The sequence below is a fragment of the Talpa occidentalis genome, unplaced genomic scaffold, assembly GCF_014898055.3.
Source record: "Talpa occidentalis isolate TD23 unplaced genomic scaffold, MPIMG_talOcc4v2.1, whole genome shotgun sequence".
Lineage (NCBI taxonomy): Eukaryota > Metazoa > Chordata > Mammalia > Eulipotyphla > Talpidae > Talpa > Talpa occidentalis.
In genome coordinates, this window is record NW_026555331.1 from 49,028,468 (window position 1) to 49,172,646 (window position 144,179).

At 35.2% G+C, this 144,179-nt stretch overlaps 1 protein-coding gene across 2 annotated transcripts; it reads right to left on the reverse strand.

Moving 5' to 3' along the window:
* Window positions 1-63,891: 63,891 nt before the first annotated feature.
* Window positions 63,892-105,516, reverse strand: CRISPLD1 (cysteine rich secretory protein LCCL domain containing 1). 2 transcript variants are annotated; one of them, XM_037505147.1, is made up of 15 exons: window positions 105,225-105,516; window positions 103,970-104,289; window positions 81,598-81,716; window positions 81,151-81,283; window positions 80,178-80,293; window positions 79,304-79,404; window positions 77,581-77,721; window positions 77,327-77,387; window positions 77,155-77,221; window positions 76,831-76,961; window positions 75,122-75,165; window positions 74,949-75,021; window positions 71,547-71,622; window positions 67,524-67,654; window positions 63,892-65,001 (listed from the first exon to the last, which is right to left on the reverse strand). In XM_037505147.1, exons 2-15 carry the CDS (start codon window positions 104,225-104,227, stop codon window positions 64,950-64,952), a joined length of 1,503 nt encoding a protein of 500 aa, XP_037361044.1. In that variant the 5' UTR covers window positions 104,228-104,289; window positions 105,225-105,516; the 3' UTR covers window positions 63,892-64,949. The 2 variants fall into 2 exon arrangements, with proteins under 2 accessions (XP_037361044.1, XP_037361054.1); XM_037505157.2 differs by lacking the exon at window positions 67,524-67,654.
* Between the last annotated feature and the right edge of the window lie 38,663 nt (window positions 105,517-144,179).

Below are 144,179 nucleotides of genomic sequence, written 5' to 3' on the forward strand. Positions count from 1 at the left end.
ATTCCCCATTTATCAAAATAGTCTTTGAAGACAATTTATAATACAGTGGGAGAAAAACATTTACTATCTGTATTTTATACAGAAAAAATAAACAGAATATATAAGAAACTTGAATAATTCAAGAAAAAATAAGATAGCTGATCCCCAATAGAAAAAAGTACACAAATCATTTGGAAAGGCAGTTCAGAAATATCCAAGTAACTAATAAACACATGTAAAAGTACTCAATATCATCAGCCATCAAGTATATGCAAATTAAAACCATGATGTGATAAACTATGTACTAGATCTACAAGATGAAAACTATAAATCTTTCATGAATGAAATCAAGGAACTAAACAGGGAGGGAGCTATTTCATGTCCATGGATAGGAAGTTTCAAATATTGTCAAGATGTCAGTTCTTCACAAATTGACCTACAAGTTCAATATAATCCTCACTAAACTCCTAGCAAGTGATTTTATGGATCAACAACCTAGTTTAGATGGAGAAGCAAAATATCCAAAATATCCATCCTAATATTGAATGTGAATAAAGTCAAGTGACTCACAATACCTGACTTCAAGTTTTACTGTAAAGCTAGAGTAATCAAAACAAGTATTGGTAAAAGAATAGACAAATGAATCAATGGAGGAGAATAGCATGTCCAGAAATCGACACACATAAATGTAATCAAATGATTTTTGATAAGCACAAAGACAGTACAAAGAAGCAAATACAGTCTTTTCAACCCAATTTTGCTAGAAAACTCAGCACCCACATGTTGATGAATGATAAATTTAAATTCACTAAAAAATGAATCTAGACACAGATCTTACATTCTTTACAAAAATTAAGTTGAACTGTACCATAAACTTAAATGTGAAATGCAAAACTATAAAATTCCTAGAACACAGCATAGAAGAAACGTGGATGACCTTAAGTATGATAATGACTTTTCAGATACAATACCCAAGGCAAGATCCAAGAAAAAAAAAAATTGAAAAGTTGGACTTCATTGAAATGAAAAACTTCTCCAAAAGACATTGTCAAGAGAATAAGAACACAAGCCACAGACTGGTAGAAAATACCTACAAATAGCACATCAGTAAAGGACTGTTATAAAAATATACAAGAACTCTTAATATCTAACAATAAGAAAACTGACCACCAACTGAAAATGGACAAACAACTCCCCAAAAAAGATATATACATGACAAATAATCATGTGAAAAGATTCCCCATGTCATATATCATCTAAGAAATGCAAATTAAAACAATTATACCAACGTTCTCAACTCTTTTGAAGATTGCTATTATCATATGATAAGAGTATTAGTTTTGCATGAAGCCACCAAACTGTCTTCCAAAGTGTACCATTTTACTTTCCCACCAGCAGTGAATAAGAGTACCTGTTACTCCATATCCTTACCAGCATTTGGTGTTTCTGATATTTTTTTTAACCCTAACAAAGAGCTGAGAACTCTGTTCACACAACAACCTGCACATACATGTTTATACCAGCTTTAGTCATAATTGCCAAAATTTGGAAACATTCAGTATGTCTTTTAGTAGAAGATGGATTTGGTAAATGATGGTACCTCCAGGTAACAAAATACTAACCAGCTCTAAAAAGAAATGAGCTATCAAGCCATGAAAGGCATGGAGAAGCTTTTAATGTATGTTGCTAAGTGAAAGACTCCAATCTGAAAAGGCCATCTACTATATGATCTCAATTTAAAATCTTTGATTTCCTTAAGTGAATATTTGAGAAAAATTAAATTCACGTATGATAAAAACTATATGAAATGTAGGCAGTGGGTAGGGTATAGGAACTAGATAGTATTTAGTATTGTATGTTGATAAAATTGTGACAATGAAGTCATGGATTTTACAAATAATTCAACATCCAATACTAAGAAGACTTTCATTTAGAAAGCACTTTAAACTTATAAAGAAGTCTGAGAAAGGAAATAGGAATCTTAAGATAATCTAATAACAAACAAAATCCTGACATTCTGAAAAAGTTAAAATCATGGAAATACTGAAATACATTGGTTACCAAGGTAGGATAAATAGGCAGAATAGTGAAAATAGTTTGAATCATACAATAGTGATGGAAACATTTCATTATACATCTGTACAAATCCATAAAATGTACAATGCCAAGAGTGGGCCTTAATATAAACTATGGGGTTTTTTAAATAAATATTTCTTGATATATGTATATTTTTACATTATTGTTTTTTTTTCTTATAACATATGCTTTCTTTTATTAGGTGTAGTCTCCACAGAATTTCCACCACCAATTTCCACCACATTTATTTTGGTAATAAATGTACCACTTTGATGCAAGATATTGATAATTGGGGAGATTATCCATGTGTGTGATCGGGAATTATCTGGGAAATCTCAGTACCTTCCTCTTGGTTTTCTGTGAACCTGAAACTGTTCTATACAAAATAATGTCTTGAAAGATTAAATCAAACACACAAATGTACACACACACCCATACACACACATACACAATAATGACACTACACATCCACCAAAAATGCTGGGGCAAGTGCTGCCAATGAGACCAAAAATTGAAACAAATTCTTTGGAAAGTTGTTTGAAAGTAGCTCCTAAAACAAAACACATAAATACCTTAGAGCACAGCAAAGACACTAGATATTAAAAATATGTGTACACTTGCACTGAAATACATATACAAAAAATGACAATATTATCATTAAATATAACTTAAGACTAGAAATAACCTAAATATCACTGAAAGAAGAATGCAGATACTTTTAGAATATAGATACATTGGAATATTGCCTGAGAATGAAATTCAGTAATCTACTTCCATAGCAACAACATGGATAGTCTAACAGAGAAAACATTTATTGAAAAGAAATCCAGGCACAAAGTAATATATACCATATGATTACATTTATAAATGTGTCCCAAACAGGGAAAAACAATCATGTGATGGAAGTTAAAATAATTACTCTTGTTCAGGGATTATAGTCAGGATAGTATAAGGCGAGTTTCTGATAAAATTGTGCATTATGATATTGGGGTGGGTACCAAGGTGTGATTAATATATAAAAATTACTGGGGTGAGCACTTTGTGTATATATAGGTATACTTGTTTTGCATTTCACATCAACAGAAAACTAAAGAAAAAGTGGAGTCACTTCAAAGATAAAGACCATAAAAAGTTTTTCTCTTTTTTATGAAGGCTTAACAAGGACTCCTACTAAATTGAAGTGAAACTAGGAAGAAAAAACATAGTTTGGCCCTTTAGTCAAAATTTAATAATTTCTACTGTTTGCCAAGAGATATGTTTTCATTAAGCAGCTGTTGTTCATAGATGCCAGTAGTTTCCAGATGAGATTAAAAATTCCTCCCATAGGTATCTCTTGCCATTCTCAAATCCAAGTACTGCTTCCCAGTTAAGTTCTCCAGTCATGAAGCAAATCAACTCAGTCAACATACCACCACTATTAAACAATAAATCCAAAGTACACATTTGCCTTGCCATGAACCAAATCCAAATGTTCAGGTTATCTTCAGGAAACCTGAGTGAATTTTATTCCCTTCTTGATTCCAAACACCAGAAAAACCCTGCCTGCCAGCTGGTTGCAAGCAGAAGCCAAACACAAAAATGAAACAGCCAATTATAAAGCCACCAGTGCTGACTCCCACTTAGACATACAGCCCTGTTATCAAATTCCATACTGCCCCACATTTCAGCATCTTTCCCTTGGACCAGTGACCTAGCATTTTAATTTCAAGGGTTCAATCCCATAATAATAATAAAAATAAACCAAGTTTTCCAAATTCGCTAGCATTGTACATTGTTACCCATGTCCAGAGCTATTTCTTCACTGCTTATGAAAACATTCCTGGCTGATCACTATCTTTGAGGCCCCTCCCCAGATAGTGCATGCATATGCACATTTAGCCACAACCATTTTAGCTTATTACCACTGTTAGTCATTTAGTAAATTTAGAGTGGCAGACAGACTGAGCCCTGTGGATTTTATCATTATCTTTGCTGCCCTGAACACCCTGGAACTCACACAGACCCCATGATAGCTTCATATTTTCTCCACAAGAGGAGCTCATTTATTCATTCATTTAGTGGGTTGGAATTAGAGCAAAAGAAATTTCCTCTTGTCTTCAGTTTATTTTTTCATATTGTTGAGGCATAACATATAGCAGGACCTATTCCATCATATTGTCTATCAAAAACAATCCAACAAATGCAATCGCATATTGCAGTAGGAATTGAGACAATCACAATTTTTTAAAGATTTATTTATTTATTTATACAAGAACTGGGGTACAGTCCAGATGCACGGGAGGGTGAAAGGATTCACCTGAGACAGCGTGGGGAACAGAACAGGCAGACTGACGAAATACACTGCTGAGGGGAGCAGTGGGCGTGAAAGGAGAGGTCTGCTACACCATGTGGGACCCTCGCCAGTGGCCAGGGATCAAACCGGCGCTGCAGAGGCTGCGGGCAGCTTCACAGTGCGGCGCTCAACCACTGGGCCACCAGGGGAGGCCCAATCACAATTTTTTTTAGCACTGAACTGGACATAAATCACTTTATCAAAGAAATTTATAGATGAAAAACAAGTACTAACAGAGATCAATGACTTGCTCAAGATCTTGCCATTATTCAGTTGGTATTAAGTAATCTGTCACTATTTTATTCATGTGTGATAGAGGTAAATAGAAAAACAAATGTAGCAATTTTCTACTTCTTGGTAAACTGGACAGTAATAACGACATTTTAGAAGTACTAAAGATGGATTTAATGTACATGATCTCCAAGCTCAGCTGGTGTGACTCAGTGTGAGAGATACAAAAAGTCTATTTCAGGTATTCCCCTGTGTTCACATACGTGCATCCTGTGTAGAGATGTCTGAGTTTCTAACGGTATGTCTAGTCATGGAGGGAAGAGAAAGAGTATAATCACTGCTAGAGAACATCAATCATGTCCATTAGTAACCTACCTAGAAAACACCACAACAATTCTAGTTCTAGAGCTTCCTCATTATGATCTACTGAAGTCTTTGTTGCAAATGCTTCACAGTTCAACTTACCTGTGAGAATTTCCTGGCTAGGGGTCTATTCCGGTTTATTTCTAGATCTCCAATGTATTGGATCACCAAGATAATTCAATGGCATTAGGAAAGAAAATATTAGCACTTATTTTTTACTAAGTAAACTTAAAGTCTACCTGTATTATATGTACAGAGGGATAGAGATACCTTCAGTAATGTATATGTTGGATGGTGACATGATTTTTCTGCAGTAAATTAAGGTTAATTAATGAGATCCATATTTATGACAGGTTTACAAGTGGTCCTTTGTATTTACATTTATTTTTAATTTGGGTGACATTTTCAGGCTTCTGTACCTTGTTAATATCATCTCTGGATATACAGATTATGCTGACTCAGTTGACTCACAATTTTTTCAAATGTCTTAAATAAAACTGCCAGCTGAGATAATAGTAATAAAAATAACACAACACTATAACTAAAGTTTACTTGTTTGAGTTATCATAAAGCAGACTCCACAACAGAGATTTACACAGCTTGTTCATGAGCACATGCCCTCAGGATCAATACCTGAATTAGGCAGTAAATTAAACTGAACTGTGAAGCATATGCAACAAAGTCATCAGCAGATCATAAAGAGGAAGTTCTAGAACTAGAATTGTTCTTAAGAGTGGTGCAGAACTGAAGATACTGAAAGGATTTTATACTTTTGCATCAACCAGCACCTCGATGCAGATTGACAAGTCCCAAGAGGTGTGATCATGGGCTAGACTGTGCTCTTCTTGGGCTAGGGCAAATCCAAAGAAGAGTTGCTGACTCAGCTGAGAACTTTAAACCACCAATACTCAGAGCAGCTAAGGGAATGAGGGATTATCTCTGGGAGGAAGTAGAGATGGATCTGGGTAGCACATTATAACACCCACTTCACAAAGATAGCATTTAGTAAAAATAGTCATGTGCCTTTATACCAGAAAACCTACATTTGAATGCCATTTCTGAGACTTAGTAACCAAAGAAGTTTGAATAAATCACTTAATTCTTATTTTGTTTCCTTATCTATAGATAGACAATTACTATCATATATATCATCAATACATGCTAAAAGTTTGTTCTGGTAGATGCAAAAATGTATTGAATTATGTAGATCAGACTGTTAAAATTTCAGTTATTATTTTGCAGAAAGTCTGACCCAAAATGATATGGTCTGTTTTTGAGTCAGTCATCCCCTTAGCCTAACACACTCTAAAAACTGGAATAATGTAGAGAAAATTACAGAGAAAGCAGATCAAAGAGAAAGAAATGTGGTCATGGTACATATCATTTATTCATTCATTCTTATATGTATGAATTTATCAAATGACGCATTATTGTAAATACACTCTATGAAAAGACTCCAATATCACCAGGACACACATGCCTTGCAAGATGGAACATGTGTAGACATTTTGACTTTAAAGTAAATAGATTATCCTATCATTTTTGCCAGTGTTACTATACTGTATCAATAGGCTTGCAAGGGCTTCCAAGTAAAAGTTATCAGGAGCTAGATTCCCTATACTCCATGTCTCAATAAACTTTTCATCACTGTTATGTAGCATGTAATTTTCTTTTTTTAAAAGACATTAAATTAAAAACATCTTTCCCTGTAAACCTTTCAACACACAATCTTCCACAGTAGTCAAAGTCCTCTGATATATGTGACAAAGATACATGGCAGAGGCAAAAGGGATACTATTTCATATCACCTACATCATTTCCTTATACTTCTTGTGACAATTGCTGCTTTCAGGAAAGCTGATGGTCACAAAATAGATATAGAATGTAAGCACATTAAAACTTTATATCTCTCTAGATTCTGAACATCTCTTGAATTATATTGAATACTGAATTCTGTTTTAATTATCAAAAATACAGACTCAGACTTGAAAACAGTGTAGTCAAGGAATCCTCTCTATGATTTTTTGGCAAAGTAGTCATTCAAGCGCTGAGTTACTGAGTTTACATTTTCTTTCACAGAAAATTCCCATTGCATTATACCCAGTCCAAAAACCCTCACTGTATGTCAAAATATAACTCCTCTTCATTTCTGTTTAATCCCCTCCTATATGTGAAATCCTAAACATTTCAGCAACCTTGTTACCTCTTCACCTACTCCTCTTTTTAGGTTAAATTTCCCATATAAATGTAAGAATTTCTGGTATAGATTTAAGAAGTTACAGAAAGTCCTCTATATTCTCCCTGGATAAGTACACTTGTGGGAAATAAAGCAGCTGTTTAAAAATGTTTAAGCACATTAATTCAAAAGGATACTTGCACCCCTATGTTTACTGCTGCATTATTTATATTAGGCAAGACATGGAAATAACCCAAATGCCCCAAAATAGATGACTGGATCAAGAAGATGTGGTATACAATGGAACATTATGCAGCAATCCAAAAAGATAAACTACCGCCATTCACAGCAACAAGATGGAGCTAGAAGGGATTATGCTCGTGAAATAAGTCAGAAGGAAAAAGAAAAATATCAGATGATTTCACTTATAGGAGGAAATATAGGGGAACCTAATGAGGGAATCAAAGGGAAAAATAATAATAATAACAATAAAAAACACAACAAATCCAAACAACATTAATAAAGACAACTACAAATCAGAGACATTCTGCAAGGGATGGGGAGGAAAAGGGATGAAAATGAGGGTGGGAAGAACACAAGGGACTATGGTGATGGTGCGCCGGTGAACTGGTGGTAAAAATTCTATGGGGTCTACACCTGAGAAAAGAAAGCAAACATTGTAAAAAATAGACAGAGAGACAGAGAGAGAGATAAAAATGTTTAAGCAGTAATATTTCTCCAAAAAATAGTAAATATTTATTTTAAAATGATCATTTGTTTTCTAACAATTTAAGATAGTGGTTATCCAATTGCAGTTCCCACCAGCAGCAGCTCTTGAAAACTTTTTAGAAAAGCACAATGCAAATGCTCAGACCCAAATTCAGACTTATTACTGAATCAGAGTATCTAGAGGCAGGGGTTTTCCCAGCTTTGCTTGGCCATGTGACTCAACATGCTAAGGTGGAGAAACATAAAACTAAGGAAGTAAGCTTTATGCACGATCATTATGCTGCAGGCAGGCAGAAATGCTAGTTAAATTGCCAGTGATATACTTACATATTTACTAGAAAATAATAAGTCTTAATTTACTCTATAAGTAAGAATTTTGGGGGGGAGGGGTAAGCATATATAAAGTTCAGGGTGGTGCCACTTAGGCAATGATGGAATAACTGCTTTCCCTGGATTCAATGAGCATTTACAGGAGTCTCTAGGAGAATTTCTGATGATAATTTTCCTTGCTTTAATTGTTTTGTAAATATAATTGCTGTAATGAGTAAGCAAAGAGAGAAACCAGTTGAAGGGAACATTGTGTATTTTATAATCTCTTTCCTGATTTCCATTTTCTTGGCTTTATTTCCCAGTCGGAAACAGTGAAGTTCCCAATATGTTCTGAAAGCCAGAAACAATGTTTACACGACCTACATAATTTGCATGGTAAATTCCATCTCCTGAGCGAGTACACTTTAACTTCAGAAACAATATTATCTTCCTGAGTTTTCAAATAAAATGCACCTTTAAACGTGATTAAAGACAGTAGTCTTTCATCCAATCTTGAAAGTGTTAACAAATTTTTTAAATAATGATTATGTTTATATGTTTTACATAATGATTCATTTTAAGTTTGAATAAGCCTTTGATAAACTGATATATACCATGAACTCTTTCACGCCATCAATAAAACCAGAGCACTTTTCTAACTTTCTCTGTGGTCTATTAATCAGAATACCGTATAACTCATTAGCTTTCAAAAAGATTTGGACATGTATGAATGTCTGGAGAAACTAGAGGTATGATAAGGTATGATACAGCACATTGCAACCTAGGAAATTCAGGGTGTAAGAAAATAGCTTGACCTAAAAGAAAATCAGTACACAAATATGAATTTATTCAAAAACATATTTAGTTCCATTAATTTTGGGTTTCTAATACTTGTATTTTCACATAATTGCTAGGTTAGTATGAGTCATTACTAAACATTATAGAGAAGAGAAACCCTAAGAAACTTGGATTCCGATAAGTACAGTGGAAAGTATTAAAGAAACCATGTGGTAACTCATCTTAAAATACTTAGGAGTAGGGCCTCCCCTGGTGGCGCAGGCGTTTGAGTGCTGCGCTGTGAAGCTGTCCGCAGTCTCTGCAGCATGGGTTCGATCCTGGCTGGCTGGCAAGGGTCCCACATGGTGCTGCAGACCTTTCCTGTCATACCCTCTGCTCTCCTCAGCAGTGTATTTCATCAGTCTGCCTGTTCTCTTCCCCACTCTGTCTTTGGTGAATCCTCTCACCCTCCCACGCATCTGGCCTGTACCCTGGGTCTTTAATAAATAAATAAATAAATATTTTAAAAAATACTTAGGAATAGTAGAGTATAATGGACATAAGTGTTTTTGTAATTTACACTGAACAGACTTGATCCCAAAGTCAACCCAAGCATTACCAACTTGGGCAATTTGCCTGTCCTAATCATATACAATTCTAAATCCAATCTCTGACAAATTGTTTTCTTGGAGTAATGTCTTAATTTGTAAGATGATGACTAAAATATCTACCCAATAGAGTTTGTGTAAATAGTAAATGTGATAATGAATGTAAGGCAGTAACAGGATTCCTGTGCTATATTCCTAGACCTCCCCTCAACCCTAGTTAAATAAAGTTACTGTGAGAGGTGAAGAATTAGGCTCTCCCAATGGAAAATGTCCCTTATCAGATACGAGGATCAGTCTCTTTCTCTCTATCTCAAACACACACACAAGCACAATGGAAACATGGTGGATAGTACATACTAAGATGAAACTGGTGTTTTTTTTCCCTAAGAATTCCCTAAGAAGAGAGAAATAAAAGGAGGTAGGAAGAAAGAAAACAGACATCCTCATGCCCATCATGGCATGAGGTAGGTCTGAAGCTAGTCTTATTAGAGCAATACCACAACTGAAAATATTTCTCTGGACTCCAAGTATGTTCCTGATAAGCTAGCTGGCTGTATCTTATCTGTTAAAATGAAGTATGCTTGCACACCCATTAGATGTGGCAGGAACCACATACCACAGAGTGTCCATCATAATGTAAATATTCAGCAAAGTATTTAATCACATTGCCGCTGATCTCAGAGACTCCGGGACTGGTCTGACAGAAAGAGAAAAGATATATTGTGCCCAAGCATGGTTCTCAAGGACTGGGTGCAGCACAGACAGATTCTGGGTGAGTGTGAGAATGAGAAAAATGCATACGCAAAAGTGTACACACAAAATCTCAAGATTTCTCATCATTCCCTTATAGGTTCAAATCATAGGTATGTTTTGCTTTTCTGAAAGGCAAAAATTAAGAGTGTATATTCTAGGAAGCATTTTATAATGAAAACTTTCACACTTCAGAATTATTATTAATTTCATTTTGTCCTAAAATATGAATATTAATCCATTTCTTAGCTACAAAAAATTCCTAAAGCCTGGAGAAATCAGAGGCTAGTGTGGGCAAGGGTCTTGCATGTTGTGTGTTTTCTTGTAGGAAGTGGTCAAGGAATCAGCTGAGAGCAAGAAGTATTGCTCATGAGGGCGCACCTTACGCAAGTTACTTATCTCTAAATATCAGTTTCTCTACCTGGAAATTAAGAATAATAAAGAGAATAAACCAAATTTGTAGTATCGTAGAGATGAAATATGTAATTTTTAGAAATTTATTTATTTTTAATTGAGGTAGTATTAGTATACCCCAATCAGGAATAGTCACCAGAGTGTACCCATCACCATGTAACCCATATTCCACCACCATAGTTCATTGTGCTTTCTTTTCTCTTGGTTCTCACCCCTTCTTCATCCCTCCTTTTTCTGGATGCTTCAATCAGCTTTCATGGGTTAGATTTTAAGCTTATCTTTATTCAATGCTTAGTTTGTTTTCTCTTTATTCCACATATTAGTGACACTGTCCACTATCTTTTTTCTTCTGATTTATTTCTCTTAGCATCATCCCACCCAGCTCCCAATTGACAATAAAATAGAAAGAAATATATAACTTGAAAAGAACCTTACTGGTTTGATTGCATCCTCCAATAGGGTGGTGTGATTGTTATGTACCTAACAGAGCCTGAAGAAGGACACCATTTCTAAGAACATAATTATTTTAAGAATAGGCTATAATTTTAATGCTTGTGTAAGTTCTTTATGCTGACAAAGTATGGAGAAACAAAGGGAAGGACTCTTTGTTTTAGAGAGACCTATAAAAGATTTTACATATATAAAATAGAACTCGACATAGATTATAATAAGAGACTTAAAGAGAATTTTATAGCAACTACTTCAGACCTTTATGATCCAGGATAAGACCAAAGACAAACTGATTTAAGATTAAAACTACAAACATTTCTACACAAAATTAATATTATTATATTGATGTTATAAATATATTCACTGAACTGCAAATCCATAGTTATTTTGTCACTATTCAGACATTTGCTGTACATGGAAAAGCCCTTCTATAATGGTGGAAAAATTTGTACTATCTCTTTGCCTCCTGGAACTTGTATTTCCATCCCTCTTCTCCCCTAGAATTTTATTCCAATATCTTATTATACTTGAAAGTTTTCTTACCCACACTATCATGACACTCTACAATAAACAAATGCATATACATTTTTAAAAAGATTAACTATAAGGGCTCACATATTCCAAAAATAACACCAATGGTTATTCTAGCATATCTCTAAGTTTATGAAATCTTTCCTCCTAACTTCTGCGCTATCACCATCCAGTGACTAAGATTCCAACCCTCAAAGTCCTATGAAAACTCTTCGGTTACTCTCAATAAACACATAAAACACAGGCAAAGGCAATAATTTTGGTCTAGATACTGCCCAGAATCTATTCCCTACTCACTTATTCTCCTTGTCCATTGCTTTGGGCTCATTTCTCCCTTGAATACACCTTTACTTTCTATATCTGCTCTTGGTCTCTAATTTGGCAACTTGTTAGTCTTCCTTTCTAGCTTAGGTCAACTCTCAACCCTGAGTGTATTTACAGAGTATCTGGGAAGTAAATTCCTTCTGCTGGGTTTGGTTGTTATAGCTAATACCCAGTCTCCTCAATGCCCACTAACCATCAAAAAGAAACCCTTCCTAGAAAAAAAGGCTTTCTTCTTTGAGTCTTTTACATATATAGATACAGATATAGATATAGATATAGATATAAATATAGCTTATAGATATATATCACTTTTCCTATGGAAAAATTTCATTATTAACATGGAAACATGCAATTTTAAAATGCTAAAGAGACTTTAGAGATCATTATAAACATTTCTCATTTTAGTGGAAAGAATCTAAACTTTAGAGCAATTATGTGGCTTTCGCAGATCATGAGTTAGTTGTAGGTATTGAAAATCACTACTAAAAGTGCTTTTATTGCTGTTAAAATACTATTTATGTCCTTTAATGACAATATAAACAACACTGAACTGGGAGCAGGGAACTTCTCTATCTCATAAATACCTGGAAGTGAATAACTACTTAACTTTTCTACAATAAATAGATACCTCAAAGTATAAGAATCAAGTTAAAGAAATTACCCACTAACACTTTACATGGACTCTTCAGTTCAGTTAGAGAGACTAATTTGCCTTAATTAATTATTCCAAAACCTGGGAGAGACTTTATTTCATCAAAAGGTCAATTCAAGAAGGATCAAAGAGGTAATCCAGCTACCCTGATAATTGCCTTTTTTCTGAAGCCTAATATTTCAAGGTGCCAGATCCATGCCAGTACCACCAGACAATGGGAAATTGCTACAGATGCTTTTAACTAGACATAGGAAAAGAATAAATAATACTGACAGTATTACGTTTATACAAAATCTTCCTTTTTACTAATCATTTGTTTTATTCAGCTTCTTAAACATTCATTCAGATTTGACTAGACCATGACAATTTTTGTCATTATCATAACTATCCTCTTACCCTTTTTTTTAAAAGCAAGAGTTAGCTGTTGAGTAATACCTTAAGAAAGAAACTCTGGACACTCTAGCTTTACCTCTGCCACCCACATAAGCGGAAAACATTTGGTTATTTTCTCTGTTTTCCTTTCCTTTCAGAACTTCTAATGTGGTTACTTCATCTTTGACCTAAATCTTAAGTAATTTTTTAAAGCAAAGTTAAATTGTGAAGTACTAATTTTGGGTAAAAACAGTTGCTACAATAGTTATTGATTTGTGTATAATTCTTTCATATACAAAATCCTGAAATGTCCTAGACACATAACATAGAAACATTAACAATTAATTTATTCATTAAAATATTCAATGAGAATTTACTGAGTATTTTTTATGTGCTAAATAGGAGCAAATCTAACTTTGTGGAAACTGAAGCTCATGCAACTTAAGTTGCCTTTTTTAACATGAGTTGCAAAAATATGATTGCTAAATACATAAGTGAAGGTTTTATTTAGAATAAATATTAGATGGTTCTGTTTTCATAAATGGATACTGAATTTTTGTTTACTGTTTTTTTTTGCATTGACTGAAATGATCATATGATTTTTCTTCTGTTTTTTTAATTAACATGGTAAGTTGAATTGATTGAGTTATGAAAATTAAACCAACCTGAATCTTTGGTATAAATTTGTTGCTATGTATTAAAAATCTTATATATTTTTTAATTCATTTTGGTAATATTTTATTATTTTTGTTTATGGGAGATATGGCCAGTAATATTATTTTAAAAATATACGTTTATATAAATATATTTGGTAATTTTTTTGTCATATTCCTTCTCACAGGGTTTGTTTTGGTTTAGTTTTATGGGGCCCTTTTTTATTTCTCTAAATTGCACATATGATTGAAAACATCCTGTATGTTGTGTCTTTGCTTGACATAACCCCCTCCAGTTCTATCCATGTTGTTGAAAATGACAAGAATTCATTTTTTTTTTTTTTGTAGCTGAGTAAGTGGTCGATTATGTGTATGTTCGACATCTCCTTAACCCCATATATCTGTCATCAGGCATTTAGGCAGTTTCCAAAACATGGCTATTGTAAATAGTGCTGCAATGAACTTAGGAATGTATATATACCTTCAAGTTAATGTTTTCTCATCTTTCAAGTAGTTACCCAGGAGTGGGATTGCTGGATCATGTGTTAGATCTATTTTTAATATTTTGAGACAGCCCCATATTGATTTCCATGGGATCAGACCAGTCTACATTCCAACAGTGTATCGGCATTCTGTTTTCTCTACACCTTAGCCAACATTTGTTGCATCTGGTCTTTTTGACATGGCCATTCTCACAGGTATGAAGTGGTATCTCAATGTACTTTTGATTTGCATTCCCCTAGTAAGTGATGATGAACATTTGTTCTTGTAAGTGTTGGGTATTTTCATGTCTCCCTTTTAGTTTCCATTTGACATTATGGAAATATACAGATTCTAGTGCAGCTTATAATACCTTTCAGGTAAAAAAGAAAAAGTATGTGGAATTATTTTTAGCCCAATAAATTAACAAACCATAATCTCATTCAAGTTTGAGAGACATAGTCATTTCCATAAATGATTTCCAAACAGAGAGCAGTGGGATTTTGATTGATAATTTGAAAGCATAAAGATATCTATTAGGAATTATATACAAAAACTAAATCGAAAGTTTTATGATAGTTTTCTAACGTCTTGAATTGAGACTTTTTCGTTAAAACAATTTTAAGTTACAGGAATTTATGCCTAAAATAATTCTCTGGAATAGAGTTTGGAAATGAGATTTAGCTGCTAGGAAAAAAGGAAAAAATGTTCTGGGTTGCCAAATTAAATAGAAATGGTTATTAAAAAACAAAAAGCTGATGTTTGAAAATTTCCTTTCCTAATTAAACATTTGAATATGCCCAAAACCAAACCTTCAAATCCTGAATGGATTATAGTTATAAAATTTGCATTCGCCATTTCATATTCAGCATTGTTCTAGAGATAAATGATCTGGCTAACATTTAATTCCAAAGAAAACATTTTCATTTCAGAGAATCTTTGTGCAAATTTTTCCAGCTTCTCTTTGAGATATGTTCTTTATGTCTTAAGACACAAGAACAAACTTATTTTTAAGAAGTCCAAATCTTTTATCAATATGAATATTGGAGCTTAATTTTTTCTTAATGTTAATATTTACCCAATAATACTTTATAATACCTTATTAAGAGGGCCAAGTGTAGTCATGCATTACTGTTTGATCTTAACTTGTTCTGTACTGCTACATTTCAACCTAATCTGCACAAGTAGTAAAAAAAAAACTGCTTTATGGAAAAAATAATTCCATTTTCTAGAATGGAAAGACCATGTAAATAGGGTCACTTTGTTTAAAACTAGTCCATTATTTAACAATGATGTGAAATGACACTAAAATTATTTGCTAGATGTTAAAACTTTTGATCAGTGACTAGAAAATGTGGGGATTGAAGACTTTTTTTTCTTTAGGAAACACTTCTTTAATAGCAAATGGGGTTTACAATGTAAACATTCACATAGAAATGTCATTCCCAGTCTCAGGAAAAATGTATATAGTCTCCAAAATCATTTTTTAGAGCCTGTCAGAGAACTGAGGTCACAATACAGCCAAGTGACTCAAGTTCTAAAACACAACAAACCTTTCCTAGGAAACATGGAGCATGCAAATTATTTAGCCTTCACAGAACATGACAGGGGGGGAAAGGCAACCATAAAAGTAAGGAGATAGAAACTAAACTTTTACCAATTTCTTTAAGGTGGAGTATGGGCACATCTGATAGCTTAGAGTCACCAGTAGCCCTAGATGCAAGAGAAACCCCTGTCATTGCCAACCATTTCTAATAGGCACCCACCAGGTGACTTGGGGAAAAACTGGGGGCAATGAAAATATCAGAAAGAGTGGTGCAGTGGGGAAGAGTTGCCAACATTAGCAGGTGGAGCAGGGCAACAAGGAGAAGGCCACCCGAGACCTGAACACTGTGAGTTCCAAATGTAGCTCTCTACCCACCACTAGATCAGACTGGAAAGCCCCAGCTCAGCAGCTCAGCAGACACTTCTGGTATACAAGGAGAAAGCCATCTGCTCTTCAAGGAAGCGGCACATGAAGTCCACTCTCTGGTGACCTGGTCATGCTTTCGGAGAAACTACCTCAATCACTGGGAGAAAGGCAAGGGGCACTCTTGTTGCTGGCAAAAGTCTACAGCTTCAGAGGAAGGAAGGAACAGAAAAACTTTCCCACCCCAAAAGCCTGTCACCCTGACCCTGGGTAAAGCCACTTTTAGGCACATGAAACATGTGCCTGCAGAGGATCTTGAACTGACAGGGAGCACAAATTTGCTTCCTCTGGATAGAGGCATGAAAATGCCTCCCTCTCCAGATACCCAGCCAATTCAGGAGCCAAGTTTAGCTACTACAAAACTCTGCACTGAGCAGAAAGGAAAAGTTTCTTTCACGACCAATAGAAACCCAGGAAACACTGAGAAAGCCACATTCCAAAACTCAGAGACAGTGCTTGTTTAAGAAGGAAGCACCACCAGGAGAGCTAAGAAAACCTTCCTACCCTCAACATCAGCCTAATACCAAAATGATAAGCAACAGCAGACTGCTGTGTAGGGCAGAGCAGGATGGAAGAGACACCTGTGTTGCAAAGGTGGCAGAACCTTCTTAAAGGTAAGGGTAGAGCAGGAACGTTGAGGAACATGCCCCAGAATCACAGTGCTGGCACGGAGGGCAAGATGGCTGTGGTCCACTACCAGAAGAACATAAGGCTTGCGGGTCACTCATGGGAACTAAATCAACAAAAACCCACACCCAGCTCAACTACGGACTAGAATGACATAAAGATTTAAATATGTTCTTTGAAAAACACTCAAAAGAAAATGAAAATTTATGGATTGAAAGTATTTGCTTAATGTATATCTGATAAAGAACTTAGTTCCAGATTATATAAATAAGTACTATAGCACAACAATAAAAAGACAAAAACTAATAAAAAATGGGCTATGGATATGGACAATTTACTAAAAAAAGATAAATAGGCAATACGTACATGAAAATGTATAGATGATGAGCTGAGAAAATGAAGTTTTGACTAAGCTCACTATAATAACCAAAAATATCAAGTGTTGGGCCTCCCTGGTGGTGCAAGGGGTTAAGACACAACCCATGAAGCAATCTGCAGCCACTGCAGCACTATGTCCGATCCCTAGCCAGCCAGAGAGGTGACCCACATGGCTCAGCAGACCTCTCCTGACTCGCCCGCTGCTCGCCTCAGCAGTGTATTTCAGTCAATCTGCCTGTTCTGTTCCCCACTCTGTCTCTGGTGGATCCTCCCAACCCCCACACCTCTGGCCTGTACCCAAGTTCTTGTATGCATAAAAATAAATAAATCTTTTTTAAAAAAATAAAGTAAAACGTGTTGGTGAGGATGTGGAGATGCTGGAATTCTTACACATTGGTGGTTAAAAATTGAAAATATAACAGATTTTGAAAGGTTAGCATTCTCTTAAAATGATAAGTATGCACTTAATATACAAGTCAGCCATTACATTTCTAAGTGTTTAGATTATTAAATACATAATCACACAATACTTGGTGTAACTATTCATAGAAACTTTTCCCCCAATAGTCAAAACATGAAACCAGACAGTATCCACTTGGTAACTTGGATAACAAACAGATTGTAAATGGATAGTGAATGGGCAAATTGTGTTGTATTCACACAATGGAATACTACTCAGTAGTTAAAAGAGAGGAATTGTCAATGTATGTAGTCATGAATGGATCTTGAGAGAATTATGCAAAGTGAAAGAAGCAATAAACAGAAAGATACATGCAACTCTATTCCAATATAAAGATTTCTTAAAAAGTTAAACTATAGTAAGAGATAAAAGAGCAATGGTTTCCAGAGGGGATCTAGGGGAAGGAATCACCTCCAAGTGAAACAGGGTCATATTTTGAGATTATGAAAATATTCTATCTTAATTATGGCAGTGATTTCTATGACTGCATGCATTTGTCAAAACATACTAAACTTAAATAAGAGGGTGAATTGTGTTGAATGTAAATTATGCTTTTTTTAAAAGCCAGTGAGACTATTCCATTGAGAAGGAATATTTGATATTTGAAAGTAAGATGTGCTTGACAAGGCAAAAGATGTAAAATAAAATGCAAAAGTGATACTGGCCTTAGAAAGAAGAGCAACCTTGCTCTTGTTTTGATGAGAAAGAGATTGAGCTGGGTGCAGATAAACACATGCACACCTTTTTATAGCTGCAGGTCTACTGTCACCAGGATCAACATAATATGCTCTGTCCCCAAAGTATTATATTCATGTTAGTAGTAGGATAAAACAGGGAATGATTTACAAAGCCAATGGAAGAACTATGTAGATAAGATCAGGAAAATTGTTTCAGAAAATTCAAAAGTGAATAAATCACATAGAAGCTGCCATAAAAATCTGGTTAACTGATTCTCAGGAGGAATTTGGAAATTACACAAACTCCTTTAATGTGCTGTCCGCCTGCCATGGGGACAGCACAAATATATTCCTGCATATATTTGCTGTCAGAGGACAGTAGTTACTCCCTCAGTTCACATGACTATCTCCCATTATTGAAAATAATTGAAATTCTTCTGGAAAAGACGCTAATTTCCAACCTTTTCTATTTAACTGCACAGTGACGTGTCTGGTACCTAGAACTGTGAAGAAGTTATAGAGAACTAAATATCTGTCATGGTTGCATTTTACACTATGAAATTTCTATATCCTGGAATCTGGATTTTAACTTTTAGATCAACAAATTTTATCCTTATAGTTTCCAAAAATTGACTGGACTTCAATAGCTTAACTCAAAATATTTAGAATTTCAAGAGTCTAAAGCTATGGTGTCAAATATAACTGTTACCTGAGCCATATTAACAGGAACAAGACATTCTATTGTTTAATAGCCACCATGGATTGGGTTCTGGAACAAACAAATTGTATTCATTATTTCATTTAATCCTCACATTAATACTAAGAAATGAATATATCATATTTATTTATTCATGAAGATGACCAGGCTTGAGAAGTTAAAAGATTTGCCAAATTTCTATTGGGAAGTAAACTGGGAATTGAAGCAAAACTCAATGTTTATTATATTACCTTGAAATATGTTTCCAAATAATTAATACATTATCCATTATTTTCTAATTGTACAGATAAAGCAAAATCATATGTCAGCCTGGACTCAGAACAGAGAGCACTGGGTACTTCAGATGTGCTGGCAAACATCTAGCCCTGTTAAAAAGGCTGTTGTTTGCTTCTCACACATGCTAGTCACTCTTCTAAACTTTTTTTACAGGTATTAACACAATCATTATTTTTAAGGTAGATGCCATTTGTATCCTGTAAAGATAGAAAACTGCTCTAAAGAAAGAAAACAAGAGACTGAGGCAAGATGAGGGAGTAGCAGTACGGAGTCACCTATTCCCCTCCAGGCACAATAAACCTGTATCAATTAGGAAGGGAGGCAAAATCTGAGACACAGCCCTTTCAGGAACCACGTATGGCATGGAGCCCAAGTTCAGAGGAGCATCAGGGGCAAAGTGACTCCCCCTGTAGATTGAAGAACGTATGTGTATATGAAGGACTTGGAGCATCAGGTGCTCCTACAGCCAGGACTGCTCTAAAGAGGAAATTGTACTTATCCAAGTGTAGAAAACAGAGGATCTTGCCTCTGGAAAACAGCAGGACTAGGGAGAGCACAGGTCAGTGAAAGCATCATAAACCTAGCTGAAGAACTTACATTTGTTGAAACTAAAGCCCGTGTCAGGAACAACAAAGAGTTGCAGTTATCTCCTTAAACAAAGACTCTTCTAGACAACTTCCTAGGCTCCCTTTGTCTGTGTAGTATCCACATGTACAGATGCTATTCTGATTGAAGTCAATCAGCAAGGGGCCTCCCTGGTGGCATAAGTGGTTGAGCACAGCACTGTGAGGCTGTCTGCAGCCTCTGCAGCAGGATTTCAATCCCTGGACAGCCAGGGAGTAGCCCATATGGCGCAGCAGACCTCTCCTGCCTTGCCCACTGCTCCCCTCAGCAGTGTATTTCAGTCCATTTGCCTGTCCTGCTCTCTGCTCTCTCTCTGGTGAACCCTCTCACCCCCTGCACCTCTGGCCTCTACCCCGGTTCTTGTATGCATAAATAAATAAATGTTAAAAAAAAGAAATCTATCAGTAAGGAACTGGGGTTGGGGGCATGGGTTAATCATGCCACTCTTCCACCATCAGTGGCTTTTGTGGCTTTGTCAAGTCAGTTTTCACATCTGCTAGGCCACTACCAACAGCAACTGCTGGCTTCAGGAAAATTCTGTGGAGCTTGTTGGGGGCAGTCCAAGGGTTTCCCATAGTCAGACCTGTGGAGCCCCCAGATCATCTGTCCAAGGGGCAGTCCTAGGGTTTCCCATAGTCAGACCTGTGGAGCCCCCAGATCATCTGTCCAAGGGGGCAGTCCTAGGGTTTCCCCATAGTCAGACCTGTGGAGCCCCCAGATCATCTGTCCAAGGGGGCAGTCCTAGGGTTTCCCCATAGTCAGACCTGTGGAGCCCCCAGATCATCTGTCCCTCACCCACATGGGCTCGGCAGGTTTCCACAGTAACAGTGGGAATGTGCATCTCATTGGGAAAACTGGAATTTGTGGGGAGTCAATTGTGGTAATGGTTATTGCCAGGGGCTTGTTTTCAGCCAATTCCAAAGACCTAAGAAACACCTTGGCTTTTCACCTGATTTTCCACCTTCATGGGAAATTCTCTGCTTGCAAAACCTGTTCAGATCAAAGTTGGTCTACAGCTGAGGGATCAGTACAGTCTGCGGCTTTTAGGAAAACTCTGCAAATCAAGTCTGACTTGAGCTGACTGTGACCGAAGATCCCTCCCTCAGATCAAGCAGCTACAGCAACCAGAGTGGCCTATGACCCTGACACTCTTTAGTGATATCCTCCTCACTTCCTGCCTCCCCAGGCCCCACCAGTAGGCTGAATAGCTTGGACAGTAAGAGGACTATAACAGCACCAGGGTTATGGAACGACCACAACTGAAAGCTTTCCTACAACCTCTAGAATGCCATTTGGTGATAGAAACCTCCAACAGCAGCACAAGGGGTTAAGATGCAGCACTATGAAGCTATCCGCAGCCACTGCAGCACAAAATTGATCCCCGGCCAGGGAGCTGACTCAAGTGGCGCAGCAGACCTCTCCTATCTCTCCCGCTGCTCCCCTCAGCAGTGTATTTCAGTCAATCTGCTTGTTCTGTTCCCCACTCTGTCTCTGGTGAATCCTCTCATGTACCCCCCCAGCCTGTACCCCAGTTCTTGTATGCACAGATAAATAAATCTTAAAAAAAAAAAAAAAGAAACATCCAATGTAGCTTCTACTCACGAGGGAGTATTCAGCACCCCTCTTCGGTCATCATCTCTTAAGTAAACTTAATATACATATTATATTCTCACCCCAAGATCAGAGATAACACCTATTTGTACCCCCAGAACATGTATTACAGTTCCAGATGGTATTCACTCAGTATGCTCCACTAAAAAGAAGTACTGCCCCCAGAAATGTATGAGTTAGTAAAGTGGTTTGGGCTGGTGTAAGTCTGAAATGTACCAAAAACGCAGACCCTGTATGAACAGAAACACTGGAAGGAAGTAGAGCGCCAAGGAGAAAGCAATATCCACTAACAGAAGATACTTCCAGGAAATTTCCAGTATTATAACAGTTTCCCAATCCAGTCTCATTTGATTCTATCATTACTCCTACAATGCTCCAATGTTTCCAGCAAAGAAAACCCACACAAATAATTACCATTTTGTTGAAGATTTGAAGGTCATTAATGAGATTGGCTAGGACAACTAACTATTGCAAACACTGACACTCTGCTAACTGCCTTACCTGGAGATTTCAGCTGATTTTCTATATTGGATATAAAGGCTGCCTTTTTTCTGCATCCAGTTGATCACTGGGATCAGCTACTTTTTGCTTTTGAATGACAGGACTTTCAATCTAAAAGCATTCTGCAATATGCATTATGATACTACAATGGTTTGAGAGCTTTCTGACTAAATTTGGGGAAATACTGGCCACGGAGCTCAGAAAACATGGCATCCTCCTGCAATATGTTTATTATGTATTAATTATGAAGCCTGACTATAAATCTTGTCTGAAGAAGACCCTGGTGGTTGTGAACCACTTGGCAGAATTTGGCTACAAGGTTATCTCCTCAGTATGCACAGATATGCAAACAAATTGTAGCATACCTGGGATTTGAGATTACGAAAGGCAAAAAAACCCTTAGGACTGAGAGAAAACAGTTATTTCAGCTCTCAAAGTTACCAGCAACAGAAGGCAACTATGTGGGTTTTAGGAATGGTTGTGTTTTGCAGATTTTGGATCCCCAAATATGTGTTCATAGCAAAACCTCTATAAGAAGCCCTTAAAAGCCCAGACTCTAACTTTTATTTTGGACTGATCACAGCACCATTCTTAGAGCTGACAGACCCCAGGAAGCCTTTCTGACTCTACATGCATGAGTGATAGGAAGTATAATAATCCAATTATTAGAATCAGAAACACAGTCCATCAAATGCCTGTCCAAACAGTTGAACCACATTTAAGGGGTGGCCTTCATGTTTTCAGGCTGTCACTCCCACTTGTGACCTCACATGAAGCACAGAAATTTACCTTAGGTCATCCTATCACTGTGTATGTGCTACACCAGTTTTGACATTGTTAGAACAGAGGGGTGGACTTTGACTGCTTGGTGTCAGGAGAAATATCAAGAAACTATGTTAGATAATCCCAATGTGTGGTTGTGAGTCACTAGCCCTTTAAATCCAGCTACCTTGCTCACAATCAATAAGAGAAACTTGAGGATGGAATCTTAACCCATAACTGTCTAGAAATTATTTAAAGTATGTATGCTTGCCAACCAGATTTGTCTGACCAGACCCTGCCAGATGCAGAGTGGGACTATTGCAAATGTGTGCAGTTTTATGGAACAGGGCCACCAACATGTAGAATAGGCAGAGGTGATACTGTAGGACACCATAGAAGTCAAAGCCCTCCCAGCAGGGATGTCTGCACAGAAAATCAAACTTATAGCCCTGACCCAAGCTATAGAACCTTCGCAAGGTAAGAGAGTAGGGTAAATGCATACATTGACTTGGTTTGGTTTTATACATACATGGTGTCATATGGGAAAAAGGGGCTGCCTTATAACCCAAAATAAAGTCATTAAGCACCCACTAGAGATCTGAGCCCTGCTGAAAGCAATAGTTATAATATCAGCTGCAGTGGTGATGCATTGTCCTAGCCACCAAAGGGACAGATCTGAAATTGCAAAAAGTAACAGAGCCACTGCTTCTTCTGCTCTGAGGGAGCACTCATCCTTCTCATAGATGTATCTTAATTGGCTACCAAATATACTGCCTGGAATGAGTAAAGGGCTTGTGGATGTGGATTTACTGTAACTTCAACCCCCACTCCACTTGGAAAATAAATTTACATGGAATGACTTTCCTCCCTGAGCCCCTAGTCCATCCAGTGTTGAAATCTACATAAACGAATTCCACTGTGAAAGAGATGCCTTGATAGTCTGTGCACCCATTTTAAAGGGCCCCTATTTGCATGGAGTGGCTTGATGGATCACCCAAGTTTGACATTTATGTACCACAAACCATCCCAAGATTTAACTCACATGCTGAAGCTACAGGGGTTCAATATCAGGGCATATGCCCCTGTGAAGACTGGAAAGTGAATTTTACCCAAACTCCCAGAACCACTAGCAATTATAAATATCCTCTTATCTTTGTGGACACCTGCTTGGATAGGTGGAAACATTCTCCAACAGGACCAAAAAAATGCTTTGGAGGCTGCAAAACAATTGCTAAAGGAAACAATTCCTTGCTTTGAATTGCCGAACTCTGTTCAGAGTGACAACAGACCTGGGTTTGTTTCCGAAGTCACTCAGAAAGTAAGTAATGCCTTACATATTTCTTGAAAGCACATCTTGCCTGGAGATGACCCTCCACAGGACAAGCTGAAAAATGAACCACACCTTAAAGAAGACCTTCGAAAACCTATGCAAAGAAACACATCTGTGTTGGCATCAGGTATTTTCTGTTGTCCTCCTTCAGATAACAGTGACTACAAGAAGTGGCCTGTGTTTAAGCTTCTTTGAAATTGTCTTTGGAAGATTGTTCCAAGCTTCAATTTTGAACACTGTTTAGATTTTTTTTTTTTCTCTTTGACTTGGACTGATTGACTACTTTATAGAAATGGAGAGCCTCACCACACTGGATTCAGATTAAACAAATTTCTATAGTTCTGTACTTGTTTCCAAAATGGCTATGACTGATGTTCCAGAGATGGTAGTTACAGCTTTTTTAATAGCTGACTACATTCGGTCATTAAGAATTCAATGTTATCATCACATTTTTTAATCTACCTCTAGAACACCATGAAAAACTTTTAACAGTTTGTTGAGAGTAAAGAAAAAATGAATGAGATTAGTATGCACAAGTCTGGTGTATTAAAGCACTGAAAATATGATCTTGATTCTTACTTAAAACATAAGTTGTCAGTGAGTAATGTTAACGAGTCTGTTTCTGAGAATCACTAAAAGGAGAATGCAAATGCTAAAGTAAGAGATAGAGAAAATAAATAGAACTATAAATAGCTCATGGCTACAAAAACAGTAACTACACTCAAAAGTTAAATGAAAGGGCCTCTCCGGTGGCGCAGCGGGTTGAGCGCCACGCTGTGAAGCTGTCCACAGCCTCTGCAGAGCGGGTTCGATTCCTGGCTGGCCAGGGAGCAACCCACATGGCGGGGCAAACCTCTCCTGTCTCACCTGCTGCTCCCCCTCAGCAGTGTCTTCGGTCTGTCTGCCTGTTCTGCTCCCTGCTTTGTCTCTGGTAAATTTTCTCACCCTTCCACGCCACTGGCCTGTACCCCAGCTCTTGTAAAAATAAAATATATCTTTAAAAAAAAAGTTAAATGAAAATATGATTTTTTCTATATGTGCATATATTATAAAACTAATTTTAATGTTGAAATTGTCAGGCAATATGTTTAAGACATTGTCACAGACATAAATTTTGAATATTTGTACAGAACAATAACTGAAAACACTGATGCTATTTTTAACAGTAAAAACTTTGGTTGGCCTTCCCTGGTTTGAATTACTGCATTATTTTCAGCACATTCCTCCTAACATTCCACATTTCTATTCAACTATTTTAAGCCTGATATTGCAATTTTCTTGTATCTTACTATTTCAACTTCTCGTACAGCAAGCCTAACAACATTTTTTTAATGTAGTAACAATATTGTGGCCCATAGATATGGAAGATAGGACTCTATATTTAACTGTCCATTGCCAATGATCCCTGTAGGATTTTAGATAAACAACCTAAGTTAAAACTGGTTATTTATTGATAAATAGATGTAGACAAGAAGTAAAAGGAGATTCTAAAGGCAAACTCAGATCCAATTTTGGACAATAATCATATGCTTAAAAATCAATTTTTGTTTTTTTGAAAAAATCAATATATATATATTTATTGAAAATATATATTCAAAACTTCATTGTATATAAGCCTACAGGTATAATATCCTATAATTTTAATGTAATCTTTATACCACCTGTGATTTGTTTTTACAATCAATAAATATCATACTATAACAAAAAGGATCTCTAGTGTTATCTTCCTTATGTTTAATTTTGTAAGACTATTTATATTCTATTTTTAAGAATTCAAATCTCTGTCAAAGAATTCAGCAATATCTGATAAGGGTTTAACAAAATTGCAGCAAATATTTCCCAGTGCTTTCTCTTCCATATATGAATGAGTAACCAGTTCTATATGGTTTGCTATTAAGCACACTGATACTTATTCCCAGGAATCCTGTATATTAGACACCTGTAAGTCATCAGATATTTCAGTGGTCTTAGACAAACCATTCATCATTCAAAAATAATTATAATAATTGTCAAGTACCTGAGTATTAGGCATTGGAAATACTACAATTAAAGACAGTCTTGTCCTTTAGTTACTTACTAACTGGTAAGCAAAAACAATTATAATTGGCAAATACCAGATAACCTAATTATATGTTTGATAAGTATCTTCAAGCAGGATCAATAAGAAGTTATGGTTAATCATGGAAGCCTTCTTAAGGAACTGATCTCTACCTTGACATACAAAGACAAACTGTGTCTTAGATAGCAGTGCCTAGAAACAGAATTTGAGGTGGAATTTATCTGGGCAGATATACTGGTGTATACTGCCAAAGAATAAAAATACAGGAGGAATACAGTACACCTACTACTCCACATGTGGTGGTGGGTGGGGTGGGGTGGAGAAGAAGTCTTTGATTTCTGAGCTGTAATTTCTTGCATAAAAATTTTAATTCATTTCTCTTTGCATTCATTAACAGTATTTCATTTGCTTGTGATTCCTTTTTGACATTTTTTTTTAGCTTAAACTAAAACCCTTAAAAGCTCAACCCTAGTACATTTCCCTAGGAGAGCATCCCCTGAACCCTTATCTCATTTTAAATTCTGGATCTCTTCTTGGATCTTCTATAGTGCTCTACATGCTTCTTGATATTAAAACTTCATTGACTTTATTGGTACACATGTATTTCTGTGTTTGTCTCTTCTGATGAGACTATCAGCTCCTCAAAGAATGGAACAGTGCCTAAATCGTGCTTGCAATTTTAATGCAACTTTCATGCAACAAGGTAAGCCTTGTGTTAATCTGAATTGAATAAATTAAATAATAATAACCAATGCTGGGCCTCCCTGGTGGCGCAGTGGTTGAGCACTGGGTTGCGAAGCTGCTGTAGCGCCGATTTGTTCCCCTGGGCTGCTCCCCGGCCACCGGAGGAGGGTCCCACATGGCTCGCAGACCTCTCCTGCCGCCCGCTGCTCCCCTCAGCAGTGTACTTCGGTCCTTCTGCCTGCTCTGCTCCCTACTCTGGCTCTGGTGAATTCTCTCACCCTCCCGTGCTTCTGTCTGTACCCAGTGCTTGTATAAACAAATAAAAATAAATCTTTAAAAAAAAATAATAACCAATGCAGTACTACTACCACAGACTTACCTGCACCATTGTAAATTGCCCCTTGATCTAATTAACTCTTCACCTTTTGTTACTATAACAGAAAATTGAGAATGGGAAAGAAAATTAAAGAACAGTATGAATTGAATGCAAGTTTTTTTTTTTTTAATCTTAAATTTTATTTTTATATTCCCCCATACAATTGCAAACGCCCCATTCTGACCCCAATCCTTCCCCTCCCGCCCCCCACCCCCAAAAAAGTGTCTCTGGTTCATAGTTTTTTGTTGATTTTGATTTTCACTTTCTTATATTCATTTTCCTGGTCCCTTATTTAAGTTTTCTAGATTCCTGCTATGAGTGAGACCATCCGGTATTTTTCTTTTTCTTTTTGGCTTATTTCGCTGAGCATGATCCCTTCCAGCGCCATCCATGTTGCTGCAAATTGCATGTGTTTATCTTTTTTGAATGCTGAGTAATATTCCATGGTATATATGTACCACATCTTCTTGATCCAGTCATCTACTTTTGGGCATTTGGGTTATTTCCAAAGCTTAGCTATTGTAAACAGTGCTGCTATAAACATAGGGGTGCAGGTGTTCTTTGGAATTGATGTTTCTGTGTCCTTTGGGTAAATACCTAGGAGTGGAATTGAATTGAATGCAAGTTTAACAATACCTTCTCTGAACTTTATTTCCCTTTTAAAGCCCATGGTTACACACATGCTTTCTGAAGCAGTATATTTCACTCAAGTAAGTGATGTCACCATGAATCTCCTTCTTTTGCCATCAAAATGGGACTGCAATCTGGCAGTTTTATTAAGGACATGGAATGAGAGGGCTTGTTTACTATTCTTGGCTTTCATTCCAACTTTTTGAACCTCCCTGAGTCTTACTATAACCTCTCCATTTGCTTGCATTTCCTGTACCATAAAGGATGCTTACTTCACATGAGACTCATGGGAATCCTTATTTAAAAGGTGGTATAGAAATGTCCTTACATCTCTTTAAGAGTAACAGACTTGGATATCAACAAGAAGAAAGACAACTCCCAAGAGATTAAAATCAAGGGACGAAAACTTGAAATCAAGTTAGGTGATGAATTTTAAATCTTAATCTGTTTTTTAATATTGCTAATGAGTTTATTGCCTTAAACCAATGCAGATCAGTTCAAAACAAGAAGTCCTTATTTCCCAGTCATTTAAGGCAGGCCAACCTGTGTGGTCAGCCTACAAGCTAACAAAATATGTTTTTGTACAGCAGAAAGTATCCTGCTTTTATGTTTATACAGCCATTTACAGTAAACTTACTTAAAAATGATTTTCCCCCAAAATGACAAGTTGTTGAAATTTGCTCCTCCTTAATTAAATACTTTTAAGTACACAGAGAGTTGAATACATAAAATCTACTTTGACCAGATATACAGAACAAACATAACAAAATGATAAGGATTTTGAATATGAAAATTCAGGGGGGAATTTTTTTGTGAAATAAAGTTCTCAGGACAATCTATAACTTGTTATAAAATATAAGGGTTGTGATAGAATACCTAAATCATATGCTTTCTATACTCTGATTCAGGATTCAGGATAGCCTTTCGTTTTATAGCAAAGTGATGTAAGAATTATATACTTGCATATTGCTGATAAATGATCTTAGAGGTTAAGGAACCTAGTAATCTCCAGTATCCTCTTTTTTTTCATATTGTGACATGAAAAAAAGGAGAGTTGTTTTAAGATTTAGAAAAAAAGACTTTCCAACTTCTAATTAGAAAGTTAAATCCATCTTCTCTACATTCATCTACATATTCAGGCTCTCCCTTAACAATTATTAGCTGGTCTTCCTAGCCACTGGTGCAGTTAGCTTAGGAAAACCATAAATCGTAAAATCCACGTGGTGATAAAATAACTTTGTTTAGTCCTTATTTACAAAATAAAGACTATACATTTAGCCTAATGACTAAATCTCTTCTAAATTGTTCTTTATCTGACATCCTCATTTTATTTTTCAAGGAAATTTCTTTCTTCTACTAATGAACATTTTTACCATTGTGATTTTACTTCACAATCTAGTCCAATGCCGTTTTGTCCATCCTCCTATGCCTATCCTTTCTCTTTTAGCATGTTGTTTAATTCCCATCATGGCACTTAATAGGCCATATTTATGACATTTGTTCACACAGAAACACACACACAGCTGTCTTCTGATGGACTATATAGAAGACAGCTCTAACTAATGGGACATTACATATGAAAAATCCAGTGTTGCAAAGCTGCTGACATAGAATTCCCACTGGGCATGCAATACTCCACTCAGCCACTCATTCAGTCAGTCACTGCTTACTGAGGACTGGACTTTTTAAATTACAAATGATCAAAATTCATGAGCTAGCTCAGCAAACTTCTTCATGAGACTGAAATTTTAAATAATGAAAGATACCTAAAGACAGCAAAATTAGAAAAAGAAGTCCTTAATTTCTAAAATTAGCAGTTAGATGGCAAGCAGGGATTTAGGCAGCAGCAGATGTGGGCTTTTCAGTCACTTCCAAAATGTTTCCTTGTAAACTGCTTATCTCAGAGCTATGGGTACCTGAGATTTGAAGTTTTTTCCTATATTGCTCAATAACTGCTGAGTTTCTACAACTTCCCTTTTTGAGGGTTGTAGGCAGTATCACTGACAGCAATGTAATTTTTGCAACCTGCAGCATCAATTTTTCTGACCTTTATTCCCTAGTCTATGTCAATAGATATGTAGAGCTAAAATACCCTACATTAAAACCAATCTCTCTTGTAATCCATAACGTGGTATCTGCTTTGTTGATTTAATCCAGACTAGTGCTTTCCCCTAAATTCCAAAGAAATAAAATGAGAACAGATCATGTGAAAGATAAAACAAAATCAGCAAATTTTTATATGAGAATACTCATTTCTAATGAGAGTATAGTTAAATAATCAATCAAATGTACTATTTTGAGGGCATAAATGAGCACATATTTTGGAAATAGATTTTATTGTGTGTATTATGAGTCTTAAAGTATTGATTCATTTTGATGCAATAATTCTACACAAAATAATTCATACTTAGGTTAAAATAATTCATATTTAAGCAATCTCCTGACAAAATTTTGAAAACTAATGCCACAAAATATGCACAGGTCTGCACACATTCTAAAATTTAGGAAATATTTTAAATATCCCATAATAGAAAAAAAGATAACTATGTTGTAGCTTTAAATTATACATAGCAAATTATTTTCTCCTTACATTTTAGTGATGAAGAAAGTGAGACTAATTTAATCTTAAAAATACTAGCATTTTGATGCAGTATTTAAGCAGAAAGATGGAATTCTTTTTCCTCAAGTAAATCATAGTAACATGGGAAAAGGGCTGACAGTAAACAAAACAAAATATCCACACCATGCCTTGATCATTATTAAGCAATTTTTCATTCTTTTTTACTTATACTCAGAACACATACAGAGATGGAAACTAAGGCTCAGAGAGATAAATACTTTGTTCAAGATCACACAGCCAAAAAGTAGCAAGGCTACAATTCAAACTTCTGTTTATCTGATTTTAAAGCCAACTTTTTTTTCCAGTCAAATTCATGAAATTTATGACATTTTCAGTTCTCTGTTTTGTAAACCTTGGGTACTAATCCAATCCAAAGTTATTATAGGACTGATTGTATTCATTAATGATTTTTGGAGAATGGGGGAGGAAAAGAGGTCCATTTCATCTTTTAATTATGTTTTTAAAGGTGTAAAATTGACCTTAAGGCCTTAGCCTGGGAATAGATATGCCAACCATTGGAAATGTTGCCTTGGAATTAAATAAAACAGTTCTCTAATAGAGCTGTAGAACTGCAACTTAATGAGAACATTTATATAAGCTTTTGGAATAAACTCAGTGCTCACTGGAAATCTACTGTATTCAGTTTTGCTTTTAATACACACTAATAACTCAGAGTCCCCTTAGCAGAGCTTGAGAATTTGGTGTAAAATAAATAATAAGGAATTCTTTTCTCTGGATTCATTCCTGATTGTCACAGCTAACAAATTATTGATCCTAAGAATTATTTATCAAAGGTAAAGTTGGCAGAAAAAAGTAAAAATATGCCATCATTCAAAATTTAATGATGTAAACAGCTAGATTTACTCCAGCCTCACTAGGCTAACTTGCCAGTCTACAGTCTGCGCCAATCATAATAAGCAAAGCTGACTTCACGCCAAGATGTTGGAGTATAAAGCAGAAGCTATTACAAGGTTTCCATTCTATAATTTTGTATTAGGTTGCACTACTCTTTTCCCCATGTAAACAAATGATTTTTTTTACATATGAGATATATTAAGTTCAGAGATAGACTTGGATAAGCACTTGGCTCAGATTGTATAACTATTTATGTTCAGTAAAGCCATGAGTGCTGTTTTGAAAGGTTGTAATAAGTTTTTCATCTAAAAATGGTTCATTGACAACAATATAGCCTAAGATTTTGGTATTAACTTTTCAAAAGTTCATAAGAGAAAGCTTCACTCCAAATTTACCAATCTAAGGGTAGGTACATATAAGAAGAAGAATTCATCACCTTTATTAACTTTTAAATTTTGGGAGTAATAATTCTGTTAGAAAAACTGTAGCTCAGAAATAACAATATAAGATATTAGTTTCTTCAAATTCTGTTTCTCCTAGAATCTTGTTTAAGTAGCTAACCACTGCTGTGGAGCTAATCCTCAACTTTAAAGATTTTATTTTTTCTCCCAAATATGACACCAGAGCTCAGGTGATCAGATACAGATAGATATCTGATAATTTTAACAGTAAACTAATGAAATGGCAGAATTTTAATTTCCTCAGTTATATATTCATATTAATGATCATAATATATTCTATTTCATAATAGATAATATAATTAATATAGTTCTATAATGAAATATAGCCCTCCCCAACATCTGAAATGACTCAGGAGAAAACTAACAAACTTACAGCTATTTGTTGAACACATAATTCAAACAAATGAGATTGAATGTACTTAGGGAGTATTGTTCTTTCAGGGTAAAGCCTATAAATGATCTTTAATCTGCCATAGGTTACACCATTTGATTTTAAGAATTTCTTATTTTCCAAATAATAGTGCCTCATGTAATGACATTGCAGTGAATAAGTGCTGATAATTTTTAGTATGTAATATTTAATTAGGAATCAATAGTTTTAAAATGGATAACATACTGCTTTCTAAATTATATTCACATATTTCCTTTCCAAAAATGACAAGAAATTGAATTTTTTAGCCTCTATTCCACAAAGAAATAGATTAGTGACATCAACTCAAATTTTAAAATTTTATCCAAAGGCAAGTGTTTAATTATCAGTTATCAGAATAGCTCCTAAACTCAACTATGAAAAGTTGTATATTTCTTAATTTCACTCAGGTGACCAGGAAGTATTTGCAACTCGATTCATTTCAATTCAGTTCAACAAATACTATTGAAAAGCAACTACATACCAACCACTGGGCTAGTCACTAGTGTATAGAAGCAAAAAGATGAATCTACTATTCCATCCATGAAAAAGTAACTAGCAGTGAGAAGAATTTTAAGGTTAAATACAACTGCAGATTTATTTACAATATTTTATTATCATGAAAAGTATGTCTTTTAATATGTTTTTGTTTTAAATGTATATGACAAATTTTGAAAATGAGATTTCTGAATGGAATAATTAATTATGCATTTCATAAAAATATTTTTCTAGCTAAGCCATAATTAAGGAGTAAAGACAAAATGTAGAGTTAGAAAAAAAAAACTTTGAAGATATTACATTGCAATTGTTACTCAAACTGAAATACAAATTTTCAAAAATATAATCTAGGTTAAAAGTCATATAAATATTGAAAAAATATGATGTCTAATTTGAATGATACTTTTCTAAATATTCCATTATTAAATCAAATAAGTTAAATATCTTAAAAGCAAAAAGAAAAGAAATTTATTTTCAGTGTGAATGCTTAGGGGGTTATATGAAGCATTAAAAATCAGGTAAAAGTTATGAGTTATATGTGCATTCAGTTCCACATTTTTCTTGGATTCCATTGGGAACCTCTATAGATTATTCAAACATTAACTATAGTGCTTACCTTGCTATAAAATTATGATGCTGGAAACCTACTGGCACACTTTTTCAATAGTCCTCATTGATGTCTTTATCTGCTTTATTCATCATTGGGGAATACTATTATCTCTTATGGTCCTGCTTAATGTATCTTACTCATGTCAATATCATACTCTACCTGACTGTAGAGCTCTCTACATCACTCCCCTGCTCCTCAGGTACGTTTTAGAAGTCAGTTTGATATTCCTTGCTATGGATATTTTTAATCACACAGTCTTTCAAGACATTGTAATGATCATTATTTGTATTTGATCAACAGCATTGATAACAATGGCAAATTGATTGAACAGGGATGAAATTGAGACAAGAAAACTATCTAGAACTCTATCCTTTTCAAGTAAAGATTAATTGCCACTTGAAGTAGGTGGATTTTGGACTCAAATTTGCTAACACACCTGCCATCATAATCCTGCTGCCTGCTAGGTTTCATCTGCTGATTTCCATCTCCTTTGTTGTATCTTTTGAGGCACCAGATCCTGGGTCATAATATGGTACAACTACAGAGCCTGAGTTTTCTTTGCACCATTTATTAGCATTTTCCATATTATTATAATTTCTGACTTTATCCTTCTTCTAGTCCAACTGAAATTCTCTTGAAAAGTATTGATTTCCAATTATACTATGACTAGATGAAATAAAGAGAAAATAAGCTTATACTAGAATTTTGTATAAATAACTTCTGAACTTCCTTTTACTTTTTACATGATTTATTAAAACATAAAATTTTTGGCTTTAAAAAATAACCCATAGTAAATTATGGTAATTTTGTTTTATCTACACAGGATGCCCTGTAATTCTCCTTGTACAGGAAAGAATGACCTCTTTCTTTGGAGAACTCATCTCCAACTCCCTAAGGTTTAAATATAGCTATCAATCACAATTATGCCTTCCCTTTCCAGCAGGCTGGAATTGGGCAGATTAAATAAGTCTGGCTAATCAGGGTATGCCCAGTTGAGGAGTGACCATTGAACCAAGTAAATCCAAACAGTGACATGCTCAGAAAATTTCTGTTAGATAGTAAGAAAGGCTTCCTTTTTCATAGGGCCAATATTCTCGAAGTAATAAGGGTGGAGAAGGTTGCTGACAATTCACCAGAATTGACAATTCACTATAAGGTAATAAAAGAACTGTGCCAATTTACAAAGAGCTTTACAGACAAGTAAATATGAGACAAGGATAGAAAAGAGTGAGAAAAAACATCATTTGAGCCTCTAGAATCATTGCTGGATTTCACATAATATTTGGAATCAAATGTCTGGGTTTCAATTCAACTGTAATAGAATTCAACAAATATCAATGTGCCAAGAATTGTATATGTTTGTGTGAGGAAGACAGCAATTAAACTGATTCCAAGGACCTGGTGCCTGTACACTCCCAAAACAGACACATTTCCTCTCCAAGTTTCTAGCTAAGACATAAACTTAAGTGGAGGTTCATGATCCACCCCTTCTGAGAAGCCTTCTAAAAACACAGTTTCTATCTAGGTTACTAATCATTCCTTACAGTCATCAATTGTCCAACTATGGTTCCTGGATTTGGAGGAAATTCATCTTCTCCAAGTTCACATCCACATTCCACTACCCACAAGCCATAGAGATATTTCTAAATAGAAAATTTCTAAATTTCACAGAGAAAGAGAAAACCTTTTTCCTTTCAACAGCACAACTGTTTCACCTTTCTCACCTTGTCTGGCTATCTTTCCCCATCAAAAATATCCCCTTTTGGCTGTACTTAGAATTTCTACCATGTCCTACCATCCCATGAGTCCTAAAATATTGGCAGCTAATCAAAACCCAAGGAAAATAAAGATAATTAAGTATTATTTTGGAAAAGTGGATGGGGATGGGCACAAACACCATATAATTAGCACAATAACAGCACAGGCCCACAGGAAGATATCTCAGTGGAAGGTACAATCTGAGCCTCTTTAAGTTACATGTTTAATCTGATGATTGAGAAGTGGGGAAATGGTGGACAAGGCTTTTTCCTGTAATGGAGGTCATTCTTTCATAGTTTTCTGATTTCTTCAACTTCCAGTCAAGGAAACCTACTAGATATTTCAACTTTTCCATATGTTCTTAGCCCACAGAGACTTTACTCTTTACTCTGAATGCCAGTATTCTTTCCTGGAGAAAAAATTGAGAAAGCCTCTATAAAATATTGTATAATTTCATGATTAGCCTGCCACTCGTAAATGTATTTCTTGGATGTGATAATTTACTGTTATAGCATAGCTACATGATGTTATTTTCTTATGTTAATACATTTTTGAACAAAAGTTTTGAGGAAAGCAGTTGGCAAAATCAGATTTTAACTTTTTAGTTTAAGGGGTGGTTTAGAAGAGGCATGGTTTAGGAGATGTCATATATGAATGGCCGTAGAGTTGGCAAAAATAGCACTACTACAGTAACATTTAGAATACTTGAATAAATAAATAAATGAAAACCTGATGAAACGTGAAAAGCTCCCTAGGAAAGCTGATATACTCCAGCTGATATGCAATAGGTTGAATGTCAGCAATGGGGACAGAGATAAATGAGAGCTAAAGAAATAATCAGGTATAGGTACTCCCTGTTGGCCTAGGGGTTAAGTCTCAGCACTTTCACCTCAATGGCCTAAGTTCGATCACTGGCCAGGGAGCTACCCACATGGTACAGCAGACCTCTGCTATCTCACCTGCTGCTCCCCTTAGCAGTGTGTTTTAGTAGATCTACCTGTTTTGCTCCCCACTCTGTCTCTGGTGGACCTCTCACCCCCCTACAATCTGGCTTACACCCCAATTCTACACAAAAATAAATCTTAAAAAATATATAGGCTTAAAAAGAAATAATCAAGTATAATAAATATTAAATATGTGATAGACATACAATTTAATATCTCCCAGTGGCAGAGTTATAAAAGGCACTATCTTTTAGCAGCCCTCATTCCAGAGCTGAACTATCCTTTACTTATCCCATGTGATTCTAGAATGCTGGTCCTTAACTAGTCACATGACTCAAACTACAACAGAAATCAAAGAATCAGGCACAGTTCTTTTGGTGCTTCAGTGGAGGGAAACTATGGTGACCACACCTGAAGGAAGAAATCCTATACTGTGAAAAAATAAACAAGTGTGTTTAAAAAACTAAAAATAAATTAAAAATAAAATTTCAGTTTCCTCACTTGTGAAGTGCCAATCTTAATAATTACTTTCAGAATATTTACAAAAAGAGTTAGTAAGCTAATATGTTCAAAGAGGTATGATGTTAGAATTGTACAAATATTAGCTATTTAATCTTGCTTATATTACCTTTAAAATGATTTGCTTATAATACTCTTCAGATGGTAAATTTTTTTTTCCAGATAAAAAATAATTTTAACAATTCTTTCTTTTAATTCTTCAAATAGAGACTCTCATTTTTCCAGAGACAAGTTCCTTTTGGCAAATTTATACTTCAAGACATGTGTGTACATTAGATACTGTGAAGATATATATGTAACATGAATTGAATAAAAGACAGCTTTAAGAAAGATCATACATTTCAAATGTTTTATTTTTTTATGTAATAATGGAAAATTATCTACTTAGTCACTGGCTACCCTACCTTTGCTTTTAGGAAGCAACCCCATCATGTCTGTTGACTTCTATCTCCTCATTTTTGTCAGAACACAAGAACTTAAGTTTTTCAACCTGCAGGCAAAGTTTTGCTCAAGACATAAATCAAAATCACCTCGTCTGCCAGTACAAAAGGACTTGCAAGCTCTCGACAGGTGAGGTCTGGCAATGAATTCTACCACCTGGCAAGGTTTGTGTGGCTCCCTGACCTGCATTTTCCTCCCACGGTTGAAGTCCTCCAAATCCATTTCAGTCCCCACACTTGCCCCACACCTCTCAATGTTTATTCAAGCCTTTGGACTTCTCTGCCCTGTGAGGCTAGAGACCTGCCTTAGCTCCATATTTTGAACTGATAGAGGAATTGGGTTAAGGAGAAAAAAAGGGAAAAGGAGAATCTTAAGAAAAAAAAAATCTATTATATTCAGCAAGTATTCATAATTACCCCCATATTTACTATTATTTCACAATTTCACTTTTATTGTAGTATTCTTTTCTAAGCTGTATTCTACTATGTGGCTCTCTTTTGAGTCACTGGTTTTAGTATTGCCTTAATCCAGAAAGACTTGCCTGGCATCAGGACTGTGTTACTTCAATGGTTATTAATACCACTACAGCTCATTAACTTCTACTGCCCTAAACAAAATTAGGACCCGGCAACTATCAGTTTCAGCTCTATTCAAGTAGGAAGTTCCATGCATGATATTTATGATTTGAACTTTTTGCCACTTCTATGGGAGTCAAAACTACACCATATGAGCCTCTTCCTTTACTAGCGAAACAAATTATCTTTCCTAATTTGTTGGCTCACTATAAGGTTCCTACAAGACCCAAAGCCAAGAACACACAGATTTTGAAACTATCCACACTAAATAGAATTTCTAAAAATAATTTCTTTCATCAATAAACAAGTTTTAATGTTCCTATTAGTTATTTCTCCAATATTATAGAAAAATAAAAATCATTTTAAATGTTCTATTTTTTTAGAGCAAAAGTAACAATGGTTCTGTGATAGAAAATGTAAAAAAGATAGTCTATCCAAGAAAAACAGCACTAATAGAATTCATTTAGCATATAAATTAGTCACTATATCCAGTTCAGAGAACATAAATTTTCATATAAACACACACCTATGTGTACACTGCATTAGATACATCATAAATCACAACATGTCTACTTACAGTTTGGTCATCATATGCTTTAGTTCTCAATAAACATCTAAAAAATAACCAAAAATAAAAGTTTATGTGCATATCAGGTATGTTTTGCAAAAGGCCCACAATAGGAAGGCAGAAAATACAGACTTATTCCTTTTTCTGTTGCCCTTATTTTGTGTGTGAAATTGGAAAACTTCTTCACCCTCTCCAGACTTTACTCACCTGTAATACAAAGCAGCTAAACTTGTGTACATCTAAAAAAAATAAGGCACTGTGGATCTGTGACTGTCTGTTAAATGTTAAAATGCTAATATGAAAGTTTTAGCTGAGTTATAACAAAATAGATGCCAGATACAAAGTTGAATTTTATGATAGACTAATTTATAAAAACAAAGTGTGTAAAATGAGTAGAATGGTGAATAGATATGCAATTTGTTGTATCACCATGCAGTGTTTTTTTTTTTTTTTTTTTCCCAGTGGCATGACAGGATCAGCAAGAATGGAGATAATTCAAGATAAATATATGATGCTATAAAGTTTGAATTCCAGATTTAAATTTTTTGATTCATTTTGATGTACACAAATTAGTCACTAATTTTTTTGACAAAGCATATGGAGATAACTGGAGTGGTACTTAAAGAAGATAAATCTAAATTTCTTTTTTGCCTTTGTTCCTTTGGGAGAAGATGCTTTTTTTTTTAAACAATAAATTTTATTTTTATATTCCCCATACAATTGCAACCCCCCCATTCTGACCCCAATCCCTCCCCTCCCCCCCACCCCCCAAAAAGTGTCTCTGGTTCATAGATTTTGTTGATTTTGATTTTCACTTTCTTATAGTTATTCATTTTCCTGGTCCCTTATTTAAGTTTTCTAGATTCCTGCTATGAGTGAGACCATCCGGTATTTTTCTTTTTCTTTCTGGCTTATTTCGCTGAGCATGATCCCTTCCAGCGCCATCCATGTTGCTGCAAATTGCATGTGTTTATCTTTTTTGAATGCTGAGTAATATTCCATGGTGTATATGTACCACATCTTCTTGATCCAGTCATCTATTTTTGGGCATTTGGGCTGTTTCCAAAGCTTAGCTATTGTAAACAGTGCTGCTATAAACATAGGGGTGCAGGTGTTCTTTGGAATTGATGTTTCTGTGTCCTTTGGGTAAATACTTAGGAGTGGAATTGCTGGATCATATGGAAACTCTATGTTTAGTAGGTCCAGAAATCTCCACACAGCTCTCCATAGTTGTTGGACCAGTTTACACTCCCACCAGCAGTGCAGGAGAGTTCCTTTTTCTCCACACCCTCGCCAACATTTGTTGTTGCTAGTTTTTTTAATATGTGCCATTCTCACTGGTATAAGATGGTATCTCATGGTAGTTTTGATTTGCATTTCCCTGATTACAAGTGATGTTGAACATTCTTTCATATGCCCGTTGGCCATTTGCATTTCCTCTTCAGAGTAGTTTCTTTTTAGGTCTTCTGCCCATTTTTTGACTGGATTATTGTCTTTGTTGTTGTTGAGTCTCATCAGCTCTTTGCAGATTTTTGTGATCAGTCCTTTATCATTAGTGTTGTGTGCAAAAATGTTCTGGGAGAAGATACTTTTTATTGATGTTCTTGTTGTTGAGCATGGAGGTGTACAGGAATGTTCTGTCACTGTGGCTTGGTCATTTATTAAAGAGAGTTTGCATGAGTGTGTTTGCTTGATGAGTGTGTGTGTATGCGCATGTGTGCATGTGTGTGCATGCATGTATGTTTGGACTAACAATTTTTTCCTAAAATTTTCAGAGGGGTTTGTGTTTATCTTAATGTCTTTACTGCACAAATCCAAGATCCACTATCATACTTTGGAATCCAGTATAATTCCACTAACATTAAAATTTTCCTTGTTAAATTTTCATTTCCTCTATTACTAATTATTCTTCTTCATATTTTTAGAATCTAATTAGAGTCGAATTCAACTGCTTTGGTAACCATAGTGCAAACTATCTACTTCACCTACATTTCCAGAAAATAGTTAAAAATTTTCCAAAAATGTATCTTTCTCACACAATTACATAGTTTGTATGCTCTCCATGTGAATTAATGAGGTGATTTCTGTCTTTCTCTTTGAATCCTAAATGTTAAAATATTTTTTTTCAATGGATTTCTCTGAGTGCTTTCTCTTTTTTCTTTTTTTTTTTTCTGGCCCATTGGTCTTTTAGCAGCCCCAAATGAAATCAGTCATGTTACCCAACATTACGTGCAGTTTCAGCATCAAGCTACTCCACCCTTGACTTGAGAGCTTATATTTCAGGAATGACGTGATTTGTGTGTATTGAGTTGGGGGATGGGAAGGGAAGGTGAAGGAGTATGTATGTATATATTCATATAAGGAATCGGGGTTTCCTTTGGGTTGAAACACCGTGTAAACACATTATAGTTAGTAAAATTGAAGACCTAGTTAACTGGAAAACCAGAAGTAAGAAAGACTTTTTGTTTTTAAATATGGAAACAGAAGAAGCTATGACTGAAAATAAAGTGGGGTTCCTGGATAGTCAGTCTCCTGTGTTTTTGGTTGGTAAAAGTCAATGGAATCCTTTCATAGCAAGCAAAAGTTGGCTACAGGAGCAGCTGACATTGGAAACGTAGCACAGAGCTCGTGTTTTGTGGAGTTTATTGACTGCTTCCCAAACAGAAGAAATAAACAGAAGACTGGGTTTTTAATTTTAGGATCTATTTGCACCCTATTAAATTAGAGAACCCAAATGACGTCTGCCCTGCCCGGAGGAACTCCTGGCTGCACCAGTGCTTTCTTTCCTAGCTTTACAAAAGATGATTCAGGTCTAAGTAGGCACGTATCACTCCTCTGGCCAGAAGTCACAGCCACTGTGATGAAACACAAAAATAATGCTGTTGCCATTGTGCTTGTGATAATGTTATATTTTTTTGTGCCAATTACTCAGCTTTAGGTCAGTTTTTTATTAAAGTTTATGCCAAAAATAAGTTACTTTTGAAAGTCATTAACCATCAGGTTTGCTAAACCATGGCTTGGTATGGGGGAACTGCAGCTTTGCTGCAAAATGAGACCAGCTGCATTTCATTTTAACTACATTTTTAAACAATTATGGAACATTTTTAATATATTATTTTCTTTGTACTTGGTTTAGGTATTTTGTCAATCTGTGTGTTTTCTTCTATCATTAATATGAGAACTCAGAGAGAGGAACTATCCTTTGTAGGAACTATATAGTGCCGATTCCACAGTAATTACACGATAAACACTTTCCTAAAACAGGTGACACACACAGACACACATGTGAAAACTGTCTTGTTTGTCCTTAGAATGATGAATTTTTATATATTTTTTTTATAGAGGCATGTTTTATTTATTTATTTGTTTGTTTGTTTGTTTGTTTGTTTGTTTGTTTGTTTATACATGCACTGGGTACAGTCAGAAGCGCGGGAGGGTGAGAGAATTCACCAGAGCCAGAGCGAGGAGCAGAGCAGGCAGAAGGACCGAAGTACACTGCTGAGGGGAGCAGCGGGCAGCAGGAGAGGTCTGCGCGCCATGTGGGACACTCCTCCGGTGGCAGGGGAGCAGCCGGGGATCGAACCAGTGCCGCAGAGGCCGCGGGCAGCTTCGCAACCCAATGCTCAACCGCTGCGCCACCGGGGAGGCCCGAATTTTTATATATTTTAATTGAATTATTTTTTAATTGAGGTAACTTTGGTTTACAACACTGTATCTGATTTAGGCCTACAGATTTACACCTCTTCAGATCTATGTCACCACATAGACAAATTAAAATTAAAAGCTTTTGTGCATCAGAAAAAATTATCAAAAAAGTGAAAATTCAACCAACACAAGGTGGATAGTATTTGCAAATTATATGCCTTATAAAAAACTTAGCATCCAGATTAAAAAAAATTTACAATGCAACATGCAAACAACCCAATTAAAAAATATTAAAAGACTTGACCAGATATTTTTCTAAAGAAGCTATACTAATGATAAAAGAAAAGATGATCAGTATCAGGAAAATGAAATCAGAATCACAATGAGGTGTCACTTCACACCCACAAAGATGGTTCTAATCAGAAAAATTAAAAATAACCAGGATCGGCAAGGATATAAGAAATTGGGATGTTTGTACATTGCTGGTGGGAATCTAAAATGGTTTAGTTGCTGTGGAAAACACTTTGGGCATATGATCCATGAATTCTACTTCTGGGTATGGACAGAATGAAATGGTTATATACAGTGTAATATGGATGAAACTTGAAAACATGCCAAGTGACTAAAGGTCACATGTTGTACGTTCCACTTCTATGGACTAAACAGGATAGGCAAATTCAGAGATAGAAGCAAGATTGTAAATTACCAAGAGCTGGAGGTAAGGAAGAATGAAGAGAAACAATTTAATGTGTATGGATTTTATTGGGGGCTGAAAAAATGTTTTAGAACTAGATAAAGGTGGTCATTGCACAACATTGTGAATCTACTAAATGTCTCAGAATTTTCTAAATTAAAATGGTTAATTTTATGTGACATGACTTTTACCTCAATATATTTTTAATAACTTCAGAAAAAAATCATTTAAAAACATTAATTGAAGTAATATTTGTTTTGACTTGTGCTTTATAAAACAGTTCTATTCATGATTTCCTCGTTCATCAGCGCAGTTAATATAAAGCAAGTATTCCAGTTAACAAAAATTTCATTTGCATATAACATTAGAAAAAAATACTGGACCAAACTTGGATTTATGGATTCCAAGCTTACTGGTTTAGAAAAATACCTTCTTTGTATCTGAGTCTTTAAATGCAAAACAGGAATAATTTTACCTATTCTATCTACCCTAAAACGTCTGTGTAAAGAAAAGAGAAAGATGGTTGCTTTGAACAGTAAAGGAACAGTTTCTCCTTCATGCTTTTATGATAGTCTAATTACTAGCAAATGGCACATATAGATCTATATGTTGACATATAGAGATTTATTAAGGGAAAAATAAATCTAAACCTCAAACCTTTAATCTATTTTGTTAAACTAAATTAAATTATGAGAAGTCATGTTTGAATCAAGATTTATGTGAAAATTACATTATAAGGTGAGAGCACTTGAGTTTCTTGGTAAAGGACCTCAAAAAAGGAATTAAAGGATTCAAAAAGTATAAAGAATATAAAGCAACATGGCTGGTATTGAAATTCATGGGAAAAAGATCTATATTGAGAAGTTTAAGAGATGAGATGAGATGGGAAGATGGGGTGTCTGAAGGGCTATTAAAAAGAACTTATAGAACAAACATGGGTTTACAACACTATATATAAACCAATAAAAATAATACAATAAAGTGAACCAAACTTTTTTCCATGTAAAAAGTAATTTAACTCTTTAAGTCTGTTTGAATTACAGTTCTGATGGTATAGTTTTTACTTTTCCATTCAACTGCTACATATGGTTGGCAATAACATGTGCTTTTTAAAATTTTTCCTTTAAACAAATGAATGTATTATTTTTATATTTTAGAAGATATTAAATAGAAATAATTGGCTTTACCACATTATTGTTATATTTTTAATATTTACTTTGACAACTATAATTTTCAATAGTCAACTACTGAAATTTATGAAATAGTTGCTGGATTAACATTGTTTCATTAATATCAACATATTATATTCATTTATACTTATTTATATATATTTATATATAATAGACTTAAAAATTTTTCTAGATAACAAAATTATTTGATCAAGTTTACACAACTTCAAGGACAATTACAGCCAATTCATGCAGAACTTCAATTTACTTTTCAGACTATTCAACTATTGCCCAACTCCATTGGATTTTAAGACTATTAAGGCATTAGTATTCATTTACTTCAAATTTATTATGGAATCCTCATAAAATAAACTACCTGTGGTTCAAAATTCAGTAAAGCCAGGCATTTATAATACATTTAAGTCATACTTTTTTATTTCAATTTAAATGTTTTTCATTAACCTAGATTAAGACAAGTTCTGCTATACACACAAATTCTTGGGATTTAGGAAAGTCAAGTAAAGCGTTTTTTTTTGTTTTTTTTTTTTTTTTTCTACTTCTGTTTTGGTATGGGGGAAACAGAAAGTGAAGACATGAGTGAAACTAAGATTCAGGAGAACCAAGAACTGGAGTCCAGAATCACCTTAAAAAATAAGACCTTAGGAATCCATAGCAATTTAAGTGAAAACACTGAAGTTCTTCCTTGACCTTACATTACAGTTACAGAATATAGATCTGTGTCTTGAGCCAAGTTTATTCAAAACTCATGTAAATATAAATGGAAGACTTATATTAATATATATTTTTAATCCTAATGGGAAAACTTCCGAGACCAGCAAGCAGAAGTACAGAAGAAAAAAAAAAAAAAAACATACTGCAAATTGTGGAGATGTGCAATTACCTTGGCGTAGTTAGACCATAAATTCTGAGGCCAGAGTAGCAGGTAAGGATGTTGAACCCATTTCATGGAGACATGGCATTTTATGTATTTAGGATTTTGGAATACCTCATAGGTAATAGAGAGCCATTAAGTTTTAAGTAGGGAAGTGAAATATCAGATTCGTAAGTCAGTAAAACTACTTGGCATTGTGGATAACATGGCTATGGGAGATATAGGTATACAGTTAAAAAAAAAACAACAACAAAAACCTCATAAATCAATTTAGTAACAGGATTAGCAACCTTCTGGTTATCTAATACCCAAGAACGTTCATTCAAAATTTTCTTCAGAGGCCTAGCATCCCTGCCAATTAAAGTACTGAGGAGCAAGAAACTGCTGCCTAGAAAAATGGAAATTCAGATTCAAGTTGAAAAAACAAAACCACAGAAGGATGACTTTGGTATTTTCTTTTAACTAATGAAAACACCAGAAATTGCTAATACCCACAGTTTTCCAGGAAGAAAGAATTGCTTTGCGTGGGGTTTTCTTACCAAAATTCTCTTCCTCTCTACCTTTTAAAAGAGAACCTTTGGGAGCACTCAATATTGTATAAGTCTAGTAATTGAATAGTGTTGTTTTAGTTTTCTAAAATGTGTAAAAAAATAAAATAAAATAAAAATAACCTTTCTTGAAAATAAACATTACTGTAGATTCACAATAGAGCCAAAAAATTAGACAGATATAAATTTATGTATATGTATGTATATTTCAATAGATACAAATCAGGATCTTTAAAATAAAATAAACTGAAAAAGAATGAACATATAAGAATATTGTGAATAAAACCAAAAGTAGAATCAACTTACAATATTTTTAATTATCTACACAAAAGACAGCTTGTTAATCATGTGCTAAGAAATAAAAGGAAATGACCAATGACTGAAGAACCTCAAAAAGACGACTGATCTGTTCAAACAATTTTCTTTCAATTTCTCTATCAGGGTAGTTAGAACAAGTGATTGAGGGGGCTCTGATTCTTCTAATTTATGAACACAGATCATCTTTCTATTTATTTGTGTCTTCTTAGATTTCTTTCATCAATGGTTCATAGTTTTCAGTGTACAGATATATAATTTCTCTGGTTAAATCACAAGGGTTTTTTTTCTTTTTGATGCGAATGAATATGGGATGGTTTTCTTAATTTCTTTTCACAGATATTTATTGATCATATATAGAAACACAAGTCATTTTGTTCATGAATTTTGTATCCCGAAATTTTACTGAATTAGTAAAATATTTTGGTTAAACTTAAATATATATATATAAAATCATGTCATCAGCAAAAAGATAATTTCACTTCCTCCTTTCTTATTTAAATGATGTTTATTTCTTTTTTGCATAGTTGTTCTAGTTGGGATTTTCCATATCATCTTGAATAAAAATATTTTATTAGCATGATAAAGTTGGGAAACCTTTTCTTATTCCTAATTTAGAGGAAAAACTATCAGCTTTGAATATTGAGTATGATGTTAGCCATAAGCTTGTGATATATGGCCTTTAGTATTTTGAATTACATTGCTTCTATACCTAATTTGTTGAGAGATTTTATCATGAAGGTATGTTGACTTTTGTCAAATACTTTTTCTACATCTAATTGAGATGATCATATGATTTTTATCTTTCATTTTAGTCAAAGCAATCCTCAGCAAAAGGAACAAAGCTGGAGGAAACACACTATCTGATTTCAAAAAAGACTAGAGAGGCTTAGCAATCAAACAGCATGATACTAGCATAAAAACAGGCACACAGGTCAATGGAATAGATTAGAGAGTGCAGAAATAAATCCATGTGGTTACAGTAAGTTGAGCTTTGATAAAGCTGTCAAGAACACATAGTGGAGGAAAGACAGTATTTTCAATAAATTAAAATGAGAAAACTGTTTACTCATACGTAGAAGAATGAAATTGGGTTCTAGTTTCAAACTGTATACAAAAATCATTCAAAATGGATTAAAGATTTCAACCTAAGACTGGAAGTTGTAAAGTTGCAGGAAGAAAAGACAGAGAAAAGCTTCTCAGCATTGGTCTGCACAGTGATGATTTTGATATGACCCCAAAAGTGAAAACAGACAAGTTGGATTGCATTAAACTAAAAAGCTTCTGTACAGCAAAGGAAACAATCAACAGAGTGAAGAGACAACCTAAGGAATAGGAGAATATATTTACAAACCATACACGGATAAGGGATTAATATGCAAAATAAATGAGAACATCAAACAACTCATTAGTAAAAATAATAACCTGATTCAAAAATAGGCAAAAGACCTGAATAAACATATCTCAAAAGACGACATGCAAATGACCAATAATTATATGAAAAGGTGCTCAATATCACTAATCATCAAAGAAATGTGAATCAAAATCACAATGAAACATTGTCACGACTATCAACAAAGATAATATATTGGCAAGGATATAGGGAAAAGGACCACTTGTACACTGGTGTACCCATTTTATAAAATAGTATGATTCAAAAACACTAAAAACAGAACTGCTATATGATCCAGCAATCTCACTTCTGGGTATGTAGCTAAAGCAAATGCAATTGTACCTTAAAGATATTTACTCCCATGCTCATTGCCACATTATTGATAATAACCAAGGTATGGAATCAAAATAAATATCCATTGAGGAATGAGAAAATACAGAGAATGTGATATTTAATATACAATGGAATATTATATAGCCTTATAAAATGAAGCAAATTCTGTCATTTGTGACAACATGGATGAACATGAAAGATACTATGCTAAATGAAATAAACCAGACACAGAAAGAAAAGTACTTACTGAATTCACTTGTATGTGGGGACTTAAAACTTAAAGTCACAGGAGCAGAGATTAGAACGGTGGTTGCCAGGGCCTGGGTGTGGGATAAATGGAGAAATGTCAGGAAAAGCATATAAAGTTTCAGTTATGAAGGATGAATAATTTCTGGAGAAGTAATGTACACCATGGTGACTATACTTGATAATACTATATTATACATTTGAAATTTGTTAAGAGACTAGAGCTTAAATGTTCTCTCACAAAAGAAAAAGGTGATGAGATGAGTATATTAATGAGGTGATGAGTATATTAAGAGGTGATGAGTATATTAATTAGCTTGACTGTGATAATCATATATGAAAAATCTCAAAAACTCAAGTTATACATTTTAAATATATACAATTTCTATATGTCAATTATGTTTCAATAATTGAGGGAAAAGGGTTGTTAATGTTTTTCTATTTTCCATTCTCAGCATATTAATTTTCATTAAACTAAATGCTTGTAAAATCTTAGTTACAGAATGAAAATCACAACTTAAAACTGTCATAACTTCACACAATTTTGCTTAAAGCAGGAATATGTCAAGTTCACATTTTTCTTTTTTCAAAGATAAAATCACTCCAGAATCAACCTACCTCCAAGCCAAGGTCTCCTTCTATATACCTTAGCCACTAACTTGATTACCTTCTCATCCCTATAAAAATCTACTGCAGAGCAAAAATTAGTAACCATGTTTAGGTTAGATTTTGATTCTCCTTTGGGGAGTAGGGGAGAAACCACTCTCCCTAATCATATTAGTTACTGAAACTGCTTAGTTTCTTTAAACAAATGTAAAAAGGCTGTTGGATAGGTCCAGTAGCATTGTTTTCCAGAGTATACATGAAAAAAACATTGTCAGAACTCACAGGTAAATCACATATTTTTTTCTTAATTCTGTTTAAAGTTTCATCATAAAAATTCAAGCATATTACAAGTAAATAAATCCAAGACTCTCCATCTACTATCAATCTACTAGCTTTGATAATTTTCAATACTTTGGCAAATTTTTTCACTCAACACTCATCTGTTTTTTGCAAGTAGAGAAAATCCAATATTTAAACATTCCACCCTTACATATTTTTGTTTTTCATAACTATCAGATGAAAATATTCAAAAGTTGAGCAATGTATTTAACACATTAGAAATCCCATACTGCTATTTTTGTTGAGTCCAGTGAAATGGCAGAGCTTGCCTCCTCCTGACAAGCACAACAGAACTGATGTAAAACAAAACCAAAAACCCCTGAGGGAAAAAGTGATTTAACAATCCAGAAGAGGGAGGAGTGACTGCAGCGTAGAGCCCCTACAGCAATTGACTAGGGCACAAAATGACATCCAGCTCTCTGTCCCAGCACAGCACTGGGTAAGAGGTGGGGGGGGGGAGGGGCACAAGCAGGCACCTGGGATGGAGTGTGCATTGCTGCAGAGGAGACGGCACAGAGCGAAGACCACTGACTTGAATCTGAGGCTCCTAACACAGAAGAGCTGTAGCGTGCATTGAGCCAAAGCTCCTGGACTTCCTTGTAGAAGCCATTCTAACGGAGTCCAGACTGAGAAATCTGAAACACCTGTCATCCCTCAGGCCGAGGCTGAAAAAAAGCTATGTGAGGTAATGAGTATTTTAATTAGCTTTCAGTGTAATGAAAATAAATATGCTGAGGATGGAAAATAGAAAAACTGTAACAACTTTTTTTCCTCAAATATTGAAATATCACCATCACCGACATACAGAAATTGTATAATTTAACATGTATACCATGAGGCTTTGAGATTTTTCTAAAACACTTGCCACTACCCACAAAGAAACACTTCACAACAGGAATTTCAAATTCCTGAGTGTGTTGGAGGTGGTGATCCCATTGGCCCTGTCCTTTTTTCATATCAGTACCAGTCCTCCACCTACTTCAAAAAGCACAACAATAACAGTTAAAAATCTGCCCTTACCCAAATGCCCAAAAATAGATGACTGGATCAAGAAGATGTGGTACATATACACCATGGAATATTACTCAGCATTCAAAAAAGATAAACACATGCAATTTGCAGCAACATGGATGGCGCTGGAAGGGATCATGCTCAGCGAAATAAGCCAGAAAGAAAAAGAAAAATACCGGATGGTCTCACTCATAGCAGGAATCTAGAAAACTTAAATAAGGGACCAGGAAAATGAATAACTAAGAAAGTGAAAATCAAAGTCAACAAAAAACTATGAACCAGAGACACTCTATGAGGGGTGGGGGGTGGGGAGGGGAGGGATTGGGGTCAAAATAAGGGGGTTGCAATTGTATGGGGAATATAAAAATAAAATTTATTAAAAAAAATCTGCCCTTACTAAAAACCATACAAAATCAAAAAGGAGGAGAGAGAAGAACACAGTACAAATGCCAGAACAAAAAACCTGACAGGAGTCCTGTAGTGGCTTTTTACACCGCTAGCCTCTGTGGCTATAACCTGTAGCCTTGACTGTGTTAACACAGGCAGCACTTGGGAGTGTGGAAGCGGGCACGTGTGCCTGATTGTAGACACCTGGAGTGTGGTGTGGGCACACTTAAGTGGGCACACCTGAGCCTGAAGTCGGATTATAAGGGTGGCAGTGTGACTTGGCTATAGCGGGACACCTATGAGAGGACAAGCTGCATGACTGCAGAGAACACCAGAGTCAGCCCAGAAAGAAAGAGGAAAGATTTGTCTTTTTTCCAAAAAAACCCAGAGTTACTGAGGCCAAAAATGGCCATTTACATCACACAAAACAGTGTTCAGTTTTTTCAAGTACTAAACAACAAAAAATGGCATCTTTCTACCACTGCCCACCTGAAATACCAGGCAGCCAGAGTATAGGCCAAATTTCAACTTACAAAGACAGCAAAAGACATGACAAAAAATACTCCCAGAGCTGCCAAAATGTCCCAGCACAACACCAGACAATACTCAAAATAACAACTACAGTAGCTAAACGACCTGGCAAAAAGCCATACTCACCCAGGTCAGCAAGACGCCCAGCTCCGGGTCTTCACCTTTTCTGCCAGGCTATAACAGCAACAAAACGAAAACAGTTTCAGTAGCTTGACTACTTACAAAGCCTCCAAACTTTTCCTCTCTAAAGTTAACTGCTAGAGGCCTCTCCGCGGTCTTCAGAGGCCCACACCAGCCTTCCAAAAGATCAGCACTGGTGAGGGCCAAAATCACTGACCCCAAAATTGCTAAAGATCCAAAAATGCTAAATCCCAAGCACTAAATGTTCAAACGCCAAATCCCAAACACCAAATCCTGGGGGCTTCTTCTGCAGTCCCTTATATTTCTTATCAAAGTTTCTACCCCAAAATATGATACTTTTTAACATTTTTCCTGGGGCTATCTATCCTCACCAACCCCCTCCAGGGGACAATCACCAGTTACAATTCGATTACATTTCCCACAAGTTGTGTTTAAATATTGTTTGTTTACCTGTAGCTTTCATTTACTGGAATATATATATATATATTTTTTTTTTTTTAAAGATCCATTTATGTATGCATACAAGAGGTGGGGTACAGACCAGAGATGTGGAGGGGTGAGAGGATTCACCAGAGACAGAGTGGGGAACAGAACAGGCAGACTGAAGTACACTGCTGCGGGGAGCAGCTGGCAAGTCAGGAGAGGTCTGCTGCGCCATGTGGGCTGCTCCCTGGCTGGCGGGAAATGGAAGTCATGCTACAGTGGCTGCGGACAGCTTCATAGGCCGCACCCTAACCCCTGCACCACCAGGGAGGCCCTGGGATATAAATGTCTTAAGGTCAGGGAACATGTCAATTTTGTTCCTTATCTTATACTCAGCTCCTGAAATCATAGTAGTAGGTGATAAATTTTGATTAATTAACAAGAAAAAGGAATCTAAAAAATGGAAATTTTTGTGCTCTCTAGGAAAATTTAAAGAGAAATAATATCTGTATTATTAGAAGGAAAATAAAATGGAAAAAAGCACAGAAAATTTATTCAAAGAAGCATCACTGAAAACCAGCTCACTTTGGGAAACGAACCAGAGGTTTTGATGCAAGATGTGCAAAGAGTTCCAAACAAATTAATACCAGACAGATATATGCCAAGACACATAATAATAAAGATGTCAACAACCAACAAGGACAGAATATTAAAAAATGTATCAAGGAAAAAAGAGTAACCTATAAGGGAAAACCAATCAGGGTAGCCACCAATTTCACAGCAGAAACATTATAAGCACAAAGGGATTGGAAAGAAATATTCAAAATACTTTAAGAAAAAGACTTCCAGACCAGAATCATTTGCCAGCAAGATTAACAATTAAGATAGAAGAAAGAAGTCCTCCCTGGTGGCGCAGCGGTTGAGCGCTGGGTTGGGAAGCAGCCCGCAGCCTCTGCAGAGCCGGTTCGATCCCCGGCTGCTCCCCGGCCACCGGAGGAGGGTCCCACATGGCAGACCTCTCCTGCCGCCCGCTGCTCCCCTCAGCAGTGTACTTCGGTCCTTCTGCCTGCTCTGGTCCCCACTCTGGCTCTGGTGAATTCTCTCACCCTCCCGTGCTTCTGACTGTACCCAGTGCTTTCATAAATAAATAAATAAATAAATAAATAAATACATAAACAAACAAATCTTTAAAAAATAAATAAATATTTAAAAAAAAAAAGAAGAAGAAAGAGTAAGGCACGTCACTGAAAAGGAAACGCTAAAAGAATTTATCAACAACAAACATATATGAAATAAGTCCTAAAGAGGTTATCATAAACAAATAAAATAATGACTGTCAAGGCATAGGGCACCTAAATTACTTAACATGAAGGAGGAAGAAGAAATTTACAATGTGGTCCATTAGAAACAGCCAAATACCAGACCATCCAACAGGTCACACAAATAGCCCATCATATACAAACAGAAATAATAAAAATAATACATAAGACAGTGGAAATGGAATCTAAATGAAACATAATACAAAGCCTTCAAAAACATAAAAAAGACAAGACAAACCAAAACAAAACCATAACAAAATAGCAATAAACAGTTCTAGCCGCATTTTAGGATAATGATATTGCTTGGCTGTACTGCAATTATAGACAAGCTAGAGACTTTGCCTCCCAAAATGAAAACACAGACAGTTTTCTACTTTCCAGTGCCAACACTCCAACCCTTTTTAATTTGAATTAGTAACTTCAATGGTGAGATAGAATGTTATTTCTGTTAAACAATATCTGGTGCACTTTCTGGTGAAAGCTTATTTTTCCTTGAATCCTTTAAAATAAACTTGGGCAGTGATTTTGGCTAATGAAATGTGAGCAGAGTAACATGAGTCACTACTGTAGGTAACAGTGTGAAGAGCCAAAGGGTTTCGCTGCACTCAATTTTCCCTCAAGCTAGTGAGTAGGTATGTTCCCTGCCCCCTCAGGAATATTTTGCATAGTTTTTTTTAAAATATGTATTTATTTATGCATACAAGAACTGGGGTACAGGCCAGAGATGGGGGGTAGGGGTATTGGGGGGTGGTGAGAGGATTCACCAGACACAGAGTGGGGAACAGAACAGGCGGATATACTGAAATACACTGCTGAGGAGAGCAGTGGGCGAGACAGGAGAGGTCTGCTGGCCATATGGGTAGTTCCCTGACCAGCTGGGAATCAAACTCATGCTGCAGAGGCTTCGGATTGCTTCACAGTACCGTGCTTAACCCCTTGTGCCACCAGGGAGTCCCATTATTTTGCATAGTTTTTTAGTGTGAAAGTTATTAATAAACCTACCTATTTTATATGCTTTTTTGTAGAGTCCTGAAGATACTTTTGAAGAGAGAATATGATGTTCCTGTGAATAAAGAGAATGTTAATTCTTCCTTTCTACTTATGTTTACTATACTGTCTTTACGTTATAACATGTTAGAACCAGACAGAACAAAATTGGACCCTTATCTCACACCATATACAAAACAAAAACTTGAAAAGAAACAAAAGGACCTGAAATGGCAAAATTCCTAGGAGAAAACATGGGGGAAAGGTTTACTGATACATTTCTGGGCAATGACTTTTTAGATATTACCCCACAAACATTAAGTAGTACATTATTTAATGGAAGTAATAAGAGCATGTATCATTGCTTGGCTCCTGACCACAGAGAGAGATTGCATATTTTTTTTACAAAACATAATTTTGAATTTGTGCATTTTTCTTTTCCTATAGACCAATTTTAGCTTCACCTATTTTGAAGCTTTTTTATTTGTAATCCACATTTAGGGCTTCTGTATTCTCATGAAATGACCCATTTATTTATCAAAATGAAGTATTTCTTTCATGTTACCTGTATGCTACTATTCCTTATCCTAAATTTTATTTTATCTGATATTAATGTAGTTATTCTGGCTATCTTTACATTAGTTTTTATACCTTATTTGCTATCATTTTTAATACATTTGTCCTTATTGAGATTTTCTAATTTTCCATGCTTCAAAAGAATTTTTAATTGCTTTTGTAAGTCCTTTGATGATGACTACTTTAAAATCTTTGTCTGATAATTCCAATAGTTGATTTGTCTCTCTGTTGTCATCTGTTGGTAAGGAGCATCCTGTCCAGGTTTGGCTGGACCTTGCACCCTGAGTTGACAGAATCTTGAACTGAAGTAATCAAGTTGGAATATCAGTGATCGAATACAATTATTATTTACTATGAGAAGTGTTCTGAGTCCTTATTTAGCAATTTGGTGACATTTTTGTAACTAAAAATATGATTTAGGAACCTATTGGAGATGTTAAGTAGGACATACATCTAAGGGTAATTTTATTATGTACCTCTGTTATTACAGATTTCTGAATACTTGCACACCTGAGTATCATTTATTTGAGCAGGAAACTCAAAACCTAAGTTCTTTTCTTTCTAAAAACTTAAAAAAGAAACAACTTTGATATTCTGCACCCAGTGTTGCTGTTGAAATGCCTGATATTTATCAGATTTATTCTTTTGTAAGCCTTTCCTTTACCTCTGAAAAGATTTAGAACTGTTGCTTTGACTTTGATATTCTTAAAGTTCACTAACACTATCATGTTCAGTAGAGATGAATTTTCCTCTTTCTTATATTCTGAATATCAGTAACCTGAAGCCTTTCATCTTTTTCTTTTTTCTGTCTTCAGAAATTTATTGTTTCTTTAAGTATTTTTCACTTTCCTTTTTCTCTTTCTAGAGTGTCTGTGTGGATTTATGTATTTCTATCTGGCCTCACTACTTATTAGCATTTCTTACATGTTTTCTGTAACTTTATATTATCCTCCTGCTTACTAAGAGATTGCCTTTTTTTTAAGATTTATTTATGCATGCAAAAACTGGGGTGCAGGGGGTGAGAGGGTTCACCAGAGACAGAGCAGGAAACAGAACAGGCAGACTGACAGAAATACACTGCTGAAGGGAGCAGCAGGGGAGACAGGAGAGGTCTGTTGCACCATGTGGGTAACTCCCTGGCTTGTGGGGACCGAATTTGTGCTGCAGAGGCTGCAGATAGCTTCACAGTGCTGTGCTTAACCCCTTGCACCACCAGGGAGGCCTGAGATTGCCTTGATTTCATCTCTCGATCCATTTATTCTCCAGCTACACAGACCCCACTACTATTGTGCTGGGACACATTCACTTCCCACCTCCCTATGTCATACTGAATGTATATTTTTTTCTTTCGTTTATTCTGTGACTATCAGGGTTTTGTAAATCTTCAACATCTGGATACCTTTTCTCTGATTCTTATCAGCATTCTGTGTCTGTCCTGCCTTCAATGGAACTTACCTACATCTTGGGTATCCTTTTATTTTAAGCCTTAATGTCCTAATTATCCTAATTTCTATTTGTAATATTCTATTTTTACTTAATATTTACAAGACACATCTACTTCTTCCGGGTTATGGAAAACTTTCCTTAAATGATTGGTGCTTTGGAAATTTGTGCGTCTATTCAATTAACTGTACACATTCAACATATGGACAGAATTTGCTTTAAAATGGCAGGAAATATGATGGTATTAATAACCTTAAGAATTTTAAGCTTTATTTGTAGTTATTTTTAATAACATTCCAAAAATGAAATCTTTTAGGTTTATCTCATTCATCATAGAAGGTACAGAATAAATTATGTGCCCCAAGAACATAACAAACACTCTAAATTTTATTAGAATATTTGTTTATATTAGTTATGCTTGTATTATTCTTTGACATTGAATTCTGCTTTACTGAGGTTATTGCCTTATAATTAAATATTCTTAATGTTTACAAATTAAATCTCTTTTTATTTGAATGCATTTTTTCTTTCATTTATTCTGTGATTATCAGGGTTTTGTAAATTACACAATAAATACTTCCAACATCTCTTTAACATTGACTTTTTAGTCTGACACTTTCTAATAAGTAAAATAAGTAAAATAAGTCTAATAAAGTAAAATAAGTAACTTTTTTCTTATACGAAGTTAATGTAGATGATTTTTCTGCAAATGTCTGAAAAATACTCAGAAGGAAATAATATAATAATAACTACGACATTTTGGGCCTCCCAGGCGGTGCGAGTAGTTAAGGCGCAATCTATGAAGCTCTCCACAGCCACTGCAGCAGGAGTTCAATCCCTGGCCAGGGAGCTACCCACATGGCGAAGCAGACCTCTCCTGTCTCACCTGCTGCTCCCCCAGCAGTGTATTTCAGTCAATCTTTCTGTTCTGTTCCCTACTCTGTCTCTGGTGAATCCTCTCACCCTCCACACCTCTGACCTATACCCTAGTTTGTATGCATAAAAAAATAAATCTTTTAAAAAAATGAGTATCACATTTTGTTTCAAAAATAATGGGAACTAAGGTAGCACTTGCTTCTATATTATGGTGGCAAGTTTCTCTAGGAGTAAACCTTTATCTTGCTCATGCAAGAACTGTTCTATAAGTGTAAACAACTTAAAAGTAGTCAATATGCTTATACTATTATCTAAACACTTTTTCATTGTATTGTGGAAACAATAGTTGGGTGGTTATGAATTATGTATGAACATTTGTTACTTTGATTCATCACCCTAAAATTTTTAATTTTTTGTTATTACAGAAAAGAATTCTTGTTTTCTTCTGAACTTTCCCACTGCTCCATTTTCACTCTGGCCCAAGTTTTCACGTCTATGTCTATTTCTCTTTTCCAGTCAAGTGCTCCAACCATTGGGCAGACTGCCATTAGCCAAAGATTTATTCAGTGAGTGAGAACATGTGGGAATATTTGGCCTGGTGCATGCCCAGGCTAGCTCTCTTTGGCAGTGCTTCGCTGAAGGTGACTGTCAAAGAGAACATCGTATTAACCAAAAGAACTGGGGAACAGCCATTAGAACCAGCAGAAATTATCTGTGCTTTGGTCTAATATTTTTTTCCACCATGGAGAAACATTCTCTCTTTCCTTTCAGGATTGTTGTATTTCTTCAATTGACATAGGGAAATGTTTAAATAGTTAAAAAGATCACTGGTATAAAGAAGAAAGATAATTCAGCATAGGCAAGGTAGTTTATATTAGTACCTGCTAATAAAAAACACTAAAGAATATTCTACTTCACATTCTGGTTTTTAAATGTTTGTAAAATCCTAACATATTGAGTTACATGCCTGATGCTATAATTTTAAGACTTTAGCATCAATGTTATTGTGAGGGGATACAGTCTGTGCAGATAAACAGAAACAATGAAAATATAATAAATTATTTTTTGTGATCACACATAAACGATTCTTTTTTTACATAAATGATTCTTAACATGCATATAGTATGCATTGGTACACTCATACATAAATCAAAAATGTTCAAATATTTCAAATATTTCATTTATTTTTAAATAAATAAAATCCAACTGTTGTCAATTAGGCCCTGATTTATAATGCAGCATGTCTCTTAAAGAGTGTAACACATTCAAAGTAGATTTTGCAATGCAATGATTTAACTTCCCCTTAGGTCATCTTAGAGTGGTCCACATCAGATCACATGTTTTACTATTTTTTTTATATAAAGCACATAGAAGCTCAGACATTTAAGTTGATTATAGTATTTCAAGAAAGGAGAATAGTGACAACTCAGCTAGAGTTAATGCACACAAGATATGTGTTAACACCTTTGTTACATCTGTTCTGTCCAATCTCCATAGCAGCTGCACCAAGTTTCTCTTTCACATCACAAACCTGTCCAAACTCTTCATCTCTTCCCCGTTCTCATTGTTTTTATTTTTCTATTATGTTTATCTTGTTTTATTAACTATTGATTCCAGACTCCAGCCTGATTTACCAACCAACAAGTGATTCACAGTTTTTTGATCTCCCAGATTTTGAATCTGCCTAACGCCTTGAAACTATAAAAACCTTCAACTCTTAGATTAGATAGATATATAAACAAACAGATGAATATACAAAAACTTAATAGTTATTGTCAAAATTTTCTGCTGTATAGCAGGAATAATTAAATACCTAAACCAAAGAAAATAACTTAAAAACCAAGCCATAAGTTTTAGATTATTTGAATTTGAGTGACTTCTAAAAGATTAGGTTAATGAATCTAAGTTACTTGAGAGGGATAAGCTTTTGTTTCAGTGTGTTTTGTTTTAATCTAGGGAGGAATAGTGAACTATAAAAACAAGGACTGCACCTTGTTCAGTTTTTCTAGCCTTAGAACATAGCACAGGACCCGGTGCCTAAGAGGTCACAAGAAATATTTGACATATAAACTTATTTCATTTCTGTACATTGTTTCTCTAAAGATGCTTCTTAACCATTTCTTTCCTTTTGGTGATTACTCCCTGTTCTTCTCATCAAGAAATGGAATATAGGGCCTCCTTGGTGGCGCAAAGGGTTAAGACACAACCTATGAAGATATCCGGAGCCACTGCAGCATGAGTTCCATTACGGACCAAGGAGCTATCCACATGGTGCAGCAGACCTGTCCTGACTTGCCCACTGCTCCCCTCAGCAGTGTATTTCAGTCCATCTGCCTGTTCTGCTCCTCCCTCTGTCTCTGGTGAAGCCTCACCCTCCCTGCACCTCTGGCCTGTACCCCAGCTCTTGTATGCATAAATAAATAAATATTTTAAATAAATAAATAAATAAAGTTAGATTTTGAGAACATGCTTTTGTTTAGTTTCCTCTGTTCCTTTGTTTTGTTATTTTCATATTCCGTAATTGAATGAAATCATTCTTTTTCTGACTTACCTCACTTAGCATAATCCCCTTGCGCTCAGTAGTCACATGAGGCTATTAGCTACCATCTGGGACTATGCAACCTTAAATTTTTCAGCTTAATAATGTAGCATTTTCAAAATTATGTGGAAAGCTGAGTTATTTAAAAAAAAATTGTTTAAAAAATGGATCTATTTGTGGGCCTCCCCCGGTGGTGCAGTGGTTGAGCACTGGGCTGCGAGGCTGCCCACCAGCCTCTGCAACGCTGGTTCGTTCCCCGGCTGCTGGCGAGGGTCCCACAAAAAAAAAAAAAAAAAAAAAGATGTATTTGAAATACAAATTTCTTCTTCCTAAACCCTTGTATCAAAATTTTAGGTTGATCCAACATTTAAACATAATAAAGAAAAGTTTGAATTTGCTTGAAGAAAACACTGAAGATTTTTTTTAACTTATGTTTAGAGTAAGAAATAAGCAGGGCCCAAATTTCAGATATCATTAGGGAATGCATAACAACATACAAACACAGAGTTAAAAATAAGAGGAAAAATGACTGGAGAAAGTATTTTAAATTAAAAGGAAGTATTAACTTCTTAATTATATAAAGCAGCATAATGGTTCATTGTTAAGAGTTCACATACATTCATGCAAAATTGCATAAATTCAAAAATTTGCTTATCTATGATTTTAATGCATATGGAGTTTAGCTGAATTTATAAAGGGGAACTAGGCATCAAGGTAATAGCAAAATTTACTTTTCATCATAGCCTTTGAACTTCTGGATTTATTTTATTACTGACAGCTGTTACATTACCTTTTCTGAATAAATATAGTTTATAAAAATATACAGTGTAGCCTTCTAGATTCAGCCATAGAATAGCTAGTATTGAAGTAACCCCCTAGCTCAAAGCTACTATAAAAGTTGGAAAAGTTTATGAAAGTAGATGAATAGGTTCTTTCTGGCCTTTATAGTGAAGTCATCTTCAAAGTAACAGACAAGGGAAATAGAGGATAAGCGGAAAGTGAAAATCTTGCTGTACTGGGAAGACTGAAGGCAGATATTGGTACTGCCATACTGGGGAGGATTTAAAGGGCAAACCTCATGGGAGGAGAAAACCCTGAGACAGACTTCAGTGGAAGGAAATTGCTCTAAAACAAATCTCCTTCAAAAAACTGGCTGACTTCTATCTGTACACTTACAGGTAAGACTCAAAAAAAAATTTTTTTTAATTAGTAGAAATAGCATCTGAGTGATTAAAATACTAAAGCAGAGATGCTGTAATCCATGGTATTGGAGAGAATTTGGAGTTCAAACCCTGTCCTAGCAGAGTGACTTTGGTAAGTACTCAAGACTCCAGAAGGGGTATGAAAATATGATTGGACACCTGAAGAACTTATTCAAAATTAGTCTGAGCTCTTTGCCAAATGAGTGATTCTTCAATGTTTTCCATCTTCAAACTAAGAATGAATGATAATTAGAAGAACACTAGGATATTTATTTAACCCACTGTCATTTGTAAAAAGGTAAATTTATGCACAAGCATAAACTTACACACAACTTTGTCCAACTATAATCCTCGAAGAAGCCTATGGTTTTGTTTTGTTTTTTGGTCAATTAAAACCCTATCAAAGTTATGGGGCTATTTCTAGCACATCTGTTCTGGATAATAATATAATAATTATTTCCTTCCACTGAACACCTCAGCAGTGCCAGAGTAATATGCCAAGTGGGAGCAAAAATATTATTAAGCAGTAACAATCTCCAATTCTTTTATTCCTCTGATGCATGATAATTAAAGTCAATTAAAGACTTCTTAAGTAAAAATAAATGTTATTTGTATTTAATAGTTTTAAATAAACTTTCACTTCTCAACTTCGAGCAAATGCAGGATTTGGCTTTTTTTATTACTGCAAGATCCAGCAGGTTGGGCCAATGTCCAGAATATGGGCTGTGGAGAGATAGATCAGGGCTGGAACTTCTCGGGAACACTTAGCACTGCCAATGTCCAACCCACCAGAAGACAGAGATCCCTGAAACAAAATCTCAAGGAAGTCCTTAGTCTTCCACCCAAGGCAGTGAAGAGAAGTCCACTGTCAAGAGATAACACACAGACCTTAACTCTCAGAGAGGTCCTGTGTATCCTCCTGGCATGAGGCCACAAAGCATCTGGCTCAAATGATCTTCCCTGCTCTGCATCAGAAGTACAGTTAGGAGAACCTCTGACCCCAAGATGAGGGCCTGCTGAACTGGGCTGCTCCTGTCTGCAGAGTCTTATAGTACCTGAATGCCTAATGTTGGTTATCTGATGCCCGAAACCTGAGGATAGGTGCAGGGATATTGAACTTTGCAGCCAGGATTTTCTATCAGGTCTATAGTGAGTTTCCAGACCATAGGAGGGCCTTCTGGGGGACACTCAACACGATTACAGTCCAACTGCTCAAAAAGAGTTGCAAAGTTTAATGAATCAGATCTCGCAAACTCAGAAGCACTTCCAGTCCAGACCAGAGTAACATGAGATGGAAAATTCCTGAGAATCATGGTTTTCCAAATGGACCTCAAGTGCCATAAGGTCATCTGGATCATCATTCGTATGGTAGTAGCCATCTTTCTAGAGTGAATCAATGGGAGGATGGGAGGAGTGACTATCTCTGCAGAGAACCTTAGTGGAAAAGGGCAGCCCTATCTAACAGGTTAAGTGTAGGTATGTAGGAAATAACCCTGTGTGCTCCGTACTTTCTGGCTCAGTGTCCAAGCTCTGCGTTGTAGTTTCCTGGGTATGGACTGGGCCACAGGTAAAACTTCTAGCTAGATTTCAGCATAACACTTCAGTGTTACAATTGCAGGAAATGCTGGGAAGCCCACTGTCAAGATACCTGACTCCAGTAGAGGCCTGTACCTTCACTGTCAGCACCACTAGGGAGCTACTCAATGACCTTCCCTTCCACATCTAGGGTGAAAACACTGGCCTTAGAATGCTTAAATAATTTTATCTAGTCTTGAGTTGGGAATTGTAACTCAAGTCTCCACCTCTCTAATCCTCAAAACTATAGTCTTACTACTGCATTAACTCTACTAAACATTTGAATGGAAACTAAATAATTCCTCCCATGTCAGGTTGAGAAGTACTTTTGTACACATTTTATAATCCTTGAATATGCTATTCATTTGTGAAACACAAGAAGATCTGTAGAAAAGGAATGGAAATTTAGTCTTTACAAGTGACCTGTGTGATAATAAAGAACTTTGGTTCAGGAAACACCAAAAAGAATGAGATCTGTGTTCCAAGATTTTGAAATAGTGGACTACTTTTCCAAGACAGTTAAATTACTTCAGCATCCATTCATTAAAAAGATAATAAAGAAGAAAAATAATATGCCCATAAAAGCATGAATATCCTGAAAATGGATGGTTGTTGGAGCCATAGTGATCATTGATGCAGAACACATGGATCTGTGGTTCAGAGCCCACAGAAGAGAAGCCTGTATGTAGTTAAGATAGGGGCTTATCTTAATGGCAGAGGCATAAACCAAGGCGATGGAAGCTTTCTAACTTCTATACAGGTGGCCTCTTCCCCTACATTCTTTAAACTCCAACTCCAACCTGCCCATAAACTCTTAAATGAATATAACTCATCAACATTCATTTTATCTTCTGCTGTGATAATATGCAACAATATTCACTTATGTGTCAAGAATAAAATTAGGAATTGTTGGAAAATTCATTCTGTAATATTGACCTGCCATTTATACAAGGTGAAAATATTACCATTATCTCTGGGGTAGAGATGGATGAGAGTATTAATATAATCTCAAGAAGCTTATTCTTAAGTTTAAAGAACTCAACAAAATTTACAAATATCTCAAATTAAAAAGGCACATTAAAAGAGCATTATATAGCTTTTACAAAAATTGCAGGAAAATTCCTAGAGGATTTCCCATTTAGTTAAGTACTGAAGGCTCCATAGTATAACAAGGCACAAGGAAATAACAACAAAAAATGATTATAATTATTTTAATAATAAAAAGTAATATCTAATGGCCATATACTATATGTTTGATGTTAATGACATTTCACATAATTTTTTTAAGATTTATTTATTTATGCATATAAGAGCTGGGGTACAGGCCAGAGATGAGGGGTGGGGGGGCGAGAGGATTCACCAGAGACAGATTGGGGAACAGAACAGGCGGATTGACTGAAATACACTGCTGAAGGGAGCAGTGGGCGAGTCAAGAGAGGTCTGCTGCGCCATCTGGGTAGGGTAGCTCCCTGGCAGGGGATCAAACTCATGCTGCAGTGGCTGCAGAGAGCTTCATAGCTTCATAGTTTGCATCTTAACCCCTTGTTCCACCAGGGAGGCCCTTCACATAATTCTTAAAGTAATCCCTATGAAGCATTCTTTATCCCATATTTCAAGTGAAGTAATTTGAAGCACAGAAAGTTAAAAAACTTACTCAAGGTAATACCTTGTGTAGAACTTAGATAAGCAATATGGAACAAGTCTAGAGAAGTTCTTAAATGTCCTTATAAAATGATTTGGTTTTCTTAAATAATGAAGATTATGGAAGAGAGTAATCCCATGACAAAATTACAGATGCATTAGAAAAGAATGGAGAGGAATAAAAAGAGGAGGCTCCTGTTGGAGACAGTGCAATGGTAGAAGAAACAGATGCTGAATATCTATACTGAAAAAATTGATGGAGTTTCTCTATTGCGGGAGGGCAGTGAAGAGCACAGATGAATCTGGGTAAAAATTTACATTTTAACCATACTATTTAAGAAGGTGAGATGTGTATTTTAGAAAAATATGTTCCCACAAAATCTGCTTTAAGTTTTTAAGTTTTGATTTTATAAACTGTTACATTTTCATTACCTGTAATTGGAACCACTTAATTCCTGGCCAATATTTGATAAGTGATTATGATCTCATTTCATCAAATTTTCTCTCCAGCTGCTATTTGAGTGAACCCTTCTTTTCTGTGTGTTATCTAATTCTCTAGATTTCCCCCATTTTGCATGCAATTTTTCTTTTATCTGCTCATACCCCCTGCTCATTTACTTTCTAAAACTATGTCCATTCTTTTATAATTGCTTTGTACTTTCAGATTATTTCCCTCTAGTGTATAATTTGTTTCATTTTATCCTACTTTCTCTTAATATAAAGCTTCTGAACTTATGATTGTCTGCCTTTTCTCTTTCACATCCAATACCTAATTAATCAGGTTGACTTTGTAGACTTCTGGTATTAAGGATGTTACTTTATTAATGTCAATAAACCAAATTTAGAAGACTTAACAATAATTTTATTTTTAAATGATTTCTACATCAAAATAAGGATGCAAAGGGACTGAAAAATAATACTTTGAAACATGTTTAATTTTAGTAAGTTTATAGGGAAAGAGTAAATTCACCAAAGGAAAAACATTACCAAAGTGAACATTTACAGATTTTTCAGTCTCAAAGCACAATACATTTCTCACAGAAACAAACATCACCATCATAAGTACTATAATATGGCAACATTTTATACATAAAGTCATTTTACCATTAAGAAAATCAGTGGCAATGGTGATACAATACATTAGTTTATCTTTGTTAAACTTTTTACTACTATATACTTCCTGGCCTGCAGGAGTATTTGCCAGGATACAAAATAAAATGAGTGACCTCAGTTTGAATAATATACATAGAAAGCTCTCGCTGCCCACATTCACCCTTACATTTACTATATAATCACTAGCAAAGTTTTCATCACACTATTCCGACTTCATTTCATTACTGTTAAGGCCATTCCCAAGGAATCAAACATTTTAACAAATTGGATATCAAGGAAATATTTTATACAATATAAGAAGTGCAATATTGGGACTTACTATTCTACATGCCTAAACTTAACAGAAAAGCAATACAAATATAAGTGGAAAATAATTTGAGATTACTTGGAGTAGGTAATAGTGTAGCATTGAACTGGGAAAAAGCTGATAGCAATGTTTCTTTCCTTTTTTTTTAGTGTTGATTATTTTTAAATGTATCAGATGATTTTCTGAAGGCCATTCACATTCAATGTTAGATTCATTTTATTAGTGGCATATACAAAGCACCATATATTATATGAAATGTAGAACAATGACTATGAAATTAACTAGAAATAACTGCTAAGAAAATATAGCATTATTTAACACAGGATTTCTCAAACCATGACATATTCATTACTTTTTCCAAAGCTAATAATGTCCCATGTTTTATTTTACAGACTTTGTCTTTCAAGGTTTATATGCATTTGGCACTTTGGGGAAGTAGGGGAGGGCTGGAAATAGTTGATATCTTCTGTACAGTAATGTTACAGTTTTATACAAACTTTAGAAATAAGGCATTTGGAATAATCTCTACCATCTTCTTCCAAGTGTCTCATTTCACACAACAGCAAAAACTCTGAATGCCTTCCCTCCTGGAGGATTCTGTAAACTGCAAAAAATACAAAAAGTATACTGATGTCATCTCCACATATAACCCTTTCAATAAATCATGCTTTTAATGACAGTTAAGAAAGCAGCTCTATGAATCCAGATGGTTAAGTTTCTTAGGCTGCTATAATTTATGATTACTGGAGACCGTGAGTGAGGCTGACATAATTTTTTATATTTTGGTTGTATGCTGGACTGCTGAGATCTAAGGTGTAATGGTGGTAATAACAGTATTTTATATAGAACTCTGAAGATTCTAATTCATGTTTTAATATATTTCTACCTTTGATTCTAATAAAGCTAAGCAGTAGTTATTTTCATTTACTGAGGGAATACTAAGATCCTACTTTACACAGGACCAGGACTGGCAATGACTAAAAGTTAATTGCAAGTTTAAAAGATGATAATACTTAGACAATACTCTAGGGTACTAACTTACCATTTGCTAAACTTGAAAAAATTTAACTCTTTGCACTCCAAACCATTTTACAATATTTTGATTTAATTTCTTGTGCCATTTCAAGATAAAACTTCAGGGAAACATGCATGTCTCAAAAAGTTGCGTTGAAATAACCTCAATTCCCCGTAATCACTAATAAAATGCAATGTCCCCTGAGAGGGGGCAGCGGAGTGCAAAGGGCTAATTATATTGCTCTCATACCTATTTATATTTTTAACATTTATAGTTTCAAGAAAAATCTTAGTTAGAAATATAATGGTTAAACTTAAAGGTCCTCAGAATTTCTTCACTGAAATAAAAACAGAGCAATCAATTTCATTTTGGAGGTAGTTTATAGCAGAAATGTAAGGAAATGTAGAATCACACTGCTTAGTCTTTATTAATTATCTGTATTTTAGTTGACAATATCAACTAAGGTATGTCTTGTTGAAATGCCTAAATGTTAAAACAGATTGATAATTCCCGGAATTATTGTTTATTTTAATCAAATGGTCAACTTTTGATGTCTGCACATTTTTGCATAGAGCTTTATTTTCTTAGAAATAAAAAGGCTTTTAGATATCAACACAATAAATGCTAAGAGGAGGACAAAGAATAATTTCTTTTATTATTAAAAATATGCTTATGTACAAGCAATGGGAAAATTTTAGCTTGAAGAAAGGATGAGGATATCACAAATGTATACAGATAACATGCACACAATAAACATACACACATACTAGATTTTTCATAAAAGCAGATGGTGATCAAAAGACATTTTCATTTGTAGGAAATGGGCTGACAGGGTGCCCTAGAAAGTGAATGTATTTGGCGTGTTTCTTCTTTGTACATAGTGATACACTAAGAAATGTATCTCTGAGCCTACAGACTTAGTGCTGAACCTGATTTTTGAGCCTGACTAGGTACATGATGCTGGGCACATCATTTAACCTGAGTCTCAGTTAATAGATCTGTAAATTAAGGTTTACAGAATCTACTCTATACAACTGTTGGTAGAATTGAGTTCATATACTTAAAGTGCATTAACAGATTTGGCAAATGCACAGTAAATGCCCCCAATATAATTACTATTCTTAATTTTTTAATCATATCTATCATTTTATAGTTTCAAAATAAATTTAAGAAATGTGGCAGGTAAATAACACCACATCACACAATTTTGCTCATATAGTTGCAATCTTACAGTTGCCTGTAAGATTCTGTAAGTCCAGAATGTATTTTTCTATATCGTATCTGCTTAAGGAGACCAGGAGCCAGGTTGTAGAGAAGTCACATTCTCAACAATAACCTCTTGAGATATTTGAAAGAAGACGCTAAACCAAAAACTTGTCTTTTTATAAAGATGTCACCCAGACAGTTAGGTGAAAGGTAATACCCTACATGACATATCTTTGGTCTTTTAGAGAAGCTTTACTATGTATTTGAACTCTCCATTGGTAATTTTGAAGAACTCAATAAATGTCTAAAAGTTAGTGATTTTTCTGTATCCATACAAAATACATGGGACTTAATACTGCTTCCACAATGACCAATGCTTTTAAAAAATCACTATAGGTTCTCCTAACTTTAATACTTAATTCAGTAAATCACGTGAATTTTCTCAAATCACTAAAATATATACTACTAATGGGTCAAATAACATGAAATGACCTGAAAGAGTTTACTTACATTATACTGCCACCCAACTTCCAAAAAAAAAAAGAAATTTTGGTTCAGAGGAAAATCAGACTCATTATTTTTGTCCTCACCTAAAAAAAGTACATGTAAAAACTAATCTAGAAAATCCAAGAATGGATGAAAGAAATTTCCTTATTATAAGCTGAATTAACAAAATACTGGTTTGACTTATAATCCGATTTTCATGTTGATTTTTATAAGCCTGCAGAGACTGGCACCTCTGGTACTGCAGCTTCTCCCATGCTTGGAAAACCTAGTATTATTACACAGTGTGCAAAAGAAACACTGCCTCAGCTGTGAGACTTCAAGCCCATACTGAAGTGAGTTGGCTGTAAAGTAAACATTAGAGAGGTAAATGGTATGTAAATATGTACTTTTTCATTTACCTTTCTGAGAAGATTCCATTCTGAAAAGAGGCAGTGTAAGTCTTTCTTTTGTCCACAGGCATAACATCAACATAACCACCTTGATTTCTAACCACCCCAGCGTGGACTGCAGCTCTGCAGATACTGGACAGCTGAGGAGGCAGGAAAAACTGGTCAGTATCAGGAAATTCCTACTGAACTTGTCCAGACAATTCTTCTGCGGGACTGAAACAGATGACCTCTGTCTCTATATGGATACCGGGTCAGCAGCCAGAGGAGGATATTTTGTGTATTAAGGGATATTTTAAAAATCACATAGTTAAAGGCAATTCTGAGCAAATCCAAAATCACATCTGAGGGGCAGCTTCGCAGTCTAAGGTAGGGAACATTTGCCTGAGCAAACAGCAGGCAGGCTTTCTATTGAGGAAGCAATCAATGCAAATTACCTCCAATTAGTCCTTCAATGGCCTATTTACCATCCCTAAATTTTAGCATTTGCTAGTACCCACTGTAGTCACTGAGCAAATGTTCAAGGGTGGATATCTCTGTGTTAATACATTCAATTTTTACTTATAAACAAGTCAAAGGTGGTTCCCTATATATGTAAGGCACTTTGTCCAAAATATGAACATCTATCAAATGGGTTTTTTCCCCCTATTAAATAAGATAATCTACCCAGAGAAAATATGCCTGAAAAAATAATCACAAGAAAATTATGAGGACCAATCGTAACATCTACCAAGATTTGCAATGTCTATCGGTCCTATTTGAATGATCTGACATGAAATACTAGGAAAGTTCTATGACTATATAGTATCAGTTATACAGTAATGAACTGAATGGCATTCGAGGGGGAGAACATTATTGTTTCAGGTTAGACTTCCACATTTTAAATACTACTGACTTCTAGAAGTCAACTTTTTTCTTCTGTCCCATTTAAGTCTTCTGTAGATTTTTAGGCAAGCTTTAACTCTTCTACCAAAATCTGTCAACAGCTAAGTATAGCCTCAGGCAATCCCACAAAATGAAACACTTGAACTGTTTCAGCAGGAAACAATATACCTCTTAGTCCCACAGGTCTTTCCTGATCCTGCTGGCACTTTCTTTTCTTATCTCTATGCACATGGAGAGACTTAATGTGCTTTTTTTAAGTTCACATAAGCATGTGAATCTTACTTGACCTTGCTTTATTGCTGTGCTCTCAACTCTGTGGTATCAGTCAGGATTTATTAGATCAGAGAGTTCAAATGCCAAGCTATTCAATCCTTTTCATGTTTTTGCTATATAACAAAATACCATATATCTAAAACCACATGTCCTTATTCTAAGGAAGCATCTTATTCAACATTTAATGTTCCTCAATGAATTGCTATTTGAACTCAATGTGGCTCATAATAGATGGGATTAAAAAATAATTCTGTTCACATTCCAGTATTTATTTTATTTTGTTAAAAGGGCATTCTCAGCATTTTTCCAAGGCAATAAAAGTGCTTAGATGTAACAATTCACTAAATCCAGGCATTTAATATGCTTTGAAACTATTGTTTTGCCCATAACTGTGTAGTCAGCAAGCATTCCTATTTGAGAACAAAGGTCAGAAGAGATTTTCTTTCCATGCTCACACTTCATAAGAATTAATATATCATGAAAAGAAAGAATAATTTATCTGAAATCAATGGAATATTTTTAATGAATGCAAAAATCAGCTTCATCTATAATAAATGAGAAATAAAAGTTCAAAGTAATGGAATGTTCAAGTTATTATTCTATAAATGGAAAGAGAGAAAGATAAAGATGAGAATGGAAAGAGAGAAGGAGGGAGGCTGACAGCTCATCTTAAGCAGTCTCGTCTTATCTTGTATCTAAAAGATAATATATTTTATAGGGGTGGGAAGATTGGTAGCTAATGGTTGAATCTCTGACTCTACATTTACCATGCAATAAAAATCTTTATATTTTCAAATTCCTCTTAAAGGGATTTGAAATACATAGTCATTTATCCATTTCACTGGTGTGGAAAGATAAAAATGATCTCTGATGTTCATTCTAACATCTAAAATCTTAAACCCAACAAAGAGATGGCTTTTAAGTGTAGAAGTATTGAAAGTTTTGAAAGATTTTCAAAACTTTTTTGAAAGTTTCAAAACTTTCAAACTTTTCATTTTCGAAAGTTTTGAAAGATTTTCACCAGACATGGTTAAAATTAAAAGTTTTGGTGGTTAAAGGGATAATTTGGAAAGAACAATGCCTTTGGAAATCTAGTGGCTCTAGATATGCTCATTCATATACAATATTTATGTGCATGATATTTGCTTCCTATCTGATCTCACTTGTGTGCTCTAAAGCAAGAAACAAGTCTGTCTTATTCAAAGCTTGGCACACATCAAATTGCTAATGAAAAAATGATGCATGAATTGTTAAGTTGCTGCCCTCAAGGAACTTAAAAATTAACAATAATAAAAGATGGGGAATCACGGGACCTCCTTGGTGACACAGGAATTAACGTCAGTGCTATCAGGCTCAGCAGCCACTGCAGCATGAATTCCATCCCCGGCCAGGGAGCTGACCCACACGGCAAAACAGATCTCTCCTATCTTGCCCACTGCTCCCCTCAGCAGTGTATTTCAGTAGAGCTGCCTGTTCTGCTCCCCTCTCTGCCTCTGGTGAATCCGCTCACCCTCCGTACTTCTGGCCTACACCCCAGTTCTTGTATGCCTAAATAAAAATAAATCTTTAAAAAAAAACAAACAAATATGGTGAATCCGAATATCTAATAGTGTTGGCTAAGTGCTAAAATGAAAAACTAAGTAATAGGGTTAAGATAAGGGCAACAGCATACAGCAATACAATATACAGAGAAAGTGGCAATAATGCAAGATGTGAAGAATGGCCGTGTTTTGGGAAGTATGAAAAATTAGAAAAGGGATGTTTTCAGAGACAAGAAGATACACAAACTAGAAGACTAGCAAATTAAGATGCCATCTGGATATTTAGGCTACAAAAAAGAATACTACAAAGTTGGAGCTTGGAAGAAACAAATTTAAACAGTAATTTCAAAGGTAAAGCCAAACTAAAAAAAAACCCCAAAAAACTGCTCATCTAAATGAATTCACCAACAGAGAAACATGATGGTAATATATGTATTTCATAGTATTTTATTGTATATATCAATCAAAATTATATTTCATAAATTTGTTTTTGTTACTTTCTGGCTTAGAAATCTGAAATAGTTTTTTAAATGTCTGCCACATAAAATCTAAGCTCAGCAGCATGCACTAAGACTTTCCATTTATGTTTTAAGAGGTAGATCCTTCTGTCCCTCACACAAGAATGCCTGTAACCCCTTTTAGCTTCAACTCCCATCAGTTCCACGACAAGAAAAACCATGTGCTATGCCTGCATGAAGTTCACTTGCTCTCCCCTCCCTATCTTTGGAGTTATCCTTTCCCCTTCTAGAATGTGTTCCTTAATCTTCTTACCAAATCACACTCAATACCTGGCTCCAAAAGTGCTTATCCATACTGAAGCCATCACAGCTAATATTCCTTGTCCAATCCCAGCAGTGCTTTCCATTACAACATTCCCTCAACTGGTTTCTTTTTGTATGTATTTTAATGTGTTATCTGTTCGTGATTTCAGGCTAATGTTTAAATATACCTTTGGCAAATAAGATATTGTTCACATATTTCATAAATTCTTAATTGTTAAGTTTATACATAGAATACTGAATAACCAAAAGGAAAATTAAAGAAAAGCAAAATATACTTTTCTTTCCAAGAATGCATCCAGACCATTTCATTACATGTCTGTTGTAAGATATATGGGTAAGATATGGAGAAACAATTTGTACAAATAAATTAGTATGCACTCATTTTCATATAATATACACTTTTCACTGTTACTTATGATTACCTCTTCTGAGACTCTGTAATCAACACAATCTGTTTTCTTATTTCCTTACTCTGATTATAAGTGTACATGTATATTCACTTAAGTGTGTATATACACACACAAACTGAGAGCTACATAAATTATGATACTTACATCTGAATAAACTCGAGTTCCAATTACACGCGCATAATGTGGATTTGCCTGCATACAGTTACGAGGACAATAGACTCTGAAAAAATATATAAATACAGACAAAAATTGAGTGCTGGTTACTTCAGTCTCTCTTATTAGTAAAACTAGACATGCATACACAAAAGTAACCTCAGCATGCTAAACTTAACTCTTTTTTTTCTTCTGAAATAGATCAGCTGACTAGGTCAGGTAGTAGACATAATTGCTTCTGCTTATTTCATCTACTTCCAGTTTGGGAGGACAAATGGGCTTTTTTTATTTTTTTAACTTAACCAGACATTTTTCTAATCTGGGAATTTAAAACAGAAAGAAACATTAGGAAGTATCTCTAAATATCTGAGAACCTGGTACCAAATGGATATATAAAATGTTACTGTAGAGCAGATAACACGGAAAAATTGAACCATTGCCTGTTTCATGTACCCTATAGTTTCTTTTATGTACATTCACATCTTTGGTCACTTCAATTTCATGGTTTTAATTTTTATCATCTATAAACTACTGATTTCCAAATTTACATCTCTAGTTGGGACCTCTTCTCTTAATTCCAAATCTGTATGTCCTACTGGTTATTCAACACCAGCACTCAGATCTAAGAAACATCTCAAATTTACCATTTGACAACAAAATCCTAATCTCCCCAATCTGTTGGGGAGATTAGGACAGTTCCCCAATCTGTCCTTTCTGTAGTCTTCCTGTAAAAAATTAGAACTTCATTTTCCAGATGTTCAGGTCAAAAACTTTATTCTATTTCCAATCCCACTCTTTATTTTACACCATTTGATCAATCAAGTTATCAGTAATTTCTATTGGCTCTGCACTGAAATATATACAAACCCAGAGCATTCCCAAACATCTCAATTTCATGAGCTCTGGACTGTATTACCTCATGTTTGGGTTATTCTCTTATGCTTCCAATTTTGCCCCTTTCAATTTATTTTTCCATACAATTACATGAAAGTATGCAAACCCATTATGTCATTCCTCTGCTCCATATAGTCCAGTGCCTTTAGATTTCACTCAAAATAAATGACAGGATCATCATAATATTAGGGCAATAAGTCCTGCATATTCTGTCCCCTCATTACTTTCTACTTTATATCCTACTCCTCCCTCTTACATTTTCTTATCAGCTCCAGGCTGTTTGTTGTTTTTTTTTTTTTTTAAGATTTATTTATTTATGCATTCAAGAACCGGGGTACAGGCCAGATGCACGGGAGGGTGAGAGGATTCACCAGAGGCAGAACAGGAAGCAGAACAAGCAGACCCACTGAAATACACTGCTGAGAGGAGAAGCAGGCAAGACAGGAGAAGTCTGCTGCGCCATGTGGGACTGATTATCGCTGGCCAGCCTGGATTGAACCCGCACTGCAGAGGCTGCGGACAGCTTCACAGTGCTGCGCTCAACTGCCTGCGCCACCAGGGGAAACCCCAGGTACGCTCTTTTAATGTTATTCTTTAAATATACAAAACAGGGCCTCCCTGGTGGCACAAGGGGTTACACCACACTATGAAGAAATCTGTAGCCTTTGCAGCATGAGTTCGATCCCTGGCCAGGAAGGGAGAAACCCACATAGTGAGGCAGACCTCTCCTGTCTTGCCTTCTGCTCCCCTCAGCAGTGTATTTCAGTCAGTCTGCCTTTTCTGTTCCCCACTCTGTCTCTGGTGAATCCTCTCACTCCCCCATCTCTGGCCTGTACCACAGCTCTTATATGCATAAATAAATATATCTTTAAAAAAATGAATAAATATGCAAAACAGGCTCCTCCTCAAGGCCCTTGCTCTTAATTTTCTCTCTTCATGGAGTATTCTTTCTCTACATATCATATTGCCTTTTTGATATCTCATTACAATAGCACAATTAAATTAAGTTTCAAAAGTTTCTATTTAAATCTAGGGCCCAATTATCAGTGTTCAATCCCAGAGGGGAAAAACACATTTCCAGAGCTTCAGAAATAGTCAAGTGGTAGGTTTTCTTTTTAAAATATACACGGTATATCAGTCTCAACAAAATGACTACATAAAATCATTTTGACAAAGGCATCAATGATTTTTCTAGCAGTATTCTTAGAAAACTTATATTGGCAGTACCTTTAACAAATTAAAGAAGTTCTTTTAAGACGACTTATATTTTGTTATTTAAATAAGAAAAGCTACACTTTTTATTTAAAGTCATTCTTTTTAAAATCTCTGTAACACTATAACCCTAGAGTATATATACTTTATAACATCTAATGGAGAACTATCTAAATATAAATAGCAAATGAATCTGAGTTTTTATAACTTTAAATTAAAATTTGAATTGTACACTGTTGGGGGTTTCTGTAGAAGGAAGGGTATTGCCATTGACTGCAAAATTTTCTCCTTGAATTTGAGAACTGTTGGGAATTCACTGCCCAACCTATGGAAGTAATAACCCCAGCTCTGCCCTTTGGATCACGCTGGGTGGGCTCTACCAAAAACTTTGTCTATAGAAGGCACCATAAGTTACCATCAGTAGCTCCAAACTGAGATAGTTCTATTCCTGAATTCCAAGTGAGTTCAGGTCAACAAAAGACACCATTATCTTGTTTTATAGTAGGTAAACTCCATTATAATACTTTTTATGAAAGAGCATTCAAAGCAAAAATAAAAGGTAGAGGATGGGCTTTTTGATTCACAAGTAACAATTAGATTTATCTGATTTAAGAACTGGATGACAGTGCTAAAATATATGAGCTTTGTCATTTTAATTTCCACAGTAAGGACCTGTTAAGGACAGAATGTTTCCCTCTGCTTTGCCCCAATGAAGCTTCAACTCCAAGAGTGACTGCTCTTGTAAATAGGACTTTGTGAAAGAAATTAAAGATAAATGAAGACATGAGGGTGGAACTCAGGAGAGAAGAGTTCTCACTTCCTCTCCCACCACTGTGAGGACACATAGAGAGAAAAAAGCCAAGTGCAACTGGAGAGGTTTCAAAGAAATCAAACCTGCTGACATCTTTATCTAGGACTTTGGCCTCAATAAGTGTGAGAAAATAACTTTCTGTTGTTTAGGATACCCAGTCTATATCATTTTATTATAGCAACCTGAGCAGCTAAGACAAAACTCTTTGTAGCACATGTGAACATGTGCGGCATATGCACAAATCTGTTATTATGGAAGAGCAAGACTTACTCTGGCATTTGGGGACAACACAGCAGGGATGCCTGGAGTACCTGGAATTAATGATGCCCCACTGTTCCCTGCTGCTTAGCAGTTCAGGATTATACATCCTTTGAGTTTAGGAATATCACAATTTCAGGCAAAAGCAGACATTATGGGGTAAGAACACCTTATATGTTTACTGGCATAAAAAAGTAAGAAGTTTCAGAAAACGTTACCTTGGGCAATGTGAAGCAGGCTTATGAAATGGACAGAGTTGTTCCACTGTTGTTTCACAAGTAACAGCCTGAACTGAAGAATTAAATGAAACATAAAGCAGTAAGCAAATCCCTTGAAAACAGCAACATGCAATGTAGTAATAAGAAAAAATAAAGGTGAAAAAAGTGCTAACCTGTTACTTTAGAGACTGTGAAGGAATTAGCAGACTGATATTTGCTGAAGATAAAAACATAAAATCAATCATTTCTTACATGCATCATCCATATAACTTCTGTAATTTTGATGTCTATGAATACTTTATTTCCCCTTAGTCTTATTTAAATGTCTAGATAAGTAGTCGTATAATACATTTTCTATTTTATGCTAAATCCAAATTAAAAGAATAAACCAAATCAATACCATTCGTGATATTATAGGATGATCTCTTTTCATTATCCATCTCAAAAACGTACAGATAATAGCATAAAGTAATATACAGTTATATTTGTATACTCATTTCCTATTAAAGTTAAAACCCTCAATATACTAATTCCTTGTCACTACAAAACCAATTGATTAAATCTTTCAGAACACAAAACACACGATAGTCATACATACTACTAATAACTATCTTCAAGGATTGTGTATTATTCATCTTTTTGTTCCCCTTATTACCCAGTAAATGAGCACAGTACATAAATGAATTCTTTGCTATATGCATTATTGAAACAGCAAGAATGTAAGAACGGGCATATCATTAAATATTAAAATTTAATTGATTTATTTACACTCAGATTTTCAGAAAAACATTTATTGAAAAAGGTAAGGTTTATTTGTAATGGCACTTTAATATGACAACCTTCAAGTTCTAAGAGTTTCTATAATAAACATAAACAAAAATTAAGGTAAGAGAAAAAAATATCAGAACACAGATTCATTAATGCAACATTCAGTGTTTGGCTTATTAAAGCTAATAACCTATATTTATTACTTATTGAAGGTACTTAATAAATATTTGTAGGATAAGTTAATTAACATTTCCATAAAGCTTTTACTTAAGAGAACAATCACTAACAGCTGAAAGTCATATATCAAGCCCTTGAATGAAACTGTATACATAGGAGATCATTCTACTAATTTGCAACATCTTAAATAAATTCTTATTAAGAATTTTCTTCTTTATAGTTTCATATAGCAATTGTATAGCTATAAAGAAAGGAGACTATGTCAAATCTTCTAACTAAAGGCAGTCCCTATGAACTTCATTGTTTTTTAGATTGAAAGAGATACTACAAAGATATCTAAAAGTCCATATCTTACTACTATCTACAGAATGTATAAGAAAACATACAGTATTTCAGAATCATATGTTTAACAAATTTAATGAGAAACATTTAAAAAGTTAATCAATATTTTTATTTGGGTTAAAATATGCTTATATAGACAAAAGAAAAGGTGACATGGTATATCACATATTTAAAGAACTTTTCAAAGTCTTTTTACCTATTAATCTAATTTATCTTATAGACAGAATCGGTGTGACATGAAATAAACCATTTTCCAACATAGGGCAGGAAGTAGATGCAAATCAATATACCCTCTACCCTCGGTGGAGTATATTCTTTCACAGATGAAAAATTTATTGCTTTGCATCAAAACAACATTAAAATTGTAGATTCTGAATGAAACATAGAAAATTTGGAATTTATAACCAGTAAGGTTCAACTATGAACTTACATATTTAGATATTTTTCCTTTCTGTGTCTACATAACTGAAGTGAGCTTTGAAAATTACTTTCCTCTTTATAAGTTAAATATTTCTATATTTTTCTCTAAAAGAATGTATTAACTAATTGCTATAATTAAAAAGTATATGATTCAAAGGATCATTATGGTACTTACCCAATTGTTTGGATACCATTTCTATTAGATTTGATGAAATAATGTTTTCTTCCTTGTCTAGTGATATCTACCCAACCACCTTCATTGTCTATTATGCCATAATGTATTGCAGCTCTACAGATGCTGGATTGCTTGAAAAGAGGAGGGGAGAAAGGGAAGCTAAAATATTAATATTTAAGCACAAGACAACTCATCATTGTTTATGTGACTTCAAACATTTCCGAGAAAAGATCAATATTTATATAAATAGTTATTTTTCACATTAAAAAATCAAATTTATATGAAAGAACTCTATCCTCAAATAACTACATTTAGAAAACTTACCATTTCATAATGCACACTGCCTATAACTTTAGCTTTACTATCCAAACAGCCAGCAGGGCATTCGTATCTAAACAAAAGAAGTTGAAAAGAAAATTTAGTTCCTCTGAATATAAGTATAGAATGAAAACATCTCATTATTTTGTCAGTTAATTTTGAGAAGAACAAAGATTACCTATTGCAGGTTGTTCCTTTGCACTGATCTCTTAATCTTACTTCACAAGAAACAATTTGGGCTAAAAAAATAGTAATTTAGATAATGTTAAAGCTGCTATAAGTCCTCACAAAAAAATTTAGTTGATGTAAAAGTTGCTATAGTTCATCACATAGAGCTTTTTCCATCCTAAAAATACTCAAATTAATAAAATATAGTAGGAAATATCATCTATGTAAACTTTAAAATTTTTGTAAATAATGCAGAGGTCTTACACATTTGCTGTGTGCTTACAACTTCATTTCTGTTACTATCATCTGCTCTTGTCCGAATGTGGGTGTCATGGACTTGTGACTGCTGCCGTTCAATTTCATTTGTTTCTTCTTCTCGAGGAGGGTAATACTTGTCTGACCCTTCTGTTAGACGGAATGGATTTAATTAATATGAATCCCATCTTATAGGTACATAAATTATTAAAGAATATAGCTTAATGTGGCTTTCACATTTTTAAAACAGAAAAATCAGAACTACCATTTGGCCAAGGTTTTGGTTTAAGGTGTTCATATGCACTACACTGGAATAAGCTTTAATCCCTTTATTTTTGCTACATCAAGCTAATGTTAAATGGAGACATTTTGAACTTTGCTTATATTTCCATGTGGTATCAGTGATTGCTTCTCATAATGACTCCAAGAAATCTACAGTGATCTAATGAAGTAATAAAGTGAATCTGAATTTGTTTTCCCAAATGAAACATTATTAATATTTTTAGGAGGATTTTAAGACACTTATTGAATGAAATTCGGTCTAAAGAAGGACTAACATGCCCTTGTGATTTATTACAGTATCAGTTTCCATGGAAAAGGTTTTCTTTTTTACAAGGAAATTCAACACCTAAAAATTTGAATTTAACAATAGAGAATAATTTAAATCTTTGAATATATATATTTTTTCAAAATTGGCTTGACAGTGGCACATTTTGGAGAATGCTTTGTTTCCACGTGTGCCCAAGAACTTAGAACCCAGGAAAAGGAAGTATGAAATCAGAAGAAAATCAATTTTTAGTAAAATACAGTGGCCACTGGTAAAGAGATAAAAAGGTTGGAGTTATGGGAGAAGAAAGGACAGAAAACAGATGAACACATATGAAAAATACTGTGAATCTATTTAGGAATTAAAAATAGCTCAGATAACAGCATGAAATATGCAACTAATTAACATTCTGTCTTCAAGGGAAAAAAACATCTTTTATGAGTGCTGAGAAAAAGGTTGTATGCATTCATACATTTTCTAATATACTTAGTTTGCATTAATCTTCATTTTGTCATCATTACAAAAAAGGAGTGAAAACTGTTCACTTGGCTACCCAAGAAACATGACTTCACAAAGTTTTGCCATACACATTTTAACTTCATGTGCTATAAATAAAACGCCATATTTATGTTTAATTTTTTGAACATTTGCGAGAACAACTTACAACAGTTTTTCAGTATTATACTTTTTTTAGTATTTTGGCATGAGAAATTGTATACGCCCCAGTGAGAAGCAGAGAATCAGAATAATTCATTGAGCATGGTTCATAAGATTCATGGATAAGTATTTTGGCAAAAACTTTTACACTGCTAAAAATTAATTGTGCTAAATTGCTAAATCCTTCAAAAATGATGACAGTTATGGAAATAACACTAGTCAACAATTTGTCAAACTGGTTTCTAAAGTATAAATATACTTGCTATTCTGGTATAATTTCAAAATAGAATTAGAAGTAGTTATCTGGAATAATCATGAAATGTTATTTAAAATACATATTGGTATTATGGGCTTACTAATAGAAATATTTAAAGATATTTTAAATGCCTTCTTCAAAATACTTGAAAGAGGTCTAGAAACTATTCATGTAATAAATTAAATACACTTTTGGATTTTAAAATAGGAACTGATGTATAAATTAGATCAAAATACAAAGCAAACTGAATATTACAGCACAATAGCACATACCTTTGTAGCATAGATTTTCTCTACAGCCCCCTCCAAAACTAGGTGGACAAGCAGAACAGGGACGGCCATGTTTGTAGGGGGCATGGCCCCACCAGTTTCCCCTTAAACAGATGAACCACTCTATTAGAAGTGAGCCTAACAGTATAATTTATAAGACATTGCAAAATACTAGACACTATAGATTATATCTATATAATCTATATATAGGGATTATATATACATAGATTATATACAGCTTATATTATAGGTTATATCTAGATACTATAAGATTATATCAGAATCTTCTAAGTAATTATTTTGGTGTGTAGATTTCAAGTATTAATATCTTTTATCAGATTCCTTCTGGTTACTAGGTTTAAAGATAAACTGTTGCTTCATTCTCTTTAAAATATACAAAATAATTTGTGATGTACATTGTTGAAAATTACAAAGTCAAACTTTTGCAGAACCTCATATTTGCTATGGTATATTCTTATATAATCCATTTGATTTAGTAAAACAAATTTCAGACAGATTTGATCCTAAGTATGACTATAATATATTTGCAGGGTAATGATCTTTATATAGGAGAAAATATATTTCTCAGTTAATCTATGATTGCTAAGTTCCAATAAGTCAAAATACCTAATAATTTGTGCAGTGGGTAAAATGAAGACATAAAAATATGATTCATATATTCATAAAGATATTTAAAATTTTCATATTCTCTTTAAGTTCTGACTTTATGCAGCAGGCAACCACAGTTGTCATGTTAAATAATCTGAGTTAAAACAATATACTTTACTCAATGAAGGTAAGAAAAAAATCAAGGATATAAAGATCTTTTCAAGTTGATAAAAAATTTACATATGAAAGTAGCATTTTGCCTACTTACTTTGGGGAATAATTGCACACCAGGTAGACAGCTTTGGGCCATATCTGCCCCCAGATGTTCATGTTATGGCACAAATTAATGGCACAGCCTATTCTGCTACTTGTTGCCCATACCACCTACATTCAAGAGACAAAATGGTCAGAAATAGAAGACTGAAAAGACAACAAATCTGAGAAAAAAATGTATTTAAGACTGAACTTGAGAAACATCATTCAAAACAATGGAAAGTGTTTAATTCAGATAAATCTGATTATATGAATATATAACCATTTTTAAAGTACAAACATACTGAGTAATTCATAAGTTATATCACTATAATCTTGAAGGTTATATCAATGTTTCTGTGAAGAAACTTACCTAACGAACAGAATTAGTCATCTTATACAGGGAGTACTAGAACAAAATTTCTTATGTGACATGATAATTTCATTTTGCCACTGGTTCTTCAGGTGTTCAATGCAAAGGCACACAGAACAATCTGTCTGTTTTATATTCACTAATAATTGGCCATAGAAACTCTAGGAACTCATGAATAGTAATCAAATCTGCCTTTAGTTATTTGATTTAGGAATTACTGAATACCAAATGTGAATACTAAATGCTCCTGGAAAGATAAACACTGCATGCATATAAATACTGAATGCCCTTGGTAAATAAAACCACAGTTTTATTCTTTGGAAAAATAAAAAATAATGGCAAGTGACTCTGAAAATGGTAAATTTATTCTTAGTTCACATTTACTAGGGCCATATTAAAATGGTTTCATATACAAATCACTGAAACAATGTCTTTTTAAAGTAGATATTTGGATGTTTTTTCCCAATAATTTTGTTATAGATTTTGTAAGCCTATTCTACATAAATCAGTAACAATATGATGTTTTTAAAAAATAGGCCTACCAAATGGTATGACATAAATTCAGTACTTTATCTCTCAAATGCAATTTAGAGGAATGAAATATATCAAAAAGTACCTGTGTGTAATGAGTACATACAGGACCAGAACACCTGAATGGACAATATGGGTTGCATTCATGTTCATATGGGTAGCTGAAGTCTCTCACTTCATCATACCATGCTTGCACATGAAATGTTGGGGGTCTATATCTATTTAAAAGAAAGTTAAGTACAAATAACAAGTTAAGTTGGAGAAAATGCACAAAAACAAATATGGCAAAATAGATTTATAAAGTTTAGTGGGAGATATTGTTGTGGAAGTTATTATTCATAAATACTTAGGTTCACTAGATTAGTAAAGTAGGAATTGTTTAAAAATAAATCTAAAATACTATTTATAATTCTGGTATAATACTTATGTTGTTTTTCTTTTAGGCACCAAGCCTTTGAAATTTTGAAATGAATTGATAAACATTTTACTAACACTTGTGTTTTTAGACACAAAAAGTTACACTTAAAGCTACCTTCCCCAATGTGCTCCCAAATTCTGTCCAATTGATGGAAGCAAGCTGGAAGGTCCATGTTCCCACATGCAAGTTTCAGCCCAGGATTCCGCAGATCTTTCCAGCTCTACATCCCATGTCTATAGTTCAAAACAAAAACAGAACACAGACACAAACATATAATATTATGTGCAGAGTTTGGACCCATCTTCAGAATATAGTGTTACTCAAATCTTATGGTTTGTTTTTTTGTTTTTTTTTTTTCCCTTCTTACCTCTTCGCAAAATCAACATCATGGTTTGGGTTCTCATCCACTCTCACCTAAATTTTGTACTGGCCTCCAAACTATTCTTCTTGCCTCCATCTCTTACTCCTCCATCTCTTACTCTCTTAAACATGTACCACTAGTGTTTAGCATTACCAAAGTGACTGATCTTAACTACTCCTTTGTCTAAGAATATCCAACAAATCCCCATGTACATGAGGTCCATGATCCTCGGTCCCAGTGTTCCCTATCACAAAACATGCCATCCCATGCTTTCGCTGACATTATGGTTTTGGCCTAAAACATCCTTCTCCCTATTTATTTGTCAGACAGACCCTACTCTTTCTTCACAATCCAGTTTTAAATGTATTTTGTTAAATTCTCTCAAGTGTGGACCTCCCCAGTGGCACAGTGTGTTGAGCGCAGCTCTGTGAAGATGTTCACAGCCTCTGCAACACAGGTTTGATTCCCGGCCAGCTGGCGAGATGCCCACACGGTGTGGCAGACCTCGCCTGTCTCACCTGCTGCTCCCCTCAGCAGTGTTTTCAGTCCATCTGCCTGTTCTGCTCCCCACTCCATCTCTAGTGAATTCTTTCACCCTGCTGTGGCTCTGGCCTGTACCCCAGTTCTTGTATAAATAAAATAAAATCTTTAAAAAAAAATTCTCTCAAATGTAAGCTATCCCCTGCTTGAGGTACTTAAAGCTTTATTATTATGCTTTCCTTCTTTTAGCAGCAATTACACTGCAAGGTTAGTATTTGTCTACGTATCTCATTCATGAGTCGCTCAGGGGCAGTTACTCTACTAACACTGGGCTTACATTTTTGGTTTATTTTCTATGGACAAGGTGATTAATAATTGTTTTTGAATATATGAGTGATTAATGAATTTGGTTCCTATCAAAATATAAATACATGATAAGTTGTATATATTACTCATCGATGGCAGTTCATTCACATTTTAAAAATAATTCATAAATAAATATTTAAAATTATGAAGTTACTGAAATAATTTTGCACAGCCTGGGCTTATTTATTTTTATTGAAGTAGCTGCATATATTACAGAAGTTTTAGGTATGCATCATTGAAATCAAAATGGGTATATGATATTACAGTTATTAGTCAAAAAACAGAATAGAGTAAGCACGGTAGTAAAAACAGTATTAGTGAGAACTGAATTCAACCTCAGTATTTTCAATTAAAGGAGTCTGGGCATTTTAATGGGATGGGAAAATAGACCAGTGACTAAACCATGAGGATATATGTTAAGGTGATAGTGATGAGATGGACAGAGCAAACATATTGAAATAATGTTTAGGAACTTGAAATCCCAGAATTTGATGGATGACTGAAAGTAAGTGATGAGGGTGAGTGGGAGAAGACTGGTAAGACTATCAAATTGAGAGAAAGAAAATACAGAAATAGATTGACAGCGTGTGTGCGTGTGTGTGTGTGTGTGTGTATTTCTATGTGTAGTAGAAGAGTGATGTGTGAGGTGACTGATACACACAGCATTTATGTCAAGTGAAGAGTGAAAATATCTGATTCTGGGGAAGAACTATACTCTGAAGATATGGATTTTGAAGGTAACACCTGGAGATAAATTTCTTCAAGATGACAAAGAACGAGGAGAATATAAAAAGTATTTAGGGATATGAAAATGGAAGAGGAGAAAAAACAATGAGTTAGTACAATAAAATGGAAAAATGAAGTCAGAAAGGTTAAGTGAAAACTGAAAGAAGACTAAGTTACTATAGTGATGGGACAAAAGATTCCAGGTGCAGAGTGTGAGCAACAAAGTCAAATGCTAAAGAGACAGTTTAGGATTAAGAACAATTTCAGCTCAATAATAAGTATAGAAATCAGAATATAGAAATCAAGAAATGAAGTGAATGGAAAAAATAAGTGGACAAAGAAAATGTGGGTAATTTGTTAAGACTTTAAAGAGAAGAGAGAGGGGTAAACGTTAAAAAGATAAGATGGCAGGGTCTAGGCAGAATTTATTTTCTTGCTTTGATTTTTATAGGATGGAAGAAACGTAATCATGATTACAGGCAAAAGGAAAAGACATTATGGAGAAAAAAGCACTGAAAAATTTAAAATTGGCATATGTAAGGAGGGGCAGATTCTTTATGTTTATATAATTATTTTTATAACTGAGCATTCTTGCTCTTTCAGTTGTGCACTTGAAATACACCATGTTTTCAAAGCCAAAAAGTAAAAGTTATACAAAGTTAGAATAAGTATATTCTTATGAGAGTGCACCATTATCTAGCAAGATTACAAGAGTACTTTACACGCAACTCAAAAATTCAGCAGTAAAAGTAGCTGATTTTCATAAATATTTTAATTTTTTTGGATTAATATTGAAATTCAAGATGATTGGTTTTGTGACATAGGTATCAGAACTGTGCGCAATAAATATCATTCATGTACTTTATTTGCCAAGTAGGGGTATACTGTTAATTAAGTTCATGATTTAAACAAGACCTACATTTTTATATAATTATAAACAGCTATTTTTCAAGTTGTTGTCATTAACTACCTAATACATTTGTATTAGGTAAGAAACAAAGAATTTGGCTGAAGTCCTAGAAAATGAGCAAGATGCTGATCTCCTTCTGTATCCAGAAGGCTGGCGAGCCAGTCATCCCTCAAAAGCAAGCAGGTTTCCAGGTACAGGTCCCTGGAAAGTAGATCTTAAGAGACAAGCAAAATCTTGTCTTCAATCTTGGAAATCTTTTTCTTACATAGTTCTTTAATTACACACACTGCAAAACTATACTTATCCATTTTTTTCTCACCTAGCAATCTTATATTCTAGAGCAGCCAAGGACCAAAAGAAAAATAAACAACTCCTGAATGGCTTTAAAAAAAAAAAAAAAGTGATGTCTTTAAAACACTTTCTGCACAAAAAGTGGAGTTGAAGTCTCGCCCTTCCCCATCAATTTGAACTGGATTAATCAGTATATAACAGAAAAATGTTGTGAGTCTTGTAGTTCTTTTCCTTTTAAGACACACATCTTGATAGACTTGAACCAACAAATTATGAGTCCAGCTTCCTTCAAGAGGTAGCTGAGAAGATACTGTGGCTAGATAAGACAAGACAGATGGAGGAGAGAGTCCCTTTGCTTGTGTTTTCCAGTCAGACAGCAGATCTGAGTTTGCAAGACCTCAGATGGACTGAGTCCAGGTCGCTGCAAACATGTGAGATCATTAGCAAGAATCATGTAGTGAGCCCTTAGAAGAGACCAAGTCCCTTATTCAAGGCCAATTTACTTTTAACTCTTGTTTTACACATGATTCTGTAATTTAAAGTGAGTTGTTTATATGAAATTGAAGATGGATCCTTTTTAGAGAAGATATATAATTCCAAATTCAAAATTTATTTCAAGTTTCTTATATCTGTTGTATGGAAACCAGCATAAAATTTAAAACATTATTCAAATGCTTGATGCTAAGATTTATTTGTAAAATTGACCCCTGAAATAGAAGATAACTCAGGTTCTTTCAAACTTATCTATAGATAAGCTATTTTTTAAGGCATGACTTAAGTTTTCTATTTAACCCATTAGAAATAGAGGTGAAGCAAATCAAATGAACTATAAGAATGCTAAAATAAGGATGTACATTATTTTTTTAAAGATTATTTATGAATACAAGAAGTGGGGCACAGATCAGATGTGTCGGAGGGTGAGAGATTCACCAAAGACAGAGTGGGGAACAGAAAAGGCAGAGTGACCGAAGTACACTGCTGAGGGGAGCAGCGGGTGAGACAGGAGAGGTCTGTTGTACCATGTGGGTATTTCCCCGGCTTGCCGGGATCAAACCTGTGCTGCAGAGAATGCGGACAGCTTCACAGCACTGTGCTCAACTGCCTGTGTCACCAGGGAGGCCCAGGGGTGTACATTATTTTACTGTAACTGTGGCAGAGGAACATGCATCCAGAATTTACTAGCAATAGCTAATACATATTAATCAGTTGCAATTTTAATATAATTATCTAAAGAATCTATTCAAGCATAGGTAAGTCAAGTTCAGTAATATAAGAAGATTCTTTTAGGAAACAACTTACTGAAAATTTAGCTATTCCAAAAGAAATTTTATAACATGACAACAGCATGGAATGTATATTTTTATGCTACAACATAATATTTCAGGTTTTAAGATCTCCAATAATTCATACCCATCCCATTTAAATGTAGGTTAGTCTCCACTCATTTCTATTTAAATTCAGGGTTTAAATTAAATCAAGATGGCCTCAGGAGATTCTTTTTTTTTTCTCTCTCTGAACTATTCACCCAGCACTAATTTAAAGCCAAACCACACTTAAAATTACCATTTCTTTATAAAATGGGTACTTGAGGTGTGTAGAAATGAAAACCACTCTATTTTCCAACTACATCCATAATCTGTTCCCTGTTAGAGAACAGTGAAGTTTAAAACTGAAGTTTTATTATTAAAAGAAACATTTAAAATACTACTGATACTCTTTGTCACCAATTTTGTTTGAAGTCAATTCTACAGGAGACAGGCACTATCATTTTCTGTGTGTGTATATATGAGGAATCTTAAACCTTGACAAAGGATTTTCAAAATTAAACCAAGAAATATTTACTGTAATACTTAAGTATGGTCTTACAAAAAATGGAAATTATGTAGCTATTTAGACATGCATGGAAATTCTACTAACTGCAATCCTTTGTTAAGTGTGAATGAGCATATACAATTCATACTACTATGAGAAAATTTTCTAACCTAGTTGTATAGTAGAATGAGAGCTGTAAATCACACAAGAATGTACTTTATATAGTTAATATTGCTAGCTTACCAGTAAGTTGCATACATTAGTAATTTGTATTAATAAGTTTTATAGATTAGGTTAAAACAACAATTAGTGATACAGCTTTTTCACTGATACTGAGAATAGTTTTATCTTTAAAAAAGGACTAAGTATTTTTACAAAGTAAAAATCAAAATCAACAAGCAACTGTAAACCAGAGACACACCACAGGGTAGGGGGGGAGGAAAGGGGAGAGGAAGGACTAGGGTCAAAACAAGGGGGGGGGGTGCAATTGTATGGGGAATATAACCAAAATGATAATGCATACATTGCGCAAAAATGAAACATGATGTAAGAATTATATAAAATAACTTATTAATTAAAAAAGGACTAAGTATTTTTAAATATATCTTCTTGATCAGGAAAAAAAATACCTCTTTCCAGTTAATATAATTTGAAAATTAATGTCTTGGAAATTATTTACTCTTTATAGTTCCAAAATTATTGTTGTAGTACATCTAAAAAGAGTTGAATACCAAAGTTAGTTACTAAGAATTTATCTAAAGATGAGTGTTTTCTTATGATTCAAAAATATCAGTAAACACTAAAGGGACAGGTAGATTGCTTTTCATATAAAAACCATGTCTTAATTTCACAGATAGCTAATGTTAAAGTTAATAATTTTAAATTGTATTAAGGAAAATGGGGTAAAGTTTTGTGAGATTGTCTGCTTATGCAAGTTTGTGTAATCAGACTACCCATACATAAATTATCCCAAAGATTGGTGGTATGGATGAAGATGATGGGTATATATTTATACACAAGTTACTGGTAAGCACTTATTAGCAAAGTTATCATGATATTTGTCTACAAAAAAAACTACCCTAGGTGACAGTGAAGCTAAGTACCTTATTCTATAAAATTAGACTCATCAATTAAGAAAAAAAACTGAGTAAATACTGAAAATTAGCTACCATGGCCTGATGCCTTCTAATGAACAAAGAAATAATATACTCAAATAATCTCATAATTGTCAAATGTGATTTTAAGTAAGGAGAAATATCTTAGAAATATTTTCCCCATTCTAGAAAACCCTATGTAATGAATGAAACTACAATAGATCTTTCAAAGTCAGTAATCAAAAAGATAAACTTATGCCACTAATAGCAACATGGATAGAGCACGAAAGGATAATGCTAAGTGAAGAAAGTCATAAGGAGAAAGAAAAATACCAGATGGGGTCACTTTGTCAAATATAAAGTAACTAAACTAAGAGTCAGATAAAGACAAGCTTAAATACTAATCCTTGAAAGTTGACTACAGAACTGAAGCTTTGACTACAGAACTATAGGGAATGGAGAGTAGCAGTAAGAACAAAGAGGGAAGAACACAATGGACTTTGGTATTGTACTATGGGTGAATTGGTGGTGAGTGCACTATGGTGGCAATACCTGATGGGGGTATCTAAATATTACCTCAATTAGAAAATAATTAATTAAAAAATAAAATTTTAAGAAAAACATCTTTGATACCTGTATAGTTAGACATTTCATGAACAAGAAATACAACTAGTAAAAAACTTAGAAAAAAGCAAATGATATCCAAGGTCTTTAAATAATTAAGATAAACTTTTTTCAAAGAAATTGGAAAATATTAATTAATGTTGTCATTAATTACATAATTTTCAAGAGTACCTCAATAATATAGATGTTTTGACCCATTATTCCTTTTTGCAAAATGGATATTGAATGAATGGATTGCCAAGAAAAATGCAAGAAAATAATTGGCCTTTGATTATCACAATATTAGGTAGCATAATGACAATTAAACAACAGTCCATGATAGTTTGAAATTTAATATGAACTTACAAATATGCACTACTCTGGCACACTAGAGTTGAAAGGCAGTTATGCTGGAAGTCAAGATCTAGGCTGGAAGCTCTGCACTTACTTTCCTACCATAAAATGACAAATAACACAATGAAACTGTATTTAAAAACTAAAAATCTACAATAAAAGGAATTCCAAACATCCTTCTTTTGAGACATATAAATCTACATACTTGACTTAGAATACCATCCCCATATCTCCAGGTCTACCCCAGTTGTGAGTAGTCAGTAGCTGTCAAAAGGAATGATGGCACTTTAGCTTTTAATGTTATTGAAAATACCCTGGTGCTAAGTCTTGTGGACATAAGTAAACAAAGCCATCAGTGATACTTTTTTGTTTGTTTGTTTTCTTATATAGATAGATAAAGGTGAGTTTGCACTTTTCTAAATCACTCAAACTACGGGTAATTACAACACATGATACACCCTGGAAGAGTTCTCTTTCCGTAATTTCACAATTTAAATTGTGAATTTGCAAAATTATCTATTTGATTATATATAGTTTGATTTCCAATTTTTTCACCTATAACATTAGAAACTGCAATAAGGTTTTTTTTTATTTCTTTGATCCTTAAATTCTATTCATTTGTACTTGCAATGTCATTTAGAATGCCCTATACATTGCGTGTAGAACTCCACACTATCTTATAATCCATATAATAAAATTTGTGATGACAACTAAACTGTTTTGTGATTCTGAAGACAGCATAATCAAAGTTTCAGATCTTTTAATTATAAATCTAGAAAAGAATTCAATTACATCTAAATTATTTCTATTTGAGAAAGTGTAATTACTAAAGTTTAAGGTCTGTGAGAAACTTCAGGAAATTAATTCATTTTCTATAATAGTTAACTGAATGAAACAAGAAGCTATTCTCAGTCAAAAAATTAAAACCAGGCCTCTCTTCAGTTTAATCTGAAAACCCAATGGTAAAATCTTTGAAATAAGACCCAGACTTCTACATGTAATTTTTCTGCATAGCTTAAAAAGAACACCAGAGTTTTCCACTAATTCACAAATGAAGAAGTGGCTGAAGAAATCAAAGACAGAGTTACCTCATTCTAAATACCATCTTAAAAGATAATTCTTGTTATGCCACCACTTCTGGAAAAACAGGTTTGTGATTATACATCATCTGTCAAAACTAAATTCCTTCTTCAATCACTGTTGTGTTTTCATTTTTAAATAAGAAAGTTCAATTCCCAAAATTTGATGGACTAAGTTGTCATGTGATCCTCTAATAGAGATAACTTGACCTCTAAGAGAATGTTATTTTTTGGAAGTAACACAGTTGACAGTTCTTGACACTTTACATTCAAATTCCAAAAAAATACTTCATCATAAAGTCTTTAAAGGCAATTTCTTTTTCCTGTTGGTGGTATTATCAGAGCTACAATAAAGAAACAGACATCAGTGAAAGACATAGTACATCAATTTATGTTGAAAGAGTTACATTGATTTTGTGACTAAGTTATCTCATATAAAAACAGCACCATAGAAAACAGTAATACATTCCTTACAACTCAGAAATCACCTCAGGTGCTTAACTACTGAGCGTCACCTGTTTTGAAAATACTTTGTAGTTACAAGGAAAATGCACAAGGTTCATATTTCAAAGGGAACACCTGAATTACTGGTCACAGAGGCCTTGCCAGGTACTGAAAAATAGCATTACCTCAGGGTAATGCACATATTAGGGCCTATAGAAAGTTACAGAGCTGTGAAGCAGATATGGGAGTGTTTCACTTAACATTCTACCTGAAAACAAAGACTTAAAATCTCAAAAATGTAGGATCTTAATAATTTAGAGAATTGCCTCGTTTCCCTAAAATTAATTTTTGAAATAGAAATTTGACATATGGATCAAAGTAACAAGATGATTTCAGTTAAACCTATTGTTTACTTATGGAGCAGATTCCTTGTGAGGAAGCAAAGCCTTCAATTCCACACTATTTTCACAATTTGAAAACCTACTGATTCATCTCATCATCTAAATACTAAGGCCCCCAATTTGGACAGAACTAATCAACCTCATTAATATTGCCAATATGCTCAATGTGGGCCCTCTACTGCAGACTCTGAAATTTTAAAGTTTATAAATCACCTGGAGATCTTGTTAAAATGCAGATTCCGAACCAAGAGAGAAATCTAAGATTAGATATTTCAAATGCCTGCTACCATTACCACAAAATAAAAAACTGAACTTTGAGAAGCAAAGTTCTAATACATGCCCACTGATATTTTCCCCAATGGAGTGTTCTTTATGCCTTTCCTTGGTTACTTACACTTTTATCTTTTCCTGAAGTCCTGTTCATATTCTCTCTCCTGTTAGTAGTCATTGCAACGAGAATATTCAGTTTATCTGAACCTTTTTACACATATAATTTACCAATACTACCAATGCATTCTCCTAAATCTGCCTCTGTTGCTTTGGGTCTTTATGCCCAAACATGAATTTTAAATCAAAAACTGAGTCTCATACTTTTTTGTATTTTCCAGTGTATTTAATATGAAATGTGGCATACAATAAATACACCAACATGTACTCATTATCTCTAATCTCACAGTTGGCCTGGTCTGAATAATAACTTTGATCAGAGATACAGAAGCCTAAGTTTGCTGTCTCAAACATTCACATGTGATATAAACCCAGGTGGAAGGGTATTCATAAGGTACCTATGCTAAACATAGCTAAAGTCATGAAAAGCTGGACCTGGATCATCTTTGTAAATCTTTCTTTACATTTTTATGATGACATCATTATTTGTATTGTCACCTAAGAAGAGGAAAGATAATAACCTTCAAGACTACATTCTGCATGTCTGAGACCTCAGTAATTAAGGAAATAAATTGGTAATTGAGAATGTGCCACCTATGAGTTTTTAAGTCTTGACCTGTGGCCATCAGGTCATTTTCAAAGAATGAAAACTTGTGTTTTTGTTTACTTACAGACTATAAATTTTAGATAGATGCAAGCCCAATTTAAAAGTCAAGAATAGAACAATACATGATAGGAAAGATAAACTCATAACTCTATAGTGTCTACTTAAATGTTCTTTCATATTTTATATTTAAATATCAAAACAATAAGTTCCTCATTGTTTTATATTGAGCATTCCATGTTATGTTTTTACTAATAATTCCTACTTGAAATTGTTATGCTTCCAGTCATTGGGAGCTATGTAAACCATATGGCTTCCTGTTTCCCTTGACTGCTAGGAAACTCAAAGCTAGTTTAATAGCCACAGCAATCTTTTTTTTTTTTTTCTTAATCAGATTTACAGGCATCCCTTAGGAATATGCCTTTACCTTTGTCTTCTTCAACAATCAATGACTTTGATGGTGATTTTAAAAAACAACAAAATGGTTTTCAAAAGTCTTTTAAAATTTGGGGAAAAATATTGTGCAAAATATTCATTTGCCCCCACATATCTATCTTCAGGCCCCTGCTCCTTTGCTCTGCATCCCCAAAGTTTCAGCTATGCATACTCAGTTACTTTATGCTCTCTTGAGCTCTGGATTCCACTTTCATTTGGCAATGGGAGAACACAGACAGGAAGTCAGAAGGTAGGACTTGAATTTTGGTACATATTACTCCCTCCAGAATCCCATTCATCCCCTCTGTGTTCTCTGCCTCACCACGATGGTGTCCACGCCTTCTTACAGAGCCCTACTGCCAGGCTCTATGCTTACAAGGGGTGACACTACCAGTCAAGCCGAGGTGGCTGCCAGCCCTGGTGTTTCACCTTTGCCCCACCATAAATCTGCACATAGATCACTCGTTGTTTTTCTGTAGAACTCCTGTTATTGTGGCATTTGTTTCCTGCTGAGAATATCTGAGAATTGAAATTTCAAAGAATTTGTAATAGCAAACTGCTTAACATAGTACCTGACACATACTAGATCTTAATAGATGTTTTCCTATTCTTTTAAATATCTGCTTTATAATTGTGATTCAGTCACTTTATGAAACATTGCTGACATTCATGTGACTAAGAAAGAAATTCATATCCAAAATTTTGAATGGTTGAAAACAACTGTCACTTAAATTCCAATAAAAAAGTAAACGGTCATTTTAGAATTCAAATTTAATGTAATGTTATCCATAAAACATATTTCACAGTAAGTGATTCCTAGATTTATTTTGAATCTATTGACAATAAACTCTGAGGCGTTTGCCTGCATTAAATTTCCAAGATGTTATTTCCACGGAATCTTTCAAGTATCCCTAAAGTCTAGTTGACAACATCCACAGTTGTTTAACATGTGTTAATTAACCCCAAATTTGAAAATCCTCTGTAATAACTGTTTCACTTACAAATGTCAAACTAATACTACCAAATTATGTCAAATGAAATGCTCCTTTATAGGCATACAGAGTGAAAAATAAATAGAGCTATTTATTTTTGAAGCTGCCATGATTCACACTTGGTAAAACAAGATTCTTTTCATCTTATTTGGGAAGATATGTCCTCAAATATCTCCATATGAACACACAGACCAGTTCTTGCAATGACTGCCATGTCCTCCCCATTGATCCAGAGGCTCTCTACCACAGTCCCTACCACACAGTGGCTATAACTTTTTCCACTACTGTTTCAAAGTGTACCTCTTCTAGAAGCCTTTGCTGGTTACTGCTTTATTCTGAAATTCCTTAAGGTTTATAGGTAGTTTAAAATATATTAACCTGTATTTCTTACCACATTGTGATTTACATCTTTTTCTCTAGCAAAAACTTCAGCATTCTGATTATTATATCTCTTGGTAAACACATTCCTGCTTGTTCAGGGGTCTAACAATCCATACTTCATGAGACAGTTGTCTATAATCCCATGTTAACTCTCTCAACATCACCAAAATCCAATGCTAATTTTGCTGCCACACTAATTAAAGAATGATTTTACCCTAACCAAATAACTACCGTACTTAAAAATATAAAATTAGGTAAAACACAAGCACAATACTTCATTAAAAAAAAGTGCTTTTGTAGTTTTCTAGCTGCAGTTCCTTGTCATAACCAATTTAATGATATTTTATTCTGCCCACTTTAAATCATTATTGAAAATCTAGTCATCTTTTTTTGTTTTTTCATTCTACTTTTTTTTCTTCCCAATAAATTGAGGTTAGAGCATGTCAGTCAGCCAACCAGATGGGGAATGCAAAAATTACTAAAGCACTGTCCCTTCCCACAAAGGAATGTTAAGGCTAGAAAAAGAGACAGAGATGTAAATAACAGAGGCTGAGGCATGTATGAAACCAGGAAGATGGGGTGGGAGAGCACCTAACTCTATGGGGGAGGGTTCAGACAAATGCAAATTATTCTTTAGATGAGTCTTGAAGGAAAGGAGAACTTCATTAGAGAGAAAACGATGATGGCATAAGGCTTCCAACATAGGCAAAAGTGACCAGGCTTGTTAAGATACATTACACCACATCAAAAAAACCCAGGGCATATGAAATAATGACTTATTTTCCCATGAAACTGCTTTTTATTTGTTTGGACTATAGTCACTGTGTTCACAGACATCCTGATTATCAACCACTTGGTCTTTTCTTCGTAGGGAACCCTGGTATTCCATTTTCACTGGAGTCACCCAACTCCCCCAACACTATTCCTTTGTCACTTTGGTTTCCCTTCTTTGGATAACATATGATATCACTATGGTTTCCTTGAGCATATTTTAAATCTTCAGTATTTCAGACATGGATTTGCCATGTCTTGAGCAAATATAAGATAAACATTTAAGTTTTATGTTTAGAACCATTATTGTATTGTCCTGTTTTGGTGATTGTTTTATATGAGGGGCAATACATTCAGGAGAGAGTCTATAAGCAGTAACTCTCATTCTCATTCTTGGATCCTATATAATGTTTATTATCCTATTATCTAGTCACCTCCCCTCCCACAATTGCCCATTTTAAAATTCTACTTCTCTCCACATGGCCTTTGTAGTTTATGCAGTCACTGACTGCTCTTCACTTTTCTATATCCAGCAGAACTGTGCCATTAGCTAATTTTGAGCTTTCATTTTCCACTCCTCCTCCAATTAGATTGACTTAAACAGTCTTGGTGAATCCTAATGTGCAAGCTTCTTCATCTTTTTTGGTTTCTAAGTACTTGTTGAAAGGGAATGAAAAAGAGTTTCTGTTTTTCTGCATTGATAGCTACAGTTGCTAACTTATAAAAAGAGAGAAATGAATGTGATAGCTGAGGGAGAGAAAAAGAATCTGAATTCTAGATTCAAATACTCATGTCTCCATTTAGCACTTCCTCCAAGGAGCCTAAAGCCTTCTACTCAAAGTGGGGTTCCCAGAACAGTGGCTGCCACATCACCTGAAAGCTTGTTAGGAATGCAGAGGTTTGTGGCCCACCTCAGACCCAATGAATCAAAATATGTATTAGTTTGAGCAGTATTAGACTTACACTCCTTATGTCTGTACCCCATGCTTTTCCATTGAAAAAAATCATGTTATCCTTAATTTTCTGATGACTAATTTCAAAATATTCTTTGGACCAAAGCTTAAAACATTAAGTATGTATAGCCTGATAAATTGTGTCCAAATTCTATTTCACCTTCGAGGTTAACGAAATGGCAATATTAAGAATTTGTTGCCTTTTCCCCAAAAGTTCTATATAATTTGTTCACTTTATCACATCTTATTGATACTATTAGTTAAATAGAGAGAGAGAAAAGATTCATCAGATCATAGTTTCAGTCCCTTATCTTCCATGAGCATGGCACATCATTAGTTCAAGTTAGATACTGGGATCAACAGCCGCAAATTTTAAGAACTGTACTTAGCAATCAGTTTGCAATTTGAACCTCAAACATAGAGCTTGTATCAGAACTTGATCTGTATTACCTAATCTCTGAATACTTTAAAAATTAAGGCCCTACTAATATGCCTTTGAACATTTCTTTTTAATTTCTAGGAGCTACCTAGTTAAATGTCTCTAGAAGTCAAGCAGGACCTATGGCAACTAGAAAAGGCATCATTACTTTAAATCTCCCAAATTTTTTGAAATTTCTTAATATACTTTAGCAAACTTATTCCATATCTATTAGATTTTTTTCACTTAAAGTATTTTGAACCCAGTGAGCTTAAAACACCTACAAAAATTCCATACACTTGACTCCACAAAGATCCATATGTACTATCTCCAAAATTATGATTTCATAAAAGACTTAGCCTCATACTCCTTCTTTCCTGCCAACTCCTCTCAGTTGATGATATTGTTTCACGCTTCACTAGAAAAAGCAGAAACATCCACATGAAAATTCTCTTCTCTTTTCCTCATTAAATACCCAAAATACCTGCTTCTGTACTCACAGACTCAGTCTTTACTGTTAGAATAAATGAACTGATTTCACATTTTGTTTTTGTTACCATGCCAAGCACTCTCTTAACTTCTTCATTTCTATCACTGGCCAACATGCTCTTTAAAAACAAAGCCAAAAACATTTTCACATTTTCTTCTAGCAATAATTCCATTTCTTTCATCTCCTTCACAGCAACACCATCTTCAGGAATTAATGTTCCTTCCACTTCCTCACCTCCCACTTTCTTTATTTCTATTTCAGTAGGAATTCCAGTTATACCCTACCACTGAAATGATCAAAGTCACCAATTACCTCCATGTTGACAAAACCATCCTGAGCTTTTCTTCACCTTACTTGCTCTCAGCAATATTCAAGTGTTGACATCTCCCTTGCTGAAATCTCTTCTCCTGGCTTTTGGGACAAGTTTATCTTGTCTTTCACTCCATTCCTGCTTCTTCTTTACTTCCTTGGCTACTCCCTTCTGTTCAAGCTTTATATATTTCTGGGTATTCAATCCCTGTCCATAAAAATCTTCTCCTTAGACACTATTGTTCTGTCAGTTCATTTAAAATGAACTAACATCCATGACTTCTATATTTTGATCTCAGCTCCTACCTCTTCTGAGACTGAGGAGGATTAAACTCAATTGCAGATGTTATATATGGTATTGCAAACTAGATTTTGGTCTACAAGAAAGTCCTTATTTCACTCTCGCCTCCCTCTGTCTCAGCAAATGTTCCAACTATCCATTAGAGTGCTTAAGTAAAAACTTAAGAGCACCGGAGATTTTTCCTGATCCTTCACCTTCCACCTTAACGCAATTGACAAATGTTAACAGCAATGCCATGAAACACATCCTGAAACTGCCCACCTCACTCCATATTTACCACAACCACCATGTTTGCAATGACCATCATGTCTCACTCAGACTATAGCAATGGCTTTCTAACTGTCTCTCCACATTCAGCTTTCATCCCCCTCAGACCATTCTCCACAAAGCAGAGTAAATTTATGAAACTGAAAATAGGACCAGGCCAATTTCTTGCAAGAAATTTTCCAATCGCTTTCCAGTTCACTTGGAATTAAATTCAAATTTCTTCTTACCCCAAGGTCCAAATGGGATCTGTCTATGATATTATGTCTACTTCATTCCCTAGCACTTTTCTAATTATTGAATAAAATTTGGTCACATTAGCCCTCTTTGTGATACCTGAAATCTCCCACTTCTTTTCTGATTTAAAGACACTGTGTCCAGGGCCTCCCCGGTGGCGCAGCAGTTGAGCGCTGGGTTGTGAAGTTGTCTGCAGCCTCTGCAGCACCGGTTAGATCCCCGGCTACCGGGTGAGGGTCCCACATGGCACGCAGACCTCTCCTGCCGCCCGCTGCTCCCCTCAGCAGTGTACTTCGTCAGTCTGCCTGTTCTGCTCTCTGCTCTGACTCTGGTGAATTCTCTCACCCACCCGCGCTTCTGACTGTATACAGTGCTTGTATAAATAAATAAATCTTTAAAAAACAAATAAAGACACTGTGTCCAGTATTCCTTTTTCCTATATCTCTGTACCATTTAGCTCTCTGCTCAAAAGCCACCAACCCAGAGGAAGCTTTCCCAGCTTCCAAATATGATTAGTTTTACATATTTCATTCTCTATCATCTTACTCTGTTAATTTGCATTAACCAATTGAACTTTTTGTACACTAATGTACAAGCATTAAGAATAGTGCCTGGCACAGAAATGTTCAATCAGTATTTACTGAATTTAATACTTTCTTAAACACAAATTATTCATGAGAATAATGAACTATTTTAATCAATTGTAAATGTCTTCTGAAACAAGATTATGAAGGAATAATTACTTATAAAAGTAAGTTACTTAAACATACCTAATGTAAAATCCTCATCAGACAATTGTCACTTGAGTCTTTTACTATTTCTTCCAATGAACAAAATTTTATATAATATATGTATACATATGTGTGTACAGCAGACTTGTAAAAATCTGGCTTTAACTGTATTAGTAAAAATCATTTAAAATATAAAAATGTAAATTACAAATCATGTGCAATTATTGACAGAGCTAATACTTTTCTCTGTTTTTCTTTATTTGGCATCCAAACATCATGTTCTCTCTGATTCTCAATTCCCTCCTCACTTTCCCTACCTCTATATTTTAGGGTTCAATTCTTGAACATTTCTTCTTTATCTATACTCATTCTCTTGATGATTTCATCCCTTTTCATCTAAATACTGTTGAATCCTAATTCTAACTACCAATTTAGAAACCAATTATACCTAATTGTCAAATGTCTAATTGAACATATGACAGATTCACTTGAATATTTAAATGAACTCTTAAAATTAATACATTCAAAATTGACCTCCAGCTTTCTCTACTTCAAAGCTGATCCATTCATTCTCTCCTGTCTTAGAAAATGGTAATCCCAGATGTTCAGTCAAAAAATGTAAAGCCATACCTCTCATCCAAAATCTGAAAATGAATAAAATCCAGTGGCATACTCCACAAGAGTGTAACTGGCTATTATTGCACAGGAACTCCATCACTCCCCTGTTCTGCTTCTCACACTAAAGTTTTCATATTTTGGCATTCATGGAGTGAGAAAGTGGACAGGATTTTGGTAAGCAATTGCGAAGCACACTGGAAAATACCAAACATCCTTATTCTGAGGAGGCAAAGTTTGAGTTCAACCTTCATGGTAAACTGATATTTATTGAGTGAAGGAATAAAAACAATTTCAAAATTTTGTATTTTTTCCTGGCTCCACTGTTCCATTCTATTGAAATGGCTTCTCTCTCTTGCCTCTTTCAAAGACACTAGAAATGCTGCTTACATTTAGGGAGCATTTACATTTAATCTCCCAGAACTCTATGGTAATTACTAGATTCAACAGAACTGTAATGTCACTTTGTTCATATAGGTATTGCTGTCTTTGGTGCAATTTCAAAAAAGGAAAAATATATTAATTTAAAAGCACATACCTCTTTTTTAAAAGAACCTATCCAAATTAAGATTTTCTAAATTTCAAAATTCTGTAGCCCAAAATACTTGAAACCAAATATAACTTAAAACATGAAAACATTCTAAGAAAATAAAATTATTTTTAAAAATAAAAAAATCTTGATAATTTTAAATAATGTTAATATTCTTTGAACCAAAAAAGATATTTCATGTACCTTTAAGTGTATGTTGATTATATTGGATATTAAGAAAAGATTCAAATATTTAAATTTTGAAAACTACCAAGTACTTGCAAGTGCAATGGGGGAAGGAGTGAGGGAGGGAGGGAGGGAGGGAAGTGCTTTAGAAATCAACAGTTGTAATAAAAATTTAATTGCAATGTATTCTTCCTGCTACTTTTAGCAACATAAGAAAAGTGTCCATGTAAATGAGTTATGAGGGCATCACTCCTTTAATCTGAGTTTTTCTGGATATGTCACTGGTGCCAAGTAAAGTCAGAAAATATGGTTTTATGAGGCTAAGCAGAGCAACTCACAAGTTAATGATCACTTTTTCAGGCTTGTATTCAAGCTATAGTCAGTCAGTAATAGGACAAATCTCAGATTAGTATCATCCTGTTCAACAAGCTAAACTGTCCCATGCCCATTGCATGGGATTATCTACTTTATTGAAGCACATAAGGAAAATGAAAACTAAATATAAAAACAAGAAACATGATTCCCAATGTTAAATACAGCCTTAGAAAGAACATAAGTGACAAACTGGAATGAAGCCATTGTTTGCATTAACATGGACCTGAAGTCCCACTGGTTATTTGGCTCTGGCCACCTAGCAAAAAGAGAGCTATCAGATGTATTCTGTCCTACATTTGAAAAAATGGCTGTGCCAAGATTCTGCTCATAGTCTTACACATGTGGAGGTGAGGCAGACAGGCACAGCAATCAACCTCCAGGCAGGCTGTCAACAGTTCTCAAAGACATGGAAATTGTTATAATGGTGGAAAATGGCTTATATACTTTGGCCCATTTATCCTTTTTTAAACCAAGTGTCTGGCTGCTAAAGCACATTCTAGAATAAGGTAGATTTTGTACCACAGTAAACTATTCTGGGTTTTAGTCAACCTACAATGCTTTCGAAGTCCTATGATAAAAATGTATAATAAGAGGTAACTAATGAATTAGTATTAATTCATTTTGTTGTTTTAATTTCAGAATATTTGAATATTTTAACATTATCTCTGTAGCTCTAAATATACAATGCCATTTTTATATTCCAGGAATTTTTTAATAGAAAAAAAATCATAAATTATTTGAAGCATTTATGATTTCAAGAGTATTTCCAGTTTGTCACAACAATATCTCGTACTGGTGATATCCCCTTTGCGAATTCATTTTAATTCCTCTCTCTTCCCTGTCCTCCATGTTTATCTCACATACTACTTACTACTTTTTCATCCACCCATCCCTTCATTCAACACACACTTAACTTTGAACAGTATTCAATCTACAAATATTTACTTCTGTGCATAAGGCATGGAGTTATAAAGAAAAATAAGGCATGATCCTTACCCTTCCAGAAATTCAAAGTCTTGAAAAGTAAAACAGACTCAAAAATATTTAATTTCTACAAAATTTTAATACCATAAATAGGCTTCAATAAAATAACTGAGGTGTATAGAAGGAGTAGGATAGGAGAATGGGGTACACCAGAGAAAGCTTCACAGAACAGAAAATAATGAGCTTAGTTTTGAGGGAAAAAAGTAGGAGTTTGTCTGGACACAGAGGAAACTGAATGAATGAGTAAAGAGACACAGAGGCATAAGGAAGCAAGATATTTAAGAACTTAAAAATAGCAAGTAGCTCAAAGCAAACACAGATACAAATAAATGCAAGGGAGTTAAGGACTATGGGGAAGGTTGAACTAGACCTGCCTCCTTTCATAAGCTACTCAGGGTGAGATTTAACTTGTGAGCAATCAGGAGTTAACAAGAGCTTTGTGCAGCTGAATAACCATCCAAACTTAAGCGCAAAAGCAATTTAGTAACAGTGAGGAAGGTGGACTAAAGCAGGAATAAACTGGTATATTCTGTTGGATGGGAAGCTGTGGCACCAATCTAAGGTTGAGATAATGAATAAAGGTTAGGATGAAACAGAAGAGATGGATTCAAAAGGTTTTATGAGACAGAATCTAGAGATCTGTAGAATGAAAGAAATTCAAGTGAAAACCTGGGAAACAAAGTATTAAGAGATGAGCAGGAAACAAGACAGAACATGTTGAAGGAAAAAAAAAACAAAACAGAAAACTAAAAGAACCAAGTGCTGGTGTTAAAACTCATGGAAAGGAAGTAATTGAAGAGCGAGTATGCTCAGCAACATCATTTATCTTACATCATTCAACCACTAGGCTTTATATTCTTACATTGATTTTACCAACAAGAAAAACAAAGCCCCAGAATGTTTCCTGTCAGAATTCACACACCAGTAAGCAGAGACAAAATGTGAACGTGCTCTCCAGGTACAAAAAGTATTTTCCCTCTAAAATGTATTGCCTCTTTAGCAACAGCTTTATTTGATGACATTGAAGCTCCAGGTTTTCAATTCACCCTCAATGAAATTTGAGTAATTTTGCCCCTCAGGGTCACTGGCTATCATAATCAATAACTTATTTCTCTCCTTCCTAATTCTGCCATAGTCTGCTTTCATCAACCTATGCTAATTCTCTATAACCAGCTTGCTTTCCCAGTTTGATTTCATCCATTCCTCTTCTCTAATTCAGGTGTACCCATCATCCTTTGCTGCCATTTCCTGGACTATCTTCCTGGAACAATATATTCCTCCTCCTCCTCCTCCCCTGAACTTTAACCATTTGGAATATCCCATTATTCTAAGCTTCTTTGGCATTATTCATACACATAAAAGAATTTTGCGTCCTTTCTTACTTGAACATTTTCATGTGTGTCTAGTCCATCTTCTCAACTCAAAATCTTTTCAAGGGATGTGATAATGACATATAGAATATAAGTAAAAAGTGGCGCCACTTACCATAGGACATTGCAGATTTTACAGGAAAAAGTTCTTAAGCCAATTTTTGTCTTCCCAGGATAAATATACTTTAAATAACTATTTGTATAAGTTACACTTTCACATAACATATGGCCAACATATATGTATTTATATTGTATATAATACCTAAATAAATAGTATTTCAAATAAAATAGCATGTTCCCTTAGGCATCCCCTTAAATCTGTATTCTAGAAAATGTGATACAATACTACAGTGGAGTAATGAACTTCTGTGCAGGCCAGTTAAGAGCCAAGCCACAGTTTCAGTGCTAATAGTATCTAAGGCAACACAACATAAACGCTGGCTGGTTTCTTAAACTACATTTCAAGGATAGAAAGAAATAGGTGAAAAAAAAAGCTCATACAAATACCCCAGGCCAGATATCATACAATAGGCAGTTATTTTCTTTGGAAATCAGACATGAAAAACAATCACAAAACTGTTTTTTCATAACTTTTCCTGTTACTTGAAACACATACAAATATTCTCATGGTTTTTTCTTTTCCCCTTTTGGTGGGTTTGAATGCCCAAGTTTTTCGTTATTTTAAGTAAAAAGTAACTGAGTATGTATCTATATGGAGTAAGGATACAGTGCCTACTTGGAAAATTTCCGTAATTAGCTTTTTCTGTTTGAGAACTCACAGATGAAGAAATCATAGAATTTTTTACTTTGGACAAACACTAAAATACATAAAAAGCAAAAATGTGAGACATTACATAGAAGAGTAAAGGTTTCCTTACATAGTCTATTTAAGCAGCATGAAGAGATATAAAGTTAGCTACATATCTCCATAATATTTACTGAGACCTGATATATGCCCGATAATGAGCTAATAAACATTACTAAGTTTTCTCATTCAATCCCATTACAACCCTTTAAGGTGTGAGTACACATGCTAGACATGAGGAAGCTGAAACCCTAGAAACTGGTAAATTGTCTAAAGTCACACCACTAGGGGGTATCAGTGCCAGGATTTAAACCCTGTCTGACAACCCAGATCCACTTCTTAATCTCTGAGTATCTATTTTCTTTTTTTAAGGTAAAGTATTTTCTAGTAAAATAATATAATGCCATATTTTGTAGTGTGAACTAAGAATGTACATGTTTCATGAAAGATTCCTAAATGGGGACTACTCATCAGAACTAATGTAAATGCAAAAAAGGAAAAACTAGAATTCCTGAAAGTTGATTGCACCCTGTATCTAAAAGAAAAACATTACCAACTTCCAATGTATATTAAATAAACTTTTCTACCACCAATGATTATTATGTCTCTGCTAATGCAGTCCTAATTTATGCAAGTAGTATAAATGGTTTGAAAAATTTTCTGAATATTCAGTGTAAATAAATATTTCTACATATTTTCTGAATAATATTAGTACATTAATGATTAATATTAGCATATTAATGAGTTATATGCTAATAAAGCAATTCTGCTTCCCAAATTTGCTAATTTACTCCAAGAGTAAATAAATATCAGGTTATTAAGCATGTCACATATTTTTATTTACTCCTTTGCCCAGGCTTACGTTCATACTTCAAAGCTCATAAATATATCCAAAAGGAAAAAAATGCTACTACCAAAATATTCCTTAGCATAAAGCAACCATAGAAATGTACCCTTTACAATGCTATTTATATGTATGTAAGACACAAAGGTCCATTAGAAATTATATATATCAGCAATCCAGAAAACTACTTCAGATTATTGTCTGATTTCTCACATCATCTATTTTTAAGAAGGTTCTATTGGTTACAAATAGGAATCAACTGTTCTCAGTCAGTTAAAAGCAAATACACTAGCTGTTTAGCCTTTTTTTGTACAGGAATCCTCCAGGTAAAAAGTAGAACTGAAAGCACATAGTAGGAACATTGCATCTTTAGATACTTAATTCTGCTTTGAATTTCAAAGAGCTCTCAGAATTATAGGAACACTAATAAAGAATATTCAAGGAAGATATTCTTGAAGAAAATCTTTTTTAATTTCATACATGACAAATGACAAAAATTAAATAACACCAAAGGAATTTAAGCATGGAGGCTGAAAGCATCAATAAAAATTTCTTTGTACATACCATTTAAAAAAATTCCTTACCATATACTCCATATTAGAAGCTGTTGGATACACCTGACTTCGTAATTTATTATGAAGGTCCAAGATACTCTGCATGTCATTGTCTGTGATGGCCCTTTTCCCTCTTTGCTTGGCCGTCCACCACTCACCATCCTCATCCATGTACTTTTCCAGAAGTTTCTCCAATAAAGTGGCATTAGGAACCACCATGGCTGGAATTGCTCTAGCCATGAATAGCACTGTGGTTACTCTGAGCCACTCCCTCGCGGTGCACTTCATAATGAATGATCTCACGATTTCCTCGGGAAAATCTCCAAGACAGTCTCTTCCACTCCTTTTGGCTATAAGGACATGCAGTGTGATTAAGACACCAACGAGGTATTAATTTTATAACATCAAGAATAAAACAGTAGTTACAAAGTATACCGGTCTGATTTATCTACAAGGCTGGTAAAACGGATATATACTTTGAAAATAACTTATCTCCAACATATATCCTCCCCAGGAGACTTTTCACAAAGTATTATTTCCACAAAGTAGACAATTACATAATCCAGATAATATGCATAAGGTCAAAAAAGGGGCGAAAGCAGCCCAGAAGAGTGAAAGCTTGAAAATAATTTCGGAATCCCAAGGCCTTAAATGGCTACATATGACATAGAGCCTGCAAAAAAGTATAATCTATATAGAGTATTTTATATCATTACAGAAGTTCACATTCCTCTCCTCGTTTTACCCCAGCATCTCCGACGACACATTCAGAAAGTACAAAACATTCTAAAATTGAGGATGTATGTTTTAAAGAACGAGAAAATGTTGTTCATGCATGTATACATGTGTGTGTGTGTATGTATGTATATATCTCTTTGGATGCATCCGGAGGACCCAGGGAACTAAAGCAAATGAAATATACACATCACTAGGGGAAGTCAAGAACTTAACCATTATTTCCTGGAAAGTAAGTGCCTAACCTGTAACCTGCACCCGGATAAGGTCAACTGTTCGCCAGCGACCTGGAGCTGTTCCTCCTCTACCCCGAAGGCGCACACCGTCCACTTAACTCAAAACCCAAGCTAGCGCGCGCGGGACGGCAGACGTGAAAGTCACAAATCCCCGCACATCTGCGCCGCGGGCGCGCGCCGAGCAGCCCATCCACCCTGCCTGGCCCGTCTGCACAACCGGCTTTATTTTTTTAAAGTGGGGCTTAAAGAGAGAAAAGTACCTAAGAAAAGGTGGGAGCCTGACGACCCAGCGCTGCGTTTAAAAAAGCCCTTACCTCTCCAGGGCGCAGTTCCCCTGAGAGCTGAGCCGAACGAGCCCGCCGGCCTCCCGCGGCCGCGCGCCCCCTCCACGCGGGCCCCACGCACGGGCGGCTCGGGAAGGACCGGGGCACGATGAGTCCTCGGGCGGCCGGGGCGCTGACTGCAGGGAGACCGCGCCTCGGCCTCCGCGGCTCCTTCTGGACCTGGAAGGAGCGGGGAGAGGGCTCCAAAGTTAGCGCCAGAAATCGGGGCGGAGAGAAGTGGCCGCGGGAGCCAGCCAGAGCGGGCGCCGGGCGTTATCTGCAGGCTCGGGGGCGGGGACACGAGCCGGGTCCGGCGGGGCGGCGGGGCAGGCGGCCACTTCGCGCTCCCGCTGGTTGGTGCGGCCGCGCGCTGAGCCGGCCTCTGAGCGCCTCCGCGGCTCCCTGCAGCTCCCCAGCATTTATTGCGGTCCCAGCGCGCACGTGACGCGAGCGCCCCTCCTCGCCCACCCCCACCTCTCCCCGGCCCTGGCGGGAGGCCCGCGCGAGAATCGCGGAGCAGCAGCCCGGCCTCGCCCCTGGCCAGGAGCAGCCAGGACGCTTGACCCTCGTGGGCGTGCTTTGGGACTCAGAGACCCCGAGTGGAAGGTCTGGACTTTGGGGGACGTGTGTGCGAGGAGGGCCCCACCTCCTCCTGCCCCTCAGAGCTCCACTGCGTGCAGAGATCTTCAACCTAGTTCTAGTTCCTTCCTGATGAGCTGGTAACGCGTTGTTAACGACCCTTTCCAAAAAGGAGCTGCCCCTCTGCGCCAGAGAGGAGTGGGGATGGGGTCTGCACCTTCCGTCTTGTAGGCGCTGACAGAGAACTGAGGGGTGGTCAGGGGAGAGAAAGCTTTTCCCTTTTTTTTTTTCGTCAAAAAAGTGCTGCCTTTCTGGGACCCAGTATCCAGAATTGAGTTGTTCTTTTTGGCTCCGTTAAACCTTCAGGTTGACCAGATGGGGAGGGGGTTCATAGAATGATTGTGTGCTTGGTCCCTCGGGATTGCCTGGCAATAGAACCCTGTTTCGTTAAAAAAATGTTGTGGCATTTGCTTCCCATGGTGGCCACAACACTTTTGCTAATGGTGTAGACACTTATAGAGCTGATATTAAGGGTACCCTCAATTAATTTATCAGTGCCACATGGACAGTAATTTAAAACCCAACCCTAAAATTTAGTTAAATGAGAGTGTCCGTGTTTCTGCTGTCCATATTGTGGAAAATTACTAATTTTAATTTAACCAAGATTCATCCTACTGAGTGTGGTGCTGCTTCTACAGGTAGGTTTTTGTTTGTTTGTTTTAAACTCATTGACAGGCATTTATTTATCTTTGCTTTCCTGCCGCAGTGACCCATGATCTCAATTTTCTTTATTGCTAAGTTTTAGAGAATATATTATATGATCAAATAAAATAAAAGCATTATGATTGTAACTCACAAATCATCCCAACTTTCAGAGTTGTAATTTTATAGCAACTTAGTCACAAAAAGGTTAGTGTTTTTCAAATGATTATAAATTATTCACATGCACAGGGGTCAGAAAACTGACTTTACCTCCTGGAACCTAAGGGAAGACCCCAAAGTTCCTGATAAAAGAACTGCCATTCAAATAAAGAGCACATTTCCATACTGCAATTTCAATATGTTAATGAAAAGTATATTATCAAATAAAAAAGTAATACCATTACTTTAAAAGTTTTCAGATTTAAATTAGGATGAAGGAAATTAAGATGATAAGGAAATGAAGTTAAATGTATTGACTCCTGAATGTTTTCGTTATAAACTTTTCCACATAACATACATTTCAGACACTCAGAGGCTTACATTAAGCAAAGATTTGGTTTTAAGGTTTTAGTTATGAATCTTTCTCCTGACAAGAAAAAAAAGTATTATGTCCCTTGACTGTTTTTATTGGCTTCCAAGTTGAAACTTGTGTTTGTATTTTTATATAAAAGAATTAATTGTATGTTAACTACATTAAACATTAACATATCATTTGTGCATCTTGCTGTACATGATTTAACATATATGTTTGGAAAGCCACTTTGAAGGAATAGTTATAAAAAAATCTTCAAATACTCAAAGATGATATGGTTCATATGTTTTATTATTGAGAAACTATATGTAGACAGAAGAAACCATCTCTACAGAAAATTCATATAAAAGTGTCACCTTGGTTTGTGGCTAAGGCTGTTACTTGTAAAGTCATGGTTGTTTTTAGCATTACTGCTTTCCTGTGGCAGTCACTATTGGTTGTTTAACCAACAACCAGCCTTCCATCCCTTTCTTCTAAGTTCTCAGCCTCCCATTTGCTGGGAATGTCCACTCTCACCTATGGTCAAACTGGCATTCTTGGGAGGTGAATATTGTCCAAGCAATTCATCACAGTCCATCCCTACTAACTGTAATTGACTTAGTAGCAAGGACAACCCGTGCAACCCTAGCTACTGCAAAAGAGGAAGAAATCTGTTTGGGCAGATTAGGAGGAGAGTTGGCAAGGATTTTCTTTTGTGATTAAAAAGAGATGTAAAAAAAAAAAAAGCAAATGTTCCTTAGGGGGCTGAAGTGTAAATTTGTAAAATTTAAATGGCACAGCTGTTACCCTGCAAAGAGAAGGGACTAACTTGAGGACAGAGTCCTGTAATCTTGACTAAGCAGAAAAACGGATAGTGCTTGAGTCTGCCCATTGACCAATCCTTGAATACCTATCCTTTTTTTCTGGTTATAAGACATAACTATTGTATAAACTCCATTGATTTGTTCATTCAGCTACTTGCACTTCAAAGTGCACTAACAGAAACATTTCTAAACAAATCTTCCTCTCGCAATGTTATATTTTCTCCAAGCTGCTGTTATTTTCTGTTCATGTGTGTATACTTTGGAGTTTTCTTTAAGTATGTTTGTGCTTTTTTTTTTCTCTGTAGTTGTGAAAGTGGACATGTATTCATCTCTAGACATGTCATCCACTGTATATTCATGACCCTCAACCCTTAATCTCAAGATGAGGTACTGACCAATCATCATATTGAAAGTCATCCCTTCACTGGGGAATGGAAATGGAATTTGTATATGGACGTTATTATTAAAACTTTATTGTTGAAGTGTAGCTTACTTGCAGTAAAGAACACAAGTCTTAAAAATAGAGCACGATGCAATTTTACAAAGTTATCACACCTGTATGAAAACCATTCAGATCCAGGTAGAGTACAGAACCATTTCCCAGAAGGCTCCTTCCAGGTGCATCCTCCCCACAGGTCAATCATATTCTGACTTTTATTGAAAATTAGTTTTGCCTGTTTTTAATCCTTACACAGATGGAATCCTACAGCAGACAGTTCTAATACATGACTTATTCTGTGTCTTATTTCATGTATTCAGTAATGTCTGCCAGATTCATCCCTATATATGTAGTGGTAATTTGTTCTTTTTCTTTGATGAACATACCACAATTTACTTACCCATTCTGGTATTCAATAATAGAATTATTTCCAGCTTAGGACTGTTAGAATGTTATTAAGAACCTTCCTATACATAACTTTTTCTGCACATACTTAGGCATTTTTATTGTCCACATAGAAGGGAATAGAATTCTGGGACCTAACATACTTCTGCACAGTTTGAGTAAATAATTGGGTTGTATACCTTTTCCTTATTGATTTGAACTTGTCCATGTTAAATATAAAGTATATTATGCGCTTTTTATCTATCTCATTTCTTTGCCTTTTCACTTTCTTATTTCTCAATGAACAGGTTCTAATTTTAGGTATCAATCTAATTTTAGTTATCATCTTATCAATCTTTTATGGTTAGTGATATGAGTGACCTGTTGGAGAAATATTTGCTATCACAAGGTCATGAAGAAAAATCTCCTGTATTCTAGCTTTATTATTATTTTATATTTTACAATCAAGTTTTCAATCCATTTAGAATGGAATTTATGTTATGTTGTGACAAGGGAGTAATTGAATTTATAATGAAAGATTGCAATGGTTATATTAAAAGTCTGCCTTTCTTGTAGTTATTAGTATAAAACACTGTGAATTTGTTGTAGGAAGAAAATATAAATTTTAGAATTAAGAGAAAAATGTCTTTGTCCTTCAAGTCTGTCATTCAGATGCTTCAATTAGATTATTTTAAAATAGAAATGCTAATCTCCATATTAATGTCATAACTTGGGAATTCTTTAACCATTTCTTGAATATAAGAAAATAATTATTTTAAGCTTTTTTTTTTAAATTTGCAGAGGACCTATTGTCCACTGGAAGTTTGATCTTCAATCACTAAATACAGTGTTTCATTTTTTAATTATTTTCTACAACCAATGCTGCCCTCGATGCATTTCATAAAAACACAGCTTTAATAATTTTTGTACGTTGTTCCTATGCCTTTCTTAATACTGTTTTCATTGCTTAAAGTCTCTTCTATTCAAGTTTTTTCTAAAAAAAAAAAAACCACACACTTTAACCATCATACTTCACAAATGTTTTTGTTAATCCAGCCAGTCATTATCTCTGTTATTTTTTCACTAAATCTTACCAATTTCGCTTACATAAATTGTAGCTGTTCATATACTTGTCATATCTCTTCAACAATGTTAAAATTTCCTTGAGAAAAAATATATTATGCTTATGTGACCTTGTATGAAATACAGTACACAGTACATTTATTAAATACTAACAATTGTCAAGTCAACAAATAAATTTGTATTGGGGGGGGTTTCTGTATTTCTCAGAAAGTACACGCATACCCCTGAACATACACATCTGTTGACAGGAACACTAGTATCCACAAAGTAAACAAAGCACCTCATGCTACAAAAGAGTTTTATCTGCACATATTTGTTTGGAGGGGAAAATCTCCTATTGAAACAAACGTTTATGTCATAAATGAGCTATAAAGCAGACAGGCAATCCAGATTAATTTTAAAATGAAAACCATGCCTGACATAAATGTTCTGTATAGTATTTCCATTCCCACAAACATTAGTGACTCTTCAGTCAAAAAGCTTAGGACTACAGCTCTATACCATTTATTGAAATAAGTTTATATATGCAGACTTTTATTTGAAAAAATAATGTAAGTTATTGCATTCCTTCTAAACTATTCATTCCTTTCAATACGTTACTTTTGAAGATTCATGGGAAAATGATGCTTCCCAAAGTAAAGAGATAGAAGTGAAATATTTACTTAAAAATGTATTTTAGAATGATGATCTGTACATTTCTCTATTGTAGGCTTTTATTTCCGTAAGACTCTTACATGAAGATTTCTATCTGTGTATAGTTTACATGTGAATCACAAGAGTCACAGACCTACAACTGAAAGTTATCCATTGATATGTGGAAGCACTATATTTTATTTTCTTTAAATCAAAATACCAAGACAGGCTGCCCCCCACCACCCCGGGTGGGTGGGGGGGCTCCCTTGGCACATGGGTTGAAGTCTCAGCACTTTTAAGCTATTGCCAGCCACTGAGGCCAGCATTCAGTTCTCCCCAGGGAGCTAATCCACATGGTGCAGCAGACCTCTCCTGTTTCACCAGCTGCTCCCCTTAGCAGTGTATTTCAGTGGAGCTGCCTGTTCTGCTCCCCACTCTGTCTCTGGTGAATCCTCTTACTCCCTGCACCTCTGGCCTAGTCCCCAGTTCTTGTATGCATAAATAAATAAAATAAATCTTTTTTAAAAAATACCAGAACAGTAGGAAATGCTAAAAACCTTCAAAATTAAAGAAGTGTCTCTGAAGTACACTTCAGGAAAAATCCAGCTTCACCTTTAGATAATCAGTGTTCTTTCTAGGCCAGCGGAAGTGCTTCATCATGGTTCCAGTGTTTTTCAGGTTTACCAGGAAGCTCTGTTGAAAGGCAAGCATTACAAAAGGAAAAGTATTTACCCTGTCATCTATAGACTTAATGATAGAGACAGGTTTTTCATCCTCGTGTAAGGAGGATGAAAACTTTCTCAACTATAATTAACCAAGCACAAAGAAATAGTTGGCAAAAGTTCTGTAAACTGCAGTAATCTTAAGGAATCATTTAATAAAATGATCATTTAATTAAAATTCCTGTTATTATGCTACAAATGCCCTCCATAATTTAAAATATATGTGTAATTATAAAATATATCTATATACGTTGTTACTAAAACAATATTGAGCACATTAGATTACTAGGTAATGGAGGAGATAAAATCTAATTAGTAAAGCTGTAGGGCAAAACATGAAATATGGGAGAAAATGTGTAATTTTTATTTGCAACTAGCTATTCTGAGAATAAATCAATATTTCATACAAATTTTAGGAATGCTTTGGTTTAAAAAATGAAATCACTACAAAATAAGAGTGTTGGTAAAAAATTACTTTCTGAATAATAAGCAGCATAAAAAACAAATAGGAAATATGCTTAAATAAACAGCCTTCACAAATATATATGAAACATTCATATCACTATTGGGGTACTATCTTATCCACAGATAGTTCCTTTTGCTTCTGCTTCTGTCTTGCTTCATGCTGTGCCCCAACTCAGGTACTCATTCTTGGTATCTCCTTCCTTCCTAAATATTCCTGGCTTGTGCCCTTGGCTCAAATTCTTCCCCTAAATTATAACATCATTCTTAATTGCTGCATGAATCTGTCTGCCTCTGCCTTTCAAGGTTTCATTTCAAATCCTGATTTTTTTCCAAGCCAGTGTCCTCAAATAGAAGTATTCTATTGATACTGTAAAATCCCCATAAACCCTAGAACACTCGAAGAAAGCCAAACTTAACATAAGAACATGGTTTTAGACTTGAGAAGACCTTTTCTTTAAGTGGAAGGATAATTACACTGATGATCCATATATTAGGATCTCAAAAAAATCAACTCTTATGTAAAAGAAATATTAAACAATCTAAATTAAATGTTTACTTGCTGGAATTTAGGTTAAATGTGACATCTTTAAGGGTTTGGATTTTAATTTTTCATTAAGTATTCAATGAAAATCAAATTTACTCTCACTGGTGGCAAAGGCAGATTGATTTGTTCTCACACCATTGACTTGGGCTTGGCCATGTGACTTGCTCAAGTGAACATGGATGAATGTGACAGAGTTTTAATAACAAGCTACGTCTTTTGGAGGCTTAGCAATTCCTATCTATTCTCTTGGAGCTTCTTCCTTCATTTGTAAAGAGCACGTCAGTTAGCTGTTGCTTTTTTAGTTTGGGTAGGTCTGAATCAATCTAAACATGGAGTCCAGTGTAGTCCAACTGAGGCCAGGCAAAACCAGAGACAGGTCCTCTCTGGTGGCCCAGGCATTTGAGCACAGCACTGTGAAGCTGTGCAGCCTCTGCAGTGCAGGTTCAATCCTGGCCAGCTGGGGAGATGCTTACATGGCATAGCAGCTCCCCTCAGCAGTGTATTTCAGTCAGTCTGCCTGTTCTGTTCCCCGCTCTGTTTCTGGTGAATCCTCTCATCCTCCTGCACATCTGGCCTGTACCCCTGTTCTTTTATGCATAAATAAAATAAATAAATCTTTAAAACAAAACAAAACAAAACCAGAGCCAATTGTCACATCCCTGAACACCCAATATTGTTTCTGTAATCCCTTAAGATTTCAATGCTGTATGCAGCACAAAGCTATCACCACCACAACAAAAAAGACTGATAATAAACCCTTTTATATTGAGTTTATCAACATTATAGCACCCCTATGAAATATATCATTGCAGTTCAGAAAAATTAAGTGACCTGCCCAGAATTTAATGATAAAACTTTTCCTCATTTTGCTTGCCACCATCTGACCTCCCTTTTCTTACCACCACACTTTCCCCCACTCACTACCCCTTTCTTTTTCAGGTTCAAGTAAAGAATCTTTTGAAAATGCCAAAATTGGGCCTCCCCGGTGGCGCAGCAGTTGAGCGCTGGGTTGCGAAACTGCCCGCGGCCTCTGCGGCGCCGGTTCGATCCCCAGCTGCTCCCCGGCCACCAGAGGAGGGTCCCACATGGCGCGCAGACCTCTCCTGCCGCCCGCTGCTCCCCTCAGCAGTGTACTTCGGTCCTTCTGCCTGCTCTGCTCCCCGCTCTGGCTCTGGTGAATTCTCTCACCCTCCCGCGCTTCTGACTGTACCCAGTGCATGTACAAACAAAACAAACAAACAAACAAACAAACAAATAAATAAAACATGCCTCTATAAAAAAAAAAAAAAAGGAAAAAAAAAAAAAAAAAAAAAAAAAAAAGAGAAAAAAAAAAAAAAAAAAAGAAAATGCCAAAATTGTACCTAATATAGGGAGATAAGAAGAAACAAGCCAATAGAGAACATCTGTGCTAAGCATGTTGTTTTGAAGTTTCTAAGTCTTATTCATGGCTAGATAACCTTTTTTAGTTACTTTTAACATATGAGATTTTTCCTTGTGAGCCTTGGAAAAAGACTGATACATCTTAACAGGATAACAAGTACAAATAGGTAGTGGCTTCTATATGATTGAATAGTAAGAGATACAGGAAGGTGGTAGATGAAAGGTTGTAGTGTGATAATCCACAATTATCTGCAATTGGAGATTGCACCTCTGGAAGAATTGTATTTCTTTTCTAAGAATTTCTTCATTTAAAATTCTAAAACTAAAACCAAATTTCTGTTTTAGTCAACCCCCAGGTAGTGTTATATTTTGAAAATAATAAAGGTAATATTTTTAAAATATCATGTTTCTCTGCATGATAGGAAACAACCTTGAAGAAGCCGTTCAATCTAGAGCGGGACTTGAACCCTTGAATGGTCTGATGGTGTAAAGAGGTGTATTCACTTGACTGAGGAAATGAACAACAGGAAACATATAGGAACACATCCAAGGTAAGACATATTTCTTTATATTGGAAAAGGAAAAATGAAGTACAAAGTCTTTCTGCCCTCAACAATATTATATAAAGGAAGTTATGTTCTGAAAAGTAGGGGCACGCTCATGCCAGGAAGGAAGAAGTAGGTGTGCGTGTTTTGAAAGGTGAACAGTGGCTGTTATCCAGATGGCAGACAGAATGGCTGAAGGAGGAATCAGAAAAATTCAAGACACGTTTCTCCTTTTGCCAAGGTGGCAGTTTGTCCAAGTTTATTCAAGATTTAATGTTTTAAAAATTGAGGTGAAACTAACTTTAATTATACTTTTGGAATATTTGAAAATTAAGATTGCTAGTAGTTATAAAAAAATCTGGAAAGGAATATGTGAGAAAAACCATTACTTCTGCAAATCCCATACAATGTATTCAATTTCTATTTTAAATTAATAGCTTATCTGTTAGTAACAGTTAGGCTCACAGACCATCTATGAACAAGATGAAGCATTGCTTCCACATGTTGAACGGATTGCCTTTACTTTATCAAACCAGGTTTCCTCTTCCATTTCTAGCATCTCATCATTTGTTTAAAGACTGCCTTTGATTCACTTTATTAAATCAGATGCTAGGGATAGAATTAAAGAATACAAACTTGGGGAAAAAACAATTCAAAGTTTTATAATATATTCTTTCTTTTACTGTTTCCTTGTTTGGCTATTCAATCCATTATTCTCTATTTTACTATTTCTTTGAGAGATAACTTCCTTTGTTGGTGATCCATTTTACCTTTAATATGAACATATTTTTATCTTGAACATGAATTTAGCTGAGAATCATTTTCAAAATTATTAAACTTTCTGATTTGGTAAAATATACCTTGCTATTGATCTTCAGCTTGTGGCATAACCTGGCATCATCACACCACTGTGGCTGTCAAAAGGAAAATATAATATTCTTAACAGAAGTGCCTTTGTCTTAGCATTTCATGAGTACTTAGCAATTGCGACTAACTGATTCATAACTCTCCATGACTTTGTTTGCTTTCCATTGGTAATCAACACCATGAAAATACCTACAGAGGGATTCAACAAGCCTCTGTAAATGTGTTTTATTCACTTGTTTAGTTTTCACTTACTCATCATCTTATAATAACTTGGTAAATACCATTGGGTGATTAAAAATCACTAAATTCAAATTATTGACATAATGATATATAAGAAGATTTTTTTAAGTTTATTGAGAAGTAAGCACAAGGAAAAATGTAAGTACTCACTATTCTGTTTATGCATATTCATTTACTAATCCAGATTATTGGCAAAATATTGTCAATTTTTAAAAATTAAAACTTCACTAACAAAGAATTTTCTGCCAGGAAAATGCAATCATTTGGTTTGACTTGGTCTGTTCTCAAATATAAGAATCATGTCTTTCTGACTATGAGAAAATAACGAAAGCCAAAGGTCAGTGTAGTCTTGAGGTTTAACCACTAGAGATAGTATCTCATAGGACAAAAGTGTTCAAGATATCCATTTCATTATTATATGGATTTAATTAAATATGGCACATTCAAAGGCCACCATGCTTGTTAAGGACAACTTAACAACATTGGTTCCATATTCTGAGATATTTCCACCTGTTTTTTTGCCAACTTCACTATGACTATTTTCTTTTTAGTTCATAGCTATTTCTAATTTTCCAGTATAAAAAAATCTTTGCTTCTGGACTCAAGTCCGATAGGATTATAATTTAACCAATATAGCTGAATGAATTCAAAGAATGGAAGACAGCACACATGAACATTTTCTTTTTTTAAAAGATTTATTTATTTATGCATACAAGAACTGGGGTGTATTACTTCATTTAAGAAAACACAAATCAAAATAATAAGTATCATTTAAAATCCATCATATTGTATTGTTAATTTGTGACCAGGATTCAGAGAAAGAGAGATTCATACTGATATTATTGGGACATACTATATGCCAGAAACTGTGCTAAATACCTACCAGTACTGACAGTGCAAATTTAAATATGGATAAGAAAATTATAAAGCATACATGCCAATGATATATACCAGTTTAGAGTGAAGCTTCCCCTTAAAGATGATAGAAGAATATAACCAGAATGTTGCAAAGTTTTGCCTGCATTTCTCTGTTCCCTTTTAAACTCAAAGAGAAACAGCTAGAAAGACTGAAGAGAAACAGAGACTGACTAAAAGATCTGAGCCAAGAGGAAAATTGTTAGATGGCATGCCTTCGCACCTTCCTTGCTTCTGTGTTCTGTTAGTTGTCTCTTCCTAGAATTCACAGGCTTAGTACCCCTTTAAATGCTCATAGCAAGTTGAGATACTATTTCATTTGATGTGCAGTAAAACAGAAACTAGAAAATATTGTCTTGTTGAAAGCTAGCAATTGAACTCCTAATTAGGGAGTCAGAATTAGAACCCAGATCTCAGCTCTTCCAAGAAAATGTTATGGCAAGGTGTTCTACCAGCTACACAAACACTGAGTCGGTCTGGACACACTGCTAGGCAGTTTCCATGGCACAGAGGAAGAAGCCCTGGTGTGGAGTCCAGACTTGAAGTCCAGTCCAGGCACTACTAGTACTGAGCAACATGAATCTGGAAAAATCACATAAACTCTCTAACCCAAGTTTACTCATCTCTAGAAAGAGATTCAGTAATACCTACCACAAAGAATTGTGAGGGTCAGCTGTGTTGATACCAATAATGTCTTTATCAATACAAAATGATGAACAGCTTCCTTTACAAAAATAATTTCTTTTCATGAGCAATTAGCACACCCAAATGGTCTTTCTCCAAGTTATAGATAGATAGATAGATAGATAGATAGATAGATAGATAGATAGATAGATAGATAGATATTTAGGGATCACATCTATAAATGAGCACCATGATCAGTGATTTGGAAGATCAGCTAGATCATTTCATGCATCTTCCTAAGGGATTTTAATACCCATTAAAGTCTGTTATCTGCCTCAAACCATGCCTTGCGTATAGTGAGCATTCAATCATCATATGTTGACCTGGTCTTAGGAACACAGAATTCAATCATTAACTGGCAGCTCTCTATCAAAGTTCTATGCAAATCTGTTACCTTAGGAAGAAGTAAAGGATCCCAGCCAACATATGGGGTTTGATGTTAAAGTCTTTGCAGTGAAAAGGAAGAAGAAATACCCTGAAGATTTCTTGCTAGAAGCCTAATAGGGTACAGAAAGAGGAGCAAAATGAAATTTGGAGGTTATGTCCATCAGAGACTTACTTGCTTTCTTTGCTTTCTTCCGTGTCAACTCATGATTGGAGAAAAGGCAGAAACATCAGAAAGTCTAGGAAGTTGTAGGTAGGAGGTGACTACCTAGCTGGAGACAGTTGCACAGGTTCTAACAGAAGGTAATGAGTTCATCAGGTGTGGTTTGGACTCCATTCACATGATGAGTGGAGGCCCACATCAGTTTTTGGGCTAAATTTGTCAGCTTACACAAATATTGGAGCCCCTTTTAAGAAAAACTAATAATAATTCAGTGGTGAACATTTATTTAAAGTGAGAAATTAGCAGTCACAATGAAACACAAGTTTGAGAAAACTAACAAATAGAATGAATATAAAAAAATGTAGAAAAATAACATTTCTCAATTACTTCTTGAAACATGTCTATAATACTTAATCTTTTAGTATGATTATGAATAGTCTTGGATAAATAGGAAGAAATTTGGATGAATAGTTGTGTTTCTTCATATGACAGCAATCTTATAATATTTCCTAAAGAGATAATAAAAAGAGAGTCATTCCTACTACAAGGTTGATCAAAGAAACAATTTCTAATGTAAGCAGCTAATAGTAACTACCTGGACAAGATTGTGGACTACATAGTCCACATAAATATATACCATCTATTCTAAACTAGGTGAATAACTGTTCAATTTAGCTTCTGTTTGTACTCAACAATTGCTGGGACTACTCCAACCTGCAAAAGAAAAAAGTGTGATAACGAGAACTTCTTAATTAGCTGTCACCAAAATAGAATGTTTTCCAAATTGTGTAGACTCATAAGACTATGTCAGTATGTTGAGGTCCTAGAGGATGTCATATGGACACTGGAGCCTGATCTCTATCAACTTCAGTGTTTTTCTGCTTCTATTCAGTTTGTCCTCTACCCACTGAAAATATGTTATGGGAGTATGAAGTAGGAAAGTTGGTAATGAAGGGTTGGGGAGAGGAAGAACATCTCCTCTAGTCCTATTAATATTGTCATACTCCTAGTATTCAAACCTCCTTGAAAACTAGTCAGAATTTCAAGTCTCCTCTGCAGTGGAAATTATAGAAAAGAACATGGTCTTCCTGCCAAAGCTCATGCTCTTCCACTGTAAAAGAAATAGAATCAAAATGTGACTTCATTGGTGTTTAAAGGAAATTAGTCTGACAAAAATGACTTTTATTATCTTTGGAGAGAATTTTATTACTCTATGGAAGATGTATTAGGAAGATGTTTTAACACTCATACTGGTCTGATAGGCACTATTAAAGCTCTGTGTTACTAAACTACACTAATGGGGAGACATGAACATGACATGTGAATTTGATGTCCTACTAAGTAACCTCTATTTTTCCTACATGGAACCCTGGTGGTTTAAAAAATCCCGATCTGCTAGGGTACCACAGTAGATGACTTAGCACATAACCAGAGGACACATTTGGATAAGGGAAACTAGGGCTCAGTGTGAAAATCCAGCTCTATTTTGCATTTCCACCTAGGCCACAAAGAAGAGGGAGCTGGAGGTTCAAACAGGGACAGTTTCACAAGGCAACTCAAAAAATTTAAAAAAAAAAAACCCTTAAAACCAAACCACAACCATGCTCACACTAACCTGGCCCTGTGGAGCCCTAATTCCAGTAACACCCTTGGATTGCATCCACTCTTCCCAGGGCTCTCTCCCAAGACTGAATGAGCTGAGGAGTGCCTTTTTACTCACAAGAAACAATGAAGAACAGATTCAGCAATATGGCAAAGCTTTTATTTCTTGTAGGTAGATGAGCCAGGTGAATAAATACAAAAAGCAGATGAACTCTTCAGGATTCAGGAGCCTCAAATTGATAGTATAAACATGATATAGATTCCTCAAACTCACCTAGATATAGCCTCTGGAAAAATCAGTTCAATATTGATATATAACAGGTGCATTATGTGTTAAGCCTGTATACACATGATTCTATATTCCATGTAGTTTTCATAATTCTAATATTTAATATATTCAGGCAATTTATTATTTAAAGGACGTTTACAGAGGAATGTAACAATCTCAAAATCATCTTATCTACTATGGACACCATTCTAAACATGTTATAAACCGGGCTAAAATAAATATTTTCCTCATCCCTTAACTTGAAAATGAATCATTGCAAATTTTTGAACAAGATATACCATATGTTAAAAATTATAATTGGTAATAAAACTTGAAAAATAAGAAAGAAAACGTACATCTGATATTATCCCTTTTCTCCTATTTTCAAGTGACTAATCCAAATTAATTTTTGGTCACAGTGGCTATTAATCCTTTTAATAGCCATATTTATTATATGGCTATACTTATTAATAGTATATAAACAAGACATAAAAAGATCAAAAACATCATCTAATCTCTCTTAATCTGTTCATGGGTAAATGGTAAAATGGCACCAATGCAACAGGGAAAGAAATGACTAGCAACAACTTCCTTGTGGTCATTACTACCTTTTGACATTGTTTTTCTTCTATAGTTCCATTTTAACTACATCAACAGCTGATTTAATTTCTTCAGGAAAGTGTGGTAATAAAAAAGTTATTTGTTCATCAAAATTTATTGCATTTTATTAATATGATTTAGAAACTTTACTTTTTATTTAAATGCAGAATGTGCCAGGACACAGTTCCATAAAACTGAAACTAGTTTTCAAAGGTTTTATGTTTATATAAATTACAGAATGGTAGACAGATCAAGTATTTAGAGACTAGATAGATTGCTCCCTCTTCTGGTAAATCAATATATTTCAAACGTGAAAGACTAAATGTGTGGCCTTTACCTGACAGTATTTTAATCATTCAAAGCAATGGCTATCACTATAAACTATTTAAAATAGGTCACAATTAATTAGAAGAGTCCCCAAACAGAGACCTTAGAGGCTAGATTTAAAATAGGATCTCTGAGGGGTAAAGGTAAGTTTTCTTGCCTTTGGTAAGTAGTGAATTTTTTTTTTCCCTAAAAACACTTGAAGTATTTCCTGACCACTACTCTTACGTATAATTATGATTCATATTGAAATCTGAGATGTATGGCAAGTACTATGTTGGGTAGGGGGTGGACTAGCAGAAATATGTTTCCTTACTCATTTATAAAAAAGTCCAGAAAATATTGCCAAGACTTCCTTTCCCCTGAAATTTTATTTATTTAATTTTGTCTCCTACTCAGAAGGGCAAAATAGGGAATGGGGATCATATGGTATAACATGTCACAATCAAAGGAAAGCAAACCAGACACTGTAGAACAAAGGATAAAAATTAATTCTTTTTTATTTTTATTATTCCTCTGTCTTGTTTGCCTCTTGGTTGTTACTGAGAGTGGACTATATCTAAAGTATATGGAGTATGTCTAAAGTATATCTGCAAATCATTGATTTGGAATTTACATTTTCCCCGTCATAATTAAAACTGTCAACAGTGGTTAGTTTCTTTACTAGTCATTTAAAAAGTCTAATAAAAATATAACAGAAAAGAGAAACTATTACATTACCCCTGAGTACAAAGAGGGAAGAGTCTCGGGGAAATACCTTGAGAGAGAGTCCTTAAGAGGAGGAAAAACCATAGTCCTAAGGACTTAGTTTGCAAAGAATTCCTAGATTAAAAGTGTTGTATGTGCTACATAGTAGGGAACCTGGGAGAGCAAAACGAGAAAGCAAAACGAGAAAGAACACCAGAATCTTGGGGAAAAGGTCATCAGAGTCACTGTCCAGAGTGAGAGGAATGAAGAATTTCAGAGTACAGAGGTGCCTTTTTTTTTTTTTCAATTGAGGTAACATTGGTTTAAAACACTGTATGTGACTCAGAGGCAGAGGATCCTAACACTTTATGCAAGTCACCACACCACACCACACCCACCACCAAGGCACCCATGGTACTTCACCATAGTCCAGGTGCCCTGCCCCACCTTGTTTTCTCCCCTCCCCCGCCTCTTCTTGTCTTAATGCTGTAAAACTCCTTTGTCTTCTACACCATGCTCTAAAGTAATGAAAAGGCCCTCTACAAGACCATTCTTTAAATTTCTTAAGATTTTTGAGTTTTGGAAATTAAGTTTTATGGTTTGTTTCAGAGGTGAAGAAGAGGGTCCAGGCTGGTGTGGTCAGTGGCCACTGAGGCTAGACAACCATGTATGAACAAGAATTCAAAGTAGACTCTCAAGTATCTTTCTAAACAAAACTGTCCTTGCTGGTGTTACAACAATGATTTCTTCAGTCAGCTACACTTAGACATCTGTATGTTAATTAGTTCTTCAGGTGTAGCTTAAGACCCTTACCACTATTTATGGTCTTGTTTCTTACCAAAAAAAAAAAAAAAGGGAGGAAGAAATGGAGGGGGGGAGAGTGAAAGAGAGAGGAGAAATTTAACTATATATGTGTATAATATATACACATATGTGTATACATATACACACCAAAGAAACCTATTAAAGTCAAATAAGCATTTTACATAGAAACACAGTTTTAAAGTTGGCAAAATATATTACACTTCTAAGATTTTAAGGAACAGTTTGAAAATTCTAAACACAGTAACTGGAATATTCATCAAAAGAATAAAGTTCTAGTTGACAGAAGCGAGCAAATAGCAGGTGGTGAGCCATGCACCACTGGAGAAGATTTAACATTGTAAATGTGCAAGAGGTTATTAGTACAATGAAAGAAATATCTGTGAACTCATTTCTATGCCTCTTTTTTTTTACCATTTTGTTCAATATAGAATTTTTATTTCATAAAAATTAAAAGTCACAATTATAATATGAGATGATATGACAAAGGTTTTTAAACATTTGAAAAGAAAGTTTCTTTTCAAAGAAATTTAGATAATTTCTTTTAAATTGATAGTGATCTGCAATGCATTTTGTTAAAGTACATAAATTTATTACTGGCTTAAAAACAAATGTAAGTCACTTAAAAATTTCCTTGCTGACCTAGAAATTTCACACTTTAATTTTTGAGGCAGTTAGATATAATAGATTTATATACACTAGTGGTAAGTAACTTGTGCTCATTCAGAAGTCTTAATTAAATAGATTTGATATTTTGACTTAAAAAACTATATGAACTTAAAATAGGAAATTGGTATAGTAATTTGAAATAGTTAACACATTAGCTAACTTTTACAGTTTTTTTTAACTTATACAGTTAATGGAAGTAAAGGATGACATTGAGCACAAAGTTGAATTATCCAACATTTGAATCCACTGAAAGCTTTCATATACACATTTTTGAAAGAAAATAATTATAATGCCATTTTTTAAATTTTATTTTATATATTTTTACATCACTTTTCATTTTTGCACAATGTATGCATTTTCATCTTGCTTATGTAATAGCATTTTGAATTGTATAGTAGCTGAAAATTCTTTCACACAAGTAGTGCAATCACAGCAAAAATGTTGAAACCAACTAAATATGTATCATGGATAAATCACGTGTGAATTATTATCTGAGAGGTAGAGATGATTTGAGAATCCTAATGTGAATGAAATCTTCAAAGAAGATTGTTTTCCTTTTCTATATTAATCATCACTTTTAGACAGACATGAAATCATTAATGAAGTTAATCAATGTTTTATAAAATAGTTCATAGCATTATCATACTAAATATTTTATTATTTTTTAATTTTTTAAAGATTTATTTATTTATGCATTCAAGAGCTGGGGTACAGGCCAGAGATGTGGCAGGGTGAGAGGATTCACCAAGACAGAAGTGGGGAACAGAACAGGCAGACTGACTGAAATAAACTGCTGAGGGGAGCAGCAGGCGAGACAGGAGAAGTCTGCTTCGCTATGTGGGTTGATCTCTGGCTGACTGGGGATCAAACTCATGCTGCAGAGGCTGCGGATTGCTGCATAGTGCTGTGCTTAACCCCTTGCGCCACCAGGGAGGCCCCATACTAAGTATTTTAGATATAACACAACAGTAAATAATCTGTGTTGTTAATGTTTTCGTATTTAAAGCATTATTTTTGTTGTTTTGTATTATTTTTAATCTATCTCTGATATGGCTCCCTGAAGTTTGAAATATCACTTTGGTATAGAATCTTTCATTATTTTATTTCTGTTCCAATCTAATGTCTGTTCCTATCAAATATTGAAGGTAGAAATTTTAAATTTTACGTAAAATTGTTACCATGTACTTATCTCACAGGGGTTAAATGATGGAATGGTGTGAATGAAAAACTTGTACTACTAAAAAACTTCGAAGACTTGTGCTTCATTCTTCCCTAATCACCTGATTTCTCAGACTATGTTTAAATAGGTCTTGTTCTTCCAAAGTGTATAAAGTAATTATGAATTTCAGATTTCAGAGATCTTTCTCCCTTAGGCAACTGGGCTATTTGCAATTTCTCATAACAGGGTATTTTTATTAGGATGGAGGTATTTTGAAAAACTTTTCAAATGTGGCAAAATAGTTTCATATATTCAGATCACATTTGATAATTGGATAAGGTGTGGGATGGAGTTAAAGAGTGGAATTGTTGCTACAGGAATTTTGTTGCCACTTTGCAGCGGGATTGTAATGAAGGACACTGCAGTCATGAAGCAGGTTTACAAGGCAAGACTGCTACTTGAGCAGAAGTTCTTGTGGCATTTATTGAAAGCACGAAGGCTAGTAAAAGCTGAACATGCGACAAAGGACAATGGTATGAGGAATAAAGTCCGGAGGGTTGGGTAGGAATGGGGGACAGGGAAGGGGACATTGTGACCATACATCACAATGGGGACCATTGACCATACGTCAATAGCCATTTGTGTCAGCAATCTATTTGATGTTATCACAGACTGAGTTATTCCGAGACCACCATGGAGATAGTCACGTAATCAGGTCAACAGTGGCCCAGAAGTCCTGGGACCTGCCTCGCGATACGAGCCATACTCCATAGGTAGTCAAGGAATTCTCTGCTGTGATTTGTAGATAGCAAATAGGTCAAGTTGCCCATGAGTGGCCAGCTAGTAGCCAGCTCATAGGAACCCACATGGAATCTCTCTATCTGAATTGTTTTTCTACTGTAGAAATTACATATTCCATATTCGATGTCTTGTTACTTTTTAATATAATTTGAAATTTATCACACTTGAACTACTTTCTTCTCCAATTTTTAACCAGCTTAAATATATATCCAGGAAAGTATGGGCTCTGGAGATTGAAGTTCCCATTCATTAGCTTATTCAGTAATTATTTATTGAACATTTACGCAGCAAATGAGTATTTGATTTTCAAATTGGTGCTCCTGTGTTTTCATCACTTTTTTCATATTATGTGAAATATAATTCTAGTTGTTTTCTGTTCCAGCAGTTATTAGGAAAAATTTCCATTTATGTTTTTATTGTCTTACCTGGAGGGATGAGAAAAGGAGTGAGCTTGTTCTCAGGACTATCCAAATGATTACTATTTATGATGGTCTCATTTAGGAAAAAGAAAGATATAGTTTAGAATATATTATTTTTAGTGATTTTTATGAATGTCATTGAGACCTAGTCATACATTCATTTTAATATCAGGTAATATGTTCAAAATTTGAAGAAAAAACTGTAAACTGATAAGTAAATATATTACTTAACAAAATTGATAATTTTTGGAGGAATCACAATGTCTAAAATTGACCGGAGATAAAATATTTGAATAGCAAAATGACTATAGAGAAACTTATATAAATGTGTGTTTTGATAGAAATAAAAAGAATAGTAAGTATAGTATTTAAAATTATAAAAGTGGAAAAGGAGGTAATTTTGTATAGAGCTCTTACCCAGAGCTCCCCAAGTTATATCAGATGTATGAATGAGATAACTTCCTATACTCCTCAAGTCCTTTTCCAGATAATCTATTTCTTTCTAGTGTTTACTTCTGATCATGTATTCATTTATAATTAATCTTTGTTAATGAGCATCTACTGATGGGGAAGGGAGGATTAAGGGACACCTTGCTGGATATTTGTACAGTGATAAAACCAAATAATATATGGCATTTGTGATATAAATATTTACTTTTATAAGATCAAATAACTGATCAAATTAACTTCTCTCAATAATGTAGCATCCCAAAATAAATGCCATAGGTAATAAACACTATAATAACTGAATTATATGTTATTTTAGGTTACATATTATTATAAATTTATATTATTGTAGACTATGCTATTATGTTATTTTAGATATTTTTATATTTTGTATATTACTTTAGATTATATATTATTTTAGGTTCCTGCAAAAAGCTAGGAGGGAAAAGGGTAAATCAAAGAAAGGAGCACTATCAGTGCTGATTAAGAGCAAATTGCAATATTAAATAGGAGAATAAAGTGGACCTCATTAAGAAGATGGGACTTGAGCAATGAATTTAAGTAGGTAAGGGTTAATCCATTGGACATTTGCAAGAAAGAGTTCCAGGCAGGCATTAGGGACACATAGAGAAATATCCTAAAAGGGAAGATGCCTACAACAATATCAGGAGGAAAAATAAGAGATGAATAAGGAAAATAAAGAAAGGGAAGACCATGAGGGCCCTGTCAGCCTTTGTAAAACTGGCTTTACCCTGAGTGAAATGAGGCGACATGGCAGCATTTTGAAAGAAGTTACATGTTATGGTTTAGACACTGAAGGGTCCACTCAGACTGCTCTTTTAACAGACTACACGAAGGTGAGAGTAGAAGCAACTGCAGAAAGCCTACCTTAGATAGTGATCTCCTATTCAAGTTTAACAACAATGAATGGGATAAAATAGTGGCCAGATTTTCAATATATTTAAATGGTAGAGTCAATATATTTCCTGGGAGTATGGAGGTAGGGTGTATAAGGCAAAGGCAGAGGTGATCTGTTCTGAACAACTTTAGTGATTGAGTCAATGAAGATTGGGAAGTTGAAATGTAAAATATTTTTGGGTGAAATGTTAAAAGTTCAGTTATATAAATATTAAATTTCACATGTCATATCAAAAAGAGATAGTTGGATAATAAAATTGAGAGTTCTGTAATTTCATAATAGTGTCACTTAGATAGCATGCCCAGTTATGGTATTAAAGATTAAGATGACTTCAGAGTGTACTTATTTTTAAAGGAAGAAACAATCCAAATTTGATTCATCAGAACCAACACTGATTCCCAGGGAGGAATCCTTACCATAATGGTGTGGTGTGAGTTCATGAGGTCTTGACCAAGGGTCTCCGACAGCAAAGATAAAAATAAAAATGAGCAGATAGTCTGACTAATTGACTGACGTCAGTCAAATGAAGATAATTCCCAAATAATCCACAGGATTTTGCTACAGATATAACAATTTGTTTTGCATCACTGTAAACATTTATGAATTCACTGAATTCTTCAGTCCCTTGCAAAGTATGAATATATATATATATATATATAATCTGAAAATGACAGAAGGACATTCATGCAGTGGCATTGGTATAAAAATACCATCTATGCCAATGTTATTTTCTTTGGCAGAAATTTTGAGTTCCCATTTAACTTTAAATATCAGGAGAGTATACATGACTCATACCTTCATTTTTTAACCTTAATTTTTAATCATTGTCTTAAATGGAAGTTCTCAACTTTTCCTTCTTAAGTCCGAAGAAATCAGCTTTTTATGTTTCAGAATTTCATAGGAAGGAACTTATCTAACAATGAGAGAAAGATGAGAAGTTGGAATACATTTTTGTTCATCTTCCTACTACCAGCAAATCTCCAACAAGTCCTGTGATTTTTGATGTATCTGCCTATATGCTATTATAGAAATATATTTGCTGCAATCACATGTTATCAGTGGGTTCTGTAAGAAAGTTTCTGTGACACAGGGAGCTAATAAAGCAGAGCAGTGTGCTGTTAGGCTTACCGTTTATCTCCTGCAATGCCCTCAGTAAGAGGAAAAAATAAGTCTAGCAGACAGGAAAAATTAGAACCAGATGGTTAAAGGCCCTGTTCTGTCATATAGATATGCAGTTAATGCGACTGACAAATAGTCTTATTTTCTTAATAAAGTATGTTATTTTTTTTTTTAAAAAGCGGGTATTTTATAACTACCTCTACCTACTTTTACAAATTCTTGCCTTGGTGTTATCTTGTCCAGTCAGTGCTATATCACTCATGTAGATGTTTTTCAGAGTTCTTCCAGTTGCTCACATCTGCCAGCCACTTTTCTCCACCTCAGCCACAGCTGGTCTATTCATCTGCTTATGTTGTTCAAGTTATTGAAAGACATGACCTTAGTTTGCCTTGTGAGATTTCTTATTAGCAGTGAGAGTGTGCTTTTGCCTCTGATCTCACTGTTGACTCTGTTCAAGTGAAAAACAAAAGAGCAGCGCTTCGCTACGCAACCAAAACCAATTTTATTAAATATGAAGACTTCTTATCTTTATTCTTTTTTATTGGGAAAAAATGCACAAAACTTTTATGAAGTTCCCTTTTTAACTCCACTAACTCTCCTCCCCTCCTTCATTCCCCAGGGGCAACCACAATTCTAACAAGCGCTGTGATTTTTTGTCATTTATATAATTATACATGCATCTGAATGTACTGTTTCATCAGGTGCAATTTTATTTAAGTCATAATACACAGTACATTTCTTTGAGTAACTGCCTTTCATTTTGCAAGTTATGTTGTCAACATATCTCCCTTTAATTCATTCATTTTAAATGCTATATTGTTTCCCATTTCATGAATAACTATACATTTTTTATTCTTTCATGTTAGACATCTAGATTGTTTCCAGATTTTTACTCTTACAAGAAATAGAACAATGACCAACCATTCTCTCAGATGTATTTTCTGCATGGAGATGAAATTTTTCAGTATAGATTCTTAAGATAGGAATACCCTGGGTCTTTCAATATTTTTATAGCTGAACACAGCAATTTCCAGAGTTTCAGAAATCTACAGTTCCATTTTTAGTACAGACTCTTTTCCTCACAAAAATACTAATATTTGGAATTCCCAACCTTTGCTTACTAATTTTTTAACTATAATTACTAATAAGGTTGGGGAATATACTCATATGTGTTTTTTGACATTATCCTTTTGTGGTTTGTGTTTTCCTGAATATGCTCAGGAGGTGCAAATGGAGCTTAATTTATATAGGACTTTATTTTGCAAAACATAGCATACAGTATAATGACTTGACATTTGAAATTTTATTCTTAAACCCTTCAGTTGTTTTTTTCAGTTCAATTATTGTATTCTTCAATTTTGTGACTTCTATTTGGTACTTTCTGATATTTTCTGTCTTTTAGTTGAATTTGTTCTCTTGAGTTAGATGAGCATCTTTCAATTACTCTGAATTCCTTATCTGGGAGTTTTCTTACTTTAAGTCTGTTCCTATTTTTTCAGTCTTGTTCTTTTTTTTTTTTTTAAAGATATTTATTTATGCATACAAGAGCTGGGTTACAGGCCAGAGGTGTGGGGGGTTAGAGGATTCACCTGAGACAGAATGGGGAACAGAACAGGCAGGCTGACCAAAGCACACTGCTGAGGGGAGCAGTGGGCAAGTCAGGAGAGATCTGCTGCACCATATGGGTAGCTCCCTGGCCGGCCGGGGATCCAACTTGTGCTTGTAGAGGCTGCAGACAGCTTCACAGGTTGCATCTTAACCACTTGTGCCACCAGGGAGACACTCAATCTTGTTCTTGCAACTTAAACTTAACCATTTGTTCATTTCTCTCTTTGTTTCTATATATTATGTGAAAAAACTATCTGCACATCTTTTGAAAGAGTAGCCCTGTACAGGTGTTGAATCTTATTCTTCAACTTTGCCTTGTGCTTTGGTTGTCTTTGAACTTTGCAGGTTTCTAGACAGCCTGGTTTATTCTTGGCAGGTTCCTATGCTGACTGTATACCAAAACTGATCAGTGTTCCAAGGGGAAAGAGCTCATTTAGCATTTAATTTCAGGATGATTGGGAAGCAAGACTTGCAGATTTCAGATTTTAAAGTGTGTCAGTGTGTTTGGTTCTGTAGGGCCATAGTCATAAAGCAAGCTGGCCTACAGTTTTAGCTGTTTGGTCATGTCCCTTGGGGATAGCTACAAAAATCAGCGTTCTCAATGACTGTATAATTTCCTGAAATAATTTCAAAGAGAAATTATTTGAAAAGTACTGGAGAGCTTTAGCAAGGCCAAGGGCAAGTGCAAAGACAGCATTCCTGCCTGTGTTCCCTGAGAGGTCCTGGGATATCAGTGGTATCATGGCAGGTTGTGTTAGAGGTGTGGTGAGCCCTGTCATGTTGAGTGGTGCTGAATTGTGTGGTGCTTCAGTGGGCAGGCAAGGGAGTGTGGGAAGCCCTGTCCAGTTCAGATGTGCTAGTACAGGGGCTACTGTGGACCTGGCCTCCAAACGAGGTCAGCATGCTTGGGGGTGGTGAGTCTGCATGTCTAGCAGGATAGAAAGAATGCTAATTGGTGCCTGCCAGTTCTAGCTTTAGTAAAGTAATGTGAAAGCAGAAAAATGGCATCTGTGTGTGCTTCTGTCCCTAGAGAAACTTCCAGCAAGCCTTTCCCTCACTAGCAAATTCTTGGTTATTAGCTCATGAGTTTCCTTCATGTATGACTTCAATGCTTTCCAAATTACTACTCTTGTGCTGCACCCCAGGTTGGGCGATTTTCACACTTGTCCTTTAGGAGAGATTTTTCTGTCCTCTGTTACCAAGGTCTCTTGGTCATAAGCCTCATTGGTTTTTAAAACTAGAAGTTTTTTTTTTCTCATTTGTTTGTTTTTTAAGATTTATTTATTTATGCACACAAAACTGGGGTACGGGCCAGAAGTGCGGGGATGAGTAATAGGACCCACCAAAGACAAAGTGGGGAGCCGAACAGGCAGACTGACTGAAATACATTGCTGAGGGGAGCAGCAGGCGAGTCAGGAGAGGTCTACTAGGCCATGTGGGTCACCTCCCTGGTCAGGGATCGAACTTATGTTGCAATGGCTGCGGACAGCTTCATAGTGCTGCGTCTCACCCCCCTGCGCCACCAGGGAGGAACCTATCTTTACTATATGAATACCTTCTTAACACATTTTTGGTTCAATGTTAAACTAGAAGATCCCTGGCCAGTTTTTTTTTTCTTTTTTTTCCCATCTTCATAAGCCTATCATTTTGGTGGTAGTCCTTTGTGGTGAATAAAAGAATTGGTATAGATAGTAAGATTAGAAATTCCTAGGTGTATATCTAATAACTTAGCCTTAAATGATAACACAGGGGAATGTCTTTTAACTGAAAAAGGTACAAACCTTCATTTCCAAAGTGCAAAGGTTAATGTGAATTGATCTATATATGAAAAACCTAAAACTTTTGGATACAGCTGAAATCCAATAGATGGCAGTGAAATACAGAAAATTCACTGATTCTTGAATTCTTAATTCAAATGGTAAGCATCTAATCTATTGCCAGTTAAAAGCTCCTATAAATTGTAGAATTGCTTTAAAATGATGCTGTATTTAAGTCCTGGATAAGAAGTAGCACCAAACTTAATAGATCAATGAGTATGTTCTGTCTTTTTGCCTGTGTTTAAGATTACATTAAGAGGGCCTCCCTTGGTGGCACAGTGATTGAGCGCCAGGCTGTGAAGCTGCCCGCAGCCTCTGCGGCTCAGGTTCTATCTCCGGCTGCCGGCGAGGGTCCCACAGGGCGCTCGGACCTTTCCTGCCGCCCACTGTTCCTCTCAGCAGTGTTTTCGTCAGTCTGTCTGTTCTGCTCCCCGTTCTGGCTCTGGTGAATCTCTCACCCTCCCGCACTTCTGATTGTACCCAACACTTGTATAAATAAATAAATAAATCTAAAAAAAAAGATTACATAAGAAAGTTCGTGGTGAATTCGAGTGTGGAATCTTGATTTTGTGGTCTATGTGTGAATTCACAGATGCTGTTTTTTGAAAGAGTGAAGCTAATTATAATACTTATAATTCATGGATGAAAAAGAGGTGCAAGATATGTCTAGAGTCAGGCAGGGGTTAAATCATACAGGGCCAAACCTAGCAAGGACTGACAATTTCACTGTAAGTGCAAAGCATAATGCAGTACAGTTTAATCTTATCTTTTTATTGTTATAATCATGTGAGGCATTATAATTTTTAAAAACAGCCTGTTTTCCTGCAGACCCCCAGAGTTACTGATTTAATTTCCCTGAAAAGTGTTACGAGGATTGGCATTTTAAAAATTCTCCCCAAATGATTTTAATATTTGGTTATGGTTGAAAACCTCTGGAATAGTAGTAAAAAAACATTGGCTTTGGAATCAGAGACTTACAATTTGATCTGTGCTCTCCAACTTCCAAGCTCAGTAAACTTTTATACAATTTTTAAACTCTTTAAGTCTGGTTATCTCATGTAAAATAGATGCTAATAATTTTACCTACCTCATAGGTCTTAGTTTTAGAATTACATATAAATCATCACATTTCTAATCTCATATTTTGAACTGTTCTTTAAACTCATTGTATGGGACTACATTTGAATGTGTTTTTCAATTCTTTACCTGTGGAATTCTACTTTATTGGTACTGTGGTAATTTAATTTGACATATTCATGAATTTCTTATTTGAGGTTTACTTCATTCGTTCAAAAAATGTTCATGACATGAAGTCAGGTTAATATCATCAAATTTGAAATGTGGGCCTCCCCGGTGGCGCAGCGGTTGAGCGCTGGGCTGCAAAGCTGTCCACAGCCTCTGCAGCGCCGGTTCGATTCCTGGCCACCGGCAAGGGTCCCACATGGTGCAACAGACCTCTCCTGTCTCGTCTGCTGCTCCCCTCAGCAGTGTATTTCTTCGTCAGTCTGCCTGTTCTGTTCCCCACTCTGGCTCTGGTGAATTCTCTCACCCTCCCGCGCTTCTGACTGTACCCAGTGCGTGTGTAAACAAAGAAATCTTTAAAAAATAAAATTGAAATGTAACACTACTGAATTAAATGACATTTTCATTATGTTTACCAGTTCTTTTCATGGCATAGGTATAAAGATTACCATGCAGCAGGGATATTTGTATTTATATCAATTAGCTGTAGTAACATTATAAATCACTTCAAAATTTAATGACTTAAAATAGCAACCACTTATTTAGCTCTTAATTGTTTCAGTCAATTTTTTTAAAAGATTTATTTATTTATTTATACAAGAACCGGAGGAGGGTGAGAGGATTTACCAGAGACAGAGCAGGGAACAGAACAGGCAGACTGACGACATACACTGCTGAGGGGAGTAGCAGACGAGACAGGAGAGGTCTGCCGCGTCATGTGGGACCCTCGCCAGCAGGCCGGGATTGAACCGGCGCTGCAGAGGCTGTGGACAGCTTCACAGCATGGCGCTCAACCGCCTGCACCACCAGGAGAGGCCCTGTTTCAGTCAATTTCGACTGATCTCCTGGTTTCAAGTAGTCACCACTACAATTCCTATGTCAAAAGTCAGCTACTGGGTCTGCTATGGGCTGGTGTCCCGGCAGGACTCAGCTGGACTAACATTCCTTGGCTTCAGAAAGTCTCTAATAATCTAGAATGCTAGTCAGGGTCTTTTCTGGATGTATTACAGGAGTCCCAAGAGAGCTGGCGAGTGCTCATGAAACTTCTTGGTGCTAAGGCTCAGAATTGGTGTACTATCACTTCTGATACTGTTTGTACACAAGTCAAGTCTAGATTTAAGGCATAAAGAGTGGTTTCCATCCTTTTATTAGAGAAGGTACAAGGAATGCAAATGAAGGAAAGTATGAAGGGTCAGGAGAATTTTTGCAGTCTAACATAGTCTCTGAGTTTTTGCAAAAATAAAAATTGTAGTCAATTGGGAATTATATAGAGACAGATGTCAGTGAATCTTAGGGAAGAACCTTATAATAGTTTAAATGATGAGCTTGTCACTGCAAGCGTTCAAACCAATGCCATACCATTTTGAACAGATAATAGATAATATAGTAGTGATTGATACAGTATTTAGAGTTGATAAGGAGTGATTGACATTGTCTTTGAATCTAAACTTTCATTCTTTGAGATATTTTAATCAGGAATTTGAAAAGTGAGTAAAATATAAATTTGATCAAATGTTCAAGGGCTAACATGTGAAAGGTAAATCTTAGAAATACAGTTGTCCTCTCAGTCCAATTTAGTCATCCCTCCCCTCTTTCCCTTATAGTAACCACTAACTGATCTTACAGTCCACAAGTTTTTGTGTTACTTAGTTCATATGTTTGTTTGTTTTCTCTGTATATCACAGATGAATGAAATAATATATTTGTCATTCTCCATCTGACTTATTTCACTGAGCATACCTTCTAGGTTCTCCAAGTCATTGCAAAAGGCATGTTTTGCCTTTTTCACAGCTAAATAATATTCCATTGTATATTTATACCACATCTTTATCCATCTGTCAGTTGCTTAGATTGCACTTAGATTGCAATCTTTGAATTAGTAGTTCTGTAAATTTTGGGTACATACCCAGAAGTAGAACAACTGTATCTTTGAATTAGTAGTTCTGTAAATTTTGGGTACATACCCAGAAGTAGAACAACTGTATCATATGTAATTTCTATTTTTAATTTATTGCAGAATCTTCATATTGCTTTCCATAATGGCTGCACCCATTTGCATCTCTACTAACTGTAAAAATGTACTCTTCACATTCTCTCCAACACTTATTGTTTGTTGTTTTTTGAATAAGAACCAGTCTCACAGTTGTGAAGTAACCTCTCATTGTTGTTTTGATATGTATTTCACTAATAACGAAAGGATGTATATCTTTTAATACGCTATTGGTTACCTGTATCTCTTCTTTGGAAAAGTACTCAGATACTCAAATCCATTTTTTATAAAATGGATATGTTTTTTATTGTCAAGTTTAATTTATTTTTATATTTTGGGTATAACCTCTTGTCAAACCTATTCTGTCTTTTCCCATTAAGTGAGATGTCTTTTCATTTTGAGTCAAGTATTTTTTGCTCTGCAGAAACTTTTTATTTGATGTAGCACCATTTGTTTTTCTTTTTGTTTCCCTTGAGTTGAGTTCCCAAACACATCTCTGAGACTTGATGTCAAGGAGCATATCACCTGTTTTCATTTATGCATTTTATGGTTTCAGATTTTGCATCCAAGTGTTTGTATCATTTTGAATTGATTTTTATGTATGGTGTTAGAGAGTGGTCTAACACCACTGTGGTTGCTTAGTTTTCCCATTTATTGAACAAACTTTCTTTGATCCATTTTTGAGCTCTTGGCTCCTTTGTCATAAATTAGTTGTCCATATGTGTGTGGTTTTATTTCTGGGCTCTCAGTTCATTAATCTACATGTCTATGCTAATTCCAATACCAAGTTCTCAAATTACTATCATTTTGTCATTTAGTTTGAAGTTGGAAAGTGTGATATTCCATTTTTGTTTCATTTTTCTCAGGCATGATTTTGTTATTCAGGGTCTTTTGTAGTTCCAAATAATCTTCATGATTTCTAGTTTTATTTCTTTGAAGAATGCTGTTGGGATTTTGATAGGAATTATGTTGAAATATGTATATTGCTTTAGGTAACATAGCTATTTTAATAAAGATTATTCTTCCAATCCACAGAAACTGACTACCTTTCCATCTTTCTGTCTTCCATGCCTTTTGATAATACCATAATATTTTTCAGTAATACTATCCGCAGCCACTGCAGCACGAGTTTGATTCCCAGCCAGCCAGGGAGCAACCCACATGGCTCAGCAGACCTCTCCTAACTCGCCCACTGCTCCCCTTAGCAGTGTACTTTGGTCAGTCTGCTTGTTGTGTTCCCCATTCTGTCTCTGGTGAGTCCTCTCATCCCCTGCACCTCTGGCCTATACCCCAGCTCTTGTATGCATAAATAAATAAATCTTTAAAAAATTTTATTCTGAGGGATTTCATTTTTTTTTGATGTTACTATAAATTGAATTGCTTTCTTAATTCCTCTTTCTGGTGTTTTATTATTTCTGTATAGAAATGTAACAGATTTTTGTGTATTACTTTTGTAGACTGCTACTTACTGTATTTACTATTTCTATTAGCTCTTTAATGAGTCTGTGGGATTTTCTACATATATTATCATGTCATCTGCAAATAGTAATAGTTTTACTTCTTCCTTTCCAGTCTGGATACCTTTTATATCCTTTTCCTGTATTATTAATATTGCTAGGATTTCCAACAGCATATTAAATAGTAGTTGTGAGAAGGGATATCCTTTATTTTTGCATCTTCATTCATCAAAAATATTGATCTGCAGTTTTTTTGTGTGATATGTTTGCCTGGTATCAGTATCAGGATAATATTGGCTTTGTCAAATGTCCTTGGAAGTTTTCCTTCCTTTTCAGTTTTATGGAGGAGTTTGAGAAGGACAGATATTCTTTTTTTAATTTAAACCATTTAGTCCTGGGCTTTTGTTTGTTACTTGAGAGACTTTTGATTACTTTTAATTTTATTACTGATGATGATTCAAGTTTTCTATATCTTCCTCATTCAGTCTTGGAATGTGTATGTTGCTAAGATTTTTCCAGTTTTTCTAGGCTGTCCAATTTTTTGCCAGATGATTGTTCATGAAGTTCTCTTATAATCCTAAGTATTTCTGTTGAATCTCTATATCTGTTGTAACTTTTGCTCTTCTGTTTCTGCTTTTGTGTTTTCTTTCTCTTCTTCTCTGGCAGTCTTACTGAAGATTTGTCTATTTTGTTATTAATTTCAAAGAACCAGCTCTTGGTTTCATTCATTTTGGATTGCCTTTTGATCACCATTTCATTAATTTCTACTCTACTTGTTGTTATCTCCTTCTATATACTGACTTTTGGTTTTGGTTTTTCTTCTTTTTTCTATTTCTTTTTTTTTTAATTGCTACTATAATCAGTCACTTTTTTTTTAGATTTATTTATTTATTTATTTATTCATACATACATACATACATACAAGCACTGAGTACAGTCAGAAGCACGGGAGGGTGAGAGAATTCACCAGAGCCAGAGCGGGAAGCAGAGCAGGCAGAAGGACCGAAGTACACTGCTGAGGGGAGCAGCAGGCGGCAGGAGAGGTCTGCGCACCATGTGGGACCCTCCTCTGGTGGCCGGGGAGCAGCCGGGGATCGAACCTGCGTTGCCGAGGCTGCGAGCAGCTTCGCAGCCCAGAGCTCAACCGCTGTGCCACCGGGGAGGCCCTCTATTTCTTTTAGGTCTGAGCTTAGTATTCATATTTGTGATTCTTCGTGTTTCTTTTTCTTTTTTTTGTGGGACCCTCGCCTGTGGCCGGGGAACGAACCAGTGCTGCAGAGGCTGTGGGCAGCCTCGCAGCCCAGCGCTCAACCGCTGCGCCACCAGGGGAGGCCCTCTTCTTCTTTCCAATCTGTATTGCTATAAATTCTCACATAGTAAGGCTGTTGCTGCATTTCATAGGTTCTGATAAGTCATACTTTATTTCCATTCATCTCCAGGTACTTTTCCATTTCACCTTTGTGAATTTACCCAGTAGTTGTTCAGTAGCATGTTGTTTATTCTTCATAAATTTCTGAATTTTCCCTTTTGAGTATATCTGATTTATTGATTGATTTCTATTTCATACCTGTTATAATCAATGAGATGCTTGATATGACTTCAGTCTTCATTAACTGAGACTTGTTTTGTGCCACAACATATGATAAATTCTTGCAAATGTTTCCCAAGCATTTGAAAAGAATGTTTATTCTTATATACTGGGGTAAAATGTACTATAAATACCTATTAAGTCCAGCTCACCCAATTTGTCATTTAAGGCCATTGGCTCTTTGGGGATTTTCTCTCTGGATGAATTGTCTAGCTGAAAGTAAGTTGTTAGTCCCCTACTATTATTTTGTTGTTATGAATGTCCCCTTTATGTCTACCAATATTTGCTTTATATATTTTGGTGCTGCTGTACTAGGTGCATATATATTGATAATTATTATCCTTCCCTGTTGTAAAGTGATCCCCTTATCATTATGTAATGTCCATCTTTGTCTTTTGCTATCTTTTTTTTTGGCTGGAAGTCTATTGTATCTGATATAAGTCAAGCAATTCCTATCTTTTTTAAAATTTTCCATTAACTTGGAGTATCAGTTTTCTTTCCTTGATTTTAAATCTATGTTTGTCTTTGTAGTTTAAATGAAATCTCTTGAAAGCAGCATATAGTTGGGTTTGCTTTTAAATTCATCTGGCCACTCTGTGCCTTTTGATTGGTGAGTGCAGTTACCTTACATTAAAAGTGATTATTGACACATGAGGACTTGCAACTGCCATTTTTGTTTTTAGTATTCTGTTCTATTTATTTCCATGTCTCCCATGTCTTCTGTGTCTGTGTTGGTCTCTGAGGTGCAAGGAGTTTCATAGCAAGCCTCAGGATTCTCTCAGTGTAGTTTCCTTTTGGTTAATGTTTAGTTGTTCCTCTGGAGAGTCAATCAAGAAAACTCCTCTCTCTTGGAGGACTAACTTGAAGGGATTTTTTCAAGTACAGAGGTTTAGTCCTGGCTTGGTGGAGTCCCAGATATCCCTTGTGGATGAGGATGTAGAGTCACAGTTTCTAGGATGGTATCTTTATGACAATAAAAGAAAAAAAAGAAAGATGTTCATTTTAATAGTATAATAATAAAAGATGTAGAATAGGAAGATACAAATTAAATGATAATAAAATACTGTTACACTTATAAGATTGGAAAATTGGGGAGTATTTGGATGAATGAAAACTCGAGCAACTTGTGAGAGAATGAAATGAGTAACTAAAAAAAATTGACTTTATCTTGAAAGGAAAAGATATACTAACTCTGTAACCAGTTATTTGTATCTTAGCTTAGGAGAAAACATTTCACATGTGCACAAAGAATCATGTGAAGGGTCTTTAGATTATCACTATTCTTAAAAATAATTAATACTAATTATTACCATTAATTAATACTATTATTACCATTATTATAACAACATTGGAAACAGTCAAACGTGCATCAATGGAACAGATAAAAAATAGTGTATTCACAGTATGCAATATGCTGCAATACTGACATAGAAGGGATTACATCTACAGACATAAACATCCATGAATCTCAAAAACATAATGCTGTTCTATAAAAATATAATATAGTTTAGCATAAGAATGCATACTAAGCATTTCATTTATATAAAGTTTAAAGTTTGTAAGCAAAGGAATTTATTGTTAAGGAACAAACAAGTCAGGATAGTGGTTATTTGTGAGATAACATTTTAGTAAGTTGGGTTGGGATTAAAGCATGCATTTTTTATATTTTAAAATACATGGACATGTGTACAAAATGCAAATATTATATATGTTCATTTATATGTGTGATTTTTTTTACATTGCAGAAGGTTTAAAGAACTGGATATGCATAATTATTTGGGTTCTTGAGAAAGAATTTTTCCCACTTCAAGAAAGAAATTAGCTGCTCAGTTGACTAATTGCTATAATTTCTCATATGATTATATAAAAACATTTAATAACCTCCAGATTTGGGAAGCAGAATTAAAGTTCATAACAACTCTTTGGTGTCAATTATTTTTTTCTGAGAGAGACTCTGAAACTATGTCAGATCCTAGTCAAGAGAGCCACAGTAACCATACTTGACAGGTGAATTTCCTTGATGTCAAATTATTAAGCAAGAGTGCAAAATAATGGTGCTTCATTGAAATTAAAAAAAAATATTAAAAAGACTAGACATGAAAACAGGTATAAAAAAAGAAATTCATTTTGAGCATCAAAAGGACATTCATTCTAAAATAAATGCCTGGGTTTCTGCAAAGGAGGCCTCTTTTCTCTGCACACCAGGGTTTCCTGTTGTTAAATATAGAGTTAATCTCACTAATTCTTTTGGAGATATGTCATTACTCAAACTTTTGCCCAATTACCATGGGGAAAAGATAGGCATTTTCTTCAAATATTTTCATTTCCTATTTCACAGCCTTTGTTCTTTCACTCAGGAGCCCACTCGTAGACCTCTACAGTTAACTCCCAGTGACCTGGGAGAAGTCCTAGTCCCAAACTTCTTCTCACCCAATCAACCCACCTAGATAGAAATGCTCTAATATCCCTTTAGCACTTGCTTAAGATTCTACAACAATCCTTTAGTACATCAGATATCAGCCTTTTGCCCAGACATCAGTCTCTGCATACTGAAATCCTACCGACCTGTAAATGATAATTACCATCTGAGTGAAGGCAGAGCACTATCTTGATGTCATTCAGAACTGATCAACATGTGGGACTCCTGTTACTACTGAAAGGGATTTGGAAATAGTCTGCTCATTCTGAATCAAATATCCCTAAAAGATATTTATAGTCATAAGGATTCAATCCTAGATTACCTGTAAGAGCATCAAGTAGGACTGTTCTGCCTGAGCCACACTAATTAGAATCACTTTCACTAGATCTCCATCTTCACTCCTAGTGTTTATTTCAGATGTTTGCCTGGTCTAGTTTCCAGATCTGTCCATCTGTTCCTCATATCTCAATGCCCGTAAAACTATTTCTGGTATTCTTGTTAGAATGAGGGAGCCCCAGGACATCTGCAGGGGCAGGAAGGCACAGAGCAGGATCTCTATGATCTGGCCAGATGGGACCTGGAGCCCTCAGTGGCTTTTCAGTCTTTATTGAGCTTTTTACAGTATTTGTAATGTGGCAACCAGGTACATGGCAGACAAGGGGGAGGGGGAAAGGGCGGGGTGGGGTGGGGTTTGGTGCCGGGAGGCACCCAGGCTTCCCAGCCCCCCGGGAGTCTTCACTGTTTCTGGGCTCTCTGGCGTTCTCTCATGGTCTCTGCTGCTCTGCTGGTTCTGCTCTCCTTCTGCTATTATTTTCTCATTCTTTTCCTGCCTCTACCACCACTGCTGACATCCCCATGATGCCGCCCTTACAAGCCCAGTCTCTCAACCCAGGTGTGTGCCCACTTACGCATGCCCACACCCTTCTCCACGTGTCCACCATCAGGCATGCATGAAGGACCCCAGGGATGTATCATTAATGCTAATGGCAGGAGGGCAGAAAATCCTGAAATTTTCACTTCCCCTACAGCATCTCAACACTACTGATGAATTAATCCCCCTACTATCACACCATATATTAGCAGCTTAGTGACCCCAAGTAGGGACTTTGCTCTGAGTTGAAGTCCAAATTTGTCTCTTGGTCTTAATTTAGACAGCTGTCTCTTTCCTGGCCTGGTCCAGATCTTCTTCCCTAATGGTTTCCTGTAATCCATGTATTCAACACCATCAGATTTTGTTCATTTTCTCCCTAATAGGATCTCCCAGAAAGTCTCATGGTAGTCAGCATGTGACTTATGGAACCAGTTATCTGTCATTTCTCCTGGACATCCTTTCATGACTGCAGAGTAAGGAAAAATGTCAGTCTTTTCTGCCCTCCTGCCATCAGGATAGATGATGGATCCTTGCGGTCCTGAGTGCATGCCTGATGGCGGGCACCTGGAATAGGGTGTGAGCATAAGTAGATGGGATTCACCTGGGCTAAGACTGTGCTTTTAAGGGCAGCGTCACGGGGACTCCAGTCGAAGCCGAAAGAGAAGCAGCAGAAGCCGGAAGAGAAGCTGAGAAAGAAGTAGCAGAAGCCGAGAGAGAAGCAGAGAATTCCGGAGAGCCCAGATAGAGTTCAGACTTGCTGGGGGCTGGGAGGCCTGCCAGCCTCCCGGCCCCCCAGCACCTCTGCCTGCCATATGCCTGGATGCCTGGTAAATCCCAATAAAAGACCTGCAGAAGCCACTGAGGACTCTGACTCCTCCTTTATCCGGTCTGCTGGATCCTAGACAACCTGTGCTATGTCCTGTCCTACCTTTACAATGACCCACTTCTTCTTAACTTATTATTATCAAAAAGCCCCAAAATTTTACCCTCAAAGGCTGAATAATACCATTTTCAACCATTTCCACCAATTACTACAGTCATTTGATTAAAAAAAAAAATTTCTCTGCAATTTTTTTTTTTTTGCATTTCAAATATTCTCTTTCTACTATCCCACATACACAAACACACATTTATTTGGAACACAATATCCTGCACATAGTAGGGTGCACTGTAAGATAATTGTCTTGAGTACAACACCTGTGAATCATTTAATTTTGTAATCATGATTAAATTTGCATCCCTTTAGCTGTTTTCATATTATAAGTAACTGATCTTGATAGTTGCCCATGACTAAAGTTATAGTATTGAACCTGAAACTTCTAGCAAGGCTCACAACAAAATGAAACACATTGACATGGACAGCCTTGTGCTTTCTTCCATAATCATTACCCCAAAAAAGATTTCTTAATGAAAATACAGAATTTATCAAGTGCCTTTCAAGCTTCTGGTCTCAACTAGAGAAAAAAAGAAAAAAGATAGTTTAAGAGAAGAATCTTGGACAGTGGTTGGAAGAGAGATAAATGTGAAAAGGATTTCAAAATAAAAATTCAGGAAGAAAAAATACAGTGGTAAACTAAAAACAACTAAACACTATGAATTAATACATTTAAATGCTACCTAAACTGACAGAAATGTTAACACCCTAATGCGAATGATACTGTGAGCCTCCATCTAGCGTGGTCCTTATTGTGGGATGTACAGCAGGGACACAGTTTTATTAGTTTTCCTACGTTTGCACCCTCTTTGGTCCATTTGGTAAATTAGAGAAGTTGTCATATGTAAATGGAAGAAGGTCCAGAAGTAAAAGGACCAAAGAAAACCCCAAACACATAAATTAACTCAATTAGGTCTTTATTGAGCTTCTACTATGTGCCACAAACTTCCCATATGAAATTTATGTCCTTCTTTAGCATTTTGTGGTGGAGAAACACACAGAAGCACAGATTAAATATCATTTTTAATATTTGGACCCTAAAAGGGTCCATGGTGAGTAAATAAGACAAAAAATGGTGTTCTGTTGTTTAAATAGTATTACAAGATCATCTTATTGCTCCTTATACATTTGCACTGCATTAAGTGCTACTACGTCCCAGGAAGTGGGAGAGGTTCAACAAAGGTTGCCTGCAACAAAGCTAAGGAAGTGCTCATTAGAACTCAAACAGTTAAACCACAAGCAGTTATATCTGAAGGAAGTTGTGATTATATTAAAACAGAAAATGTATGAAGAAGATACTGGAAAATTACTAAGAACGCTTGAAATGGAGTCTGAGCTGTGGAAAAAGATACGTGTACATACCTCCTCCTCTGAAAAAATTTCTTGTCTCTTCTCAGTCCTAATTCTCCTGCAATATACAGACTTCTAGCAGTGTGCTTCACAGCCTGATAAGAGTAGAAAACTTCCCAATTTTCTCATTTCCCTGCTGTCATTTCTGCCTATTTACAAGCTTCATTTGCTTCCAGTGTGGGAAATATATACTTTCCTTGATTATTCATGCTGAGAAATACAACCAAGTATATGTTCTCAGTGCATGAACATGTTCATTATGACAGAACCTGGAAAAAATAGAATGAGTTAAGAATAAAACATTTCCCTTTCCCTTTGAAATTCTACTTTGACTTTTGATTCTTTAAAAGTATTTTTATTTCCCTCTTCCTCCAATAGACTAAACCGTTATTTAAGAATGTTACCAACTATAAAACTTAATGAAGTTAGACATAAGCCTCTACTGTTTATGCAAGAATATTTATTACAGCTCACTGTACAGAGTAGATGTACAGGAGTTCACTGTTTTCCCATCAATATTAATAATTCAGTAGAAAATAATATGGACCAAAAGTTGAACTAAGTAAATAGAAACAATGGCTGGAGAATTAAAATTTCAGAGGACAGCATTCCTCTAAAAAGTGCAGTGAAGATGTCAAGCATCTAGTATTTTATGGACATGACTGAATACTTTTGTTGTCTGCATAGAGTATAAGTCAAATTAATAGCTTCTGTATTGCTACTGGGAATTAAACTAATAAAAAATCACAGACTAATATTTGACATGACTTTCTAGCTGTAAGGGATGCCAGACTTCATAATTAGCACTTCTACTGAAAAGTCTAGCACAACATCACACTTGCCTGTGTCTTATTCTATAGGGGATTGTTCTCAAAGAGCAGACACAGGTTGTAGACAAAATAGTTAAACCACAAAAGTCTTCGGATAATATATGTAAAGTCAATGCGTTTCACTTGAAATCATTACTTAATACTGCTACATGGGTAGTAATAATTAAGAAAAAAAGAGGCATAGAGAATGAGAATGGGAACCATGGCCAAGTCATTTTTGCTATTCATCTTTACCATGTTGGAAATTAAGCCTGAAAAACACTTAAAAATCAGTACTGCATAAGCATTCATTCCATCAGCCATTGGAATAATGCCATCTTATGTATGTAGCTTCTGGGAAATTCCATCCCTGAGCAACTGAGTAGGTAATGGTAGGTTATGCAGTGGTGAACACAGTTTCAGAAGGTTCTGACAACAGTGAATAATCTAGTTTGCATCACCTTTCTGCCTATGTCCACAATGAGTATATTTTTCTCAAGGATGATGTCTTGATGAGTTCTAGTATAACAGGAAGAGCAAGAGACTTGGAGACAAAAAATCTACCTCAAATGCCACCCTGGCCAGTTTTAACCACTTTTTCCTTTCTTTTCTCATCTGTAAAGTGAAGATAATAAAACCGGTTTAGGGTAGCATCTTGTTCATACAACACCATCTTGTTTCAGGGCAATCACACTGCTGCTGTTTCATCCTTACTCACTTAGTTTACATAACAGTCTCTAAACTGATTGCATATTCTTTTATCACACTCTCCACTAATTTTCTAAAGCAGAACTAGGAGAATGCTATACCCTTCATTAGAAATGCCCATCCAAAGATAAAATATTTGGAATTTTAATTTGAGTAGTAACTAGTATTGATGTGGAAAAAACTCTCAGTAAAAAACTTGGCACCATATTTATTCTTAGGGACAGAATTTTCTTGCTTTGGAAAAATATGTTGT

What these genes read in the sequence shown, in the direction of transcription:
- CRISPLD1 (XM_037505147.1), bottom strand. Translation starts at nt 104,227, where the DNA reads ATGAAGTGCACCGCGAGGGAGTGGCTCAGAGTAACCACAGTGCTATTC. An exon ending in CTTCTAATATGGAGTATATG is followed by an intron (nt 81,717 to 103,969) that starts GTAAGGAATTTT and finishes TTTGAACTATAG; the next exon opens with ACATGGGATGTAGAGCTGGA. An exon ending in TTGGGAGCACATTGGGGAAG is followed by an intron (nt 81,284 to 81,597) that starts GTAGCTTTAAGT and finishes TCTTTTAAATAG; the next exon opens with ATATAGACCCCCAACATTTC.